This window comes from Mobula birostris, chromosome 11 (genome assembly GCF_030028105.1).
Source record: "Mobula birostris isolate sMobBir1 chromosome 11, sMobBir1.hap1, whole genome shotgun sequence".
Taxonomy (NCBI): Eukaryota; Metazoa; Chordata; class Chondrichthyes; order Myliobatiformes; family Myliobatidae; genus Mobula; species Mobula birostris.
In genome coordinates, this window is record NC_092380.1 from 38,571,029 (window position 1) to 38,692,924 (window position 121,896).

Below are 121,896 nucleotides of genomic sequence, written 5' to 3' on the forward strand. Positions count from 1 at the left end.
CAATCCACAGTACAGAGAGTGAAGTTGCAGAGGCCTGATTTCCCTGCAGAAGTCACAATCGCCTGACCTGGAGACAGAGTAAAGAAAATTGCACTGTGTTTATCTTGAATGTATGAAACATTAAAAACAAAATGTCCTGCAGTGATAAAACAGCTTCATTCAGTGAAAACGCTGAAAAATGTTTCCGAAGATGTCAATATCTTTTCACAAACGATTAGCCACACTAGCAGGTTCTGGACAAAGCTTCTGCAAATAGAATGCAATTTGATCACTCCAGAACCAGAGACCACAGTTTAAGCTTAAGGGGTAGATCATTTAGAAGATAGTTGAGGAAAAACTTTTTCACCCAGAGAGTGGTGGTTGCCTGGAATGCTCTGCCCCCGAAGGCAGTGGAGGCCAAGTCTCTGGGTGATTTCAAGAAAGAGATGGAAAAGCTCTTAACGGTAGCGGAATCAAAGGTTATACTGATAAGGCAGGAACTGGATGCTGATTGTGGATGATCAGCCATGATTACAGTGAATGGCCGTGCTAGCTCGAAGTACCGAATGGCCTCCTCCTGCACCTAATGTCTATTGTCTGCCATTGAATTATGTCAGTGTACAGTCTGTATTGAGATGGTGGAATTCACAAGGAGGCAAAGATATTCGTTTGATTGTGTGTTGTTGGGTGAAATACTGATTACACACACTTCTGAGGAGTATTTTGCTCAATGGCAAAGAGTTTACTATAATGTCGCAGGTGCTATATTCATTGACAGGCTGCAGAGCACTGACAATCAAAAATTCTATTATTGGCAACACTGTCCACATCGTGATGTCATGCCAACTTTGAAAAGAACATGAAATCTGCCATCTCATCCTCAGCAATTGGAATCCTGTGTTCATGATGAAGCAAGTGTATTGAAGTAATGTATCCAATTCTGTTACCCACTGATAGAAAGAAACTGAAGGCTGTGCAAGTGTGCAAATCAGGTTTATTGCAGAGTGTTGCTGATTACAGACACCTTTCAAGAGATGGATTTGGTTCAACCCTTTCTCACATTTATCCGGTGCCCTGGAAAATATTGAAGTGCTTTATATCTTGTCTGTGAAGCCGAGGTGGTTGCTGCTTCACGGCTATGATGTAAAGAGTGCAACAAACAGAGTATACAGTGCACATTAACTTTCCAAGTTCCAAATCTCTCAAAACAAAACCAAGCATTTCAGGTGTGTTATGATCTATTAAGAGGAGCTGTATGGATTGAGTGCATTTACAGAGAAATTTGGAGGCCTGTTTTAACTTCCATGATGTTTTAGTTGGAAAATGAAATAGAAGTGTTTCAAAGGATTCGAGACCAGCACTGAATATGCAGGGCATTGAACAATGTGGAGCTGAGCACACTGAGCTACCATATTGCTTCTATTGATCACAAATTTAACTTGTTTGGGACATCATCATGGCACGAAACAACTAACCACATTGCACATTCTTATACGTTACATTATTCAATGGATTCCTGAAGCTAATTAACACACAAGTCTGTAAAACAATGAAATAAATTTCCACTGTGATTCAATTATATTCAAGTTTTGGAATGGACCATAACCTTCACACGTTTATTCATTGTGGAACTGAAAACAAGAATCAAAGGGAAAAATAGCTGTTAAATCACTTCAAGAAATTGTGTGCATCACAGCACAGTGGTTACAAATAATCTTACCAGGTGCCATTTTTTGTCCATCTGCATTACAGCTACAGGTTGTTGTTCCTGGTGTCATTGGAGTTACAGTTACTACTGTAGAAGCTGTGGGTTCTGGAGTGGTGGTTGTACTTTCACATCTTCCGGTATACTTCAAAATTTCACAATCCACAGTACAGAGAGTGAAGTTGCAGAGGCCTGATTTCCCTGCAGAAGTCACAATCGCCTGACCTGGAGACAGAGTAAAGAAAATTGCAGTGTGTTTATCTTGAATGTATGAAACATTAAAAACAAAATGTCCTGCAGTGATAAAACAGCTTCATTCAGTGAAAACGCTGAAAAATGTTTCCGAAGATGTCAATATCTTTTCACAAACGATTAGCCACACTAGCAGGTTCTGGACAAAGCTTCTGCAAATAGAATGCAATTTGATCACTCCAGAACCAGAGACCACAGTTTAAGCTTAAGGGGTAGATCATTTAGGAGATAGTTGAGGAAAAACTTTTTCACCCAGAGAGTGGTGGTTGCCTGGAATGCTCTGCCCCCGAAGGCAGTGGAGGCCAAGTCTCTGGGTGATTTCAAGAAAGAGATGGAAAAGCTCTTAACGGTAGCGGAATCAAAGGTTATACTGATAAGGCAGGAACTGGATGCTGATTGTGGATGATCAGCCATGATTACAGTGAATGGCCGTGCTAGCTCGAAGTACCGAATGGCCTCCTCCTGCACCTAATGTCTATTGTCTGCCATTGAATTATGTCAGTGTACAGTCTGTATTGAGATGGTGGAATTCACAACGAGGCAAAGATATTCGTTTGATTGTGTGTTGTTGGGTGAGATACTGATTACACACACTTCTGAGGAGTATTTTGCTCAATGGCAAAGAGTTTACTATAATGTCGCAGGTGCTATATTCATTGACAGGCTGCAGAGCACTGATAATCAAAAATTCTATTATTGGCAACACTGTCCACATCGTGATGTCATGCCAACTTTGAAAAGAACATGAAATCTGCCATCTCATCTTCAGCAATTGGAATCCTGTGTTCATGATGAAGCAAGTGTATTGAAGTAATGCATCCAATTCTGTTACCCACTGATAGAAAGAAACTGAAGGCTGTGCAAGTGTGCAAATCAGGTTTATTGCAGAGTGTTGCTGATTACAGACATCTTTCATGAGATGGATTTGGTTCAACCTGTCTCACATTTATCCAGTGCCCTGGAAAATATTGAAGTGCTTTATATCTTGTCTGTGAAGCCGAGGTGGTTGCTGCTTCACGGCTATGATGTGAAGAGTGCAACAAACAGAGTATACAGTGCACATTAACTTTGCAAGTTCCAAATCTCTCAAAACAAAACCAAGCATTTCAGGTGTGTTATGATCTATTAAGAGGAGCTGTATGGATTGAGTGCATTTACAGAGAAATTTGGAGGCGTGTTTTAACTTCCATGATGTTTTAGTTCGAAAATGAAATAGAAGTGTTTCAAAGGATTCGAGACCAGCACTGAATATGCAGGGAATTGAACAATGTGGAGCTGAGCAAACTGAGGTACCATATTGCTTCTATTGATCACAAATTTAACTTGTTTGGGACATCATCATGGCACGAAACAACTAACCACATTGCACATTCTTATACGTTACATTATCCAATGGATTCCTGAATCGAATTAACACACAAGTCTGTAAAACAATGAAATAAATTTCCACTGTGATTCAAATATATTCAAGTTTTGGAATGGACCGTAACCTTCACACGTTTATACATTGTGGAACTGAAAACAAGAATCAAAGGGAAAAATAGCTGTTAAATCACTTCATGGAATTGTGTGCGTCGCAGCACAGTTGTTACAAATAATCTTACCAGGTGCCATTTTTTGTCCATCTGCATTACAGCTACAGGTTGTTGTTCCTGATGTTATTGGAGTTACAGTTACTACTGTAGAAGTTGTGGGTTCTGGAGTGGTGGTTGTACTTTCACATCTTCCGGTTTCCTTCAAAATTTCACAATCCACAGTACAGAGAGTGAAGTTGCAGAGGCCTGATTTCCCTGCAGAAGTCACAATTGCCTGACCTGGAGACACAGTAAAGAAAATTGCACTGTGTTTATCTTGAATGTATGAAACATTAAAAACAAAATGTCCTGCAGTGATAAAACAGCTTCATTCAGTGAAAACGCTGAAAAATGTTTCCGAAGCTGTCAATATCTTTTCACAAACGATTAGCCACACTAGCAGGTTCTGGACAAAGCTTCTGCAAATAGAATGCAATTTGATCACTCCAGAACCAGAGACCACAGTTTAAGCTTAAGGGGTAGATCATTTAGAAGGGAGTTGAGGAAAAAGTTTTTCACCGAGAGAGTGGTGGTTGCCTGGAATGCTCTGCCCCCGAAGGCAGTGGAGGCCAAGTCTCTGGGTGATTTCAAGAAAGAGATGGAAAAGCTCTTAACGGTAGCGGAATCAAAGGTTATACTGATAAGGCAGGAACTGGATGCTGATTGTGGATGATCAGCCATGATTACAGTGAATGGCCGTGCTAGCTCGAAGTACCGAATGGCCTCCTCCTGCACCTAATGTCTATTGTCTGCCATTGAATTATGTCAGTGTACAGTCTGTATTGAGATGGTGGAATTCACAACGAGGCAAAGATATTCGTTTGATTGTGTGTTGTTGGGTGAGATACTGATTACACACACTTCTGAGGAGTATTTTGCTCAATGGCAAAGAGTTTACTATAATGTCGCAGGTGCTATATTCATTGACAGGCTGCAGAGCACTGACAATCAAAAATTCTATTATTGGCAACACTGTCCACATCGTGATGTCATGCCAACTTTGAAAAGAACATGAAATCTGCCATCTCATCCTCAGCAATTGGAATCCTGTGTTCATGATGAAGCAAGTGTATTGAAGTAATGCATCCAATTCTGTGACCCACTGATAGAAAGAAACTGAAGGCTGTGCAAGTGTGCAAATCAGGTTTATTGCAGAGTGTTGCTGATTACAGACATCTTTCATGAGATGGATTTGGTTCAACCTGTCTCACATTTATCCAGTGCCCTGGAAAATATTGAAGTGCTTTATATCTTGTCTGTGAAGCCGAGGTGGTTGCTGCTTCACGGCTATGATGTGAAGAGTGCAACAAACAGAGTATACAGTGCACATTAACTTTGCAAGTTCCAAATCTCTCAAAACAAAACCAAGCATTTCAGGTGTGTTATGATCTATTAAGAGGAGCTGTATGGATTGAGTGCATTTACAGAGAAATTTGGAGGCGTGTTTTAACTTCCATGATGTTTTAGTTGGAAAATGAAATAGAAGTGTTTCAAAGGATTCGAGACCAGCACTGAATATGCAGGGAATTGAACAATGTGGAGCTGAGCAAACTGAGGTACCATATTGCTTCTATTGATCACAAATTTAACTTGTTTGGGACATCATCATGGCACGAAACAACTAACCACATTGCACATTCTTATACGTTACATTATTCAATGGATTCCTGAATCGAATTAACACACAAGTCTGTAAAACAATGAAAAAAATTTCCACTGTGATTCAAATATATTCAAGTTTTGGAATGGACCGTAACCTTCACACGTTTATACATTGTGGAACGGAAAACAAGAATCAAAGGGAAAAATAGCTGTTAAATCACTTCATGGAATTGTGTGCGTCGCAGCACAGTTGTTACAAATAATCTTACCAGGTGCCATTTTTTGTCCATCTGCATTACAGCTACAGGTTGTTGTTCCTGATGTTATTGGAGTTACAGTTACTACTGTAGAAGTTGTGGGTTCTGGAGTGGTGGTTGTACTTTCACATCTTCCGGTTTCCTTCAAAATTTCACAATCCACAGTACAGAGAGTGAAGTTGCAGAGGCCTGATTTCCCTGCAGAAGTCACAATTGCCTGACCTGGAGACACAGTAAAGAAAATTGCACTGTGTTTATCTTGAATGTATGAAACATTAAAAACAAAATGTCCTGCAGTGATAAAACAGCTTCATTCAGTGAAAACGCTGAAAAATGTTTCCGAAGCTGTCAATATCTTTTCACAAACGATTAGCCACACTAGCAGGTTCTGGACAAAGCTTCTGCAAATAGAATGCAATTTGATCACTCCAGAACCAGAGACCACAGTTTAAGCTTAAGGGGTAGATCATTTAGAAGGGAGTTGAGGAAAAAGTTTTTCACCCAGAGAGTGGTGGTTGCCTGGAATGCTCTGCCCGCGAAGGCAGTGGAGGCCAAGTCTCTGGGTGATTTCAAGAAAGAGATGGAAAAGCTCTTAACGATTGCGGAATCAAAGGTTATACTGAAAAGGCAAGAACTGGATGCTGATTGTGGATGATCAGCCATGATTACAGTGAATGGCCCTGCTAGCTCAAAATACCGAATGGCCTCCTCCTGCACCTAATGTCTATTGTCTGCCATTGAATTATGTCAGTGTACAGTCTGTATTGAGATGGTGGAATTCACAACGAGGCAAAGATATTCGTTTGATTGTGTATTGTTGGGTGAGATACTGATAACACTAACTTCTGAGGAGTATTTTGCTCAATGGCAAAGAGTTGACTATAATGTGGCAGGTGCTATATTCATTGACAGGCTGCAGAGCACTGACAATCAAAAATTCTATTATTGGCAACACTGTCCACATCGTGATGTCATGCCAACTTTGAAAAGAACATGAAATCTGCCATCTCATCCTCAGCAATTGGAATCCTGTGTTCATGATGAAGCAAGTGTATTGAAGTAATGCATCCAATTCTGTGACCCACTGATAGAAAGAAACTGAAGGCTGTGCAAGTGTGCAAATCAGGTTTATTGCAGAGTGTTGCTGATTACAGACATCTTTCATGAGATGGATTTGGTTCAACCTGTCTCACATTTATCCGGTGCCCTGGAAAATATTGAAGTGCTTTATATCTTGTCTGTGAAGCCGGGGTGGTTGCTGCTTCACGGCTATGATGTAAAGAGTGCAACAAACAGAGTATACAGTGCACATTATCTTTGCAAGTTCCAAATCTCTCAAAACAAAACCAAGCATTTCAGGTGTGTTAGAATCTATTAAGAGGAGCTGTATGGATTGAGTGCATTTACAGAGAAATTTGGAGGCCTGTTAAAACTTCCATGATGTTATAGTTGGAAAATGAAATAGAAGTGTTTCAAAGGATTCGAGACCAGCACTGAATATGCAGAGAATTAAACAATGTGGAGCTGAGCACACTGAGGTACCATATTGCTTCTATTGATCACAAATTTAACTTGTTTGGGACATCATCATGGCACGAAACAACTAACCACATTGCACATTCTTATACGTTACATTATTCAATGGATTCCTGAAGCTAATTAACACACAAGTCTGTAAAACAATGAAATAAATTTCCACTGTGATTCAATTATATTCAAGTTTTGGAATGGACCATAACCTTCACACGTTTATTCATTGTGGAACTGAAAACAAGAATCAAAGGGAAAAATAGCTGTTAAATCACTTCATGGAATTGTGTGCGTCGCAGCACAGTTGTTACAAATAATCTTACCAGGTGCCATTTTTTGTCCATCTGCATTACAGCTACAGGTTGTTGTTCCTGATGTTATTGGAGTTACAGTTACTACTGTAGAAGTTGTGGGTTCTGGAGTGGTGGTTGTACTTTCACATCGTCCGGTAAACTTCAAAATTTCACAATCCACAGTACAGAGAGTGAAGTTGCAGAGGCCTGATTTCCCTGCAGAAGTCACAATCGCCTGACCTGGAGACAGAGTAAAGAAAATTGCACTGTGTTTATCTTGAATGTATGAAACATTAAAAACAAAATGTCCTGCAGTGATAAAACAGCTTCATTCAGTGAAAACGCTGAAAAATGTTTCCGAAGATGTCAATATCTTTTCACAAACGATTAGCCACACTAGCAGGTTCTGGACAAAGCTTCTGCAAATAGAATGCAATTTGATCACTCCAGAACCAGAGACCACAGTTTAAGCTTAAGGGGTAGATCATTTAGAAGGGAGTTGAGGAAAAACTTTTTCACCCAGAGAGTGGTGGTTGCCTGGAATGCTCTGCCCCCGAAGGCAGTGGAGGCCAAGTCTCTGGGTGATTTCAAGAAAGAGATGGAAAAGCTCTTAACGATAGCGGAATCAAAGGTTATACTGAAAAGGCAAGAACTGGATGCTGATTGTGGATGATCAGCCATGATTACAGTGAATGGCCGTGCTAGCTCAAAATACCGAATGGCCTCCTCCTGCACCTAATGTCTGTTGTCTGCCATTGAATTATGTCAGTGTACAGTCTGTATTGAGATGGTGGAATTCACAACGAGGCAAAGATATTCGTTTGATTGTGCGTTGTTGGGTGAGATACTGATTACACACACTTCTGAGGAGTATTTTGCTCAATGGCAAAGAGTTTACTATAATGTCGCAGGTGCTATATTCATTGACAGGCTGCAGAGCACTGACGATCAAAAATTCTATTATTGGCAACACTGTCCACATCGTGATGTCATGCCAACTTTGAAAAGAACATGAAATCTGCCATCTCATCCTCAGCAATTGGAATCCTGTGTTCATGATGAAGCAAGTGTATTGAAGTAATGCATCCAATTCTGTTACCCACTGATAGAAAGAAACTGAAGGCTGTGCAAGTGTGCAAATCAGGTTTATTGCAGAGTGTTGCTGATTACAGACACCTTTCATGAGATGGATTTGGTTCAACCTGTCTCACATTTATCCGGTGCCCTGGAAAATATTGAAGTGCTTTATATCTTGTCTGTGAAGCCGAGGTGGTTGCTGCTTCACGGCTATGATGTAAAGAGTGCAACAAACAGAGTATACAGTGCACATTATCTTTGCAAGTTCCAAATCTCTCAAAACAAAACCAAGCATTTCAGGTGTGTTATGATCTATTAAGAGGAGCTGTATGGATTGAGTGCATTTAAGAGAAATTTGGAGGCCAGTTTTAACTTCCATGATGTTTTAGTTGGAAAATGAAATAGAAGTGTTTCAAAGGATTCGAGACCAGCACTGAATATGCAGAGAATTGAACAATGTAGAGCTGAGCACACTGAGGTACCATATTGCTTCTATTGATCACAAATTTAACTTGTTTGGGACATCATCATGGCACGAAACAACTAACCACATTGCACATTCTTATACGTTTAATTATTCAATGGATTCCTGAAGCTAATTAACACACAAGTCTGTAAAACAATGAAATAAATTTCCACTGTGATTCAATTATATTCAAGTTTTGGAATGGACCATAGCCTTCACACGTTTATGCATTGTGGAACTGAAAACAAGAATCAAAGGGAAAAATAGCTGTTAAATCACTTCATGGAATTGTGTGCGTCGCAGCACAGTTGTTACAAATAATCTTACCAGGTGCCATTTTTTGTCCATCTGCATTACAGCTACAGGTTGTTGTTCCTGATGTTATTGGAGTTACAGTTACTACTGTAGAAGTTGTGGGTTCTGGAGTGGTGGTTGTACTTTCACATCTTCCGGTAAACTTCAAAATTTCACAATCCACAGTACAGAGAGTGAAGTTGCAGAGGCCTGATTTCCCTGCAGAAGTCACAATTGCCTGACCTGGAGACAGAGTAAAGAAAATTGCACTGTGTTTATCTTGAATGTATGAAACATTAAAAACAAAATGTCCTGCAGTGATAAAACAGCTTCATTCAGTGAAAACGCTGAAAAATGTTTCCGAAGATGTCAATATCTTTTCACAAACGATTAGCCACACTAGCAGGTACTGGACAAAGCTTCTGCAAATAGAATGCAATTTGATCACTCCAGAACCAGAGACCACAGTTTAAGCTTAAGGGGTAGATCATTTAGAAGGGAGTTGAGGAAAAACTTTTTCACCCAGAGAGTGGTGGTTGCCTGGAATGCTCTGCCCGCGAAGGCAGTGGAGGCCAAGTCTCTGGGTGATTTCAAGAAAGAGATGGAAAAGCTCTTAACGATTGCGGAATCAAAGGTTATACTGAAAAGGCAAGAACTGGATGCTGATTGTGGATGATCAGCCATGATTACAGTGAATGGCCCTGCTAGCTCAAAATACCGAATGGCCTCCTCCTGCACCTAATGTCTATTGTCTGCCGTTGAATTATGTCAGTGTACAGTCTGTATTGAGATGGTGGAATTCACAACGAGGCAAAGGTATTCGTTTGATTGTGTATTGTTGGGTGAGATACTGATAACACTAACTTCTGAGGAGTATTTTGCTCAATGGCAAAGAGTTGACTATAATGTGGCAGGTGCTATATTCATTGACAGGCTGCAGAGCACTGACAATCAAAAATTCTATTATTGGCAACACTGTCCACATCGTGATGTCATGCCAACTTTGAAAAGAACATGAAATCTGCCATCTCTTCCTCAGCAATTGGAATCCTGTGTTCATGATGAAGCAAGTGTATTGAAGTAATGCATCCAATTCTGTGACCCACTGATAGAAAGAAACTGAAGGCTGTGCAAGTGTGCAAATCAGGTTTATTGCAGAGTGTTGCTGATTACAGACATCTTTCATGAGATGGATTTGGTTCAATCTGTCTCACATTTATCCGGTGCCCTGGAAAATATTGAAGTGCTTTATATCTTGTCTGTGAAGCCGGGGTGGTTGCTGCTTCACGGCTATGATGTAAAGAGTGCAACAAACAGAGTATACAGTGCACATTATCTTTGCAAGTTCCAAATCTCTCAAAACAAAACCAAGCATTTCAGGTGTGTTAGAATCTATTAAGAGGAGCTGTATGGATTGAGTGCATTTACAGAGAAATTTGGAGGCCTGTTAAAACTTCCATGATGTTTTAGTTGGAAAATGAAATAGAAGTGTTTCAAAGGATTCAAGACCAGCACTGAATATGCAGAGAATTGAACAATGTGGAGCTGAGCACACTGAGGTACCATATTGCTTCTATTGATCACAAATTTAACTTGTTTGGGACATCATCATGGCACGAAACAACTAACCACATTGCACATTCTTATACGTTACATTATTCAATGGATTCCTGAAGCTAATTAACACACAAGTCTGTAAAACAATGAAATAAATTTCCACTGTGATTCAATTATATTCAAGTTTTGGAATGGACCATAACCTTCACACGTTTATTCATTGTGGAACTGAAAACAAGAATCAAAGGGAAAAATAGCTGTTAAATCACTTCATGGAATTGTGTGCGTCGCAGCACAGTTGTTACAAATAATCTTACCAGGTGCCATTTTTTGTCCATCTGCATTACAGCTACAGGTTGTTGTTCCTGATGTTATTGGAGTTACAGTTACTACTGTAGAAGTTGTGGGTTCTGGAGTGGTGGTTGTACTTTCACATCGTCCGGTAAACTTCAAAATTTCACAATCCACAGTACAGAGAGTGAAGTTGCAGAGGCCTGATTTCCCTGCAGAAGTCACAATCGCCTGACCTGGAGACAGAGTAAAGAAAATTGCACTGTGTTTATCTTGAATGTATGAAACATTAAAAACAAAATGTCCTGCAGTGATAAAACAGCTTCATTAAGTGAAAACGCTGAAGAATGTTTCCGAAGATGTCAATATCTTTTCACAAACGATTAGCCACACTAGCAGGTTCTGGACAAAGCTTCTGCAAATAGAATGCAATTTGATCACTCCAGAACCAGAGACCACAGTTTAAGCTTAAGGGGTAGATCATTTAGAAGGGAGTTGAGGAAAAACTTTTTCACCCAGAGAGTGGTGGTTGCCTGGAATGCTCTGCCCCCGAAGGCAGTGGAGGCCAAGTCTCTGGGTGATTTCAAGAAAGAGATGGAAAAGCTCTTAACGATAGCGGAATCAAAGGTTATACTGATAAGGCAAGAACTGGATGCTGATTGTGGATGATCAGCCATGATTACAGCGAATGGCCGTTCTAGCTCAAAATACCGAATGGCCTCCTCCTGCACCTAATGTCTATTGTCTGCCATTCAATTATGTCAGTGTACAGTCTGTATTGAGATGGTGGAATTCACAAGGAGGCAAAGATATTCGTTTGATTGTGTATTGTTGGGTGAGATACTGATAACACACACTTCTGAGGAGTATTTTGCTCAATGGCAAAGAGTTTACTATAATGTGGCAGGTGCTATATTCATTGACAGGCTGCAGAGCACTGACGATCAAAAATTCTATTATTGGCAACACTGTCCACATCGTGATGTCATGCCAACTTTGAAAAGAACATGAAATCTGCCATCTCATCCTCAGCAATTGGAATCCTGTGTTCATGATGAAGCAAGTGTATTGAAGTAATGCATCCAATTCTGTTACCCACTGATAGAAAGAAACTGAAGGCTGTGCAAGTGTGCAAGTCAGGTTTATTGCAGAGTGTTGCTGATTACAGACATCTTTCATGAGATGGATTTGGTTCAACCTGTCTCACATTTATCCGGTGCCCTGGAAAATATTGAAGTGCTTTATATCTTGTCTGTGAAGCCGAGGTGGTTGCTGCTTCACGGCTATGATGTAAAGAGTGCAACAAACAGAGTATACAGTGCACATTATCTTTGCAAGTTCCAAACCTCTCAAAACAAAACCAAGCATTTCAGGTGTGTTATGATCTATTAAGAGGAGCTGTATGGATTGAGTGCATTTACAGAGAAATTTGGAGGCCCGTTTTAACTTCCATGATGTTCTAGTTGGAAAATGAAATAGAAGTGTTTCAAAGGATTCGAGACCAGCACTGAATATGCAGAGAATTGAACAATGTGGAGCTGAGCACACTGAGGTACCATATTGCTTCTATTGATCACAAATTTAACTTGTTTGGGACATCATCATGGCACGAAACAACTAACCACATTGCACATTCTTATACGTTACATTGTTCAATGGATTCCTGAAGCTAATTAACACACAAGTCTGTAAAACAATGAAATAAATTTCCACTGTGATTCAATTATATTCAAGTTTTGGAATGGACCATAACCTTCACACGTTTATTCATTGTGGAACTGAAAACAAGAAGCAAAGGGAAAAATAGCTGTTAAATCACTTCATGGAATTGTGTGCGTCGCAGCACAGTTGTTACAAATAATCTTACCAGGTGCCATTTTTTGTCCATCTGCATTACAGCTACAGGTTGTTGTTCCTGATGTTATTGGAGTTACAGTTACTACTGTAGAAGTTGTGGGTTCTGGAGTGGTGGTTGTACTTTCACATCGTCCGGTAAACTTCAAAATTTCACAATCCACAGTACAGAGAGTGAAGTTGCAGAGGCCTGATTTCCCTGCAGAAGTCACAATCGCCTGACCTGGAGACAGAGTAAAGAAAATTGCACTGTGTTTATCTTGAATGTATGAAACATTAAAAACAAAATGTCCTGCAGTGATAAAACAGCTTCATTCAGTGAAAACGCTGAAAAATGTTTCCGAAGATGTCAATATCTTTTCACAAACGATTAGCCACACGAGCAGGTTCTGGACAAAGCTTCTGCAAATAGAATGCAATTTGATCACTCCAGAACCAGAGACCACAGTTTAAGCTTAAGGGGTAGATAATTTAGAAGGGAGCTGAGGAAAAACTTTTTCACCCAGAGAGTGGTGGTTGCCTGGAATGCTCTGCCCCCAAGGCAGTGGAGGCCAAGTCTCTGGGTGATTTCAAGAAAGAGATTGAAAAGCTCTTAACGATAGCGGAATGAAAGGTTATACTGATAAGGCAGGAACTGGATGCTGATTGTGGATGATCAGCCATGATTACAGTGAATGGCGATGCTGGCTTGAAGGACCGAATGGCCTCCTCCTGCACCTAATGTCTATTGTCTGCCATTGAATTATGTCAGTGTACAAGCTGTAAGATGGTAGAATTCACAACGAGGCAAAGATATTCGTTTGATTGTGTGTTGTTGGGTGAGATACTGATGACACACACTTCTGAGGAGTATTTTGCTCAATGGCAAAGAGTTTACTATTATGTCGCAGTTGCTATATTCATTGACAGGCTGCAGAGCACTGACAATCAAAAATTCTATTATTGGCAACACTGTCTACATCGTGATGTCATGCCAACTTTGAAAAGAACGTGAAATCTGCCATCTCATCCTCAGCAATTGGAATCCTGTGTTCATGATGAAGGAAGCATATTGATGTAATCCATCCAATACTGTTACCCACTGATAGAAAGAAACTGAAGGCTGTGCAAGTGTGCAAATCAGGTTTATTGCAGAGTGTTGCTGATTACAGACACCTTTCATGAGATGTATTTGGTTCAACCTGTCTCACGTTTATCCGGTGCCCTGGAAAATATTGAAGTGCTTTATATCTTGTCTGTGAAGCCGAGGTGGTTGCTGCTTCATGGCTATGATGTAAAGAGTGCAACAAACAGAGTATACAGTGCACGTTATCTTTGCAAGTTCCAAATCTCTCAAAACAGAACCAAGCATTTCAGGTGTGTTATGATCTATCAAGAGGAGCTGTATAGATTGAGTGCATTTACAGAGAAATGTGGAGGCCTGTTTTAACTTCCATGATGTTTTAGTTGGAAAATGAAATAGAAGTGTTTGAAAGAATTCGAGACCAGCACTGAATATGCAGAGAATTGAACAATGTGGAGCTAAGCACCCTGAGGTACCATATTGCTTCTATTGATCACAAATTTAACTTATTTGGGACATCATCATTGCATGAAACAACTAACCACATTGCACATTCTTATATGTTACATTTTTCAATGGATTTCTGAATCTAATTAACACACAAGTCTGTAAAACAATGAAATAAATTTCCACTGTGATTGAATTATATTCAAGGTTTGGAATGCACCATAACCTTCACAAGTTTTTGCATTGTGCCACTGAAAGCAAGCATCAAAGGGAAAAATAGCTGTTAAATCACTTCAAGGAATTGTGTGCATCAGAGCACAGTTGTTACAAATAATCTTACCAGGTGCCATTTTTTGTCCATCTGCATTACAGCTACAAGTTGTTGTTCCTGGTGTTATTGGAGTTACAGTTACCACTGTAGATGTTGTGGGTTCTGGAGTGGTGGTTGTACTTTCACATCTTCCACTATACTTCAAAATTTCACAATCCACAGTACAGAGAGTGAAACTGCAGAGGCCTGATTTCCCTGCAGAAGTCACAATTGCCTGACCTGGAGACAGAGTAAAGAAAATTGCACTGTGTTTATCTTGAATGTATGAAACATTAAAAACAAAATGTCCTGCAGTGATAAAACAGCTTCATTCAGTGAAAACGCTGAAAAATGTTTCCGAAGCTCTCAATATCTTTTCACAAACGATTAGCCACACTAGCAGTTTCTGGACAAAGCTTCTGCAGATAGAGTGCAATTAGATCACTCCAGAACCAGAGTCCACAGTTTAAGCTTAAGGGGCAGACCATTTAGAGGGGAGTTGAGGAAAAACGTTTTCACCCAGAGAGTGGTGGTTGCGTGGAATGCTCTGCCCCCGAAGGCAGTGGAGGCCAAGTCTCTGGATGATTTCAAGAAAGAGATGGAAAAGCTCTTAACGATAGCAGAATCAAAGTTTATAGTGATAAGGCAGGAACTGGATGCTGATTGTGGATGATCAGCCATGATTACAGTGAATGGCGGTGCTGGCTCGAAGGACCGAATGGCCTCCTCCTGCACCTAATGTCTATTGTCTGCCATTGAAATATGTCAGTGTACAGTCTGTATTCTGATGGTGGAGTTCACAACGAGGCAAAGATATACGTTTGATTGTGTGTTGTTGGGTGAGATACTGATTACACACACTTCTGAGGAGTATTTTGCTCAATGGCAAAGAGTTTACTATAATGTCGCAGGTGCTATATTCATTGACAGGCTGCAGAGCACTGACAATCAAAAATTCTATTATTGGCAACACTGTCCACATCGTGATGTCATGGCAACTTTGAAAAGAACATGAAATCTGCCATCTCATCCTCAGCAATTGGAATCCTGTGTTCATGATGAAGCAAGTGTATTGAAGTAATGCATCCAATTCTGTGACCCACTGATAGAAAGAAACTGAAGGCTGTGCAAGTGTGCAAATCAGGTTTATTGCAGAGTGTTGCTGATTACAGACATCTTTCATGAGATGGATTTGGTTCAACCTGTCTCACATTTATCCGGTGCCCTGGAAAATATTGAAGTGCTTTATATCTTGTCTGTGAAGCCGAGGTTGTTGCTGCTTCACGGCTATGATGTAAAGAGTGCAACAAACAGAGTATGCAGTGCACATTATCTTTGCAAGTTCCAAATCTCTCAAAACAAAACCAAGCATTTCAGGTGTGTTATGATCTATTAAGAGGAGCTGTACGGATTGAGTGCATTTACAGAGAAATTTGGAGGCCCGTTTTAACTTCCATGATGTTTTAGTTGGAAAATGAAACAGAAGTGTTTCATAGGATTCGAGACCAGCACTGAATATGCAGAGAATTGAACAATGTGGAGCTGAGCACACTGAGGTACCATATTGCTTCTATTGATCACAAATTTAACTTATTTGGGACATCATCATGGCATGAAACAACTAACCACATTGCACATTCTCAAACGTTACATTTTTCAATGGATTCCTGAATCTAATTAACACACAAGTCTGTAAAACAATGAAATAAATTTCCACTGTGATTCAATTATATTTAAGGATTGGAATTGACCATAACCTTAACAAGTTTTTGCATTGTGCCACTGAAAACAAGCATCAAAGGGAAAAATAGCTGTTAAATCACTTCAAGGAATTGTGTGCGTCACAGCACAGTTGTTACAAATAATCTTACCAGGTCCCATTTTTTGTCCATCTGCATTACAGCTACAAGTTGTTGTTCCTGGTGTTATTGGAGTTACAGTTACCACTGTAGATGTTGTGGGTTCTGGAGTGGTGGTTGTACTTTCACATCTTCCGGTATACTTCAAAATTTCACAATCCACAGTACAGAGAGTGAAGCTGCAGAGGCCTGATTTCCCTGCAGAAGTCACAATCGCCTGACCTGGAGACAGAGTATAGAAAATTGCACTGTGTTTATCTTGAATGTATGAAACATTGAAAACAAAATGTCCTGCAGTGATAAAACAGCTTCATTCAGTGAAAACACTGAAAAATGTTTCTGAAGCTCTCAATATCTTTTCACAAACGATTAGCCACACTAGCAGTTTCTGGTCAAAGCTTCTGCAGATAGAGTGCAATTAGGTCACTCCAGAACGAGAGTCCACAGTTGAAGCTTAAGGGGCAGACCATTTAGAAGGGAGTTGAGGAAAAACTTTTTCACCCAGAGAATGGTGGTTGCGTGGAATGCTCTGCCCCTGAAGGCAGTGGAGGCCAAATCTCTGGATGATTTCAAGAAAGAGATGTAAAAGCTCTTAACGATAGCGGAATCAAAGTTTATATTGATAAGGCAGGAACTGGATGCTGATTGTGGATGATCAGCCATGATTACAGTGAATGGCGATGCTGGCTTGAAGGACCGAATGGCCTCCTCCTGCACCTAATGTCTATTGTCTGCCATTGAATTATGTCAGTGTACAATCTGTAAGATGGTGAAATTCACAACGAGGCAAAGATATTCGTTTGATTGTGTGTTGTTGGGTGAGATACTGATTACACACACTTCTGAGGAGTATTTTGCTCAATGGCAAAGAGTTTACTATTATGTCGCAGTTGCTATATTCATTGACAGGCTGCAGAGCACTGACAATCAAAAATTCTATTATTGGCAACACTGTCTACATCGTGATGTCATGCCAACTTTGAAAAGAACGTGAAATCTGCCATCTCATCCTCAGCAATTGGAATCCTGTGTTCATGATGAAGCAAGTGTATTGAAGTAATGTATCCAATTCTGTTACCCACTGATAGAAAGAAACTGAAGGCTGTGCAAGTGTGCAAATCAGGTTTATTGCAGAGTGTTGCTGATTACAGACATCTTTCATGAGATGTATTTGGTTCAACCTGTCTCACGTTTATCCGGTGCCCTGGAAAATATTGAAGTGCTTTATATCTTGTCTGTGAAGCCGAGGTGGTTGCTGCTTCATGGGTATGATGTGAAGAGTGCAACAAACAGAGTATACAGTGGACATTATCTTTGCAAGTTCCAAATCTCTCAAAACAGAACCAAGCATTTCAGGTGTGTTATGATCTATTAAGAGGAGCTGTATAGATTGAGTGCATTTACAGAGAAATGTGGAGGGCTGTTTTAACTTCCATGATGTTTTAGTTGGAAAACGAAATAGAAGTGTTTCAAAGGATTCGAGACCAGCACTGAATATGCAGAGAATTGAACAATGTGGAGCTGAGCACCCTGAGGTACCATATTGCTTCTATTGATCACAAATTTAACTTATTTGGGACATCATCATTGCATGAAACAGCTAACCACATTGCACATTCTTATATGTTACATTTTTCAATGGATTTCTGAATCTAATTAACACACAAGTCTGTAAAACAATGAAATAAATTTCCACTGTGATTCAATTATATTCAAGGTTTGGAATGCACCATAACCTTCACAAGTTTTTGCATTGTGCCACTGAAAGCAAGCATCAAAGGGAAAAATAGCTGTTAAATCACTTCAAGGAATTGTGTGCATCAGAGCACAGTTGTTACAAATAATCTTACCAGGTGACATTTTTTGTCCATCTGCATTACAGCTACAAGTTGTTGTTCCTGGTGTTATTGGAGTTACAGTTACCACTGTAGATGTTGTGGGTTCTGGAGTGGTGGTTGTACTTTCACATCTTCCACTATACTTCAAAATTTCACAATCCACAGTACAGAGAGTGAAACTGCAGAGGCCTGATTTCCCTGCAGAAGTCACAATTGCCTGACCTGGAGACAGAGTAAAGAAAATTGCACTGTGTTTATCTTGAATGTATGAAACATTAAAAACAAAATGTCCTGCAGTGATAAAACAGCTTCATTCAGTGAAAACGCTGAAAAATGTTTCCGAAGCTCTCAATATCTTTTCACAAACGATTAGCCACACTAGCAGTTTCTGGACAAAGCTTCTGCAGATAGAGTGCAATTAGATCACTCCAGAACCAGAGTCCACAGTTTAAGCTTAAGGGGCAGACCATTTAGAGGGGAGTTGAGGAAAAACGTTTTCACCCAGAGAGTGGTGGTTGCGTGGAATGCTCTGCCCCCGAAGGCAGTGGAGGCCAAGTCTCTGGATGATTTCAAGAAAGAGATGGAAAAGCTCTTAACGATAGCAGAATCAAAGTTTATAGTGATAAGGCAGGAACTGGATGCTGATTGTGGATGATCAGCCATGATTACAGTGAATGGCGGTGCTGGCTCGAAGGACCGAATGGCCTCCTCCTGCACCTAATGTCTATTGTCTGCCATTGAAATATGTCAGTGTACAGTCTGTATTCTGATGGTGGAATTCACAACGAGGCAAAGATATACGTTTGATTGTGTGTTGTTGGGTGAGATACTGATTACACACACTTCTGAGGAGTATTTTGCTCAATGGCAAAGAGTTTACTATAATGTCGCAGGTGCTATATTCATTGACAGGCTGCAGAGCACTGACAATCAAAAATTCTATTATTGGCAACACTGTCCACATCGTGATGTCATGCCAACTTTGAAAAGAACATGAAATCTGCCATCTCATCCTCAGCAATTGGAATCCTGTGTTCATGATGAAGCAAGTGTATTGAAGTAATGCATCCAATTCTGTGACCCACTGATAGAAAGAAACTGAAGGCTGTGCAAGTGTGCAAATCAGGTTTATTGCAGAGTGTTGCTGATTACAGACATCTTTCATGAGATGGATTTGGTTCAACCTGTCTCACATTTATCCGGTGCCCTGGAAAATATTGAAGTGCTTTATATCTTGTCTGTGAAGCCGAGGTTGTTGCTGCTTCACGGCTATGATGTAAAGAGTGCAACAAACAGAGTATACAGTGCACATTATCTTTGCAAGTTCCAAATCTCTCAAAACAAAACCACGCATTTCAGGTGTGTTATGATCTATTAAGAGGAGCTGTACGGATTGAGTGCATTTACAGAGAAATTTGGAGGCCCGTTTTAACTTCCATGATGTTTTAGTTGGAAAATGAAATAGAAGTGTTTCATAGGATTCGAGACCAGCACTGAATATGCAGAGAATTGAACAATGTGGAGCTGAGCACACTGAGGTACCATATTGCTTCTATTGATCACAAATTTAACTTATTTGGGACATCATCATGGCATGAAACAACTAACCACATTGCACATTCTTATACGTTACATTTTTCAATGGATTCCTGAATCTAATTAACACACGTCTGTAAAACAATGAAATAAATTTCCACTGTGATTCAATTATATTTAAGGATTGGAATTGACCATAACCTTCACAAGTTTTTGCATTGTGCCACTGAAAACAAGCATCAAAGGGAAAAATAGCTGTTAAATCACTTCAAGGAATTGTGTGCGTCACAGCACAGTTGTTACAAATAATCTTACCAGGTCCCATTTTTTGTCCATCTGCATTACAGCTACAAGTTGTTGTTCCTGGTGTTATTGGAGTTACAGTTACCACTGTAGATGTTGTGGGTTCTGGAGTGGTGGTTGTACTTTCACATCTTCCGGTATACTTCAAAATTTCACAATCCACAGTACAGAGAGTGAAGCTGCAGAGGCCTGATTTCCCTGCAGAAGTCACAATCGCCTGACCTGGAGACAGAGTATAGAAAATTGCACTGTGTTTATCTTGAATGTATGAAACATTGAAAACAAAATGTCCTGCAGTGATAAAACAGCTTCATTCAGTGAAAACACTGAAAAATGTTTCTGAAGCTCTCAATATCTTTTCACAAACGATTAGCCACACTAGCAGTTTCTGGTCAAAGCTTCTGCAGATAGAGTGCAATTAGGTCACTCCAGAACGAGAGTCCACAGTTGAAGCTTAAGGGGCAGACCATTTAGAAGGGAGTTGAGGAAAAACTTTTTCACCCAGAGAATGGTGGTTGCGTGGAATGCTCTGCCCCTGAAGGCAGTGGAGGCCAAATCTCTGGATGATTTCAAGAAAGAGATGTAAAAGCTCTTAACGATAGCGGAATCAAAGTTTATAGTGATAAGGCAGGAACTGGATGCTGATTGTGGATGATCAGCCATGATTACAGTGAATGGCGATGCTGGCTTGAAGGACCGAATGGCCTCCTCCTGCACCTAATGTCTATTGTCTGCCATTGAATTATGTCAGTGTACAGTCTGTATTGAGATGGTGAAATTCACAACGAGGCAAAGATATTCGTTTGATTGTGTGTTGTTGGGTGAGATACTGATTACACACACTTCTGAGGAGTATTTTGCTCAATGGCAAAGAGTTTACTATTATGTCGCAGTTGCTATATTCATTGACAGGCTGCAGAGCACTGACAATCAAAAATTCTATTATTGGCAACACTGTCTGCATCGTGATGTCATGCCAACTTTGAAAAGAACGTGAAATCTGCCATCTCATCCTCAGCAATTGGAATCCTGTGTTCATGATGAAGCAAGTGTATTGAAGTAATGTATCCAATTCTGTTACCCACTGATAGAAAGAAACTGAAGGCTGTGCAAGTGTGCAAATCAGGTTTATTGCAGAGTGTTGCTGATTACAGACATCTGTCATGAGATGTATTTGGTTCAACCTGTCTCACATTTATCCGGTGCCCTGGAAAATATTTAAGTGCTTTATATCTTGTCTGTGAAACCGAGGTGGTTTCTGCTTCACTGCTATGATGTAAAGAGTGCAACAAACAGAGTATACAGTGGACATTATCTTTGCAAGTTCCAAATCTCTCAAAACAGAACCAAGCATTTCAGGTGTGTTATGATCTATTAAGAGGAGCTGTACGGATTGAGTGCATTTACAGAGAAATTTGGAGGCCCGTTTTAACTTCCATGATGTTTTAGTTGGAAAATGAAATAGAAGTGTTTCATAGGATTCGAGACCAGCACTGAATATGCAGAGAATTGAACAATGTGGAGCTGAGCACACTGAGGTACCATATTGCTTCTATTGATCACAAATTTAACTTATTTGGGACATCATCATGGCATGAAACAACTAACCACATTGCACATTCTTATACGTTACATTTTTCAATGGATTCCTGAATCTAATTAACACACGTCTGTAAAACAATGAAATAAATTTCCACTGTGATTCAATTATATTTAAGGATTGGAATTGACCATAACCTTCACAAGTTTTTGCATTGTGCCACTGAAAACAAGCATCAAAGGGAAAAATAGCTGTTAAATCACTTCAAGGAATTGTGTGCGTCACAGCACAGTTGTTACAAATAATCTTACCAGGTCCCATTTTTTGTCCATCTGCATTACAGCTACAAGTTGTTGTTCCTGGTGTTATTGGAGTTACAGTTACCACTGTAGATGTTGTGGGTTCTGGAGTGGTGGTTGTACTTTCACATCTTCCGGTATACTTCAAAATTTCACAATCCACAGTACAGAGAGTGAAGCTGCAGAGGCCTGATTTCCCTGCAGAAGTCACAATCGCCTGACCTGGAGACAGAGTATAGAAAATTGCACTGTGTTTATCTTGAATGTATGAAACATTGAAAACAAAATGTCCTGCAGTGATAAAACAGCTTCATTCAGTGAAAACACTGAAAAATGTTTCTGAAGCTCTCAATATCTTTTCACAAACGATTAGCCACACTAGCAGTTTCTGGTCAAAGCTTCTGCAGATAGAGTGCAATTAGGTCACTCCAGAACGAGAGTCCACAGTTGAAGCTTAAGGGGCAGACCATTTAGAAGGGAGTTGAGGAAAAACTTTTTCACCCAGAGAATGGTGGTTGCGTGGAATGCTCTGCCCCTGAAGGCAGTGGAGGCCAAATCTCTGGATGATTTCAAGAAAGAGATGTAAAAGCTCTTAACGATAGCGGAATCAAAGTTTATAGTGATAAGGCAGGAACTGGATGCTGATTGTGGATGATCAGCCACGATTACAGTGAATGGCGATGCTGGCTTGAAGGACCGAATGGCCTCCTCCTGCACCTAATGTCTATTGTCTGCCATTGAATTATGTCAGTGTACAATCTGTAAGATGGTGAAATTCACAACGAGGCAAAGATATTCGTTTGATTGTGTGTTGTTGGGTGAGATACTGATTACACACACTTCTGAGGAGTATTTTGCTCAATGGCAAAGAGTTTACTATTATGTCGCAGTTGCTATATTCATTGACAGGCTGCAGAGCACTGACAATCAAAAATTCTATTATTGGCAACACTGTCTGCATCGTGATGTCATGCCAACTTTGAAAAGAACGTGAAATCTGCCATCTCATCCTCAGCAATTGGAATCCTGTGTTCATGATGAAGCAAGTGTATTGAAGTAATGTATCCAATTCTGTTACCCACTGATAGAAAGAAACTGAAGGCTGTGCAAGTGTGCAAATCAGGTTTATTGCAGAGTGTTGCTGATTACAGACATCTGTCATGAGATGTATTTGGTTCAACCTGTCTCACATTTATCCGGTGCCCTGGAAAATATTTAAGTGCTTTATATCTTGTCTGTGAAACCGAGGTGGTTTCTGCTTCACTGCTATGATGTAAAGAGTGCAACAAACAGAGTATACAGTGGACATTATCTTTGCAAGTTCCAAATCTCTCAAAACAGAACCAAGCATTTCAGGTGTGTTATGATCTATTAAGAGGAGCTGTATGGATTGAGTGCATTTACAGAGAAATTTGGAGGCCCGTTTTAACTTCCATGATGTTCTAGTTGGAAAATGAAATAGAAGTGTTTGAAAGGATTCGAGACCAGCACTGAATATGCAGAGAATTGAACAATGTGGAGCTGAGCACCCTGAGGTACCATATTGCTTCTATTGATCACAAATTTAACTTATTTGGGACATCATCATGGCTGGAAACAACTAATCACATTGCACATTCTTATACGTTACATTTTTCAATGGATTCCTGAATCTAATTAACACACAAGTCTGTAAAACAATGAAATAAATTTCCACTGTGATTCAATTATATTCATGGTTTGGAATGGACCATAACCTTCATAAGTTTTTGCATTGTGCCACTGAAAACAAGCATCAAAAGGAAAAATAGCTGTTAAATCACTTCAAGGAATTGTGTGCGTCACAGCACAGTTGTTACAAATAATCTTACCAGGTGCCATTTTTTGTCCATCTGTGAGACAGCTACAGGTTGTTGTTCCTGGTGTTATTGGAGTTACAGTTACTACTGTAGAAGTTGTGGGTTCTGGAGTGGTGGTTGTACTTTCACATCTTCCGGTATACTTCAAAATTTCACAATCCACAGTACAGAGAGTGAAGTTGCAGAGGCCTGATTTCCCTGCAGAAGTCACAATCGCCTGACCTGGGGACAGAGTAAAGAAAATCACACTGTGTTTATCTTGAATGTATAAAACATTAAAAACAAAATGACCTGCATTTATTAAACAGCTTCATTCAGTGAAAACGCTGAAAAATGTTTCCGAGCTGTGAATATAATTTCACAAAAGATCAGCCACACGAGGTGTTTCTGGACAAAGCTTCTGCAGATAGAGTGCAATTAGATGAGTCCAGAACCAGAGGCCACACTTTAAGACGAAGGGGTAGACCATTTAGAAGGGAGTTGAGGAAAAACTTTTTCTTCTTTTTAAATCTTTTTATTGAATAAGTATACAAAAAGGTAAGCCATATAGGCACTAATACACTGTTAGAATATAATAAAATTACAGGAGATATTAATACAAAAAAAATAATACAATGTAATTTAAACATAACATACCAAGGTAACATAACACTATACTAATTTTTATATATATCAATAGAGAAAAAGAAAAAAAAAACCCCACCGTGCAACTAACTAAAAACAAAGCAAAGCAATGGGCTAACTTGGAACCAAACAGAGTTAAAAAACTTAAAATCACGTCCTCAATCCCGACCTCCATTAAAAACAGTAAAAAAAAACAAGAAGGGTATATATTACATTAAATGAAAATATTGAATAAAAGATCTCCAGGTCTGTTCAAATTTAAATGAAGAGTCATAAAGATTGCTTCTAATTTTCTCCAAATTCAAGCATAATATCGTCTGAGAAAACCAAAAAAAGGTAGTTGGAGCATTAAGCTCTTTCCAATGTTGTAAAATACATCTTTTCGCCATTAAAGTAAGAAATGCAATCATTCTACGGGCTGAAGGAGAGAGATTACTGGAAATTTTAGGTAGTCCAAAGATAGCAGTAATAGGGTGAGGAGAGATATCTATATTCAATACCTTGGAAATAATATTAAAAATGTCTCTCCAAAAAGTTTCCAGAGTAGGACAAGACCAAAACATATGAGTTAAAGAAGCTATCTGCCCCGGACATCTATCACAAGAAGGAGTAATATGAGAATAAAAGCGAGCTAATTTATCTTTGGACATATGTGCTCTATGAACAACTTTAAATTGAATTAGGGAATGTTTAGCACAGATAGAGGAAGTATTGACTAATTGTGAAATCTGCGCCCAGTCGTCCACGGAAATAATAGATCCTAATTCTTGTTCCCAATCTGACCTAATCTTATCAAATGGAGCTTTCCTAAGTTTCGTAATAATATTATAAATAATAGCCGATGCACCTTTCTGGCATGGATTAAGGTTAATTATAGTATCTAAAATATATGTAGGAGGAAGCATTGGAAAGGAAGAAAGTATGGTACTTAGGAAATTTCTAACTTGTAGATATCTAAAAAAATGTATTCTTGATAAATTATATTTATTAGATAATTGTTCAAAAGACATAAGGGAACCATCTAAAAATAAATCCAAAAACCGTGAAATACCCTTAGTCTTCCAAATTTGAAAAGCACGATCCGTAAAAGAGGGAGGAAAAAATATGTTACCTAAAATAGGAATCGCTAGCCCAAATTGGTTAAGATCAAAAGATTTTCTGAATTGAAACCAAATACGTAAGGTATATTTAACTATCGGGTTAGACACCTGTTTAAGGTGTTTCAAATCAAAAGGAAGAGAGGAACCTAAAATAGAGCCAAGTGTATAGCCCTGAACAGATTGTAATTCCAATGCTACCCATTTAGGAATGGATAGTATATCCTGGTCAAGTAACCAAAATTTCATATGTCGAATATTAATTGCCCAATAATAAAATCTAAAATTAGGTAATGCTAAGCCTCCATCTCTCTTAGCTTTCTGTAAATGTATTTTACCCAGTCTCGGGTTTTTATTTTGCCAAATAAATGAAGAAATTTTGGAGTCAACTTTATCAAAAAAAGATTTTGGAACAAAAATTGGTAATGCCTGAAATATATATAAAAATTTTGGCAAAAAAAACATCTTAACTGCATTAATATGACCAATCAAAGTTAAATATAAAGGAAACCATTTAGATGAAAGTTGAATAATATGATCAATTAAGGGTAAAAAGTTAATCTTAAATAAATCTTTGTATTTACAAGTAATTTTAATCCCAAGAGATGAAAAATAATTATTAATCAATTTAAAAGGAAAGTTATGATATAAGGGAAGTTGTTTATTAATCGGGAAAAGTTCATTCTTACTAAGATTTAATTTATAACCTGAAAAAAGACCAAATTGTGCTAATAGCTCTAAAACAGCAGGGATGGATTTTTGGGGATTAGAAATATATAAAAGTAAGTCATCAGCATAGAGTGATATTTTATGGGACTTTAAGCCCCGAGTTATCCCAGTAATATTTGGAGATCACAAATTTAACTTGTTTGGGACATCATCATGGCACGAAACAACTAACCACATTGCACATTCTTATACGTTACATTATTCAATGGATTCCTGAATCTAATTAACACACAAGGCTGTAAAACAATGAAATAAATTTCCACTGTGATTCAATTATATTCAAGTTTTGGAATGGACCATAACCTTCACACGTTTATTCATTGTGGAACTGAAAACAAGAATCAAAGGGAAAAATAGCTGTTAAATCACTTCAAGAAATTGTGTGCGTCACAGCACAGTTGTTACAAATAATCTTACCAGGTGCCATTTTTTGTCCATCTGCATTACAGCTACAGGTTGTTGTTCCTGGTGTCATTGGAGTTACAGTTACTACTGTAGAAGTTGTGGGTTCTGGAGTGGTGGTTGTACTTTCACATCTTCCGGTATACTTCAAAATTTCACAATCCACAGTACAGAGAGTGAAGTTGCAGAGGCCTGATTTCCCTGCAGATGTCACAATCGCTTGACCTGGAGACAAGGGAAAGAAAATCACCCTGTGTTCATCTGGATGCAATATAAAATTTAAAACAAAATATCCTGCATCGGTAAAATATCATTCAGTGAAAAAAATGAAAAATGGTCCTGGATGTGTGAATATCATTTCACAAATTATTAGCCACACTAGGAGGTTCTGGTATTCCGCTAATGCCCCACCTCCCCCTCGTATCCCATCCGTTATTTATATACACACGTTCTTTCTCTCACTGTCCTTTTTCTCCCTCTGTCCCTCTGACTATACCCCTTGCCCATCCTCTGGGTTTCCCCCCCTCCCCCTTTTCCTTCTCCCTGGGCCTTCTGTCCCATGATCCTCTCATATTCCTTTTGCCAATCACCTGCCCATCCCTCCCCGTCCTGTCTTCTCCTATCATTTTGGATCTCCCTCTCTCCCTCCCCCTCCCAGTTTCAAATCTCTTACTAGCTCTTCCTTCAGTTAGTCCTGATGAAGGGTCTTGGCCTGAAACGTCGACTGTACCTCTTTCTAGAGATGCTGCCTGGCCTGCTGCGTTCACCAGCAACTTTGATGTGTGTTAGTGTACAGCCCAAAGTTTTATACACTTTTTGCACTTATACCCTGTGAATGTTGGCCTATGGCAAGGATAAACTTAAACAGTATTTGACCCAGATATAGCAGGTTGCTGATTACTGCTTGACGGATCATCCCTCATCTCATTGAGGGCTTCAGTGGTACTGATAAACCTTATCATGATTTGACAGTTACCAACAGATTCACTGAGCTCTCTTGTTTGTCTGACCACTTCAGGAGGAATTCGGTGACAAGCGTCAGGGAACAGCCTGGACCAGCAAATTCTCTTTCCAGACATCTTGTTATATTTTGTAATATACTGACATCTTCTGAGAAATTAATATAATAGAATAAAATAATTAATTAGCAAAATTACCAGGTTTCAGTTTTAATCCTTGTACACTGCATGAACATACTGTTGTTGGTGAGGTAGTAGTCGATGTTGTCTGGGTTTGTTCAGATGTAGTCTCAGTGGTGGTTGTAGTTGTACTGCTATGTGTGGGAACTGGAGCTGTTGTTGTGGTGGAAACTGTTGTCTGTGAGATGGGAGCCGATTTTGGCTGTTCAGACGTAGTCTCAGTGGTGGTTGTAGTTGTACGGCTATGTGTAGGAACTGGAGCTGTTGTGGTGGTGACTGTTGTTGGTGAAGTGGTAGTCGATGTTGTCTGGGTTTGTTCAGTTGTAGTCCCAGTGGTGGTTGTAGTTGTGCGGCTATGTGTAGGAACTGGAGCTGTTGTGGTGGTGACTGTTGTTGGTGTGGTGGTAGTCGATGTTGTCTGGGTTTGTTCAGATGTAGTTTCAGTAGTGGTTGTAGCTGTACGGCTATGTGTAGGAACTGGAGCTGTTGTGGTGGTGACTGTTGTTGGTGAGGTGGTAGTCGATGTTGTCTGGGTTTGTTCAGATGTAGTCTCAGTGGTGGTTGTAGTTGTACTGCTATGTGTAGGAACTGGAGCTGTTGTTGTGGTGGAAACTGTTGTCTGTGAGATGGGAGCCGATTTTGGCTGTTCAGACGTAGTCTCAGTGGTGGTTGTAGTTGTACGGCTATGTGTAGGAACTGGAGCTGTTGTGGTGGTGACTGTTGTTGGTGAGGTGGTAGTCGATGTTGTCTGGGTTTGTTCAGTTGTAGTCTCAGTGGTGGTTGTAGTTGTACGGCTATGTGTAGGAACTGGAGCTGTTGTGGTGGTGACTGTTGTTGGTGCGGTGGTAGTCGATGTTGTCTGGGTTTGTTCAGATGTAGTTTCAGTAGTGGTTGTAGCTGTACGGCTATGTGTAGGAACTGGAGCTGTTGTGGTGGTGACTGTTGTTGGTGAGGTGGTAGTCGATGTTGTCTGGGTTTGTTCAGATGTAGTCTCAGTGGTGGTTGTAGTTGTGCGGCTATGTGTAGGAACTGGAGCTGTTGTGGTGGTGACTGTTGTTGGTGCGGTGGTAGTCGATGTTGTCTGGGTTTGTTCAGATGTAGTCTCAGTGGTAGTTGTAGTTGTACTGCTATGTGTAGGAACTGGAGCTGTTGTTGTGGTGGAAACTGTTGTCTGTGAGATGGGAGCTGATTTTGGCTGTTCAGACGTAGTCTCAGTGGTGGTTGTAGTTGTACTGCTATGTGTAGGAACTGGAGCTGTTGTTGTGGTGGAAACAGTTGTCTGTGAGATGGGAGCCGATTTTGGCTGTTCAGATGTAGTCTCAGTGGTGGTTGTAGTTGTGCGGCTATGTGTAGGAACTGGAGCTGTTGTGGTGGTGACTGTTGTTGGTGAGGTGGTAGTCGATGTTGTCTGGGTTTGCTCAGATGTAGTCTCAGTGGTGGTTGTAGCTGTACGGCTATGTGTAGGAACTGGAGCTGTTGTGGTGGTGACTGTTGTTGGTGAGGTGGTAGTCGATTTCGGCTGTTCGGATGTAGTCTCAGTGGTGGTTGTAGTTGTGTGGCTATGTGTAGGAACTGGAGCTGTTGTGGTGGTGACTGTTGTTGGTGAGGTGGTAGTCGATTTTGGCTGTTCAGATGTAGCCTCAGTGGTGGTTGTAGTTGTGCGGCTATGTGTAGGAACTGGAGCTGTTGTGGTGACTCTTATTGGTGAAGTGGTAGTCGATGTTGTCTGGGTTTGTTCAGTTGTAGTCTCAGTGGTGGTTGTAGTTGTACGGCTATGTGTAGGAACTGGAGCTGTTGTGGTGACTGTTGTTGGTGAGGTGGTAGTCGATGTTGTCTGGGTTTGTTCAGATGTAGTCTCAGTGGTGGTTGTAGTTGTACGGCTATGTGTAGGAACTGGAGCTGTTGTGGTGGTGACTGTTGTTGGTGAGGTGGTAGTCGATGTTGTCTGGGTTTGTTCAGATGTAGCCTCAGTGGTGGTTTTAGTTGTGTGGCTATGTGTAGGAACTGGAGCTGTTGTGGTGGTGACTGTTGTTGGTGAGGTGGTAGTCGATTTTGGCTGTTCAGGTGTAGCCTCAGTGGTGGCTGTAGTTGTGCGGCTATGTGTAGGAACTGGAGCTGTTGTGGTGGTGACTGTTGTTGGTGAGGTGGTAGTCGATGTTGTCTGGGTTTGTTCAGATGTAGTCTCAGTGGTGGTTGTAGTTGTACGGCTATGTATAGGAACTGGAGCTGTTGTGGTGGTGACTGTTGTTGGTGAGGTGGTAGTCGATGTTGTCTGGGTTTGTTCAGATGTAGTCTCAGTGGTAGTTGTAGTTGTACGGCTATGTGTAGGAACTGGAGCTGTTGTGGTGACTGTTGTTGGTGAGGTGGTAGTCGATTTTGGCTGTTCAGATGTAGCCTCAGTGGTGGTTGTAGTTGTGCGGCTATGTGTAGGAACTGGAGCTGTTGTGGTGACTATTGTTGGTGAAGTGGTAGTCGATGTTGTCTGGGTTTGTTCATTTGTAGTCTCAGTGGTGGTTGTAGTTGTACTGCTATGTGTAGGAACTGGAGCTGTTGTTGTGGTGGAAACTGTTGTCTGTGAGATGGGAGCCGATTTTGGCTGTTCAGACGTAGTCTCAGTGGTGGTTGTAGTTGTACGGCTATGTGTAGGAACTGGAGCTGTTGTGGTGGTGACTGTTGTTGGTGAGGTGGTAGTCGATGTTGTCTGGGTTTGTTCAGATGTAGTCTCAGTGGTGGTTGTAGTTGTACGGCTATGTGTAGGAACTGGAGCTGTTGTGGTGGTGACTGTTGTTGGTGAGGTGGTAGTCGATTTTGGCTGTTCAGATGTAGCCTCAGTGGTGGTTGTAGTTGTGCGGCTATGTGTAGGAACTGGAGCTGTTGTGGTGACTATTGTTGGTGAAGTGGTAGTCGATGTTGTCTGGGTTTGTTCATTTGTAGTCTCAGTGGTGGTTGTAGTTGTGCGGCTATATGTAGGAACTGGAGCTGTTGTGGTGGTGACTGTTGTTGGTGAGGTGGTAGTCGATTTTGGCTGTTCAGATGTAGCCTCAGTGGTGGTTGTAGTTGTGTGGCTATGTGTAGGAACTGGAGCTGTTGTGGTGACTATTGTTGGTGAAGTGGTAGTCGATGTTGTCTGGGTTTGTTCATTTGTAGTCTCAGTGGTGGTTGTAGTTGTGCGGCTATATGTAGGAACTGGAGCTGTTGTGGTGGTGACTGTTGTTGGTGAGGTGGTAGTCGATGTTGACTGGGTTTTTTCAGATGTAGTCTCAGTGGTGGTTGTAGCTGTATGTGTAGGAACTGGAGCTGTTGTGGTCGGTGTAGTTGAGCGACTATGTGTAGGAACTGGAGCTGTTGTGGTGGTGACTGTTGTTGGTGAGGTCACAGTTGACATTAGCTGAGTTTGAGTTGGTGCAGTCTCAGTGGTGGTTGTAGTTGTGCTGATGTGTGTAGTGACTGGAGCTGTTGTGGTAGAAACTGTTGCTGCTGTGGAAACTGTTGCAGTTGCTTCACTGTGTGCTGATGTAACTTTGATTGTGGTTCCAGATGATGTGGTTGGTGTCGTCTCAAAGCTCAGTGTTGTACTGGGAACTGTACTGGTCTTTGGTGGGCACGGATACACTTGTCGGATTATAGTTCCATTCACACTGCATGTTGCTTTGATGCATCCACCAATTCCATCCGTAGTATGATAGATGATTTCTCCTTCGTGGAAGGTTTTGCCATCATAGGTACAGGTACATTCTGATAAGGAATATTAATAATTATGAGATGTGAACGGAAGAAACTGTAATACAACACATTGATTGTGACCTACCGAACACGCTGTGTCCCTGTTTGTCCATATCGCCATCACTTTTGGTAATGAAGTTTGGTAAATCTCAGATTTTAACTTCCCATTCAAATCAGTCTGACCTGCCATTTGCAGGAGTAAGATCCATACTCAATCTGTGCTTCAAATAAAATCCTCTCCGAATTTGAATTCTGAAAAATTTGGGTATGATTTTTTTGCTTTTTCTCCTATTTCACAACTAGAAACTAAGGGTTTCCCTCTATCTACCTGTAACACCCTGGGAAAGGTTTCACTGCTAATGTAATGTTTTTTTCTGTAGCAGCATTGTTTGGTTTATGTTTAGAGATAATGGGGACTTTGGAATGTGCGCTGTCCAATGAACAGGGTGTATTTTTTATGTTGAGTGCTTGAGACCGAGGTGTTCTAGGTCTTTTGTGCGACAGAAGATGGGGAGAGAAGATGCCAAAAATGAGAGGTCTTAGACACCAGAAAGGAATGGCCTTGGAGTGGGGCCAGGTGTGGACGAAGCCCAGGGAAATCAATGGAGAAGGGAAACTGTGAGGTCCAACTTGTGCACATTAGACTGCTTCATTAAAATGGGCCCTTTTCTTTTTGTTTTACTTTAGTCAAATTCAGAATTATAAAGCTATATCATTTAATTGCATATGGTGCACTGTCTGTTATTTTGTGGTACTGATTTGTAACAGAGTAACACATCACACAGCATCCACACAAACAGGAGGTTTTGCACCTTAATCTCACACGTTTGGTGGGGCCAGAGATTGTCTTCCCTAGATTTACTATATGCAGCCAACAGTGTGGAGGATCAGAGAGATCTAGGGGTCCAAGTCCATAGGACAATCAAAGCTGTGGTTGACTCTGTGGTTAAGAAGGCGTACGGTGCATTGGCCTTCATCAACCGTGGGACTGAGTTTAGGAGCCGAGAAGTAATGTTGCAGCTATATAGGACCCTGGTCAGACCCCACTTGGAGTACTGTGCTCAGTTCTGGTTGCCTCACTACAGGAAAGATGTGGAAACCATAGAAAGGATGCAGAGGAGACTTACAAGGATGTTGCCTGGATTGGGGAGCATGCCTTATGAGAATAGGTTGAGTGAACTGAGAGGTCCATAAGATGATGAGAGGCATTGATCGTGTGGATAGATAGAGGTTTTTTCCCAGGGCTGAAATGGCTAGCACGAGAGGGCACAGTTTTAAAGTGCTTGGAAGTAGATACAGAGGAGATGTCAGGGTTAAGTTTTTTTGCAATGAGTGGTGAGTGCGTGGAATGGGTTCCTGGCGACAGTGGTGGAGGCGGATACGATAGGGTCCCTTAAGAGACCCCTGGATAGGTACATGGAGCTTAGAAAAATAGTGGGCTGTGGATAATCCTAGGTAATTTCCAAGGTAAGGACATGTTTGGCACAGATTTGTGGGCCGAAGGGCCTGTATTGTGCTGTAGGTTTTCAATGTTCCTATACTCTTTCAGCATTCTTTAATATTTCAATCATCAATATTACAATACTGTGCAAAAGTCTTCAGTATATAGGTATATACAGTGCCTATAAGAAGTACTTACCCCCCCTTTGTAAGTTTACAACATTGAATCACAGTGGGTTTAATTTGGCTTTTTTGACACTGATCAACAGAAAAGATTATTTTGTGTCAAAGTAAAAATAAATTTCTACAAATTGGTTTAAATTTAAAATAATTGATTGCATCATTACTCACACCTTCAAGTCAGTATTTAGTAGATGCACCTTTGGCAGCAATTACTGCCTTGAGTCTGTGTGGATAGGTCTCTGTCATCTTTGCACATCTGGTTACTGCAAGTTTTCCCCATTCTTCTTTAGAAAACTGCTCAAACTCTGTCAGATTGCACGGGGATCGTGAGTGAATAGTTCTTTGCAAATCCAGCCACAAATTCTCTATTGGATTGAGGTCTGGACTCTGACTTGGCCACTCCAGGACATTAACTTTGTTGTTTCTAAGCCATTCCTGTGTAGCTTTGGTTTTATGCTTGGTGTTATTATCCTGCTGGAAAACAAATCTTCTCCCAAGTCACAGTTCTCTTGTTGACTGGCATTAGATCTTCCCCTGTATTTTGCTGCATTCATTTTACCCTCTACCTTCACAAGCCGTCCAGGGTCTGCTGCAGTGAAGCATTCCCACAGCATGATGCAGCCACCACCACGCTTCATGGTAGGGATGGTGTGTTTTTGATGTTGTGGCTTCACAATTATGTGACATGTAAAACAAATTGGCTACACCAGTGATGATTTGTGTGTCATATTAAAGGGAGTGAATACTTATGCAATTAATTATATAGTGTTTTATATTTGTAATCAACTTTGATCACTTTTAGAGATCTATTTTCACTTTGACACAAAGGATCAGTGTCAAAAAGCCAAATTAAATCCACTGTGATTCAATGTTGTAAAACAATAACACATGAAAATTTCCAAGGGATGGCAGGTAAATACTTTTTGTAGGAACTGCATATAGGTGCTTAAGACTCTTGCACTCTTGACTCTTAAATCAAACAGTCTTTGTATCCATAAAAGAATAAATCATCCAAGCATGATGTGGAATGAACCTACCTGATCTGGCATAGGTGCAGTCTACTTCACCATTCTTACATTTGCTAAAAATATTAACAACATAGGTTGGTTATTTAATTATACATGTCAATGTTGTTTAAGAATGTGCAATATAAAAGTACAACTTTAACTATCTTCACAAATTGATATCAAGAAAGTTCTGCAGTACTTAATGTTCTTAGTGTAACATATAAATAAGACTGGTGAAGTCAGTGATGGGATTGTATTACAGACTCCCAATTAGCCACCAGTACATCGAGGAACAGATGTACAGTCAGAACAGGAAAAGGTGCATAAACAACTAAGTTGTCTTGTGAAAGATTTCAAAGCTTGCAAGAGGTTTAGATGGAGTAGAATTTATTAGATGCATCGAGGAGAGCTTCTTAAAATAGTTTGCGGATTGTCCAAATCATTTGAAGCCCATATGAACCTATTGTTGGAAATGAGACTAGCCAGATGACTGCATGGGGACTGTTGTGCATGGGGACTTGGGAGTGCTTGTGCATAAATCACAAAAAGTTGTTTTGCAGGTGTAATAGATTATGATGAAGGCAAATGGAATATTGGCCTTCATTGTACACTGGCTGAATTCACGAGTGGGTGGTTTTGCAGCCCCTGTACAGGGTACTGGTGATGATGCACCTGGGCAGTTCTGGTCTCCTCACATGAGAAAAGAGATACTGATTTGTAGGTGATGAAGAGAAGAGTCAGCAGCTTGAATCTGGAGATGAGCTGGTTAGCCTCTGAGGAGAGATTGAGACTCCTGGAATGATACTTACTAGACTTCAGAAGAATGGGAGGGGATCTTATCAAAAATTATACAACTATGAAAAGATAGAGGCAGGAAAGTTGTTCCACTGATAAGTGAGATGAGAACTATGTGATATAACTTCAAGGTTCAAGGGAGTAGATTTAAAAGACCATGACCAGATCAGCCAATATCTTACTGAATGGCGGAACAGGCTTGATGGCCAGAAGGCCTACTCCTGTTCCTATTCTGTCTGTTGTTTCAGGTCGTCGTGGAGAAGACAAGACTGCAAACTGGATGGAAGACTGCTTATTCAGGTCTTTAACTTCCCACCTTTGGTTAACCAACAATCTTGTCCTGTTCATGCTTGATTCTTGGAACTTCAAATACAATGCATGCTGGGAAAACCAACACAGGAAAATATGCAAAGAGTGGGATTCTACCAATAGAGTCAGGACGACAATGGCAACCAGAGGACCCGGTTTCAAGTAGTCAGACTATCATGTGAGCAAACACTCAGGAAATCTTGTACCAGCATGAAGAGAATGTCAAAAAGAACTTGTAATTGAGTTATGAATATCCCAAGCTCTTTAGCACAGAGGGAACGAACAGTTATCGATAGCAGAAAAAATAACGTGGAATGGAGGAAACTTCCGAATGTTGAAACGTGCTGGTTTTTAAATCACTTCAGTTGGCACTGAAATTTAAAAAAAACAAAAATCCCTAACGTCCAGATCAGTTCCCCCTCTGAATTAAAATATTACTTGCCCAAAAGGAAATGTTGTTAATGCAAAGTTTCTTTGATTAAACCAAATAAGAGAATAAAACTTACCAGGAATCACAGTTCTGTGTTGATGGGACAGATTCACCTGGCTCATAATTTTTTCCATTAAAATGGCAGGGACACTGGTTCAATGGAACGCATTCCATTTTATCTTCATCTAAGAACGGCTTATCCTCAGGGCAATCTGGGTAGCAACCTACAAAAATTAACAACAGTACAGAATTAACTACTGATACTCAAAACCAGCAATGTCGCTCTTCTGTTGATCTCTAGCAGACTAATTTAGTCTGAATCACAAAGAGGTTCAGCAAAACTTAAACTTCACCAAGCACCCTAATACTGTTTATCCCCAGTGTATGGTGCCTACGATCAGGAAGTGGGCCCCTCAGAAATGGTGTCATTTGTCCAGATACCCTTGGGAATGCAGTGAAGAGTCACTTTCTTCTGGCTTTGGCACAGCTTTGTGTTATAGAGATCCATTCACGACTGTAACATATGAGTTTAACCCAGCACTAAGGCAACAACAAAATATTAAATAAGACGATAACAATTTAGAGGCAGCAATGTTCTCAAGTACTGCCCTTGTTCCTCATGATGAAAGTAATGTGAAATGCTGAACTAAAAACCTTGGCAACATAAATACATTATGCGTTTGGGAAGCCAGATATTCAGGGATTAAGTGAATGAAGGGTAAATCAAAGTGTTCACTTTTGTTATTTCAATGAATGGTTTAGCACAGAGTGAAATCCATTCATTGTCTAGGTAATTTCTTCTCACAACTGATGTATGAAGTGAAGGGAAAAATCTCAGATGTAATTATAAAACAGGTTTTTTTATAAATAAATTTTGTTCATTTCTCAGAACATAAGAAATATTAAAATGTTTCAGTTTATATCTGAAAATATAATAAAATAGTAAATTACATAATCACATTAACTAAAATAGAAATATTACCTTCAAGCTTGGGGATAATTTTGGAGCATGATCCACTGGGATTCTGGCAGGTTTTTAGGCATGGAATTCCACATGGTGCATAGTGCCATTCACACTCATCACTGGGATTATAATAATCGCAAAAGAGAGCTGTAAACAGAGGAGCCATCTGAGTAGTTATTGTAGCAAAGGGAAAAGTTGCACTGATAGTAACCCACAGAATATATTCAGATTTTTCTTCAATAACTTAAAATTGTCTGAGTGGAGATCCCAATAAATAACTTAAAACAAAACAAGTTTGTGAAAGGATTTTATCAAATTTTAACTGTAAAGAATAAAATTGTCCCAAAGATTTATCTTTTAATTTATTAATTTATCTGTGTTCTAATTCCAGCTTAATAGCTGAAAGAAACTAATGGCTGGCAAATGGTCTTTGGGGTGCCTAGTGAGATGCAGAGACAGTGAGTGCCCAGACTGGTTTGGAGACAGTAGGGGTAATGCAGGGTGATCGACACACAGACGCTGGGGTGCCCAGTGTGAAGTGGAGACAGTGAAGGTTAATACAAGATGGAAGGGAAATTCTCACACTGTTGAATTTTAATTTCAGGTTCCTCTGTGAAAACAACAGAGAGATTTGTTTTCAGTGAAGAAAATCTTGGGAATCAAGACCCTCTGTATGTTCTGCAGTGTGTAGTTCATAACTAGAAATGCTGGTGGATTGACAATTTAAAGGGTCTGGTGAATAAATACTACAATCCTGAAAGTGAATGAAAGCAGAATATGACTCACGACAAAGTTCAGGGGTCCTCCAGGAAATACAGACTCCAACCATCCTGCAGGCCAAAGAGTAAGCAGCGATAGCTGTACACAGACATTCACAATCTCCACCAGTGTCACAGGCACAGGCGTCACGGACACATGCCTCATAATATGGGGCTGGGTCGACCTGAAAAGTAAACATGTGAAAGATAGACAATTTGTTTGAAAAAAATATATGGATCAAAAGTTCTATCCATCTCTATAATTATAGAAACATAGAAAACCTACAGCACAATACAGGCCCTTTTTGCCGAACATGCCCCTACCTTAGAAATTACTAGGCTTACCCATAGCCCTCTATTTTTCTAAGCTCTATGTACCCATCCAAAAGTCTCTTAAAAGACCCTATCGTATCCGCCTCCACCACCATTACTGGCAGCCCATTCCACGCACTCACCACTCTCTGAGTAAAAAACTTACCTCTGACATCTCCTCTGTACCTACTCCCCAGCAAGTTAAACCTGTGCCCTCGTGTGGCAACCATTTCAGCCCCGGGAAAAAGCCTCTGACTATCCACACGATCAATGCCTCTCATCATCTTATACACCTCTATCAGGTCACCTTTCATCCTCTGTCTCTCCAAGGAGAAAAGGCCAAGTTCACTCAACCTATTCTCATAAGGCATGCTCCCCAATCCAGGCAAAATCCTTGTAAATCTCCTCTGCACCCTTTCTATGGCTTCCACATCCTTCCTGTAATGAGGCGACCAGAACTGAGCACAGTACTCCAAGTGGGGTCTGACTGGGGGTTCTATATAGCTGCAACATTCCTTCTCGGCTCCTAAATTCAATTTCACCGTACGCCTTCATAACCACAGAGTCAACCTGCGCAGCTGTCTTGAGCGTCCTATGGACTCGGACCCCTAGATTCCTCTGATCCTCTACACTGCCAAGAGTCTTACCATTAATACTATATTCTGTCATGGTATTTGACTTAACAAAATGAACCACTTCACACTTATCCGTATTGAACTCCATCTGCCACTTCTCAGTCCAGTTTTGCATTCTATCAATGTCCCGCTGTAACCTCTGACTGCCCTCCACATTATCCACAACACCTCCAACCTTGGTGTCATCAGTGAACTTACTAACCTATCCCTCCACTTCCTCATCCAAGTTGTTGAAATTAATGGAATTATGATCATAAATACAAAGTAACACACATAAAATCCTGGAGGAACTCAGCAGGCCAGGCAGTATTTATGGAGGAAAGGTTAGTAGAGACGTGCAGGAGAGGTTTTCTTTAAGATAGAATTGGTGCCTGCAATGCACTGCCAAAGATATTAGAGGGCAGGTTAAGAGGCTCATAGATAGGCACAGGGATGTACAGGGAATAAGGACTGTGTGCAAACATTTGTTTAGTTTCATGTTTAATTAGTTTGGCATAATATGGTGGGTGAAGGGCTGTTCCTGTGCTATGCAGTTCTATGTTCTATGGATTTGAGGATATTTTTTCACCCAGCAGATAAAAAGCTGGCACTCCCTGCCTGAAGACTGGTGAAGGCAGGTACTTTCACAATGTTCATGTGGTACATGGATGAGCACCGGAACTGCTTTGAATTAGAAAGCTATGCACCAGTGGAGTAAATTGGGTTAGTATAGATGGGGACATTATTTCGCATGGACTTGGTGAGCTAGGGGTCTTTTTCTGTGACTCTCTGACAAATTAAGGCATTACAAGGATTTCATTTCAGCAAGTTCTTCAATTCTAAAATGATAGGTCAAATACCTCAAGGGGAGATGCTTTAAATAGTGCCATAAATTGTAAAGGACTATAACTTTTGGAACTTTTAGTTGTCATTGGAAGGCTGAAGAGAATTTATCCTCTGGAATCAGAAATTTTGATACCCATATAGTTGTCCTTTGTCAATGGTAAACTCAAAATAATTGCTGTTTACAAATATAGTTATGTAAAGATTAATTGTGCAATGCAATGGCAAGGCATAGAAAACACTTTGGCATTCAGAATTGTACCTGAGAATTACAAGGCAGGAATGGCTCATTCTTGAGGATGCTACACTGTTTCTGAGCCCATGCATCTCGATGAATATTGACTGAGCAGGGATCTTCATTGTCTTTTACATTTGCACATGCAGGAGACACCTTCCAACTGTTTCCAAACTCATCCACATTTGCAACGACTAATTGGCTTCTTGTGGTGAAATCATTTTGAACATTCCCATCATAATTGCCACACAATCCACAGATGGTATGCTGCAATACCCAAAAAGGACGATAATTAACCCAAAACAGTCAATCACCAAAATAAGATTTGAGTGCACCTACCATATTTGATGTCTTAAATTGAACAAAGAAATCTCTTTGCAATTGAATTAACAGTGTAATAAATAGATAGTAATAGTTCTAGAAAATATATTTGATTTTATTTACAACTCATATAGCTAGACTTCAAAGGAGCTATCATATTGGTGTAGACCACTGACTATTACAAATTACTATTGTTTAATGACTTGTGCTCTGCTGTTCTGTTCTAGTTTTCATTGAAAAATTGCAAGTTGCTTTGATTGTGTCAAAGAGACATTGGCACACAGAAACCCTAGAAATATTAGAACAGTTAGATAAAGTGGTGAAGAAGGCACACAAAATTCTTGTCAATATGTTCCAAGGCACAAAAAAAGAATGATTAAAGAAAACATAAGTTAGGCCTCAGCTGGAATAGATGGAAGGATCCTAACACCAAATCACTTCAGAAAGGGTATGAGTAGTTTGTAAGTGCATGGTCAGAACCAGAACATTATGGTAATGATACAAGCAATTGTTTTATTTGAAGAAAGAAGGCTTAGAGAGATTTGATTAAAATATATAAAATGATGAGCGACTCGGATGGACAAGTAGACCAATAACTGGGCGGATTGAGTTCATTGATGCAAGGATCAGAGTGAAGGTGAGGAAGAGTATTTTCACTCAGAAACTCGCTGTCCAAACGCATGGCAGAGACAGAAGTCCCCCTTATTTCCCCATCTGGATGATTATAACCTACTGACTGACAGCTGGGAACTACTCATTCACCTGTAGTGAAACTGTTCATCTGCTGCATATTCCCTTTGCACCCGCATAATAAGGTATATTCTTGGAATTTAAAATATTTTTGAGAGGTGCGACAGAAACATTACAAATGAAAGATTTTTTTGTTCAAAACAATTAAATTGCTTTTCCTGCAAAGTATAACCTTGGGAATATGCACAAGCTTCAATATACAGCAAGTCCTTACCTTGAATGAGTGACTCATTTTAATAGTCAGGCTTGTTTTCTTGTCCCAGAGCAATATCAGTCCATTTTTGGCCTCCAATACAAGATAAATGCCAAGGTGACGTACTTCATAAGGCACATTTATACCATAAGTAAGCTTCGTAATCTCATAATTTCCATCCGATAGTTTTATTTCAGTGTTCTGAAATTTTTTAAATAATCACATTAGACAAGTGCATTACCCCATTCAGAAACTACTGTGTTAATCTTCCTGGGAAAATAATGGGGTCTGAACAACTCCTTCCAGTACTAATGCACATATAAGTTATCATACTTAGAGAATTAACAGATGTGCTACTGGTTGGACATATCGGGATTTCTGCTGTTACGTACGCCGTAACTGGGTTGCCAAACCAGCAGAAATGGACCACTTAGTTGGAGTCTGGATTACTGGAACTAAGGAAGTTTTATTAAAGAAATAAGTAACACAGTACTCTAATCGTAAGGATATAAATGCAACAGGTTAGCAATAATAAAACACACATGTACACAGAACTAGGGTAATAGGAATCAAACAAGCTCTATCGCAGTCTAGGGGTAAAATGATCAGTCTCAAGTGACGCAGAGTTCAGTTCAGCTTAGTACAGTTTGCAGCAATCGCTGTTGTGCTGTTGGAGAGAGAGAGAGAAGGATAATATGCAAATCGGATTCAGACAGACTTTGATGTTCTCCGCAGTTAGCTTTCGGGCAAACCCTTTTAATGTCTTCTGTGGTCACCGACTGTGACCCCTCCATTCCGGATACGACCATTCTTCCGTGGTGAACCCGGCACCCAGGCAAGGGCGGACACACACACCAGGTTCCCGCCGATCGTACCTTTTCACCCTGCACGTCTATGGTCGGTCCCGCGACCAGACCTCCAAACTCCCACCAACATGTGGGGGCACACCGCTTTTCCAGGGTCTCGTTATCTCATGATCTCGCGGTGTGTGTCATGCCTTAGTGAACCTGTTCCTTTTATCCCCCTGCTGGGGTATCGCCTGTCCATCAAACTTCACACAGTTCAGGTTCAAAGCAACCGGTCTGTCAATACTCGGAACTGTGTCTCTTTTCGTTCTCTCTCTCCTCTCTCATTAACATTTTGAACGTTTCTCCATTTGTCTCTCTTCTCTCTCTCATCAGCATCAATCTTCTGATAACTTGGTTTTTTGTCACACTGCTTAGCAGCCCCAACACACAGTGCAGAACGTTAATGCACTGGAGTTAGACCATGGTCTGTGAGTGATCATTGAAAGGCAACATGGTGATAGACAGTGCAGAAAGTAATGAAAGCGTTCAGTCGAAAGTATGATACCATCAACAGAAATGTCAAACCAGCAACACTGCTGCACTCTCATGCTATTCAAAGCACTAAATGAAATGGATAGATGAAATGCTGATCTAAAAGCAAACACACCAAAAAAACTGAGATATACTGGAACTACTACTGTTTTTGGAGAGAAAACCAGAATTAATATTTTCGGATAATTATCTTCCTCAGTAAGGACCTCTCCTTATAGCTCAAATCCTCTAATCCAGGTAACATCTTGGCAAGCATCTCCTGCATCATTTTCAGTGCTTCCACAAGTGTCCTGTAACTGCGTAACCAGAGTTGCATACATTGCTCCAAGTGCAGCCTAACCAAAGTTTGACATAAGCAACGTTTTGATCCATCTGTCAGATCCCCACCCTCTCTGCAATTTGTTTTTTTTTTAAATTTGTTGCATTCTCTGCAAAGGTCTTCAACCTGAGATATTCCTCACTCTACAGATAATACCTGAACTGGCCAGTGTATTCAGCATTTTCATTATTTATTTCTAGTTTCTAGCATTTGCAGTTTTTGACTTTCATTTTCCACGAAAGACATCCTAGCTGCTGAATATGGCAGGGGAGCACTCATCTGGCACAAAACACTGGATCTCATTCTGATCCATTCAGTTTCCTTTCAGCTTCGGGTTCTGGCTGTGGTGTGGCTATAACTAGAACTTTGCTCATCTGATGTGTTTGGTGCTATGAACACAATGAGCAGAATCTACCTCTCAAATTAGAAACATAGAAACATAGAAAATAGGTGCAGGAGTAGGCCATTCGGCCCTTTGAGCCTGCACCGCCATTCAGTACGATCATGGCTGATCATCCAACTCAGAACCCTGTACCTGTCTTCTCTCCATACCCCCTGATCCCTTTAGCCACAAGGGCCTTATCTAACTCCCTCTTAAATATAGCCAATGAACTGGTCTCAACTGTTTCCTGTGGCAGAGAATTCCACAGATTCACCACTCTCTGTGTGAAGAAGTTTTTCCTCATTTCGGTCCTAAAAGGCTTCCCCTTTATCCTCAAACTGTGACCCCTCGTTCTGGACTTCCCCAACATCGGGAACAATCTTCCTACATCTAGCCTGTCCAATCCCTTTAGAACTTTATACGTTTCAATAAGATCCACCCTCAATCTTCTAAATTCCAGAGAGTATAAGCCTAGCCAATCCAGTCTTTCATCATATGAAAGTCCTGCCATCCCAGGAATCAATCTGGTGAACCTTCTTTGTATTCCCTCTATGGCAAGAATATCTTTCCTCAGATTAAGGAACCAAAACTGCGCACAATACTCTAGGTGTGGTCTCACCAAGGCCTTGTACAATTGCAGTAGTACCTCCCTGCTCCTGTACTCGAATCTTCTTGCTATGAATGCCAGCATACCATTCGCCTTTTTCACTGCTTGCTGTACCTGCATGCCCACTTTCAATGACTGGTGTACAATGACACCTAGGTCTCGTTGCACCTCCCCTTTTCCTAATCGGCCACCATTCAGATAATAATCTGTTTTCCTGTTCTTGCTACTAAAGTGGATAATCTCACATTTATCCACATTAAATTGCATCTGCCATGAATTTGCCCACTCACCCAACCTATCCAAGTCACCCTGCATCCTCTTAGCATCCTCCTCACAGCTAACACTGCCGCCCAGCTTCGTGTCATCCGCAAACTTGGAGATGCTGCATTTAATTCCCTCGTCTATCCCTGAAGGATAAGGGATAAGTGTGACTCACTGACAAGGAGTGAATATGGTGGAAAGTCATAACTCTCTTGGAATTTACAACCAGAAATGTTCTCTGATGGTCTGCTGTTGAGTGAATGGATTCATTACTGCTCAACATTTTTTGTGTTTGAGAATGGAAGCTGTAATGAAGCAGAAACTGCAATAGCAGCAAATACCCATGCAATATCTATCTGCTCCTGAGGGCTATGGGAAGATTGATGGTATAAGAATTGAATTGAATTGACTTTATTTCTTACATCCTTCACATACATGAGGAGTAAAAATCTTTACGTTATGTCTCCGTCTAAATGTGCAATGTGCAATCATAGCAATTTATAATAAATAGAACGGTCAATTGAATATAGAGTACACTCAGATCAGCGTGAATTCATCAGTCTGATGGCCTGGTGGAAGAAGCTGTCCCGGAGCCTATTGGTCCTGGCTTTTCTGCTGCAGTACCGTTCCCCGGATGGTATAGATTGTGGTTGGGGTGACTTGGGTCCCCGATGATCCTATGGGCCCTTTTTACACATCTGTCTTTGTAAATGTCCTGAATCATGGGAAGTTCGCAATTACAGATGTGCTGAGCTGTCCGCACCACTCCCTGCGGAGTCCTGCGATTGAAAGAGGAACAGTTCCCATACCAGGCAGTGATGTAGCCAGTCAAGATGCTCTCAATTGTGCCCTTGTAGGAAGTTCTTAGGACTTGGGGGCCCATACCAAACTTCCTCAACTGTCTGAGGTGAAAGAGGTGCTGTTGTGCCTTTTTCACCACACAGCTGGTGTGTACAGACCACATGAGGTCCTCGGTGATGTGGAAGCCAAGGAACTTAAAGCTGTTTACCCTCTCAACCACAAATCCATTGATGTCAATCTCCATTCCTCCTGTAATCCACAACCAGCTCCTTTGTTCTTCTGACATTGAGGGAGAGGTTGCTTTCTTGACACCACTGTGTTAGAGAGATGGCTTCTTCCCTGTAGGCCACCTCGTTATTGTTTGAGATAAGGCCAATCAATGTAGTGTAGATTGAAGCTGTGGGTGGTGACACAGTCACGGGTGTACAGGGAGTAAAGGAGGGGACTCAGTACACAGACCTGAGGGGCTCCTGTATTGAGAGTCAGAGGGTTGGAGGTGAGGGAGCCCACTCTTACAACCTGCAGGTGATCTGACAGCAAGTCCAGGATCCAGCTGCACAATGCAGGGTCAAGGCTGAGGTCTCTGAGTTTCTTGTCAACCCTGGATGGAACTATGGTGTTGAATGCTGAACTGTAGTCCAAGGACAGCATTCTCACATAAGCATCCTTCTTCTCCAGATGTGTAAGGACAGTATGTAGAGCAGTGGCTCTACATGTAGATCTGTCCATCAGTTGTGTCGGTAGATGAATTGTAGCGGGTCCAGTTTGGGTGGTAGTTGCAGGTGTAATCCCTGACCAGCCTCTTAAAGCATTTGCTTACTATTGAGGTGAGTGCGACAGAACATCAGTTGCTCAGGCATGTTACCGTGGTCTTTTTTGGTACAGGGACAATGGTGGATAATTTGACGCAGAAGGGCCATAAGATATAGGAGCGGAATTAGGCCATGTAGCCCATTGCGTCTGCTCTGCCATTTTATCATGACTGATCCATTTTCCCTCTCCAATCACCTGCCCTCCCCCCCACCTCATCACTTCATACCCTGACAATCAAGAATCTACCAACCTCTGCCTTAAATATACATAAAGACTTGGCCTCCACAGCTGCCTGTGGCAAAGAATTCCACAGATTCACCACGCTCTGGCTAAAGGAATTCCTCGTCATCTCCATTCTAAAAGGATGCCCTCTATTTTGAGGTTGTGTCCTCTGGTTTTAGATTCTCCCACCATAGGAAACATTCTCTCCACATCCACTTTATCAAGGCCTTTCACTATTCGATAGGTTTCAATTAGGTCATCCCTCATTCTTCGAAATTCTAGTGAGTACAGACCCAGAGCCATCAAGCACTCTTCACATGACAAGCCATTCAATCCTGGAATCATTTTTGTGAACTTCCTTTGAACCCTCTCCAGTTTCAGCACAAACTTACTAAACTGCTCACAATACTCCAAATGAGACCTCACCAGTGCTTTATAAAGTCTCAACATTACATCCCTGCTTTTATATTCTAGTCCTCTTGAAATGAATGATAACATTGTATTTGCATTCCTCACCACAGACTCAACCTGCAAATTAACCTTCAAGGAATCCTGCACAAGGACTCCTAAATCCCTTGTCCCTCAGATTTTTGTATTTTCTCTCCTTTTAGAAAATAGACAATCTTTTCATTTCTTCTCCCAAATTACATGATGATACACTTCCTGACACTGTATCTCACCTTGTTGAGCAGAGAAGCTGCATCAGTGATGCCCTCATGTAGCACTGAGTATCAATTGTGACATGAATACCTGGAAGACTTCCGGCACAGCTTAGATAATAATTCAGAAATGATCATATGTATCCAGGTTTATATCTAAGCTTCAAGCTCATCTTTTCACTCCTAGCTGGACCTTACCACTGTAAAGAACAATGAAGGAGTAACACAGGTTACACACTTACACCCAAGAAGATTTTGATTGATTTAGAGCATGTTGTCCCAGTGGTACCGCAAGGGATGTTTTCTGTGATTATCCTGAAAGTTCCATTGTTAGGGTTGTTTCCACAATAATCCTGAAACAATCATTGAATAAAGTCAGAATTAAAGACTATCCACAGATATAGACACTAAACAAATATAGGCTCAAAAATTGTGTACATTGTACATTATTTTGACTTAAAGGTTAGATTTTGTCCAAAAAGTTTTAAAATTTGGAGCATTCAAGCAGACCATACACAGACTTTATCATCAGCACCTCACATTATATACTGTATTTCACATATATGTCTATTAAAATAATTACTTTGTTTTATTTATTTTATTTAGCAATACAGCATGGAATAGGCCATTCCCACCCTTCTAGCCACACCACCCCAGCAACCGCACAACCCTGACTAATTCTAACGTAACTGTGGGATAATTTACAATGAACAATTAATCTACCTGGTACAACCTTGGAGGAAACTGGAGCACCGGGGAAAACACACACATTTCAGCGAGGACGTTGAGAGGTTCCTTCTAGAATGGCACCGGAATTAAATCCCCATCTCTGGAACACCCTGAGCTGTAACAGTGTCAGGCTAACTGCTACACTACCACAGCATGGCTACTATGGCAGAGTATTTACAATATAACTACTTATAATAATGAAAGACATATTTGTCAAACAATACCTGTGCAACTACATATTCACAATCTCCATTAAAAGTGTAGCGTTGCCCATCAAAAGTGAAGTAATTCCCATCTCCATAGATCATGCACGTTCCATGGCAATATTGATCTGTGCAGCTCCATGATCTGTTGCTACATTGGCTGAAAAAAGCAAACAGGATTTTTACTGACCAGAAAGTATTAGCTCTGAGTTTCCTCATTTGCTTCATATGGATTACCTCAGCAGAAAGAACAAAAGTATGTTCTACACACCATGAGTTGCAGTCCACTTCTATGATTTCACCAGGCTCGTAACTGTGGCCATTGTGTGTACAGGGACACTCACTTATGGGAATACAGCCACCATTTCCATCAGAGATCAATCCTTGAGGACAGACACACCCAGAGACACAATCCATGGTATACTGCAGAGACAATTTTTTTGAATTGAATTTAGAATCTGATCTCCGTACTTGATTCTCCATTCTCAGTTCTTTGTTAACAACCTGGCAGTGGAGCTGATATTGTATTTAATTAAGCTAAAAGGGGTTAAGTTTTTTATGCAGAGATTGGTGAGTGCATGGAATGGGCTGCCGGCGACAGTGGTGGAGGCGGATACGAAAGGGTCTTTTAAGACACTTCTGGACAGTACATGGAGCTCAGAAAACTAGAGCGTTATGGGTAACCCGAGGTAATTTCTAAGGTAAGCACTTGTTCAGCACAGTTTTGTGGGCCGAAGGGACTGTATTGTGCTGTAGGTTTTCTATGATTCTAATTCCCGCCCCCCTTATGGTTTTCAGGTTTATTGGGCTTACTAGAACTCACAGATTAAGAATTTATTCGAGACTGAGAGAAAATGGTGATGGAGTTTAATTCAGTTAAGTGTGAGGAGTTGCATTTTGGGAAGACAAATGAGGCTCAGGCTTTGACATTATTCTGGGAAGTGATGAGGAACAAAGAGACCCAGGAGCACAAGTGCATAGTTCCCTGGAAATGGCATCATCGGTATACAGGATGGTAAAGAAGAGTTTTGGCATCCTGGCCTTCTTCAGTCAGGACACTGAGCACAGAAGTTGGGATGTTATGTTGCAGTTGTACAAGATGTTGGTGAGGCCACATGTGGAATATTGCATTCAATTTTGGTCACACTGCTCTTCCAAAGAAGTCATTAAATTGTAAAGAGAGCAGAAGAAATTTACAAGGATGTTGCCATGTCTTGAGAGACTGAGTTATGAAAAAAGGTTCAACTAGTTGGGACTTCTTTCATTGGAGTACAGGAGACTGAGGTGTGATTTTATAGTGGTGTATAAAATAAAGAGGGAAATATAGGGGCAATGTGCATAGTCTTTTTCCCAGGGTTGGGGAATTAGAAATTAGAAAGTATAGGTTCATGAGGCAGAAGAGATTTAACAGGGACATGGGGGGGGGGGGGGCAACATTTTCACCCAGAGTGAAGTAATTCAGCCAAGTACATTAGAATCTAAAAGATGTTTGGACAAGTACATGTATAGGAAAGGTCTGGAAGGATATGGGCCAAATGGGGGCAAACTGAAGTCTGAGTTTTGGGAACTAGGCAGAAGGCTGAAGAACAGGACCTCAAGGGTGGCGTTCTCAGAATTGCTGCCAGTGCTACGTGATAGTGATGGTAAGAATTGGAGGAGATTGCAATTGAATGTGGCTGAGGGTGCAGGGGTCAGAGTTTTAGATTTTTGTATCATTGGGATCTCTTCTGGGGAAGGTGTGACCTGTACAGATTGGATGGGTTGCACCTGAACTCAAGGGGGAGCAATATCCTTGCAGGTAGGTTTGCTAGCATGGTTCGGGATGGTTTAAACTAATTTGCAAGGGGGATGGGACCCGGAGCAATAGAGCAGTGGAAGAAGTGCATGGAATAAAGCCAGATCTAACATATAAAGAGGCTTTGAGGAAAGAGAAGCAGAATAAAGGGTGTAAAGGTAGTAAGGTAGAAGGGCTAAAGTGCGTGTACTTCAATGCAAGAAGCATCAGGAACAAAGGTGATGAACTGAAAGCTTGGATACATATATAGAATTATGATGTAGCGGCCATTACAGAGACTTGGCTGGCAGCAGGGCAGGAATGGATTCTCATATTCCTGGATTTCAGTGCTTTAAAAGGGATAGAGAGGGGGGAAAAGGGGAGGAGGGGTGGCATTACTGGTCAGGGATACTATTACAGCTACAGAAAGGGTGGGTAATGTAGCAGGATCTTCTTTTGAGTCAGCATGGGTGGAAGTCAGGAGAACGAAGGGAGCAGTTACTCTATTGGGAGTATTCTATAGGCCCCATGGAAGCAGCAGAGATATCGAGGAGCAGATTGGGAGGCAGATTTTGGAAAGGTGCAAAAATAACAGGGTTGTTATCATGGGTGACCTTAACTTCCCTAATATTGATTAGCACCTGACTAGTTCCAAGGGTTTAGACGGGGCAGAGTTTGATAAGTGTGTCCAGGATAGATTCCTGTCACAGTATGTTGACAGTCCAACCAGGGAGAATGCCATACTAGATCTAGTATTAGGTAACGAACTGCGTCAGGTCACAGATCTCTCAATGGGTGAGCATCTGGGGGACAGTGACCACCGCTCCTGGCCTTCAGCATTATCATGGAAAAGGATAGAATTGGAGAGGACAGGAAAATTTTTAATTGGGCAAGGGCAAATTATGAAGCTATAAGGCTAGAACTTGTGGGTCTGAATTGAGATGATACTTTTGCAGGGAAATGTACTATGGACATGTGATCGATGTTTAGGGATCTCTTGCAGGATGTTAGGGATAAATTTGTCCCGTTGAGGAAGATAAAGAAAGGTACAGTGAAGGAAGCATGGGTGACAAGTGAGGTGGAAAATCTAGTCAGGTGGAAGAAGGCAGCATACATGAGGTTTAGGAAGCAAGGATCAGATGGGTCAACTGAGGAATATAGGGTAGCAAGAAAGGAGCTTAAGAAGGGGCTGAGGAGAGCAAGAAGGGGCATGAGAAGGCCTTGGTGAGTAGGGTAAAGGAAAACCCCAAGACATTCTTCAATTATGTGAAGAACAAGTAGATAAATCTCCAGGACCTGACAGGGTATTCCCTCGGACCTTGAAGAAGACTAGTGTTGAAATTGCAGGGGCCCTGGCAGATATATTTAAAATGTCAGTATCTATTTTGGCACCTCACCCGTTTTTACTGGGTCCATTGTTATTTGTCATCCATATCAATGATCTGAATGATAATGTGGTAAATTGGATCAGCAAATTTGCTAATGATACAAAAATTGGAGGTGTAGTGGATAGTGTGGAAGGTTTTCAAAGCTTGCAGAGGGATTTAGACCAGTTGGAAATATGGGCTGAAAAATGGCAGATGGAGTTTAATACAGACAGGTATCACACTTTGGAACGACAAACCAAGGCAGAACATACAAGGTAATTGGTAGGGCACTGGGGAGTGCAGTAGAACAGAGGGATCTGGGAATACAGATACAAAATTCCCTAAAAGTGGCGTTATAGGTAGATAGGGTCGTAAAGAGAGCTTTTAGTACATTGGCCTTTATAAATCGAAGTATTGAGTATAACAGTTGGAATGTTATGGTGAGGTTGTATAAGGCATTGTTGAGGCTGAATTTGGAGTACTGTGTCACTCACAACACGCTGGAGGAACTCAGCAGGTCGGACAGCATCTGTGGAAACTATCAGTCATCGTTTCGGGCCGGAACCCTTCGTTAGGACTGAACAGGGAAGGGGCAGAGGCTCTATAAAGAAGGCGGGGGAGCTGGGGTGGGAAGGAGAAGGCTGGTAGATTCCAGGTGAAAAATCAGTAAGGGGAAAGATAAAGGGGTGGAGGAGGGGAAGCAGGGAGGGGATAGGCAGGAAAAGTGAAGAAGGAATGGGGGAAAGAGACACGTTCCCAGGAAGGAGTCGTGGCTGTGGTAGCGGGTCTGCTTCAGGATGTGGTCGAAGAGTCGGACAGAGGCGGAGATCACAGAGGGAGAGCAGTGAGAGAGGGTCTCACTGAACTCCTGAAGGGAAGATTTAAACTTCTTCAGGGTAGGCATACCTCGAAGAGACTTCACAGCGGAGCAGCGAATTGTAAACACAAAATACTCTGCAGATGCTAGGGTCAAAGCAACACTCACAACATGCTGGAGGAACTTAGCAGGTCGGTCAGCATCTGTGGAAACTACTCCGCTGCGAGATAAAGGTGGGAGGTTGTGCCCAGAGGCTGTGGAAGTGAGCAAGGTCTTCAATGAATTCTTTGGTATTCACCAATGAGAGGGAACTTGATGACGGTGAAGACAATATGAGTGAGGTTGATGTTCTGGAGCATGTTGATATTAAGGGAGAGGAGGTGTTGGAGTTAAAATACAATAGGACGGATAAGTCCCCGGGGCCTGACGGAATATTGCCCAGGCTGCTCCATGAGAAGAGGGAAGAGATTGCTGAGTCTCTGGCTAGGATCTTTATGTCCTTGTTGTCCACGGGAACAACAATCCGGAGGATTGGAGGGAGGCGAATGTTGTTCCCTTGTTCAAAAAAGGTAATAGGGATAGTCTGGGTAATTATAGACCAGTGAGCCTTACACCTGTGGTAGGAAAGCTGTTGGAAAAGAGGTAGGATCTATGGGCATTTAGAGAATCATGGTCTGATCAGGGACAGTCAGCGTGGCTTTGTGAAGGGCAGATCGTGTCTAACAAGCCTGATAGAGTTCTTTGAGGAGGTGACCAGACATATAGATGAGGGTAGTGCAGTAGATGTGATCTACGTGGATTTTAGTAAGGCATTTGACAACGTTCCACACAGTAGGCTTATTCAGAAATTCACAAGGCATGGGATCCAGGGAAGTTTGGCCAGGTGGATTCAGAATTGGTTTGCCTGCAGAAGGCAGAGGGTCATGGTGGAGGGAGTATATTCGGATTGTAGGGTTGTGACTAGTGGTGTCCCACAAGGATCAGTTCTGGGATCTCTACTTTTCATGATTTTTATTAACCACCTGGATGTCGGGGTAGAAGGGTGGGTTGGCAAGTTTGCAGACGACACAAAGTTTGGTGGTGTTGTAGCTAGTGTAGAGGATTGTCGAAGATTGCAGAGAGACATTGAGAGAATGCAGAAGTGGGCTGAGAAGTGGCAGATGGAGTTCAACCCAGAGAGTGTGAGGTGGTACACTTTGCAGAGTACAAAGTAAATGGCAGGATACTTTGTAGTGTGGAGGAGCAGAGGGATCTGGGGGTGCATGTCCATAGATTCCTGAAAGTTGCCTCACTAGGGGTAGTTAAGAAAGCTTATGGGGTGTTAGCTTTCATAAGTCGAGGGATAGAGGAAATGATGCAGCTCTATAAACCTCTGGTTAGACCACACTTGGAGTACTGTGTCCAGTTCTGGTCACCTCACTATAGGAAGGATGTGGAAACATTGGAAAGGTCTGAACACTGGTTCAGAGAGTATGCATTATGATCAGAGATTAAGGGAGCTGGGTCTTTACTCTTTGGAGAGAAGGAGGATGAGAGGAGACATGATAGGGGTATACAAAATATTAAGAGGAATAGATAGAGTGGACAGCCAACACCTCTTCCTCAGGGCACCACTGCTCAATATAAGAGAACATGGCTTTAAGGTAAGAGGTGGGAAGTTCAAGGGGGATATTAGAGGAAGGTTTTTTACTCAGAGAGTGGTTGGTGCATGGAATGCACTGCCTGAGTCAGTGGTGGAGGCAGATAAACTCGTGAAATTTAAGAGACTACTAGACAGGTATATGGAGGAATTTAAGGTGGGGGGTCATATGGGAGGCAAGGTTTGAGGGTCGGCACAACATTGTGAGCCGAAGGGCTTGTACTGTGCTGTACTGTTCTATGTTCAAATCAAATTAGCTTTGATGAGAATCTTGGTTGGTATGGACCAGTTCAGTCAAAGAGCGTATTCTGATATTGATAAACTAGCGAGTGTAATATTGAATCTCCTATTAGGGAATGAGACAGAACAGGTGTAGGGAAACTCTTTGAAACTAGTGATCATAATCTATTAGTTTCAAGATAATTATGGAGGATGACAGGTTGGTCCTCGGGTTGAGATTCTAAATTGGAGAAAGGCCAATTTTGATGTATCAGAAAGGATCTGGTAAATGTGGATTGGGCTGTTTTCTGGCAAATATGTGCTTGATAAGTTGAAGGTCCGCTCTTGGACTGTATTCCTTGGAGTTTAGAAGAATGAGGGGAGACCTCATAGAAACATTTCGAATGTCGAAAGGCATGGACAGAGTGGATGTGGCAAAGTTGTTTCCCATGATGGGCGAGTCTAGTATGAGAGGGCATGACTTAATGATTGAAGAACAGAAATGCGAAGAAATTTTTTTAGTCAGAGGGTGGTGAATCTATGGAATTTGTTGCCACGGGCAGCAGTGGAGGCCAAGTCATTGGGTGTATTTAAGGCAGAGATTGATAGGTATCTGAGTAGCCAGGGCATCAAAGGTTATGGTGAGAAGGTGGGGGAGTGGGACTAAATGGGAGAATGGATCAGCTCATGATAAAATGGTGCAGTAGACTCGATGGGCCGAATGGCTGACTTCTGCTCCTTTGTCTTATGGTCTTAGATGTAAAATGTTGAGGATACAGAGTTTATATTTTCCTTCAGAATTAACAGGCAAGGATGACAGATTTAGAGACTGTTTTTGAGAACACAAAATAATCTGCAGATGCGAGTGAGTGTTTGAGTGTGTGAGTGTTCCTTTGGTTTTTGAGACACATTTTTGGCCCTGGTTAAGAGGAGGAGGAGGTGCATAAAAGGTATAGGTAGGATGGAACAAATAAGGTATTGAGGCATGTAAGAAATGCAGATTACACTTGAGAAGGAGATCAGGAGGGCTTAATGAGGGTGTGAGGTTGCTCGAGAATCCCAAAGGTTTCGACAGATATATTCAGAGCAAAAGGATGGCAAAGGACAAAATAGATCAACTTGAAGATCTGAGTAGTTGTCTATGTCTGGGGCTGAAAGAGATGGGGAGATCTTAAATGGATTTTTTGTATCTGTATTTACTTGAGAAACAGACACAAGTCTATACAAATGATGCAAAGTAGCAGTGAGGTCTGGGCCCTGACAAAGTGTTCCCTTGGATCTGTGAGGCTAGTACAGAAATAGCAGGGGCCCTAGCAGAGATATTTAAAATGTATTTAGCCATGGGTGAGGTGCCGGAGGACTGGAGGATGGCTAATGTTGTTCCATTGTTTAAGAAAGGCTCTAAGAATAAGCAGGGAAATTATAGGCCAGTGGGCCTGACATCAGTAGTGGGCAAGTTATTAGAAGATATTCTAAGAAATCAGATATATATATATATATATATATATATATATATATGTATTTGGATAGACAGGACTGAATAGGGATAGTTGACTTGGGTTTGTGCATGATAGGTTATATCTAACTAATCTTATACAGACTTTTGAGACAGTTACTGGGAAAGCTGATGAAGGTAAGACAGTGGAGACAGGGACTTCAAGGGACTTTGACAAAGTCTCACATAGGAGGCTGACCAAGAAGGTTCAGTCGCTTGGCATTCAAGATGAGGTAGCAAATTGGATTAGACATTGGCTTTGCAGAAGAAGCCAGAGGGTTGTAGTAGATAGTTGCCTCTCTGACTGGAGGCCGGTGACTAGTGGTGTGCCACAGCGGTTGGTGCTGGGTAAGTTGTTTGTCATCTGTATCAACAATCTGGATGATAATGTGGCAAACTGGATCAGCAAATTCATAGATGATAGGAAGATTGAGGGTGGTAGTGGACAGCGAGGAAGACCATCAGAGCTTGTAATGGGATCTGGCCCAGCTGGAAAGTTGGCAGATAAAATTTAATGCAGACAAGTGTATAAGGTGTTGCATTTTGAGAGGGGTAGCACTTAGATAGTGAGTAGTAGGGCATTGAGGAGCGCAGTATAAGGAATACAGATCCAAAATTCCTTCAAAGTGGCATCATAGGCAGATAGGGACATTGGCCTTCATAATTAGGTCATATTGAGTACAGGAGATGGGCTGTAATGTTGAAATTGTGCAAGATGTTGGTGAGCCCTAACTTGGAGTATTGTGTGCAGCACTGGTCAGCTACCTGCAGGAAAGATGTCAATAAGATTGAAAGAATGCAGAGGTAATGTACAAGGATGTTGCCAAGACTAGAGGACACAACTTGTAGGAAAGGGTTGAATAGGGTAGGACTAGAGCATAGGAAAATGAGGAGAGCTTTGATCGAGGTTTACAAATTATGAAGTGTTTAGATAGATGACTTCAAACAGTTTTTTTTTCCCACAGAGGTTGGTGAAACTAGAACTAGAGGTCATGGGTTAAGGGTCAAAGGTGAAATGTTTAAGGGGAACATGAGGGAGAACTTCTTCACTCAGAATAGTGAGACTGTGGAACGAGCTGCCAGCGGAAGTGATGAATAGGGGTTTGATTTCAGCATTTAAGTGCAATTTGGATATGTAAATGGATGGCAGAGGTACAGTGAGCAATGGTCTGGGTGGAGGTCGATGGGACGAGGTGGATTAATAGTTTAGTACAGACTAGATGGGCTGAAGGGCCTGTCTCTGTGCTGTGGTGTTCTATATCTCTATGATTCTTTGAGACCCGAGAAGTGCGATATTGTAAATGAGTGCTTATATATTCCTCATGCAAAAGACTTCCCCAACATTTAGCATAGACATGGACAAGGCAGGTGGAACGGGAAATATTTAATTGGAAGAAATAATGAAAGTATTATGTAGGCAGGAACTTAAGAGTGCAGATATTTTCAGGAAAGTGCAGAGCGGAAATATGGAGGCTGTTTAGGGGGCCCTTGCGTGGGGTTCTGAATAGCCTTGTCCCATTGAGACAGAGAAAAGATGGTAAGGTGATGGATACATGGTTGACAAGAGAGCTGGAATATCTCATTAAGAGAAAGAAGAAAGCATATTGAAGGAATAGGAAGCAAAAATCAGGCAGGGCTCTTGAGAGTTGTTAAGTAGCCAGAAACGAGCTTAAGTAGGGAATTAGGAGAACTGGAAGGGGATATGTGAATGGCTTGGTGGGTAACCACAAAGCATTTTAAATGTACATGAAGAATAGGAGGATGACAAGAGTGGGAAAAGGACTATTCTGGGATGAAGAGGGTGTTTACCAGTGAGAGGGACCTTGAGAAATGTGTGGTTAGCATAGAACGGGTTAATGTACTGGAGCATGTTAAGGTTAAGAAAGATGCAGCATTGGAGCTTTTGAAAAACATTAGGATTTACCCCAAGAGATCACTGAGGTGTTGACAATGCCACAAGAGCAGTATCAGAGGATTGGAGGATGACAAATATTGTAACTTTGTTCCATAAGGGTATTAGTTATAATTCTGAGAATTATAGAAAATTGACTCTTACTTCAGGTGTAGGCAATAGACAGTATTCCTTAGGATAGGATTTACAAGTATTTTCAGAAGCATTAGGGACAGTCAACATGGCTTTGTGAGGGACGTGTGATGCCAATACTGTTTTATTTCTATCAAGCACATTATAGCACTCTGCTGTGTGACAGTATACTTGCACTTACACACTCCATGTCCAGGATTTGACAACTCTTCTGACATTCTGTGCCAGTGCTGCCAGCTGAAGCATTATTGCAGTCAAAGTAAATCATGGGAGCCACACATTCTGCAAAGCAAAGACAAACATCAATCTATGAATAATGAGAAAAAATGGAGAAAGATGGTACCAGCGATCAACAGCAACATGTTGCAGATGGTTCACAAAAGAACTTGATACCCTTTATTTTCTGGATAAACATCTTGTGAACTGCAATTACTGCAGGTTGCAGCCTATAATTTCCCTTTTAAGCATGTACTTTAAAGCTGACTAAATGATCTGGGACTTCTGCGATCACCTAGGGAATATGGTGAACTACACTCTTGAGAGTGCAGGTATGGCCAGATTGACCATCGCTTGGGGTGGAGCTACGACAAAGATGATGGTAGATCACAAATCAGTGGTCGGCTCCACTACTCCACACTGATTAAAACATCAGTCAAGATTAAAATCACCAGAACTATGATTCACTTTCGGGGACAGCAGTTCATGTTCCATGTAAACACGAGAAAATCTGCAGATGCTGGAAATTCAAGCAACACACACAAAATGCTGGTGTAATTATCTCTTCTTTCAGTTAGTCCTGAATAAGGGTCTTGGTCCGAAAGATCGACTGTACTTCTTCCTATTGATGTTGCCTGGCCTGCTGCATTCCACCAGCATTTTGTGTGAGTTCATGTTCCATGTCTTTGTTTACTTTTTTTATATATGATTTGATCAAGACATTTCAGCAAACTTGATCTGCAGCTGTAGAGTTTCTGTGCTATGACTTGCACACATGGCGCTCCTGGACCAGCTTCACTCACCTCAGTGCTGACTGGAGACTCTGCATTTCAGGTTCCATGTATTATTGTATACTTTTTTAAAACTACTTGCATGATTTGCTCAAGGTGCTCCAGCTCTGAACACACTATGTGACTGTAGCCTGCAACCATCCGCATCCATCACAACACTGAAATGACTCTGTGACTGTAGCCTGCAACCATCGGCAGACATCACAGCACTAAACTGACCTGGGCTGTGGCCTGCAACCATTGGCACTCATTACAGCACTGAACTGGCTCTGTGGCTGTAGTCTCAAACATTGGCACTCATCACAGTTCTGAACTGACCAGTGGCTGTGGTCTCAACCGTTGGCACCCATCACTGCACTGAAGGGGCTCTGTGACTGTAGCCTGCAACTATTGACACCCATCACAGCTCTGTGGCTGTAGCCTGCAACCATTGGCACCCACCACAGTTCTGAACTGACCCTGTGACAGTGGCCTCAACTATTGGCACCCATCACAGCACTGAACTGGCTCTGTGGCTGTGGGCTCACTTTCAGGGACTCTGCAGTTAATTTCCTGTGTGTTATTTGTTTCCTTTTTTATTGTTGGCACCATTTGTTCTTTATTTCACACATTGGTTGTTTGATGATCTTGTGGTGTGGGTTTTTTGAGGGGGTTCTCTAGTGTCTCTTTGTTTTGTAGCTGCCTGCAAGAAGACGAATCTCAAGGATATATACAGTATACTGTAAAAACTTTGATAATAAATGTACTTTGAACTTATATTTCTCTTTGAAAAGTTACTCTTTTTCAATACATTACCTTGGGAAGTTAAATCTTTTCCAAAACATTCAAGTTTCCCCATATTGCAGGTGCTACAATATAAGAACAAGATTTATTTATTTAGATACAGTACGGTAACAGGCTCTTCTGGCCCAACAAGCCCACACCACCCAATTACACCCAGGTGACCAATCAATCTATTCATCTGTACATCTTTGGAATATAGGAGGAAACCTGGAAGAAACCCATGGACAAACATAAAAGCTCCTTAACTGACAGTGTTGGAATTGGACCCTGATCGCTGACACTAGACACTACATTGTTGTAGTGCCCTAAATTCAGAATTCACAGAATTCATATATATCATTGATGGGAGATGTTCAAACTAGAGCACAGTGTTAGAAGGGAACTGAGAGAGTGGTGAACCTGTGAAAATCCTTACTCAGTTGCTGGATCAATTGATGTTCTTAAAATAGAGTGAATAAAATTTTGGTAGAATGTGGAAGAGAAGGATATGGAGAACACTAACACAATTTTCCAAATGTGGCCCCATGAACTGCAACGTCACATTCCAATTTCTGTACTCAGTACCCTGACTGATAAAGACCAGTGTTCCAAAAGTCCATCTGTGACAGCACTTTTAGGGAACCAGTTAACTGTACTCTGTTCTACAACATTCCCCAGGGCCCTGTCATTCATTGTGAAAGGCTTAATCTCACTTGTCTTCACAAACTGCAGTGCTTCTCACTTATCCCAATTTAACTCTATTTGCCATTCCTCAAACCACTTACTCAAAAAAAACCATAAGACCATAAGAGATAGGAGCAGAATTAGGCCATTCGGTCCATCAAATCTACTCCACCATTTCATCACAAACAAAAGAAAATCTGCAGCCGCTGGATATCCAAGCAAGACAAACAAGATGCTGGAAGAATTCAGCAGGCCAGGCAGCGTTATGGAAAAGAGTACGGTCAACATTTCAGCTGAGACCCTTCAGCAATGTTGACTGTACTCTTTTCCATAGATGCTGCCTGAGTTCCATAGAGCTCCTCCAGTATTTTGTGTTTGTTGCCACCTTTTCATCAAGCCTGATCTATTTTCCCTCTCATTCTCCTGCCTTCTCCCCATAACCTTTCAAGCGACAATCAAGAACCTACCAACATCTTAAATTTAACCAGTGACCTAGCTTTCATAGTTGCCTGTGACAACGAATTCCACAAACTCACCACCCTCTGTCTAAAGAAATTCCTTCTCATCTCCATTCTAAATAGACATATTTCTATTTTGATGCTGTTCCCTCGGGTCCTATGTTCCCCCGCTATGGGAAACATCTCTTCACATCCACTCCATCGAGGCCTTTCAACATTCAATACACTTCAATGAGATCCCTGCTCATTCTTCTAAAATTCCATTTCTTCTATGAGTGATTACAGGCCTTCAATCTCTCGTCATACAATAAACCTTTCATTTTCTTGAACCTCCTCTGAATGCTCTCCAATGTTAGCACATCCTTTCTTAGATAAGGGACCCAAAAATGCTCACAATACTCCAATTGAGGCCTCACCAGTGCCTTATAAAGCCTCCGCATTACATTCTTGCTGTTATATTCTACTCCTCTTGAAATGAATGCCAATGTTGCATTAACTTTCCTCACCACTGACTGAACTTACAAGTTAACCTTTCATGAATCCTTCACGAGGACTCCCAAATCCCTTTGCACCTCAGATTTTTGAAAATTTTGCCTGCTTAAAAAAATAGTCTGCGCATCTGACCCTTCTACTAAAGTGAACGACCATGCACTTCCCAACACTGTATTCCATTTGACTCTTCTTTGCCTATTTTCCTAAAGCATCCAACAGGAATTCTGCAGATGCTGGAAATTCAAGCAACACACATCAAAGTTGCTGGTGAACGCAGCAGGCCAAGCAGCATCTGTAGGAAGAGGTGCAGTCGATGTTTCAGGCCGAGACCCTTCGTCAGGACTAACTGAAGGAAGAGTGAGTAAGGGATTTGAAAGTTGGAGGGGGAGGGGGAGATCCAAAATGATAGGAGAAGACAGGAGGGGGAGGGATGGAGCCAAGAGCTGGACAGGTGATAGGCAAAAGGGGATACAAGAGGATCATGGGACAGGACATCCCATTCCCATTCTGACATGTCTATCCACGGCCTCCTCTACTGTAAAGATGAAGCCACACTCAGGTTGGAGGAACAACACCTTATATTCCGTCTGGGTAGCCTCCAACCTGATGGCACGAACATCGACTTCTCTAACTTCCGCTAGGCCCCAACTCCCCCTCGTACCCTATCTGTTACTTATTTTTATGCACACATTCTTTTTCTCACTCTCCTTTTTCTCCCTCTGTCCCTCTGAATATACCTCTTGCCCATCCTCTGGGTCCCCCCCCCCCTCGTCTTTCTTCCCGGACCTCCTGTCCCATGATCCTCTCGTATCCCTTTTGCTAATCACCTGTCCAGCTCTTGGCTCCATCCCTCCCCCTCCTGTCTTCTCCTATCATTTTGGATCTCCCCCTCCCCCTCCAACTTTCAAATCCCTTACTCACTCTTCCTTCAGTTAGTCCTGACGAAGGGTCTCGGCCTGAAACGTCGACTGCACTCTTCCTACAGATGCTGTTTGGCCTGCTGCGTTCACCAGCAACTTTGATGTGTGTTGTTTCCTAAAGCATCCTTCTGGTTCCTCAACACCACCTGCCCTTCCATCTATCTTTGTATCATCTTCGGATCTGGCCCCAAAGCCGTCAGTTCTGTCATCCAAATCATGTAAAAAGAAGTACTCCAACACCAATTGTAATTCCTGATTCCCAACACCGACCTAGCTCAAGATACCACTGTAATTACTGATAACCATCCTCACTCTCAACAACAACACCTATTTTAACATTATCTGCAAACATAGTAAATTGAGTCCTGACGAAGGGTCTTGGCCTGAAACATCGACTGTACCTCTTCCTAGAGATGCTGTCTGGCCTGCTGCGTTCACCAGCAACTTTGATGTGTGTTGCATTGTATGTTTTTATTCAAGTCAATGACAAATGACAATGACAATGACAATGGGTTTAGCACTAAGTCCTGGGTAAGACATGGCCCTTCAATCTAAAAAACAATTTTCCACAATCATCCTCTTCTTCCTTCCATCAGAACAACTATATATGCAATTCACTAGCTCACTAAGTTTCCTTAATAGCCCTGTATGCAGAACCTTATCAAAGACCTTACAGAGTCCCTATTGTTTCTATACTTCTGCCCTCTATGACTTTCTTCAAAAAGCTCAGATTTGAAAGACACGATCTCCTGCGTACAAAGCCTTGCTGCCTATCCTTAATCATCCTGTCTTTCCAGATACTTGTACATTTTATCCCTTTAGTGTCCCCTCTTGCAACTTACTTACTACTACAGATGTTCAGCTTATGTATTTTATTTACTTATCCAACTATATGCTTTGTTTCGGTGCTGTTCATAAATGGGAGCTAGACTTAAGTTTTTAATGTAAATGGCAAGCAATAATCAGTTTGAAGTTGAATAGATAGCTTTGCAAACAGAAACACTGTCTATGGAAAGCAGGATGTTGGGCCACAGCATGGGCTTTTCAACAGGTGCATTATAAGACAATGGCTATGGCAATTGGGCTTGTCTCAAAACAGACAGCACTGGATAAGTTCTTAAGGTTCAAGGAAGCTTGCAGACCAGAAGGATAATATCACTTAGTATTTCAAATGGGTGATACATTAGTAAGTTGGAAGATCTGTGTACTTGTGGAGTCAGCCTCACAACATTAATTATGAATACCTGGGATTTCTGTCTCTAAGAAGCCTTTAGACCATTTGTATAAAAAGGGTATCACACACATGTGAAGTCACTCAAATGGCAAAGAAACAGTATAAATGTAGAGAGCAGTCCAGGTGTTTTAAGAATAATTAAAGAATATCAAGAAGAATGACGGAAACGCAGAGGAAATTATAGACCAGTAAGTCTTACTTCAGTGGTTGCTAAGTTGATGGAGAAGATTCTGAGAGGCAGGATTTATGAACATTTGGAGAGGCATAATACGATTAGGAATAGTCAGCATGGTTTTGTCAAAGGCAGGTCGTGCCTTATTAGCCTGACTGAATATTTTGAGGTGGCTAAACACATTGATGAACGTAGAGCCGTAGATGTAGTGTATATGGATTTTAGCAACGCATTTGACAAGGTAACCCATGCAAGGCTTACTGAGAAAATAAGGAGGCATGGGATCCAAGGGAACATTGCTTTGTGGATCCAGAACTGGCTTGCCCACAGAAGGCAAAGAGTGGTTGTAGACGGGTCATATTCTGCATGGAAGCTGGTGACCAGTGATGTGCCTCAGGGACCCCAACTCTTTGTGATTTTTATAAATGACCTGGATGAAGAAGCAGAGGGATGGGTTAGTATGAGGGGTGATTGATAACTTCGTGGCCTAGGGTAGAAGGGGTCAACTTTAGAAAACCTAGCACATTTATTTTTCAACATAGTCCCCTCCACATTTACACACTTAGTCCAGCGGTCGTGGAGCATACTGATCTTGGACCTCCAGAAAGGGTCCACAGCAGGTGTGATTGATACGTTCGTGGCCTGAGGTAGAAGGAGATGAGTTATACAGTTCTCATTACATGCACATGCAGGTCAACTCTTTGAGTGATTATGCAAAAAGTTTGAAGTTAATAACTCATCTCCTTCTACCTGAGGCCACAAACTTATCAATCACCCCTGATGAGTTATTAACTTCAAACTTTCTGCATAATCACTCATGGAGCTTAGAAAAATAGAGGGTCATGGGTAAGCCTAGGTAGTTCTAAGGAAAGGACATGTTTGGCACAGCTTTGTGGGCCGAAGGGCCTGTATTGTGCTGTAGGTTTTCTATGTTTCTATGTAAAGAATGTTGTTTGAATTTAAACATGTGCCACTAAAAATAAATGGACTGCATTTAAACTATTTTGTACATTTAAACTATGTACAAACACCTTAAGACAGCAGTGGAATTGAACTTGGGTTGTTGGTGTTGTAACAGTGTTACGCTAACTGTGCTGCCTCACTACCATTGCACATATATTCTCCACATGTTCCCAATTTAAGCTCCTAAATTCTTGCCTAATAGCATCACATTTCACTCCCTCCACCCCACCAATTAAATACTTTCCTATACCATCTGCTCCTATCCTTGTCCAAAAATATACTAAAGGTCAGGGAGTTCTGGTCACTGTCTGAAATACTCACCCCTCAAGAGATCTATCACATGACCAGGTTTATTGCCTAGTACCATATATAGTACAGCTTTTCCTCTCCACAAGGGATTCTGCAGATGCTGGAAATCCAGAGCAACACACACACAGAATGCTGGAAGAACACAGCAGGTCAGGCAGCATCAATTGAGAAGAATAGAAAGCTGATGATTCAGGCTGAGACCCTTCATCAGGACTCACCTCTAGTCATCATATCTCCTCTAGCAGTAACTTCCACCCACAGTGACTCAGTAAGTACTCCCTCAACAACATCCTCCCTGTGATACTTTCCCTGATATCAATACCACTCCACCATCTCTTTTACCTTCCTTCCTTTTCATTTTGGAACTTCTAAACTCTGGAACATGCAGCAGCCATTCCTGCCGTGTTCCCTGTAATCGCCACAGTTTTGTAGATCCGTGTACTGACCAATGTTCCTGAAACACCCTTGTTCCTGAAACTTATGCATTAAATTTCAACTCACACAATTGACTATATTCATGCCCTAACAATGCCTATGTTTGTTCACAGTCTCTCTACATATTGCATTTACCTTTACAACAACAGCTCCATCTTTTGACCTATCACACTGATACCATGTCATTCCATGCCAACCTAGTTTAAACACTCCTCAACAGCTCTAGCAAACCTGCTCACCTTGAGTTTATGTGTACATGTTCTGTTCATGTTTTGTACAGAAGAGGTCTCAATGATCTACAGACCTAAATCCCTGAGGAACACCACTAGTTACTAGCAGCCAACCCAAAAAGGATCCCTTTATTCCCATTCTTTTCCTCCTGCCAATCAGCCAATGCTCTATCCATGCCAGCATCTTTCCTGTAATACCATGGGCTTTTAACTTGTTAAGCAACCTCAAAGCCTTCTGAAAATCCAAGAATACAATATCATCTAGTTCTTCTTTGTCTATCCTGCTTGTTATTTCTTCAAGGAATTCCATCAGATTTGTCAAGCAAGATTTTTCCTGAAGGAAACCATGCTGACTATGGCCTATTTTATCATCTGTCTCGAAGTATCCTGAAGCCACATCCTTAACAATCAACTCCAACATCCTAGCAATCCCTGAGGTCAGAGCAGGAAGAGGAACATTTAGACTTTGAACTGTACAACTCACATTTAAAATCCCAGCAACAACACCACACCCCCCCATTTAATTCTAGCCAAACCGCAAGACAATTTACAATGACTGATTAAAACACAATCTGGTACGTCTTTGGACAGAAGGAGGATACCAAAGCACCCAAAGGAAGCCAAGGGCTTACAGGGAGAGAATACAAATTTCTAACTGGCAGTACAGGAAATTAATCTCCAAATTCTGACCCCTTGTGTTGTCATAGTGTCTTAAAGGGCTGTAACATCCCAGTCCCATATCACATTCCATTCCTTGAGTTCATCTGCATTACTTGTCAAGTGCCTTGCATTGAAATGAAGACAATCTAATCAAACTGACTTTTCTCACTCCCTGTCGTGACACAGACCCTGCTCACTCCCTGTCACGTTGCTGACCCTACTCACTCCCTGTCGTGTGCCTGACCCTCCTCACTCCGTCGTGTCACAGACCCTCCTCACTCCCTGCCGTGTCACAGACCCTCCTCACTCCCTGTCGTGTCACAGACCCTTGTCACTCCGTCATGTTACTGACCCTTGTCACTCCATCATTTTACTGACCCTCCTAACTTCGTCATGTCACAGATCCTCCTCACTCCCCGTCGTGTCACTAACCCTCCTTGCTCTCCATTGTTTCACTGACCCTCCAGACTTCATCATGTCACTGACCCTCCTCACTCCGTCATGTCACTGACCCTCCTCGCTCTCCATCGTGTCACTGACCCTCCTCACTCCCTGTCATGTCACTGACCCCCTTCACTCCATCATGTCACTGACCCTCCTCGCTCTCCATCGTGTCACTGACCCTCCTCTCTACCTGTCGTGTCACTGACCCTCCTTAATCCGTCATGTCAGTGACCCCCCCCTCACTCCGTCGTGTCACTGACCCTCCTCACTCCCTGTCGTGCCACTCACCTTCCTCACTCCATCATGTCACTGAATCTCCTCACTCCATCGTGCCACTCACCCTCCTCCCTCCATCATGTCACTGAACCTCCTCACTCCATCGTGCCACTCACCCTCTTCACTCCGTCGTGTCACTCACCCTCCTCACTCCCTATCATGACACTAACCCTCCTCACTCCGTCATGTCACTGACCCTCCTCACTCCGTCATGCCATTCACCCTCCTCACTCCATGTCACTGACCATCCTCACTCCCTGTCATGTCACCGACCCTCCTTTCTCCCTGTCGTGTCACTGACCCTCCACACTTCATCATGTCACTGACCCTCCTCACTCCGTCATGTCACTGACCCTCCTCGCCCTCGCCATCGTGTCACTGACCCTCCTCTCTCCCTGTCATGTCACTGACCCTCCTCACTCCGTCATGTCACTGACCCTCCTCACTCTGACATGTCACAGACCTTCCTCACTCCCCGGTCACTGACCCTCCTCACTCCATCATGCCATTCACCCTCCTCACTCCGTCATGTCACTGACCCTCCTCTCTCCCTGTTATGTCACTGACCCTCCTCACTCCGTCATGTCACTGACCCTCCTCGCCCTCGCCATCGTGTCACTGACCCTCCTCTCTCCGTCATGTCAGTGACCCCCCTCACTCCCTGTCGTGTCACTGACCCTCCTCACTCCCTGTCGTGCCACTCACCCTCCTCACTCCATCATGTCACTGAACCTCCTCACTCCGTCGTGCCACTGACCCTCCCCTCTCTCTGTCGTGTCACAGACCCGTCATGTTTCAGATAGCAGCCTTTAACGAGGACCTTCACCTCTTCTCAATACTACCATCTGAGAAGATCAAGCCAGAAGTAATTCAGAAACAGCTTCTTCTCCTCTGGCATTAGATTCCATGCACCCATGAACACTACTGCTTTATACCTGTTTCGTTGCACTATTTAGTTTGGGATTTATTATAATTTTATATCCTTGTACTGTTGCTGCAAAACAACAAATTTCAAGTCATATAAATCAGATTCTGATTCTACTCTATTCGAGATGATACTAAGTACATCTTCCTCCAAACTCAGCTCCCATCGTGTGTTATCATCCATCTTGAGTTTCATGTTCATAAAATTATTAGTTTTAATACAAGCTCACCATATGGTGTCATCCTCATGAACAACCTCCCCTGCTGGGATGAATGACCCCCTGTAGTAGCATGGGCAGCTGGAGGGATCCACACATTTCCCATTATCGTCCATGTAAGTTCCCTCGGCGCAACCACACCCATCAACCAGCTCAAAGTCAATCTCACATGTTCTGTCTGGTGTGGCCAGCGACTGACAGGTACGGTGGCAGTTGGTCATGTTGTAGCTGTAGACGAGTGTTTTTGGACAACTGATGTATTTTGCTGCAATGTCAAAACACAATTTGAGGAATTCCCACAACCAAAATTTAAACTATAAAACAATAACTCTTTGAAAAATAATTTCGATGTCAATTATGAATGCAGAAAGAGCTAGTCATTTACAGGTTGAGATATGTGGGCAGAAATGAGAGAGAGAAAATGCAGAGCCCATGGAACCTAGAATCCAAGATGCTCTACACTTATTGCAGTTCAAAGCAGAAGCCTTTTTTCGGTTAGACTCCCACTTACAAATCAGCCTGATCTCCAGTTTGTTAAGAGGCATTCTAAAGCAGATCAGGGATCAAGGATCAGGCAAGCCAGATATCTGACCCCAGGACGGATTAGGTGTCATTAGCTTAATTAGTTCAGACAAAGAACCTGCTCCTGTTCTATACTGTCCTGTATTCCATGTCCTAGGAATACAAATATTATTGAGAGTTGAGATTGACCAACTATGTGGATGTATGAAAAAGTGGCTCAAGGTAAGTGTACAAAGTTTCGTCAAGTTAATGTAGCTGAGGGTGGTCAGCCTACTCAAGGGACATCCTATTGAGTTGAAGGGAGCAGGAGAAGAGATGGTGCAGATCCATTCCAGAGGCAACAAAGATGTGGATGGAAGTTACAACAGTCTATAAGGTGTAGAGGGTCAATAGTGGTGACTATGCTCAGACATGCCAAAAGATCAGCATTAGGTCAAACCATCTGATTTAGCCTCAGACAGCTGCTATCGCTGAAGCTAGAGGCTGATAAATGGAGTCTGTAAACGGAACAGGGTCTGTCTTCCAGTTACTTTCATTGTCCATCACTTTCTCTGTGCACATAGGAGAGCATGTGTATTATAGGGAAAAAAACAAATGCTTAACTCTGCAAATTGGATGTAGAGGTGATAAATCTGGTTACAATACAAATACTTACAGCACACATTAGCTCTCCAGTTGGAGGTGACTACACCCTTGGCTGCACAAGCCTGAACGTACGAGGAGAGGGCAGCACACATACAGTCCTCACTCTTCTCACAATTACAGCTGTCATATTTACATTGCTGTAAAACAGAAAACCTTCCTCGTCAAACACACATTTATGTCATCGAAAAGTAAATATTGAACCAAGAGAAAATCCTTTGATCATATCACTCAGCTCCAGAATCCTAAGCTCTGGTACTATCCATGTGGAGTTTGCATGTTCTCTTGGTGGGTGGGTTTCCTTCAATTGTTCCAGCTCCTCCCCACACACAACCCAGGAATTTGCTTATTGTGAGGCTACTGTAAATTGTCCCTCTTGTAGATTGGTGGTAGTAGAAAAGGTGAGCAGGATGGTCCAATCAGAGAAAACAGAGTCCAACATTGTATCCCGTTCAAATTGCTACACAAAAGAATCTGTTGGAGAGAGTGCAGGGGAGATACTCCAAGGTGTTGCCCAAGATGGAATGTTTCAGTTATGAAGAGAGGCTGGAGAGGCTGAGTTTGCATTCCTTGAGATGGAGGAGGCCAAAACAACACCAGACAGAGGTATACAAAGTTATGAGGAGTATTGATAAGAGCATCCTCATAACACTGGTATCTAAAACTAGAGGTCAGAGAATGAAGGGTACGAGGTCCAGAGAGGACATTGGAAAGAATTCTCTATTCAGGTGGTTGGAATCTGGAATGCACTGCTTGAGAAAGTGTAACATAGAAACATAGAAACATAGAAAAGTCAGGTGCTCTCACAGAACTTAAGAAGTTGTCTAGTAGTTCAGTACCCCGTCATTAATTCACCTGGTCACCCCTGAAAAAACTCTACCAAAACCCTATAGTGAAATTAGTGGGACGTGGTATTGATGAACCAGCTCTGAAAGCAAGAGGTGACTTATTGGGCTTCCATATTATGTGAAAATGTGAGAAATAATATGAATAATGGGCAGAATATAACAATTAAGATCCTGTCACTTTAATGAACTGAGTTAGGAGCCCACTACCAATTAATGAGCATATCAGCTATCCTGATAAAATAATTAAGTCAGTTGTTACAAAGTGAAAATGCTTCACTTACTTCATCCTACATCAAAAGAAGATGCTGAGATTTTTGAAATTAAATTTTTCCTGCCCCAGGACACTGCATAAGTCCCAGCAAGCAGTACCCTCAGCCCACCCAACTCCCATTACTTCATCAATAATCTTTCTTGCCCAGGTCAAAAACGTGGTGTTCTCTAATGCCTCAAGAGAGCAGCATCCTTCATCAAGGACTCCGATCATCCAGGTGCTGATCTCTTCTCACTGCAACCATGGGGCAAGAGATACATGAGTCTTTGGGCCTAAACCATGAGGTTCATGAACAGTTATTACCCTTCAGCCATCTGTTTCCTGAACCAGTGTAGATAACTTCTCACATTAACATGCACTGACTCCACAACCTGTAGACTCACTTTCAAGGATTTCACACTCGCGTTCACAGTATTATTTATTGACATTTTAGTATTATTTACATAATTCATTTTCTTTTGCACATCGGTTGTTTGTCCGTCTATCGTATTTCTTTCTTTATTTTCCTGTAAATGCCTGCAGGAAAGTGAAACTTGCGGTAGTGTATGGAAACATGCACTGTACTGCACATACTTTGATAATAAATTCACTTTGACTTTGATTGCACAATGTTCAGTTCAATTCGCAACTCCTGCAAGCCTGGACAATATTCTAACATTAGCTGATAAGTAACAAGACATAATTGGGCTGGTGACTAGACACTTAAAAAGTGTCCAGTTTTACAAGAACTCTGCCATCAAGGCCAAATCAGAGCTATCTATAAAGGCCATCAATATCCCCTGACATCTCCCCTCTCCAAAATAATTTCACCATCCTGGCACAGGCAAGAGTATCTTAGAATCCTTGCCTCAATACATCCAGTTCCACTACAGACAAAAATGTTGCCATCATCCAGGACAAGACAGTCCATTTGATTGGTTCCTTCAAGGTGGTATACCGCTTGACTGGGAAATATTTCTCCGTTACTTTTTTGTCACTGGGTCTGAATCCTGCATTGCCCTACCCAACTAAACTTTATAAAATGAAATGAAGGAAATCTATTTATTTATTTATTGAGACAAAACACAGAATATGCCCTTCTGGCCCTTCGAGTCACACTGCCCAGCAATCCACGGATTTAATCCTCTCTAGTCATGGGACAACTTACAATGACCAATTAACCTTTCAACCAGTATGTCATGGACTGTGGGAGAAACTCAGAGCATACAGAGGAAACCTACATGGGCACATGGAGAACATACAAACTTACAGACAGCGGCGGGAATTGAACCGAGGTCAGTTGTATTGTAAAGCATTATGCAAACCATATAGCATATATAACCTTATAATAATTACAGCACAGAAACAGGCCATCTCGGCCCTTCTAGTCCGTGCTGAACGCTTACTCTCACCGAGTCCCATCTACCTGCACTCAGCCCATAACCCTCCATTCCTTTCCTGTCCATATACCTATCTAATTTCTTTTAAATGACAAAATCGAACCTGTCTCTACCACTTCTACTGGAAGCTTGTTCCACATAGCTACCACTCTCTGAGTAAAGAAGTTCCCCCTCGTGTTACCCCTAAACTTTTGCCCCTTAACTCTCAATTCATGTCCTCTTGTTTGAATCTCCCCTACTCTCAATGGAAAAAGCCTATCCACATCAACTCTATCTATCCCCCTCATAATTTTAAATACCTCTATCAAGTCCCCCCTCAACCTTCTATGCTCCAAAGAATAAAGACCTAACTTGTTCAACCTTTCTCTGTAACTTGGGTGCTGAAACCCAGGTAACATTCTAGTAAATCTTCTCTGTACTCTCTCTATTTTGTTGACATCTTTCCTATAATTCGGTGACCAGAACTGTACACAATACTCCAAATTTGGCCTCTCCCAATGCCTTGTACAATTTTAACATTACATCCCAACTCCTATACTCAATGCTCTGACTTATAAAGGCCAGCATACCACAAGCTTTCTTCACCACCCAATCCACATGAGATTTCACCTTCAAGGAATTATGCACCATTATTCCTAGGTCCCTCTGTTCTACTGTATTCCTCAATGCCCTACCATTTACCATGTATGTCCTATTTTGATTAGTCCTACCAAGATGTAGCACCTCACGCTTATCAGCATTAAACTCCATCTGTCATCTTTCAGCCCACTCTTCTAACTGGCCCAAATCTCTCTGCAAGCTTTGAAAACCTACTTCATTATCCACAATGCCACCTATCTTAGTATCATCTGCATACTTACTAATCCAATTTACCACCCCATCATCCAGATCATTAATGCTACTATGCTACCATGCCACTGCCCACCTCAAGATGAGTTGGGGCTTCATCTTGATGTAGCTGATGTGGTTTTATCCATTACACCAAAAGAATTAAAACAATTGCAGCTTGATACCTGATAGTAGATGTTGGGGTCAATCTCTGAATGGCACAGGGCAAATGGGGAGTCATCAGCCAACAGCAGCCCACACCAATGTTTGGCATATTTTTCTATTTAAAAACAAGATTTTTTTAATGAAAGCAATTTAATAACTGATTAATTTGCAATAGAAATATCACCTTCACAAGCTGTCCTTTCAAATTTGTAGTGCAGAAATCAAGTGTGTGAATGATAACGTGTTTATCTTTCCGATCTTAAGAATGGACAAATTGCAACAGATTTATGAAGCCTTCTGTTAGGCTACCCACTGACGCCTTCTTTTGAAGACAGATATCAGAACATTATTAATCACTCGTGAGGAGCAGAAGTATCCAGTCATCCCCACTTCCCTACTTACACCCCATACCCTTTGATGCCCTGGATAATCAAGAACCTATCTATCTCTGCCTTAAATACATCCAATGACTTGGCCTTCACAGCCGCTCGTGGCAACAAATTCCACAGATTTACCACCCAATGACTAAAGTCCGCATCTCAGTTCTAAAAGGATGTTCTTCAATCCTTAAGTTGTGCCCTCTTGTCCTAGAATCCACTACCATGGGAAATAACTTTGCCACAGCTAATCTGTTCAGGCCTTTTAACATTCGCAATGTTTCTATGAGAACCCCCTCATTCTCCTGAACTCCAGGGAATACAGCCCAAGAGCTGCCAGACGTTCCTCATACAGTAACCCTTTAATTCCTAGAATCATTCCTATGAATCTTCTCTGAACCCTCTCCAATGTCAGTATATCCTTTCTAAACTAAGGAGCCCAAAACTGCACACAATACTCGAAATGTGGTCTCACGAATGCCTTATAGAGCCTCAACATCATATTCCTGCTCTTATATTCTATACCTCAAGAAATGAATGCCAACATTGCATTCGCCTTCTTCACCACCAACTCAACCTGGAGGTTAACTTTTAGGGTATCTTGCACAAGGACTCCCAAGTCCCTTTGCATCTCTGCATTTCAAATCCTCTCCTTATCTAAATAATAGTCTGCCAATTTAATTCTTCCACCAAAGTGCATGACCATACACTTTCCAACATTGTATTTTATTTGCCACTTCTTTGCCCAGTCCCCTAAACTATCTAAGTCTCTCTGCAGGCTCTCTGCTTCCTCAACACTACCCGTTCCTCCAGTTATCTTTGGATCATCGGCAAATTTAGCCATAAATCCATTAATACCATAGTCCAAATCACTGACATACATTGTAAAAAGCAGCGGTCCCAACACCGACTCCTGTGGAACTCCAGTGGTAACCAGCAGCAGCCAGAATAGGATCCCTTTATTCTCCGCCATGAGGAGGTACCTGGTGTCCTTATCCCAGACCCTTCCACACCTTCGGGACACTTTCTTCGCCGTCTGTAATGGTTCTACCCGTTATTTCATCCTCCGTCGGATTCACGCCTGCAATCGCCGTTTTTTTTTTGACTTTGTCATGTTAGGCAAAGATCGCAAGATCCTACATCTACGGACTCCAGAGCCTGCCGGCCCCGACGCTAGCAGGCATGAACTTCAGATTGCGGCGTCTGCCACTGATCTCGGCGGCTCCAACACCTCAGGGCATATTCAAAACCCGGACTCCAGCAACGACCATGGACACCTTTACAGCTATTGCGCAACCACCAAATGCGACGCCAGCCTTGAACTCCAGGCCGGGTCTTTATGTGCTGCTGTTGTGACTCCCGTCTCCCCTTCCCCCACCAATACTCTGCAATCCCCTCTCCTTCAGATCCCATCGTCAGCTCCTGGGTCCTCAGAGGCTCCATCTTCCTCTCACCCCAACCCTCCCCTCTCCACTGACACCCTCAGCCTCCCCCCTCCCCCCTCTGATCCCAGCTCTCATCCTTGCTGGGTCTTTACCATCCCCTCCGACCTTCAACTGTCGGAGGCAGAACGCTCGGTCCTCAGTAAGGGCCTCACCTTTGTCCTCCTTCGCCCACACCTCAGCGAGTTCCGTGTTCGCCACGATGCGGAACTTTTCTTCCGCCGTCTCCGTCTCCGAGCCTACTTCTTCGGCAAGGACTCTTCCACCCCCACCGATGACCCCTTCTCCCGTCTTCAACCCTCCTCTTCTTCATGGACACCCCGCTCTGGTCTTCTGCCTGCTCTGGATCTCTTTATCGCTAATTGCCGACGGAACATTTACCGTCTCGACTTCACCGCACCTTGTCCCCATTCTTCTGAACGCTCTGCTCTCCACTCCCTCCGCACTAATCCTAACCTTATTATTAAACCCGCCGATAAGGGGGGTGCTGTTGTAGTCTGGCGTACTGACCTCTACCTTGCCGAGGCACAGCGACAACTCGCGGATACCTCCTCTTATTTACCCCTCGATCGTGACCCCACTAAGGAGCACCAGGCCATTATCTCCCACACCATCACCGACTGTATCCGCTCAGGGGATCTCCCATCCACTGCTACCAACCTTATAGTTCCCACACCCCGCACTTCCCGTTTCTACCTCCTACCCAAGATCCACAAACCTGCCTGTCCTGGCCGACCTATTGTCTCAGCTTGCTCCTGCCCCACCGAACTCATTTCTGCATACCTCGACACTGTTTTATCACCCCTTGTTCAATCCCTTCCGACCTATGTTCGTGACACTTCTCACGCTCTTAAACTTTTCGATGATTTTAAGTTCCCTGGTCCTCACCGCTTTATTTTCACCATGGATGTCCAGTCCTTATATACTTCCATCCCCCATCAGGAAGGTCTCAAAGCTCTCCGCTTCTTTTTGGATTCCAGACCTAATCAGTTCCCCGCTACCACCACTCTGCTCCGTCCAACGGAATTAGTCCTTACTCTTAATAATTTCTCCTTTGGCTCCTCCCACTTCCTCCAAACTAAAGGTGTAGCTATGGGCACCCGTATGGGTCCTAGCTATGCCTGCCTTTTTGTTGGGTTTGTGGAACAATCTATGTTCCGTGCCTATTCTGGTATCTGTCCCCCACTTTTCCTTCGCTACATCGACGACTGCATTGGCGCTGCTTCCTGCACGCATGCAGAACTCATTGACTTTATTAACTTTGCCTCCAACTTTCACCCTGCCCTCAAGTTTACCTGGTCCATTTCCGACACCTCCCTCCCCTTTCTAGATCTTTCTGTCTCTGTCTCTGGAGACAGCTTATCCACTGATGTCTACTATAAGCCTACTGACTCTCACAGCTATCCGGACTATTCCTCTTCTCACCCTGTCTCTTGCAAAAACGCCATCCCCTTCTCGCAATTCCTCCGTCTCCGCCGCATCTGCTCTCAGGATGAGGCTTTTCATTCTAGAATGAGGGAGATGTCTTCATTTTTTAAAGAAAGGGGCTTCCCTTCCTCCACTATCAACTCTGCTCTTAAACGCATCTCCCCCATTTCACATACATCTGCTCTCACTCCATCCTCCCGCCACCCCACTAGGAATAGGGTTCCCCTGGTCCTCACCTACCACCCCACCAGCCTCCGGGTCCAACATATTATTCTCCGTAACTTCCGCCGCCTCCAACGGGATCCCACCACTAAGCACATCTTTCCCTCCCCCCTTCTCTCTGCATTCCGCAGGGATCGCTCCCTACACAACTCCCTTGTCCATTCGTCCCCCCCATCCCTCCCCACTGATCTCCCTCCTGGCACTTATCCGTGTAAGCGGAACAAGTGCTACACATGCCCTTACACTTCCTCCCTTACCACCATTCAGGGCCCCAAACAGTCCTTCCAGGTGAGGCAACACTTCACCTGTGAGTTGACTGGGGTGATATACTGCGTCCGGTGCTCCCGATGTGGCCTTTTATATATTGGCGAGACCCGACGCAGACTGGGAGACCGCTTTGCTGAACATTTACGCTCTGTCCGCCAGAGAAAGCAGGATCTCCCAGTGGCCACACATTTTAATTCCACATCCCATTCCCATTCTGACATGGCCTCCTCTACTATAAAGATGAAGCCACACTCAGGTTGGAGGAACAACACCTTATATTCCATCTGGGTAGCCTCCAACCTGATGGCATGAACATCGACTTCTCTAACTTCCGCTAGGCCCCAACTCCCCCTCGTACCCTATCTGTTACTTATTTTTATGCACACATTCTTTCTCTCACTCTCCTTTTTCTCCCTCTGTCCCTCTGAATATACCTCTTGCCCATCCTCTGGGTCCCCCCCCTCCTCGTCTTTCTTCCCGGACCTCTTGTCCCATGATCCTCTCGTATCCCCTTTTGCCAATCACCTGTCCAGCTCTTGGCTCCATCCCTCCCCCTCCTGTCTTCTCCTATCATTTTGGATCTCCCCCTCCCCCTCCAACTTTCAAATCCCTTACTCACTCTTCCTTCAGTTAGTCCTGACGAAGGGTCTCGGCCTGAAACGTCGACTGCACTTCTTCCTACAGATGCTGCCTGGCCTGCTGCGTTCACCAGCAACTTTGATGTGTGTCCCTTTATTCCCACTCTGTTTTCTGCCGACCAGCCAATACTCCACCCGTGCTAATAACTTCCCTGTAACTCCATGGGCTCTTATCTTGCTAAGCAGCCTCATGTGTGGCACCTTGTCAAAGGCCTTCTGAAAATCCAAGCACACCACGTCTACTGCATCTCCTTTGTCTACCCTGCTTGTAGTTTCCTGAAAGAATTGCAGTAGGGTTGTCAGGCAGGATTTTACTTTCAGGAAACCATGCTGGCTTTGGCCTATCTTGTCATGTGCCTCCAGGTATTCCGTAATCTCATCCCTAACAATCGATTCCAACAACTTCCCAACACTGATGTCAGGCTAACAAGCCTCTTGTTTCCTTTCTGCTGCCTCCCACCCTTCTTAAATAGCAGAGTAACATCTGCAATTTTCTAGTCATCCAGTACAATGCTAGAATTTATCGATTCTTGAAAGATCATTGCTAGTGCTTCCACAATCTCTCCAGCTACTTCCTTCAGAACCCGAGGGTGCATTCCATCAGGTCCAGGAGATTTATCCACCCTCAGACCATTAAGCTTCCTGACCACCTTCTCAGTCGTAATTTTCACTGCACAAACTTCACTTCCCTGATACTCTTGAATGTCCCGTATACTGCAGACGTCTTCCACTGTGAAGACTGATGCAAAATATGCATTCAGTTCCTCTGCCATCTCTGCATCTCTCATTACAGTATCTCCAGCATCATTTTGTATTGGTCCTATATCTACCCTCGATTCTCTTTTACCCTTTATATATTTAAAAAAGCTTTTAGTAACTTCTTTGATATTAGTCGCCAGTTTCCTCTCATAATTCATCTTTTCCCTCCAAATAATCTTCTTAGTTTCCTTCTGCAAGTTCTTAAAAGCTCCCCAATCCTCTATCTTCCCACTAGCTCTGGCTTCCTTATATGCTCTCTCTTTTGCTTTCACTTTGGCTCTGACTTCACTTGTCAGCCACGGTAGTGTCCTTCTTGCCTTTGAAAATTTCTTATTTGGAATATATCTGCCTTGCACCTCCCTAATTTTTTTGAAAAACTCCAGCCATTGCTGCTCTGCTATCCTTCCTGCAAATGTCCCTTTCCAGTCAACTTTGGCTAATTCCCCTCTCATGCCATTGTAATTTCCTTTATTCCACTGAAATACTGACACATTGGATTTTATTTATATGATTTTTTAAAATCACTTGCCAAGGTAGACATTGCTGCCATATTGACGTCATGTACCAGGATTAAGAGAGAAACAAAAAAATCAAAGAGATAGTCTTGCAGTTTTCCATCAAAGTTATATCATGGGGCATCATTGGGTTGCTTTAAAGTGAAAGCATTTTATCACTGGATGTAGGTATGACTCATTAGACACAGTGAAAGTAAAGATGATCAGAACCCATTAAATATGATTAATACACTATTATAATGAACAGAACATCCAATTCTTCTTATGCCAAGAATCTCTGATTTGGGAAATTCTGGTGTCTTAGGTGATTCACAAGGTTAGTACTCTGAAAAACTCATTTTACTCAGCAGATGTATAGATTAATTTTTGTTTTCAATGGCGCATGTGGGGATTTGAGGGAATTATTTCAGAATGGAAGAAAAGATCTCAGTGAGAAGGCAGTCTGCTTCAGGATTTACTCGGTACACCATAGCTTCTGCATATACTTCTTGCTCTGTGGATGATGACACCGGCAAACAATGCAAACAATGGCGATGTCCTTCAGGCAGTTTACAGAACTACTACTTTTACTTCTTCTTTCAAATACGATTCTATTGTTAGGCTGCATACCAATTGGAACCTGTGATTTAAATTTTGGTGGTCTGATTGGGCAATCTGGCACTTTGATGTCTCCAGGGAGGTTTGGTGAGGTCTGGAGTGGAGTGTGTGACCTAGAGGCCAGGAAGCCTAGAGACAAGGTGAAAATCCATGTTTCATTCCATTTCTTGCCAATATCACTGATTAAAGTGTTAAGCAAGATTGAAATCAACGAGGATGAGAGAAGAAGATGAGCGGGTGACCATCTGCCTGGTCTCTCTCTTTCTCTCACTCACCTTTGCCAGAGGAACGTGCTTGCATTGAACTGGTCTCTTTCCCTCTCGCTTGCTGCTGCCAGTCTTGGGTCTTGGGCAAAGTTTGCGGATTGGACTCTGTAGCTCATGTTATATGTGTTTCCGGTTACTCCTTTTTTATTGCTATTTTGTGCAAAGTTGATCTGGGTGGACTGGATCTGCAGCCTGTAGTCAATGAATGACACAGAGCTAAACTGAGCTGAGCTGAGCTGAACAGAACAGAACATTCCTGGACTGTTCCAATGACTCTGTGGTTTGATGTTTCATATTCTGTGTGTTTCTCGCTTTTTTTTGCCATTCACGCAATTTGTTTTATTTTTTGTGTTGTCTGTTTGCTGTTTTCTTTGAATGGGTTCCATGGTGTTTCCTTATTTCATGACTGTGTATTGGAAGACAAATCTCAGCGTTGTATACTGCATACATACTTTGATAATAAATGCACTATGAATATTTGAATTTTAGAATCTTTCTTAATCAATATCAATCTCATACATGTAAGAACTTAATGTGATCGTTTTCTTTCCTGCCATGCTGACTACACATTCAACACTTGCCACTTTGTTAGTCTTGATATCCATGTCATATTCATTTAATCATGATGATTGTACTATTGTAGTAAGATTTTCAATTAACTTGTATGTTGTATCAGCTTACCATTTTCAACACTGAGGGAACATGGATTTTCATGAATATCTTTTTTGTTAGGGCAGCTGGCTTTGGTCTTCCATGTGTTTGCAAAGGCTGCAGCTGTTCCTTCCACAAGACCACTAGCTACTTTAAATTCATCATTAAGTATGTTGTTGAAGTTTCCACAAAGACCTAAGAACATAAAAAGTAAATTTTACAGTGTTTGATGATTACTATACTGAAAACGAAGCACCAGTAACCAGTACTGTATAGTAAAGGTACAAGGAGATTGTAACTGACCACACATCTGGCCTTTGAAGAAAGGATCCAGACTTATATAGACTTGCATCAGGGGCACCAGCTGAATCCGAAGCTGCAGACCGAAGGGAGTGTGAAGAATAATGTAGAAATTTGAAGGTTTGAATATTGTGATATTGGCTGTGAAAACAAGAGGAAAATCATAGACTGAGGATCAGAAATAAATATCAAGATAATTGGAACTAAATACTTCTAAACAAAAGTAAACTAATTTAAGCTTAAATTAAAAGCTATTACTAAATAATAATAAGGTCCTTTTTACAGCACATCTGCCTGGACAGGTTTAGCATCCTCTTGTGCAGTGTGCACATTGGATATATGAATTTCACATGATTTAACTATTTCAAGTCAAGCTCAAACTGTCAGCACAATGGCACAGGTCCTGAAGTCACAGAGATATAGAGCAGGGAAGAGGCTTTTCAAACCAGCAATCCATGGCAACCAGTGGGTATTCATTTACACCATCTGTGATGAAGGTGTATATATGTATATATATATAGTTTTTTTCCCAGGTTTTGTCTTGTTTTGAGGTAAATAAAAGTACCTCAATTTACTTTTGCAACTCAAGCCATCTGGTTATTTTTCTTAAACAATTGACCCACAGTTTTTTGTGACACCATCTCAGAACAATGTAATACATGAGAATAAAAACTACAGATTACTATGTAATAAATGAAATAAGTACTGTAAAAAGAGAGGTAAAAATACTGAGGCAGTGTTCATAGGTTCATAGTCCATTCAGAAACCTGATGGCGGAGGGGAACATTCTGTTCCAAAAATGTTGTGTCAGTGTCTCCAGGCTCCTGTACCTCTTTTTTGATGGTAGCAAAGAGAAGAGGGTCTGTCCTGGATGATGAGGGTCCTTAAGGATAGGTGACCCATTTTTAAGGCATCACCGTTTGAAGACGTCCTGGAGGCCTGGGAGGCTAGTGCCCATGATGGAGTTGGCTGAGTTTCCAACTTTTTGCAGCTTTTTCTGATCCTGTGCCATGGCTACTCCATACCAAATGGTGATGCAACCAATTAGAATGCTCTTCACAGTACATCTTTAAATATTTGCAAGTGACTTTGGTGACATACCAAATCTTCTCAAACTCCAAATGATATACAGCCACTTTGTAATTTCAACAAGGCAAGACCATAAGACATAGGAGCAGAATTAGGTCATTCAGTCCATCGAGTCTGGTCCGTCATGGCTGATCCCGAATTTCACTCAACCCCATACCCCTGCCTTCTTGCCATATCCTTTGATGCCCTGACCGATCAGGAAACTATCAACTTCTGCCTTAAGTATACTGTGATGCTCTGGTAGTGGTGGTGGTGGTGGGGGGTGGGGGGGGGTCGACAGCCTTCCCCTGCATTTCTAATGACCAGTACTGTTTATTGATCTTGTGTTAACATGATTTTGTGGGATTATGGTGGGAAGTTCCAGTTCATTTATTGTTCCATTTTAGCTCGGGTTATACAGTTATTTGCTTGTGTATTTGTGGGTCACTGTATGAGACTGGTTGGGTTCTCTCTCCAGGTCATGGTGCCCGGTCTGTTTATCACAATAAAACGGTTGTTGAGCTAACAAGCTTCCTTGTCTGTCATTATGGACCCAATGCGTGCCACGTTGGTGTCAGGAGTAGGATGCGAGATTGATGAGCTACAACGTCCGATAGAGTGCCTTAAGACCCGGGGAATAAGACGAGGGACCCAGCTGTCTGCCTCCCCCGCACCGGGCTCATGAAGAGGAAACCCGGTGGGAGGTCCTGGGAACCGAGCATTGTGTCTTCACAAGGAGCCCCGATGGAGCGAGCTGACCCAGTCTCCCCAACCTGGAACTGGGGGACACGACAGAGCGGACTACTCGGCCCTGTCGCGACCCACACCGGGGAACTCAAGACGCTGTAGTTATGGACAGATGGGCACCATGGCAGACGCCGCCGGAGAAAGAGGAAGGCCAAAGGGCCTCGGCGATTTGCGCCACAAGATCCACCCTGAAGCTCCCCAAGTACAACGGTACCAGCCGCCTGGAGCCTTACCCAATGTTAAGTCAAACTTACCGCATGGCACAATGGGTAGAGCCCTACTGAGACAGCGGTGCCACTTGCCCTGGCACTGGAGGGAGATGCCCTGCGGGCCCTCCTCGACCTAACGCCGGTGGAGCTGTGTGACTACAGGGCGCTGGAGCGGCGTTTCGAGTAGAGGCCATTGGCGGAAACAGTGAGGGAAGAACTGTGCAGCAGACGACACCGTATGGGAGAAAGCCTGGAGACATTGGCAGCTCTGTGCTCGGCATGGCTACCCACAGTTCCCTCCCGCGGCCCAGGAAGAATGTGCCCACCGAGCCTTTGTAAAGGCACTGACGCCGGAGCGCGTTCGGCAGCGTGTTCGTCTGACGTCGCCATCATCGCTGGTCGAAGCGCTGGCAGAGGCGGGGAGGGCAGAAGCAATCTTAGTCCTCCAAGGAGTTCCAGCATCGCCCCGCACCAGTGAGCCCAGGCCTGTGTCATCCAGGCGGAGGAGGAAACTGACAAGGAGGAGTCTGTGAGACAGGCCTGACCCTGCCGGGGCCATGAAACGATCTCTGCTACCGGTGCAGGGAGGGAGGCCATTTGGCCCCAGACTGCCCCGTACCGGCACCACGCCACAGCCAGGCTCAACCGTCGGGAATCACCAAATGGGCAGTGCCGCCCGGATTCGGAGGGGTTCTGCCTTTGTCGCCCCTCTGGGTGGACTGTTTGGGGAAGAGCAAGGCTTATACGTGGACTGCGTGGTAGACAGCATCAGATATCGTGCGTTGGTGGACACGGCGTCAACCATCACTATCATCCGTCCCGATGTCCTCCCCAACACGGACCAGCCATCCTCGCCTGGGTGGACAACGACGGTGGTTCAGCTGGCTACGGACACCGGCGACTGGGGAGCGATGTGAGGAAAGTGGAGGCTCATCACAGTCGATAAAACACGATGGAGCACGAGGCCCGCGGTAGTGCAACACACCCGGCAGCAGCCCAACGCAACACCGCTGAACCAGGAGCAAGCGATGGTGACTGCCGGCAACCACCTCCCCACCATGGACCAGTGAGATGAACAGGTGAGCGATTCTGTGCTGGCCCGGGTGAGGGGATGGCTGAGTGTGGGATACCAGCCAACCGAGTGGACAGCGGTCTCCGCCCTGGACCCAGCGACTGAAGCCCTCACCTCCAGCAGCTGGTGGTCCCCTGAGGGCTCTGCGTCACGGTGCTGTGGTCGGGGCACGGGCTGGTGGGGACCGGCCATCTCGGAGTTGTAAAGACGTTGGGCAGGCTGCACGAACGCTTCTACTGGCCTGGGTACAGACAGGATGTGGAGCTCTTCGTGCACTGCTGAGATGTTTGCACGTCCCAGAAGGGGCTGGGCTGCCAGCCTAGGGTACCAATGCAGCAGTACATGGTGGGAGCCCCAGTATAGGTCTACTGCCCCTCCCTGAATAATGGACCTTTCCCCCAGGCTTGCAAGTCACTGGAATGGGCCGGGACAGGTGCTTGACCACATGTGGTATGGCAGGTGCGGTTGCCTGAGCGGGGATGGCTGGTTCGGAAGGCAGTTGTGTTGCACCGAGATGGGCTGGCACCGTGTCAGCACTTGCCACCACTAACTCCAGTGAGGCTGAAGGAAGGAAGTGACACCCGTGTGCCTTGCCTGTTCTCTTGCCTCACACAAACAGTGCCTCCCCTGGAGGGGTCGCCAGCAACCGGGCCCCCTCCCCCCCCCCCCAGCGCCCCAGGCCGCTGCGGCAACACCTACTGAGACTTTTGGATTTTGTTATGGACTCTGGGGTTGCCGAGAACGGCACACCACTCAGGGGCAGTGTGACGCTCTGGGGGGTGGAGGTTGGGGAGAGGCATCTTCTACAGCCTGCCCCTGCATTTCTAATGACCAGCACTGTTTATTGTTCTTGAGTTAACATACATTTGTGGGATTATGGTGGGAAGTTCCAGGTCATTTATTGTTACATTTTAGCTTGGGTTATACAGTTATTCACTTGTGTATTTGTGGGGCACCCTAACTGTAACCAGGTCACCTCCCTGGTCTGTATGAGACTGGATGGGTTCACTCTCTGGGTCATGGTGCCCGGTCTGTTTTGTGTTAATCACAATAAAATGGTTGTTGAGTTAACAAGCTTCCTCATCTGTCATTATGGACTAGTTCTGAATACCCCCACCATAGGAAACATCCTCTCCACATCTACCCTAACTACTCCTTTCAAAATTCAGTAGTTTCAGTGAGATTCCCCTGCATTCTTCTGCATTCCGGTGAGTACAGGACCAAAGCCGCCAAGCGCTCCTCTTATGTTAACCCCTTCACTTCTGGAATCATCCTCATGAACCTCCTCTGGACTCTGACCAATGACAGCACATCCTTTCTGAGATATGGGACTGAAAACTGTTGACAATACTCCAAGTGTGGCCTGACTATAGTCTTATAAAAGCTCAGCATTATCTCCTTGCTTTTATATTCTATTCCCCTTGAAATAAATGCCAACATTGTATTTGTCTTCTTTACCACAGACTCAACTTTCTGGGAGTCTTGCACGAAGACTCCTAAGTCCTTCTGCACCTCTGCTTGAATTTTTTTTACTATTTTGATAATAGTCTGCACTATTGTTCCATTTAACAAAATGCATTATCATACATTTCCCAACACTGTATTCTATCTGTCACTTCTTTGCCCATTCTTCCAATTTGTCTAAGTCCTGCTGCAATCGCGTTGCTTCCTCAGCACTACCTATCCCCTTCACCTATCTTTGTATCATTTGCAAACTTTGCCACAAAGCCATCAATTCCGTTATCCAAATCACTGACAAACAATGTGAAGAGTAGTGATCCCAATACTGACTCCTGAGGAATACCACTTAGTCACTGGCAGCCATCCAGAAAAGGCCCTTTTTATTCCCACTCCTGCCATTCCACTATCCATGCCCGTACCTTTCCTGTAATGCCATAGGGTTTTATTTTGTAAAGCAGCCTCATGTGTGGCACCTTATCAGCCGCCTTCTGAAAATCCAAGTAAATGATATCCACTGCCTCACCTTTGTCCACCCTGCTTGTTACTTCCTCAAAGAACTCCTAACAGATTTATCAGCCAAGATTTTCCTTTACAGAAACCATGCTGACTTTGACTTATTGTATCATTAGGCTCCACCAATTTTTGTCATCTGTGAACTACTGATCATGCATATCTACATCTAATAATTCCTGTATAAACGAGGGTCCCAGCACTGATCCACATGGAACCCATCACAAAACTGTATACCATCACCATCTCTCTCTCATTGCTGAGCCAAGTTTGGATCTTATTTGCTAAATCGCCCTGTATCTTATTGGAGCAATTGTCTATGTGGGACCTTACTGAAATCCATGTAAACCACATCTACTGAAGAGCCCTCATTAATACAAACATGTTGTTACTTGCTCAAACAATTCAGTTGGATTACCCTTGACATAGTTATTTTGCCTGTCTCTGGTTAGATCCTGTCATTTCAAGTGATAATTAATCCTCTCCCTCAGCATTTTATCCTGGGATGTTAGGCTCACAGGTCAGTAATTACCAGGGTGTCCCTACTGCCCTTCTTGCAAAGGGGGCTACATTTGAGCCTGTTCCTGTTGAGTCTGTTTTCAGGAAATTCACAGTGAGGATTTAAAAATCCCAATTAAAACGCCAACAATCTGTTTCCCTGTCTCCTACAGCAGCCTGGGATAAATTTCATTCAACCCTGGGAAGTATTCACCTTTAAGCCCACTAATACATCAAGTACTGACTCTGTCCGATTTTATTATTATTTTCTCAGTGTTCTGTTAGCATTTCCAAGTCACATTCCTGTGTTTTCTCTCTCTTCCCCCAACCCCCGCCAATTTCTTAAAGAATGAGGTCCTATTCATTACCATGAAACTTGTAGGAGATGTTTGAGAATGGTTAGAATTTTGACAATCCTCACAGACAATTCCTCCTCAAAACTACGATCAGATCCAAGGATTTATTGAATTTTTAGTTCTATTAATTTCTCTAGTTATAATTTTTACACAAATGTTTATTTCTTTCAGCTCTACACTAATGCTTACCAGTGGTTGCAGGCAACAGAGTTAAGATTCCATTGACAAAAACACTGCCACTGGGGTTAGTGGAGATAATCTGTGGGACAAAAAACAAAACTTACTAAATATGTCATTTTACATATTATGGTTCATCTTTCTCAAAATCACTAATCTGTGAGAATGCAAGGTGATATTCACTTACTGTTTGAGATCCATGAGCAGTCAGTACCACTGACTTTAGACAAGTCTCAGATTCTGTTATACCACATGTCTGCAGTTCTCCCAAAACAGTGAACATTGTATTTTTGCAGTCCTGAGGTAAAATATTAGAAGAATAAGATCTTGACACCAGTAAATAACCTGCAAGGCATTCGGAATAATGTGGATGAACTCGTGGCACAATTAGAGATTGGTCAATATGATGTTGTGGGCATCACTGAGTCGTGACTGAAAGGCCAGAGTTGGGAGTTTAACATCAAAGGATATACTTTGTATCAAAAGGTCAGGCAGAAAGGTATAGGCGGTGGTGTGGCTCTGTTGGCAAGAGAAGGAATTACATCTTTAGAAAGAAATGACACAGGATCAGAGAATATTGAACCTTTGTGGGCAGAGCTAAGAAACTGCAAGGGTGAAAAAACCATTATGGGAATCATATATAGACTTCCAAATAGTAGCCAAGATGTGGGGTTGAGATTGCAAAGGGAGCTGGAAAACACACGTGTAGCCCTCGGGCCAGCCTCAGGGCCGCTTGGCTCACTGTTGTCTAGGGAAACAGCCCTCGGCCCCGCCAAACTGGGTAATCAGTTTGTGTAGATGCTGTGTGATGTAACCCATCCCACCCAAATAACAGCCAATACACCAGATACGATTAAATGATTTACAGTTTATAGATATTACTGGAACTATATAATTAATACATAATAAAATATAAAAAGAAACTCAAAGGTGCCACACTTATCAAAGTTCAATCTCTTTGTGCACAAACAGTTGGAGCTCAGGACCCTTCTTTTCACCCTGCGACTCCTCGGACCACCTCGACCGGCCACCTGGGACCAACAACGGTGGTCGACCAGATGCTCCACACGAGTCCGTCTCCGTCTCCTCTCCTCACTGAACGCCCCACTCGGGGTCTGACCCCGTTAGTGGACTCACAGCACCTGGTCCATCCTCTGTCTCTCTCTCCCGCCTTCTCCCCCAAAACCCCGCACATACAATATCTTCAGACACACCAAAAGCATAACAACTATCCCAATTGGTTCGTAACATCTGTCTTATCAGTAACGTGATCCAAACAAACTGCTAGTGGGAGGACTTTCTCAGCAGTTAACATAACAAAGAAGCCCTTTCAATTATAACATAACAAAGAAGCCATTTTAATTATACTACGCAGTGACATATAAAAAAAGAAACCCCCTTACATATGTAATAAGGGGAAAGTCACAATTATAGTGGGGGACTTCAATATGCAAGGGAATTGGGACAATCCGGTTGGTGTTGAATCACGACAGAAGGAATTCGTTGAATGCCTACAAGATGGCTTTTTACAGCAGCTTGTGCTTGAGCCTACTCGGGGAAATGCTACCTTAGATTATGTGCAGTGTAGTAAGCCAGATTTTAAGAGGGAGCTTAATGTAAAGGAATGCTAAAGAGGCAGTGATCGTAATATGATTGAATTCATACTACAATATGAGAGGGAGAAGCATAACTCACATGTATCAGAATCGCAAAGGAATAAAGGGAATTACAGAGGCATGAGAGAGTAGCTTGCCCAGGTGGATTGGAGGAGGATACTGGCGGGGATGACTGCAGAGCAGAGATGGCTGAAGTTTCTGGGAAGAATTCACAAGGCGCAGGATAGATATGTCCCACAGAAGAAGTTGTTCTCAATGGCAGGGATAGGCAACCATGGCTGACAAGGGAAGTTAAGGACTGCATAAAAGCCAAGGAAAGGGCATATAAGGTAGCGAAAGTGAGTGGGAAGTTGAATGATTGAGAAGCTTTTAAAATCCAACAAAAGGCAACTAAAAAAGCTACAACAAGAATAAAGATTAAATATGAGGGCAAAGTAGCCAATAATATATAGCAGGATACCAGAAGTTTTTTTCAGCTATATAAACAGTAAAAGAGAGATGAGAGTTGATATTGGACCACTGGAAAATGATGCTGGTGAGGTAGTAATAGTGGGCAAAGAAATAGCAGATGAACTTAATGAGTACTTTGCATCAGTCTTCACTATGGAAGACACTAGTATTGTGCCAGAGGTCCATGAGTGTCAGGGAGCAGGAGTGAGTGCCATTGCTATTACAAAGCAAAAAGTGCCAGGCAGACTGAAAGGTCTTAAGGTGGCTAAGTCACCTGGGGCAGATGGACTACATCCCAAAGTTCTGAGAGATGCTGGTGAAGAGATAATGGACGCATTGGTTATGATCTTTCAGGAATCACTTGATTCTGGCATCGTCCCCGGAGGACAGGAAGTTTGCAAATGACATTCCATTCTTTAGGAAGGGAGGAAGGCAAACAAAGGAAATTATAGGCCAGTTAGCCTAACCTCAGTGTTTGGGAAAGTGTCTGAATCCATTATTAAGGATGAGGTTTCGTAGTACTTGGAGACTAATGATAAAATAAGTCAAAGTCAGCATGGTTTCTGTAAAGGGAAATCTTGCTTGACAAACCTGTTAGAGTTCTTTGAGGAAATAACAAGCAGGATGGACAAAGAAGAGGCAGTGGATGTCATTTACTTGAATTTACAGAAGGCATTTGATAAGGTGCCACACATGAACTGCAACAAGATAAAACCCTATGGTGTTACAGGAAATATTAGATTAGATTAGATTCAACCTTATTGTCATTGTGCCAAGTACAGATACAAAGCCAATGAAATGCAGTTAGCATCTGATCAGAAATGCAAAGAATAGTGTTATTTTCAAAATAACTGTGAAAAAAAAGTAAGTGCTACAGCACACAAATATAAAAGTACTGAGACAGTGCAATATGGGTGCAATACTGCTTATCGCTGTGATGTGAGGTTCAGCAGGGTCACAGCCTCAGGAAAGAAGCTCTTCCTGTGCCTGCTGGTGCGGGAGCAGAGGTTCCTGTAGAGCCTACCAGATGGGAGGAGAATAAAAAGTCCATGGTTAGAGTGAGATGCATTCTTGATAATGCTTTTCGCCCTGCTCAGGCAGCGTTTATGGTAGATGTTCTCAATGGTGGGCAATTGGGTGCTGATAATCCACTGGCATGGATAGAGGAATAGTTGACAGGAGGCAGCAAGTGGGAACTAAGGTAGTCTTTTCTGATGGTCTTTTCTGGCTGCCAGTGATGAGTGGTGTTCCTCAGGGCTCAGTATTGGGACTGCTGCTTTTCACATTATTTTTAAATGATTTAGATAATGGAAATTATGGCTTTGTGGCAAAGTTTACAGATGATACGGAGATAGGTGGAGGTTTAGGTAGTGCTGAGGAAGCAATGCAATTTGCAACAGGACTTAGACAAATTGGAAAACTGGGCAAAAAGTGGCAGATGGAATACAGTGGGAAATGTATGATGACGCATTTTGGTAGAAGGAATAATAGTGCGAACTATTATCTAAATGGGGAGAAAGTTCAAACATCAGAGGTGCAGAGGGTCTTAGGAGTCCTCATGCAAGGCTCCTAAAAGGTTAATTTACAGGTTAACTCTGCGGTAAAGAAAGGAAGTGCAACATTGGCATTTATTTGACGGGGAATAGAATATTGGAAGGAGATAATGTTGAGCCCTTATAAGACACTAGTCAGGTCACACTTGGAGTATTGTCAACAGTTTTCAGCCCCATATCTCAGAAAGGATGTATTGTCACTGGACAGAGGATGTTCGCAAGGATGATTCCAGGAGTAAAGGGGTTAACATATGAGGAGTGTTTGGCAGCTTTGGGCCTGTACTCACTGGAATTTAGTACAATGTGGGGGGGATCTCATTGAAACCTATCGAACGTTGAAAGGTCTAAATAGGATGGATGTGGAGAGGATGTTTTCCTATGGTGGTGGCGTCCATAACTGGAGGACACAGCCTCAAAATTGAGGGGCAACCCTTTAGAACAGAAATAAGGAAGAGCATTTTTTAGCCAGAGTAGTGAATCTCTGGAATGCTTTCCCACCGACTGCAGTGCATTAGATTAGATTATGAGGACACTCAGTCCTCGTTTATTTTCATTTAGAAATGCATGCATTAAAAAAATGATACAATGTTCCTCCAGTGATATCACAAAAAAATATATTTAAGGCTGGCATTGATCGTTTACCAATTGGTCAGGGCATCAAAAGGTAAGGTGAGAAAGCAGGTGTTTGGAGTTAAGAGGGATCAGGTTTCAGCTATGATGGAATGGCACAGAAGACTCGATGGGCTGAATGGCTTGATTCTGCTCCAATGTCTTATGGTCTTTATGTTCAGTTGATTCTTATAATTATCCAACATGCAGAACTGGTTGATTCCTTTTGTCTACTGTCGCACAGAGCCATGACCCTGATAGTGTTTCAAGGAAAATAGTCGACACATTGGCACAAATGAGCTGGTTAGTAACACAGTCTCAGGTACCACCTTTTCTCTGGAGAGAATCTATACCCGCTAAACGAATCTTAACAGTCATCAACCAACAACTTTTCACTCTGCATTTCAATGCGCCCTCTGGTATTATAATTGCTAGCTAGATTTTCATTTCATTGCACTTGTGTATACAATGAATATGGCAAGGAAGCGATTTATGTCATCAGCGTTTTATGAATATGATTTGCCGATACATTAACACTGAAAAATGCTGTTAGAATTTGAATACTGCACTAAGGACAAAGCTAAGCTACAAAGAACAACTCTCTCTAACATCTCGTACAGCCAGTAATAAAACAACAACTCTGTTGGTGTAAAGTTATTGAACCTCCATTTCAATAGTTACCAAGTCACTAAAGTTCTTACCTTAGCAAGAACATAATAGCACCTTCCATGGAATATGTAATGGTTTTCATCAAATGTGTTAATGTGAGAACCTCCTTCAACGGAACAGATGCCAGGGCAGGATAGATCAGTACAGGACCATTGCCCTCCATTGCAAATACTAACAGGTTGAAAAGACAATGTTAGAAACGTTCTTTTCATAAATGAAGATAAAGATATAACAACTGGAAAAGACAGAACTGAAAATATACTGTTTAGCAAAGGTCAAGTTAAAGATTTATTACCATTTACTGCACTTAGTGGAATAAGACTTTCCAGTTGCATAGGACAATCCATTGTAGGTACAAGGACACTGCTCCCTTGCAATGCATCCACCGTTGGAGATATCATCCAAAACAGTACCTAAATTTAAAAAAATTGAAGTTAGACTTGCATAGATTTAAATATTGTCCAGTATTGTTCAATTAGCATTAATGCCACATTATGCCGGTTAATGTTGTATTCAACTTTATAACATAATTTCAAGTATAATGCCCCTTTATAATTAATTTTAATTCCACTTCCTATTCCCATTCTGAAATGTCTATCCGTGGCCTCCTTGACTGTTGTGACAAGGCCACACTCGGGTTTGAGGAAGAACACCTATCTGGGTAGCCTCCAACCTGATGGCATGAATGTCCATTTCTCAAACTTTCGGTAATGCCCCCCCCTTACCATTCCTCATCCCCTTTTCCCTCTCTCATCTTATCTCTTTGCCTGCCCATCACCAACCTTTCCTCCTCCCCTTTTTTTCTTCCATACCACCTGTCCTCTCCTATTAGATTCCCCCTTCTACAATCGTGTATCTCTCACCAATCAACTTCCCAGCTCTCTACTTCACCCCTCCCTCTCCCGGTTTCACTTATCACCTTGTTTCTCCTTCCTCTCTCACCACCTTCTAACTCTACTCCTCATCTTCTTTTCTCCAGACCTGCTGAAGGGTTTTGGCCCAAAATGTCGACTGTACCCTTTTCCATAGATGCTGCTAGGCCTGCTGAGTTCCTGCAGCATTTTGTGTCTGTTGCTTAGATTTCCAGCATCTTTATACTTATCTTTCCATCTTGCTACCTCAACATCTCCTTTTCTCCATCTTTAAAAGTGAAATGCCAGGGAATCTAATGTCAGTTGCTTCCACTGAGACAGAGTAAGAGGCCAGCTGAGATCTCTGTGGCTCAATGAACTCTCAGGAATCTCAGCAAGGGGTCTGTTTGTTGACACCTGCAGTAGACGTTGCCAGGAACAGAGAGATTCCAACAGGACCACACTTTGTTCTCACCAGGAGGGAGCACAGTACTGCTGCTCTCAAGCTGGTCACAAATCTCAAGGTGGCAATGGCAGAAATATAGTTGCACTGTCTTTAAAGCCAGGCTTGTGTGGTTAGCAGTGGCACTGTGGTGTTAGCAGGAGGTGTCTGACAACTCATTTTCAGCTCACAGCGAGCATCGAATGTTCGATCTAGAGCTGACAAGGCAAATGTTGTTCAAAGTTGTCCACACTCACTGCCACTTCCTCTAGCCAGTGGTTGGAGCTCTCAAACTGTGAGTTTGTCAGTTAGTGTAGACCACAGGAGAGATACACTATGCCTTTATTTTGAAGGGAAGGAAATAATAAATAAATAATCAGGAAGAAAATGGATTGACGAGGGAGTTGCTAATGTTCTTGAAGCTCCTGTCCTTTGACTCTTCACAAACACCTTCTCCTCCATCAGTTGTATCCAATTGTGAAGCAGGACATTGAAGCCTTCCTGAAAGTTCTGTATAGAGCAGTGTAGGCATGTCCATCGTGTGTGATTTCTTACAGCCTTGGATAAAAGATAAAGGTAATACAGACAAATTCAATGGTATTCATTCGGAAGATTCCATCATCACTCCACCTTCATGTGGGTATACTTCTAAATGCCTCCTCGTAACAAAACTGCGATTCTGCATGCACAATCGTTATTTTATAATTCTTTGTGACCTGCCTTCCATCTTGTCACAGATACGGTGATTTCCTTTTGTTCTCTTCTCCCCTTTTCCCTTCCTCTGCAACTTACAACATATTTTGTAGGCTAACGTAATTGGGAGAAATGTACATAATTCGTAGCTACGCTTTAAGAGGCTGGTCTGACATAATGTTATGTAAATATTTTAGCACACTTTCGTGTTTGGGTTTTGGAGTTCAATAAAATATTTTATGAGTTTATTAAACTTAAAACACCTCACTTCTGTTTATTTGCGAAAACTTACATTGGTGACCCCAATGCTCTGGGACAATTTGAGTTATTAAACATGTTTGCCAACAGTTGCTTTCAAACTGCCGGAGTTTTGGTACAAAATGCCATCGCATGGTTCGTACAAGCTGATCTGCAAGAAATGTCTGCCAACAGCACCAAATTCTACTATGTGGTAGCATTGCTCAACAATTTCATGTCTGTGAGAGTGGAAAGTCTGCTTGAACAGCTGCCTGAACACGATAAATACCATCACGGAAAACTCAATTTTTTCAAACTTTTGAACTATTGGAGTCTGAGTGCGGTAAACAGTTGCTGCCCTTACCTGATCTCAGCGATGCTAGGCCTTCAGAGCTAATGGTCTTTCCTGCTGTCTCTCCTGGGAAATCACCATTCTTGTTTTATTTTTAAAGAACTCTTCATGCAGCGAATGGCTGATGAAGTTTGCATAGCTCTCACTAATGCACCTGTGAAGGACTATATGGAGCTTGCTAAAATGGCTGATAGTCTACTCTCAGCCAGGCAGTGGTGCATCATTCCAACTGTTTTCTCTGCCTCAATAAACCCGGTCAGCAAAGCCTCCAATGTAAGGATGCCTGGGGCTACAGAACAGACGATGCCGGGCCTGTGTTTTTGCTACGCTTGCTTTGGTACGAACACTAGGAAGTACCGACCGCCTTCCAGCTTCAACAGTGCAAGCACATTGGGACATCAGACGTCTGTTGTACATTATGGACACCCTTTCAGGGCGACGCTTCTTGTGTAATGTGGGTGCTCAAGTGATTGTGCTGCCGGCATCATCTATTGATGAGAAGGTAAAGAGCAACAAAACCTCACTGGAGGCTGATACAGACTTGTGGAACAGGATGGGTGATGCTCTGCTTCAGTGGGTGACATTACACATGGGACTTCGTCCTGGCTAAAGTGGCTAAACCTCTGCTCGGTGCAGATTTCCTGTGTGCCTGTTGGTCGATCTTAAGAACTGCTGGCTTGTGGATGTCAAGGACTTTGGGTTATTACCCTGCATCTCCTCAACAACTCCCTCCGTCAAGTGCATACACGACTGCATCTGAGTTTAGTCGACTGCTTAGCAAATTCCCAAACCTCACCAAGCCCTCATTCTCCACAACGGTCACAAAACATGGAGTCAAGCACCACATTACCACAACTGGCCCACCGGTCTATACTGGCGCATGTAGCCTGGACCCGGAGAACCTGGCAACCGCAAAGTCCAAGTTTTGCCAAGGTGGAAAGACTTGGCATTGTATGCTGGTCAAATAGCCCCTGGGCTTCACCCCGTCCATATGGTCCCTTAGTCCAGTGGTCGTTGCCGCCCATGTGGTGATTACTGACGGCTTAATGAGGCCACCATCCCCAATCATTACCCAATCCCACACATCCAAGACATTTTGGCTCATTCAGCCAGTTAGTTAAGTTTTTCCAAAGTCAATCTAGTTAGGGGGCTGCCATCAAGTACCCGTATGCCTGAAGGACATTCCTAAAATGGCTGTGATAACCCCATTTGGCCTCTGTGTTTCCGTGCACGCTGTTTGGATGGAAAAGTGCAGCATAGGCTTTCTGATGGCTGATGGGCTCTATATTAAAAGACTTAGATTTTCATTTTGTTTACTTGGATGACATACTTGTCACCAGTGTGTCCAAATCTGAGCACATATTTCATCTCTGTACACTTTTCGAGCCCTTAAGCCAAGGTTAATAAAATTGATTATTAACCCTGCTAAATGACAGCTTGGGTTGTCAACCATTGACTTCCTTAGCCATTGCATCTCTGCAGAAGGTGCAAAACCCCTCCCATCGAAAGTAGCCACTGTTATGGATTTCCCACCACCCTGCACTACTGAAAAATCACAGGAGTTTTTAGTCATGGTGAATTTCTGTTACCGCTTCATTCTGTGAGCTGCTGAACTTATGCTCCCCCTATATAATGCGTTTAAAGGCAATACCCCTAATCACTTGCTTGAAGGTCAGCAGGCATGACCAGGGTATCTGATGAAATGTGCTTTTTGTAACACAATCCTACTGTTGCACCCACTCCCCAATGCACCGATAGCCATTACTACTGACGCCTCAGAGGCGTGTGGCAGCCATTTGCCGCCTTCAGCTGCCAGCTCCATCCTCATGAAAGGAAGTACAGTGCGTTTGACTATGAACTACTTGGTCTCTATCCACCTGTCCGCCACTTTTGTTTCCTTCCAGTTGCTTGTCATTTCACTGTGTTTGCTGACCACAAATCCCTCGTGCACATGAAAACCAAAATATCAGACTCTTGATCTGCACAGCAGCAACACCAACTAGCCTACATATCTGAGTTCACAACAGATATACAACATAATATGCCATGGCTTATTGTCTTTCACGGGCATCTGTTGAGGCCGTAAACATTAGGGTTGACTCTGCTGGCATGGTAGCTGACCAAGCAATTGACCCAGAGGTTCTGACTTACCAACAGCAGTCATGTGCCTGCAGTTGGCTGACCTTAAGGTCGAGGACCTTAAGGTTGGCTTGCCGCTGTGTGATCTCTCAACTGGTCACCCTTGCCCCATCATGTCCGCAAACTGGAGACAGACTGCTTTCAATTCCATATATGGTCCCTAACATATGGGTGGGAAGGCTTCACCAAGGCTTGGTTGTACTGAAGTTTGTTTGGCAAGGTTTCAGAAAGAACATGTGGGATTGCACTGCAGCCTGTGTAGAGTGCCAGTGGGCAAAAATTAACCATCATGTTCAAGTGCTAAAGGCACCTTTTGAGGTCCCTGATCCACAGTTTGACCATGTCAAAGTGGAGCTTGTTGAGCCTCCTTCTGCGCCCACCCCCCCCCCCACGGGGATTCACGCACCTTCTTACCTTGGTGGCCCATACCAGCAGGTGGCCAGAGGTCATCCCTCTAGCAACAATGACGGCCGCAATTGTGGCTCAAGCGTTCATCAGCACCTGGGTTGCTCGGTTTGGCATTTCCTCTGACCCAATTCCTATCAGACCTCTGAGCTGTGATGGCCCAGAACCTTGGTGTTAGGCTACATCACACCATAGCTTATCACCGACAGTCCAATGGCCTATGTGAGTGGTTACACTGCACCTTAAAGGATGCTCTGAGAGCTTCCCTGACCAATGAGTTTTGGTGTGATCGTCTCCCTTGGGTCCTGCTGGGGCTCAGAACAGCTCCAAAAGAGGATCTGCAGTCATCCTTGGCTGAGTTGGTATACGGGCAGGTGTTAAAAGCGCCAGGTGATTTCAGTCCTGACACCATGATCGCCTGGTCAGCCTCTCAACAGCATTCCACCCTCCTCAGTAAATTTAATTCCTTTTCACCTATTCCTACCTCCCAGCATGGCATACCAGCACTCTTGGGTTCCTGTTGGAACCAACATCCCCTTAGGCCCCCTTATAATGGCCTGTTATGCATTTTGGAATGAGGAGAAAAGATTTCTATTATAGATAAGAGGGGTAAATCTGAACATATTTTGGTAGGTTACCTTAAACTGGCCTAAGATTTGGAATATTCCACTGCCTTGCCCCCAGCATCACAAGATGACCATGAGCATGCCAACACACCTCTGGATGAGGCAGAGGTACCCATGAAACACAGGACCCAAGCTGGGCAGCTCATCAGACCTCCAGATGGGTTCACAATGCCAGTTTTAGTGAATTCTGGGGTGGGGGGGGTACTGTGTAGCGTAAGACAACTGGGAGAAATGTACATAATTCACACTGGCTTGACATAATTCTCTCTACTCATTGACAACACAGATTGCCATCCAGTGTTGTGGGTGTGAAGCATAAACCCCTTTCTGCGAGTAATGAAACCTGCTCATCCTAAGAGACAGGTCTGATGTGATGACGTTGTTGCAGTAGGATTTTTGGTGCGCTTTTGTGTTTAGGTTTTGGAATTCAATAAAGTGTGTTACTGGTTTCATTAAACATAAAATGTCTCACTTTGGTTTATTTGTGAAAACTTGCAATTTTATCTTTACGTATCCCCAGTTCCATTGAAAGGTGATTGAGCTGAAACACTGTTTACGTTTACTGATATTGCCTGACTCGTTGAGCATCCAAAACCTTCTGTCTTTTTATTTTGGATTTCTAACACCCAGTTTGTTTTGTAATGATGTATACAGTGTGAAAATATTGATGAGTCAAGTTGAACAGGTTTCATTACTTGCTGCCCTCTCCAGAAAGGGGCTTATGCTACATACTTTATACTTTATTGTCGCTGAACAATTGATACTAGAACGTACAATCATCACAACGATATTTGATTCTGCGCTTCCCACTCCCTGGAGTACAAATCGATAGTAAATATTAAAAATTTAAATTATATATCATAAATAGAAAATAGAAAATGGAAATAGACAATAGACAATAGGTGCAGGAGTAGGCCATTTGGCCCCTCAAGCCAGCGCCGCCATTCACTGTGATCATGGCTGATCATCCACAATCAGTATCCAGTTCCTGCCTTATCCCCATAACCTTTGATTCCGCTATCTTTAAGAGCTCTATCCATTTCTTTTTTGAAAGCATCCAAAGACTTGGCCTCCACAGCCTTCTGGGGCAGAGCATTCCATATATCCACCACTCCCTGGGTGAAAAAGTTTTTCCTCAACTCCGTTCTAAATGTCCTTCCCCTAATTCTTAAACTGTGGCCTTTGGTTCTGGACTCACCCGTCAGCAGGAACATGCTTCCTGCCTGCAGCATGGCAAATCCCTTAATAATCTTATATGTTTCAATAAGATCCCCTCTCAGCCTTCTAAATTCTAGAGTATACAAGCCCAGTCGCTACAACCTTTTGATATATGACAATCCCGCCATCCCAGGAATTAACCTTGTGAACCTACGCTGCACTCCCTCAATAGCAAGAATGTCCTTCCTCAAATTTGGAGACCAAAACTGCACACAGTACTCCAGGTGTGGTCTCACCAGGGCCCTGTAGAGCTGCAGAAGGACCTCTTTGCTCTTATACTCAATTCCCCTTGTTATGAAGGCCAGCATGCCATTAGCTTTCTTCACTGCCTGCTGTACTTGCATGCTTGCTTTCAGTGACTGATGTACAAGAACACCTAGATCTCGTTGTGCTTCCCCTTTTCCTAACTTGACTCCATTTAGATAATAATCTGCCTTCCCGTTCTTATCACCAAAGTGGATAACCTCACACTTATCCACATTAAACTGTATCTGCCATGCATCTGCCCACTCACCCAGCCTGTCAAAGTCACCCTGCATTCTCATAACATCCTCCTCACATTTCACACTGCCACCCTGTTTTGTGTCATCAGCAAATTTGCTAAAGTTACTTTTAATTCCCTCATCTAAATCAATAATATATATTGTAAACAGCTGCGGTCCCAGCACTGAACCCTGCGGTACCCCACTGGTCACCGCCTGCCATTCTGAAAGGGACCCGTTAATCACTACTCTTTGTTTCCTGTCAGCCAGCCAATTTTCAATCCATGTCAGTACTCTGCCCCCAATACCATGTGCCCTAATTTTGCCCACTAATCTCCTATGTGGGACTTTATCAAAGGCTTTCTGAAAGTCCAGGTACACTACATCCACTGGCTCTCCCTTGTCCATTTTCATAGTTACATCCTCAAAAAATTCCAAAAGATTAGTCAAACACGATTTCCCCTTTGTAAATCCATGCTGACTCAGACCAATCCTGTTACTACTATCCAGATGTGTCGTAATTTCATCTTTTATAATTGACTCCAGCATCTTTCCCACCACCGACGTCAGGCTAACCGGTCTATAATTCCCTGTTTTCTCTCTTCCTCCCTTCTTGAAGAGAGGGACAACATTAGCCACCCTCCAATCCACAGGAACTGATCCTGAATCTATAGAACATTGGAAAATGATTACCAATGCGTCCACGATTTCTAAAGCCACCTCCTTAAGTACCCTGGAATGTAGACCATCAGGTCCTGGGGACTTATCAGCCTTCAGACCCAACAGCCTATCCAATACCATTTTCTGTACCAAATACTGGTCTTCAGGTGTCATACTTAAATGCACGCAACATAAGGAATAAGGTGGATGATCTTGTTGTACAGCTACAGATCGGCAGGTATGATATTGTGGCCATCACTGAGACCTGGCTAAAGGATGCATGTCTCTGGGAGCTGAAAATCCAAGGATACATGGTGTATCAGAAGGATAGGAATGTAGGCAGAGGGGGAGGCGTGGCTTTATTGGTAAGAAATGATATTAAATCATTAGAAAGAGGTGATATAGGATCAGAAGGTGCAGAATCTTTATGGGTTGAGTTAAGAAATTGCAAGGGTAAAAGGACCCTGATGGCAGTTATTTATAGGCCTCCAAACAGCTGCAAGGATGTGGGCTACAAATTACAACAGGAAATAGAAAAGGCTTGTCAGAAGGGCAGTGTTATGATAATTGTGGGGGATTTTAACATGCGAGTGGATTGGGAAAATCAGGTCGGCACTGGATCTCAAGAGAGAGAATTTGTAGAATGTCTGCGAGATGGCTTTTTAGAACAGCTTGTTGTTGAGCCCACTAGGGGATCGCTGTACTGGATTGGGTATTGTGTAATGAACCGGAGGTGATTAGAAAGATTGAGGTGAAGGAACCCTTAGGAGACAGTGATCATAACATGATTGAGTTCATTGTGACATTTGAAAAAGAGAAGCCGAAATCTGATGTGTCAGTATTTCAGTGGAGTAAAGGAAATTACAGTGGCATGAGAGAGGAACTGGCCAAACTTGACTGGAAAGGGACACTGGCAGGAAAGACCGCAGAGCAGCAGTGGCTGGAGTTTATGCAAGAAGTGAGGAAGGTGCAAGACAGGTATATTCCAGAAAAGAAGAAATTTTTGAATGGAAAAAGGATGCAACCATGGTTGACAAGAGAAGTCAAAGCCAGAGTTAAAGCAAAGGAGAGGGCATACAAGGAAGCAAAAATTAGTGGGAAGACAGAGGATTGGGAAGTTTTAAAAACCTTACAAAAGGAAACTAAGAAGGTCATTAAGAGAGAAAAGATTAACTATGAAAGGAAGCTAGCAAATAATATCAAAGGGGATACTAAAAGCTTTTTAAAGTATATAAAGAGTAAAAGACAGGTGAGAGTAGATATTGGACCAATAGAAAATGATGCTGGAGAAATTGTAATGGGAGATAAGGAGATGGCAGAGGAACTGAACAAGTATTTTGTATCAGTCTTCACTGAGGAAGACATCAGCAGTATACCGGACACTCAAGAGTGGCAGGGAAGAGAAGTGTGCGCAGTCACAATTACGACAGAGAAAGTACTCAGGAAGCTGAATAGTCTAAAGGTAGATAAATCACCCGGACCAGATGGAATGGACCCACGTGTTCTGAAGGAAGTAGCTGTGGAGATTGCTGAGGCATTAGTGATGATCTTTCAAAAGTCGATAGATTCTGGCATGGTTCCGGATTGTAACCTATTACAATTTTTTTGAGGAAATTACCAGTAGGCTAGACAAGGGAGATGCAGTGGATGTTGTATATTTGGATTTTCAGAAGGCCTTTGACAAGGTGCCACATATGAGGCTACTTAAGAAGATAAGAGCGCATGGAATTATGGGAAAGTTACATACGTGGATAGAGCGTTGGTTGATTGGCAGGAAACAGAGAGTGGGAATAAAGGGATCCTATTCTGATTGGCTGCCGGTTACCAGTGGTTTTCCACAGGGGTCCGTGTTGGGGGCCGCTTCTTTTTACATTGTACATCAACAATTTGGATTATGGAATAGATGGCTTTGTGGCTATGTTTGCTGACGATATGAAGATAGGTGGAGGGGCCGGTACTGCTGAGGAAACGGAGAGTCTGCAGAGAGACTTGGATAGATTGGAAGAATGGGCAAAGAAGTGGCAAATGAAGTACAATGTTGGAAAGTATATGGTTATGCACTTTGGCAGAAGTAATAAATGGGCAGACTATTATTTAAATGGGGAAAGAATTCAAAGTTCTGGGATGCAACGGGACTTGGGAGTCCTTGTACAGGATACCCTTAAGGTTAACCTCCAGGTTGAGTCGGTAGTGAAAAAAGGGAATGCAATGTTGGCATTCATTTCTAGAGGAATAGAGTACAGGAGCAGGGATGTGATGTTGAGGCTCTGTAAGGCACTGGCGAGACCTCACTTGGAGTACTGTGGGCAGTTTTGGTCTCCATATTTAAGAAAGGATGTGCTGACGTTGGAGAGGGTACAGAGAAGAGTCACTAGAATAATTCTGGGAATGAGAGGGTTAACACATGAGGGGCATTTGTCCGTTCTTGGACTGTATTCCTTGGAGTTTCGAAGAAAGAGGGGAGACCTTATAGAAACATTTTCAATGTTGAAAGGCATGGACAGAGTGAATGTGGCAAAGTTGTTTCCCATGATGGGGGAGTCTAGTACGAGAGGGCATGACTTAAGGATTGAAGGGCGTCCATTCAGAACAGAAGTGCGAAGAAATTTTTTTTAGCCAGAGGGTGGTGAATCTATGGAATTTGTTGCCACGGGCAGCAGTGCAGGCCAAGTCACTGGGTGTATTTAAGGCAGAGATTGATAGGTATCTGAGTAGCCAGGGCATCAAAGGTTATGGTGAAAAGGCAGGGGAGTGGGACTAAATGGGAGAATGGATCAGCTCAGGATAAAATGGCGGAGCAGACTCGATGGGCCGAATGGCCGACTTCTGCTCCTTTGTCTTGCCTTTCTAATATATTTCCTTTCTAATATAAATTTCCTTCAATTCATCCATTACCTTAGGTCCTTTGGCCACTATTACATCTGGGAGATTGTTTGTGTCTTCCCTAGTGAAGACAGATCCAAAGTTGCTGTTCAACTCATCTGCCATTTCCTTGCTCCCCATAATAAATTCACCCGCTTCTGTCTTCAAGGGCCCAATTTTGGTCTTAACTATTTTTTTCCTTTTCACATACCTAAAGAAGCTTTTACTATCCTTCTTTATATTCTTGGCTAGTTTACCTTTGTACCTCATTTTTTTCTCCGCATATTACCTTTTTAGTTACCTTTTGTTGCTCTTTAGAAGTTTCCCAATCCTTCGGCTTTCCACTCGTCTTTGCTAAGTAAGGTAGTGCAAAAAAACCGAGAGGCAGGTCCGGATATTTGGAGGATACGGCACAGATCTGGGTCAGGATCCGTTCAGCAGTCTTATCACAGTTGGAAAGAAGCTGTTCCCAAATCTGGCCGTACGAGTCTTCAAGCTCCTGAGCCTTCTCCCGGAGGGAAGAGGGACGAAAAGTGTGTTGGCTGTGTGTGTTACCCACCACACAAGATGGCAATCTGTGTTGTCACCAATGAGTAGAGAATTATGCAGCGTATGGAGGGATATGCACCTTGTGCAGGCAGAAGGGATTTGTTGAATTCAGTGTCAATAGCTTAATTAGCTGAGTGTACTATCATGGGCCAAAGGGCCTGTTCCTATACCATGCTGTTTTGTGTTCCATGTTCAAGTTACTGGCTTAAAGCTTTACCAAAACAATTAATGGTAGTCTACTCATCAGTGCTAGGCCTTTACTGATATTTACCTCTTATGGGCTAATTTCATTGCAGTGAGATTCTTCTGGATTTGCTAATAAAAGTTCAAGCATGCTTCTGCTGAGTTTTTCAGAACCAAAGGCAAGTTTGCTTATGTAAATCAGTAAAACCTCTTACAATTAAGAAAGTGATGCCTTCTCTGCAGTTCTATCACTGCTCCATGGCCAGTCTATCCTCTGCTGTGACCTACTCACCTGTACAGGCAGCAATTTCTAATTTTATTTCAGATTTTCAGTATCTACCATTGATTCGTGGTCAAATTATTGTAATCTGTGTTCCAAATGAATCTTTGGAAGTCAAGAATGTTGGTTACAGCTGTAAATCCAGTCTATAAAGGTAGTCATAGTCATCTCATACAAAACCACAGATAATAGCAAACTGCAATGACAATAATTAACCTACACAATAGCTAGATTCAGGGGGCATGACACCTGCTACTAAAAAGTAAGAAGTTTACAAAAAATACGGAAGCACAGCAATTTCATCATAATAACTGAAAAATTCTCTAAATAACTACATGTACATAGGTGATTATATAAATCTATGTAGGGGTGTGTGTGTGTATATATATATATATATATATATACACACACATATACATACTCAGGCATGCTCGGACACAGACATGCACACACCCTTCCTTCCAACCCCCCACCCACTCCCAAAACACTTAACAAATTCATGTCCCTTCTCCACTACACTATCTACTTGTCGCTCGCACACTCCTCCAATTGGGTCCCGTTAACCCATCCCTGACTTTTCCTGTCTGCCTCTTCCCCTCCCCTAGGTAGTTCCATTCACCATCTTCCTTTCACATTACCTGCCTTCACCCTCACTTCACAGACTCTGTCACTACTTCCACTCTTTCATCCCTTACCTGACTCCATCTACCAATCACTCTCCACCACTGGATCCACCTATCACCTACTAGTGCTTGCTTTCCCTCCCACTCACGTCTTTATACTGGTTATCTGCACTACTCTCTCAGTCCTGATACAGGGCCCTATGCTGTCATGTTGACAGTCACCCTGCTTCCACAGATTATGCCTGGTCTGCTGAGTTCACTTTTTGCTTTAATTCCTAACTTTTACTTGCAGTGCAGTGCTTCGAGCTGTAATTAATTTGTAACAATCCTACTGCTAATCAATAGCAACAGCTTCCAGTTGTGCAGACCCGCAAGTTATTAAAAGATGTCCTAAAGCTCTTCACAGGAGGGATATAGAGCTTAGATTTTGTCTCTTTGGTTCAGTGATCAGCACATCCCACATCAGTGCCGCAGTAATAGAGGTAAATTATAAGATACTGCAAGTGATGCTAAACTAACAAAACCATAAAATACTGGCAATGGACATCTAAAAGTCATGAAGCAGAACAATAAAACATTTTCTGTTGAATGTGTGATGGTCTAGATACCTTTAACCAAAATGTTATATGGTCATATGAAGCTTACTCTCTGCCTGCATCAGAGCAGGAAAATATAGTCACAAGCCATGATATTTTCTGATGTTTGGTATCTTACCAGGAGGGCAGAAGCAGCCATCAATGCAGTGGTCATCACAGATCTGACTCCTGTAAGGATTTGAGCAGGTATCTGCACATGAAGTCCCGCATTCTTCATAGGTCATATTTAGCTGGCATGTTTCCTCTAAAGAGAGGGAAAATGACCTGCTTTAGATTCATCACCATTTACATATGTAAAGAAGAACATCAGGAATAAAACAAATAGATTGGGGGAGATTGCTTTAGAAGGTACTTGCCACATAAATCTTTCCCTCTCCAGTTGGCTGGTTTCCCTCCAACATGGGCACACTGTCTAGAAAACTCTGACAAGGTTTCACAGAGGCAGGATGATGATTTATTCAAATTTGTGCATAGGCATAAGTCCAGTGTGCAGCTCTTGATGAAGGATGATACATCCAGTATGTTGTAGCAGCTAGAAAACTCTGGCCTTGAGAGTATACTTTCACATACAGATTTCTGTAAAGGCAAATTATTTAATGGGGATAAGAATGAAAATCAGAATTCAGCATAGAAACAAGCCCTTCAACCCACCATGTTATGCTGAATTAATCAAGCTAATGATGCCTAATTAAATTAATCTGTCCATATCTGTAATGAGGTGACCAGAGTAGAATGCAATACTCCAGATACACCCAAATCAGTTTTATAAAGCTGTAGTATAATTTCCTGACTCTTGAACTCTGTTCTTGACTAATGAAGGCAAACATGAAGCACCACCTTTGCCATGCTGTAAACTTGTACAGCCACTTTCAGGGAGCCGTGGACTTGGACCCCAATATCTTCTGTACATCATCCTGTAAAATGGTTTCTTATTCATGAGCTTGGTAACTACTTCTCTCAAGAAATTTGTAAAATGTCAAGGCATTCGCTATGTCTACTGCCCTCATTAAACTTTTTGGTCACTTCGTCAAAAAGTTCAATCAAATTCTTGAGGCATGATCAGTCATACACAAAGCCCAGCTTAATCAGTCCTTTTCTCTTGCAACCTTCTCCAGTAGGTTACCTATCACAAGTGCTAGGCTTACTGGTCTATGGTTCCGTTGTTTTGCTCTGCAGCCCTCTTTCTAAGTAAAGTCACAGCATTAGCAAACTCCAGTCTTCTGGAATCTCATCCATCACTAATGAAGAGGCATATAACTCGGTCAGGGTCCCGCATTTTCTCCTCTAGCTTCCCAGGGTGATTTTGGATATTCATTATCTAGCCCTGGAAATTTACCTCCCTACATACATCTTAATGCCTGAGACATCCACATTAACAGAACAGGCTTTCCCGGCCTTTCGAACCACACTGCCCCAGCAAATCCTGATTCAGAATAGGAAATTGGTTCTGTACTGCAGCACACAGAGAGGGAGCGATGAGCATGCAGTAGTGAGGTAAAAGGGCCCTACGAGGTAAGGATACGGCAATGAACATCTGTCACAGACTTGAGTGGGTGGAGCCACAATCTGCAGGCCAATGTGAACTATAGTAAACTCATACAACAGGAATTATGCAGATGCTGGATATTCAAGCAACTTTGATGTGTGTTGCTATAGTAAACTCATGCCTGTTTCATGAAACTCTAGGATGGAGGATTACCATTGTATATACAAGTTAGAAGTGGAACCGTACACAGCTCACATGGAACATAGTTGCTGAAGCTTGACACTACAAAGAGCTTCCTCACTATGCATACGTGATACAAGCAGGACAGAGGTAGAGAGAGGTGGGGAAGTAAATTGGAAATAGTGTAAGAATAATGAAAACTTTGGAGGAACACTCAGTTTAGGATGAGTGACTCCCTTGTTGACGTCAGCTTGAAATAAAGAGAGAATATGTTCTGAAGGTAAATTCTAGACTCTGTATGAATTATTTCCATCCACAGAAATCAGGTCAGAAGTGTACTTATTGAGAAAAAATGCCGGGATGGAATTTTACTTTCTTGGTACAAAAAGCCGACACGATATCATAGTGGCTAGCACAGCACCAGCGTCCCAGGCTCCAATTCCTGCCACTGTCTGTAAGAACTTTTACATGTTCCTTGTCACCGTGTGGGTTTCCTCTGGGTGCTCCGGCTTCTTCCCACAATCCAAAGGCATATCGGTTGCAGGTTAATTGGTCACTGTAAATTGTCCTGTGATTAGGCGGGGATTGCTGGTCAGTTCAGCTCGAAGGGCATTTTCTGTCCTGTGTCTCAATCAATCAATCAATCAATGGTTAGTTAAATAAATAGCTAGATACATAAGTACCAAGAAATGATCTGAGGCTTTAGCCTGCTCTAGGATGCTACAGGTGACACTCACATAATGGCCATTCAGGTAATGGGAATTCACCTTTACAGAATTCACAAATCACTATCAAAAATTTCAGTTATGGAATAAAATTTGTGCTCATGGAATTTATGTAAAGAAAATGAGTAAAATCTATTTCTCAACTTGCATTTTTAGATGTATACACACATGATAAAGTTTAACATCATAGAAAATCATCATAAGGACTATTTTCTAGTAGGGCATTTATCCTCCCAGATGGGGATTGTCTGCAGTGGAAAGAAACCATTTTTTACACCTGTAAGCATCAGTTGTAACATTGACAGAAAGGTTTCCATGAATTAAATTGACTATAAGAGGTGGAGTTGAATGAAAGAGAATGACCCACTCACAAATTCTGAACAATTCTTTGCACTGTCAGATGGCACATCCTTGCAATGTTCTGTGGGGCCATTCAGTTTTTGCAAATTTCCATACTGGATAGGAGTCAGGTGATAGCCTGTAATCAATGATGGACAATGAATAAATGCTATACATCCAATATTAACTAAATTACAACTAAATGCTATCCATTATACATACCATTTGAAAAAAATTCATTATCACGTATGCCATTAAAGTCACCACATAATCCGCAAGTTGTATTGACAAACTGCTGACTCAGTTCAAGCTAATGCAAAAGAAAGAATGCTTTTAGAAAAGTACTCTCAGTCTCATTTCAAGTAAGTTATTAAAAATATTGTTTTCAGTAAGAAAGCTTTGAAAAGAGCTGAATAGTTAGACATGATTACTTTATTTGTTCATTTTCTGGATCTGGACATGACCGGCAAGGCAAGGTAAGCATTTATTACCCATTCCTAATTGCCATTAATAAGATGGTGGTGAGCCTTAAATTGCTGTAATCTTACTGGTGAAGATGTACTCACAGCGCTGTTCAGGAGGGAGTTCCAAGATCAGGGCACAGTAATGATGAAAGACTAGCAAGAAATTTCCAAGTGATGTTGGTATTTCCAAGTGAAGTAACTTGTAATGCTACTGTGCCAATGTAATTTCCGTTGGGATCAATACAGTGTCTATCTATCTATACGTACTTTTCAGGTGGTGGGGTTCTGATACAGTTGATGGTACAGGTTGTGGGTTTGGGAGGTTCTCTTAGTCAGAATGAATAACGTGTTCTATTTATAGATGTTGAATCCTACTGCCAAGGTGTACCAACTAATGAATGTTTGGGGCATTGAATATGAGGCTGATTAAGAGAGATGTTTTTTCCTTGATGGTGCTAAACCTCTTAAATTATTGGAATTGCACTCAACCAGGTGAGTGAGAAGTATTACATCATTCTCCTGATTTGTGCCCTGCAATCGGTGGAAAAGACATTCGGTGTCAGGAAGTAAGTTAGTTGTTTCTGCCTTCTCAGTGTTTAACTTGCATTTGTAGCCATAGCTTTTACTAAACTGGTTCTGATGAGTCTGATAGCCTTTCACTGCCTACAAGTCATGAGGTAAGATTCTCCCCTTACGGTTGACATCATCTTAGACAAATAGCCCTATAGATAGGCATGCAGATCCAGCCTTGAGTACGCAATCCTGCATCACAAACGTATGGTTGGTGCAGTGCTACCGTCCGATTTGATTTAATTCTTCAAAACTTTTCCTTTGATATGAGGCTGCTTATCAAGATCCCATAGTATTTCAGGAAAGATATTAGCATGGATAAAACAGTTGCTGATTGGCAGGAGGAAAAGAATAGGAATAAAGGGAGCCTTTTCTGGTTGATTGCTGGTGAGTAGCAGTGTTCTACAGGGATCTGTGTTGGGACTGCTTTTTACATTATATGTCAATAACTTGGATGATGGAATTGAAGGCTTTGTTGCAAAGTTTGCGGATGATACAAATATAGTCGGAGGGGCAGATAGTTTTGAAGAAGAAAGGCTACAGACAAAAGGGGCAAAGAAGTGGAAGCTGGATACAGTGTCAGGGTGTGTCTGGTCATGTATTTTGGTGGAAGAAATAAGTGGAGAGAAAATTACTCCTCCAACCAGAGTTTAACCTCATCATGGCAATAGAGGAGGCCATGTATGGACATATCTGAATGGGAATGGGAAGCAGAGTTGAAGTGGGTGGCTACCGGGAGATCCTGTCAGTTATGGTGGATGGAGCGGAGGTGCTCGACGGAGTGGTCCCTCAACCTAAGTCAGGTTTCACCGATGTAGAAGAGGCCGCACTGGGAGAACCGAATGCAGTAGATGACCCCAACAGACTCACAAGTGAAGTGTTGCCTCACTAGGTTGGAGGAGCAACACCTCATATACCGTCTAGGTAGTCTCCAGCCCCTTGGTATGAACATAGAATTCTCCAACTTCCGGTAATTCCCTCCCCCTCCCTTCCTCTATCCCTATTTCACTCTGCCTCCTCCGCCAGCTGCTTATCACCTCCCTCATGGTTCTGCCTCCTTCTACTACCCATTGTGTTTTTCCCTATTCCTTCTTCACCTTTCCTGCCTATCACCTCCCTGCTTCCCCTCCCCCACCCCTTTATCTTTCCCCTTACTGGTTTTTCACCTGGAACCTACCAGCCTTCTCCTTCCCACCCTCCCCCACCTTCTTTATAGAGCCTCTGCCCCTTCCCTCTACAGTCCTGACGAAGGGTTCCGGCCTGAAACGTCGACTCAACGTTTCCACGGATGCTGCCCGACCTGCTGAGTTCCTCCAGTGTGTTGTGAGTGTTGCTTTGATCCCAGCATCTGCAGAGTATTTTGTGTTAAGGATGTAATGTTGATGCTTTATAAAGCACTGGTGAAGCCTCACTTGGAGAATTGTGAGCAGTTTAGAGCCTTTTATCTGGGAAAGGACGTGTTGACATTGGAGAGGATTCAGAGGAGGTTCACAAAAATGATTCTGGGATGGAAAGGCTTGTCATATGAAAAGCGTTTGATGGCTCTAGGCCTGTATTCACTGGAATTCAAAAGAATGAGGGCTGACCTCATTGAAACCTAACGAATGTTGAATGGCCTTGATAGAGTGGATGTGGAGAGGATGTTTACCATGGTGGGGATGTCTCAGACTAGAGGATACAGCCTCAAAGGTTTTCCTTTTAGAACTGAGATGAGGAGGAGTTTCTTTCACAGATAGTGGTAAATCTGTGGAATTCATTGCCACAGGCTGCTGTGGGGGCCAAGTCACTGAGTATATTTTAGACAGATGTTGATAGATTCTTGATTAGTCAGAGCAAGGAGGAATATGGGGAAAAGGCTGGAGTTTGGGGCTGGGAGGGAAAATGAATCAGCCATGATGAGATGGCAGAGCAGACTTGATGGGCCAAATGGCCTAAATCTGCTGCTATATCGTATAGTCTTACGGCTCCTCCCAGATTTGAAATACTCTACCACCTGAAGAAAAAGATGGCAAGTACGTATGTCCTTTCCTAGCAAATACTTTCTCACAGCACCTATCAATCACCCACTCATTGTTCCACAGTTTAGGTCTCCACAGACCTACACTATTCTGGCAAAAGGAAGTCACTCACTGCAAGTCTCTGACCTGATCCCATTGCCACAGTATTTGCATGGACAAAAATGTTTCTCAAGGTACTGAATGTGGATGACACAACATGTCCAGTAATCACAGTAGATACATAGTTATGAAAAAAACAAATTCACTCTGTGTAAAAAAAAAACAGTGAAGAAAAAGTAACAAAACAAAAATCAGGAAGCCCAACATCCATCATTTAATGATGGTAAGGATCTTGAAACACAGAAAATTTCTTGTAAAACACGCTTTATATGCTGCTTTATTGAACTTGGGATTCACGTACCTCTAGGGCATCATCTCCATTCCAAGTGACAATCAAGCCAATCTTTGCTGTAATTCGGGTGTAATTACTGACATTCTCAATCATAATCCCAGAATAGGCAAAAGGTGGTGTCACCCTGCAATAAAAAGAATGAATTCAATTTTCAACATGGTTTTTAAGTTTCTTTGTTAACTAGCATAATGATTTTATGCTTCTGGCCCCAAATTTCCCCGATAGGAACCACTGTGTTTGTGCATGTACAGGTCATGGTATATAACTGCACTGATGATAGATAGGTGTTTTGCGAAGACATGGCTGAATCTGGACATGCCAGATACATTGATAAGACCCAAGGGGTTCTTGATATATAGGGTGGACCAGACTGTTGATTTAGAGAAGGATAAAAGAAGGACTCTGTTTCATAATAAACTCTTGTGGTGCTTGGATGCAGCCATTTTGTCACAACCTTGTTCTCCCAACCAGCAACATCTAAGTGTCAACTGTTTTTCTTACCAAGAGACTTCTCCTCCATTATCCTTACTGCAGTTTATATACGACCAAAGGCCGACATTATGTGAGCACTCACGATATTAAAGCAACAAACAAGAAACAACTTTCAAATCATAGTTGTGGAAATCATCAGGTTTGTTTGAAAAAAATCTCTGTCCAATTATCATCAACATATAGCCTGCAGCACCAGGGGTCCCAATACACTTGATCACTACTGAAGTTCAAAGTAAAATTTATTATCAGAATACGTATATGTCACCACATACAACCCTGAGGTTCTTTTTCCTGCAGGCATACTCAACAAATCTATAAACAGGATCAATGAAAGAGCAAGAGCATAGAAGACAACAAACTTGAAATGCAACTATAAATAAATATCAGTAAATAATGAAAGCATGAAATAAAGAGTCCTTATAGTGAGATAATTGGTAGTGGGAACATATAAATAGATGAGTGTAATTATCCTCTTTTGTTCAAAAGCTTGATGGTTGAGGTGTAGTAACGGTTCTTGAACCTGGTGGTGCAAGTCCTGAAGCACCTGTACCTTCTGCCTGATAAGAGCATGGCCTGGATGGTGATGGATGCTGCTTTTCTATGACAGTCTATCATGTACATGTGCTCAGTGCTTGGGAGGGCTTTACTCATTATGTACTTAGTCGAATCCACTACCTGTTGTAGGATTTTCCATTCAAAGGCAGTGGTGTTCCCATACCAGGCCATAATGCAGCAAGTCAATACACTTTCCACTACACATCTATAGAACTTCGTCAGTTTTTTTGGTGTCATACCAAATCTCCACAGATTCCTGAGGAAGTAGAGGTGCTGCCGTGCTTTATTTGCAATTATATTTATAGGATGGGCCCAGGTCCTCTGAGATGGTGACTTCCTAGAATTTAAAGTTACTGACCCTCTCCACCTCTAATTCTCCGATGAGAACTGGATTATGCACCTCTGGTTTCCCTCGCCTGAAGTCTACAATCAGTTCCTTGGTCTTGTTGACATTTAGTGAGAGGTTGTTATGACACCACTCAGATTCAGTCTCCCTCCTGTATGCTGATTCATCACCCCCTTTGATACAGCCCACGACAGTGGTGTCATGAACAAATTTGAATATGGTGTTGGAACTGTACTTAGCCACACAGTCATAGGTGTAAAGCAAGTAGAGCAGGAAGTGAAGCATTTGTGCTGATGGAGATTGTGGAGGTGATGATTTTACCAACCAATCCAAACAAGCAGGGGCCTGTAAGTAAGGAAATCCAGGATCCAATTGCACAAGGGGGTATACAGGACCAGATCTTGGAGTTTACTTATTGGTTTTGAGGGATGATGGTATTAAATGTTGAGTTGTAATCAATAAAGAGCATCCTGATGTATGCACCTTTGCTGTCTGGATGATTCAGGTTGTGTGAAGAGCCAATGTGATGGCATCTATTGTGGACCTGTTGCTCCAATAGGCAAACTAGAGTGTATCCAAGTCACCCAAGTCACAGCAAAGAGATGGTTGAGGGAGACAGAGGAGCAGCTACAGGATTGCTTTGAGTCAGTGGACTGTGCTGTACTACACAGAGGATCTGACTGAACGTACCACAGTTGTCACCGACTTTATAAGAACAGGCGTAAATGAGTTTGTCCCCAGAAAAACATTCAGAGTCTTCCCCAACCAGAAACCATGATCTGCAATCTGCTGAGCACCAGATCAGCAGCATTCAGGTCTGATGATCAAGTAAGATACAAGAGGTCCAGGTATGACCTCCAGAAGGCCATCTTAAATCACTTAAGGATGCTGAACAGGTATGGCTGGGTTTGAAGGCAATTACCCTAAAACGCTGAAACCAAGAAACATGGGTGATTACAGGGCTTCACTGCTAGATGCATTCTATAGTTGCTTTGACCATCAAAACAAGGGACCCAGAGATTTTGTGATTTCAGTCCCTGAGGCTAATGTGAGAGCATCCTTCAGGAAGATGAACCCATGGAAAGCATCTGGCCCAGATGGGGTAGTTGGCTGAATATTAAATACCTCATCAACTGGCTGGAGTGTTTACTGCTATCTTTAACCTCTCTCTTTGGCAGTCTGAGTTACCCATCTGCCTCAAGCAGGTTTCAATTATACTGGTGCCTAAGGAGAATGTGGTAACCTGCCTCAGTGACTACTGGCTATAGCATTTACTGTACATCCACTGTGACAAAGTACTTTGAGAGGATGGTGATGAAACATACCAACTCCTGCCAGAGAAGCAGCTTAGATCTGCTCCAATTTGCCAACCATCACAACAGATCCACAGCAGATGCCATTTCATTGGCTCTTCACTCAACCCTGAGACATCTGGACAATAAAGATGCATACAGTGCCTATAAAAAGTATTGAACCACTTGGAAGTTTTCATGTTTTATTGTTTTACGACATCGAATCACAGTGGATTTAATTTGGCTTTTTTAGCCACTGATCACCAAGAAGACTCTTTTGTGTCAAGGTGAAAACAGATCTTTACAAAGTGATCGAAATTAGTTACAAATATAAAACACAAAATAATTGATTGCATAAGTATTCACCCCCTTAATATGATGCACCAAATCATCGCTGGTGCAACCAATTGGTTTTAGAAGTCCCACATTTAATTAAATGGTGATCAACTGGTGTGGAGTCAAGGTGTATCGATTGATTCTAGTGAAAATACACCTATATCTGAAGGTCCATCTATGGGAGAGTCAGTATCCTGGCAAAAACTACACCATGAAAACAAAAGAACATTCCAAGCAACTCCACAAAAAGCACAAGTCAGGAGATGGAAACAAGAACATTTCCAAGTCACTGAATATCCCTTGGAGTACAATTAAGTCAATCATCAAATGGAAAGAATATGGCACAGCCGTAAATATGCCTAGAGCAGGCTGTCCTCAAAAACTGAGTGACCATGCAAGAAGGGGGCCAGTGAGGGAGGCCACCAAGGCGCCTATGACAACTCTGGAGGAGTTACAAGCTTCAGTGGCTGAGATGGGAGAGACTGCGCATATAACAACTGTTGTCTGGGACCTTCACTAGTCACAGCTTTATGGGAGAGTGGCAAAGAGAAAGCCACTGTTGAGGGAATAAAAAACACATGAAATCTCGGCTAGAGTTTGCTGGAACACATGTGGGAGACTCTGAACTCAGCTGAAAGAAGGTTGTATGGTCTGATGAAACCAAAATTGAGGTTTTTGGTCATCAGACTAAACACACCACACATCATCAAAAACACAAGCATGGTGGTTGCTGCATCATGCTGTGGGGATGCTTCACTGGAACAGGCCCTCGAAGTCTTGTGAAGGTAGAGGGTAAAATGACTGCATCAGAGAAATCCTGGAGGAAAATCTGATACAGCTTGTAAGATTACTGCGACTTGGGGAGAAGATTTTGTTTTCCAGAAAGACAATGACCTGAAGCATAAAGCCAAAGCTACACAGGAATGACTTACAAACAACAAATTTAATGTCCAGGAGTAGCCAAGTCAGAGTCCAGATCTCAATCCAACTGAGAATTTGAGGCTGGACTTGAAAAGGACTGTTCACTCACGATCTCCACGCAATCTGACAGAGCTTGAGCAGTTTTGGAAAGAAGAATGGGGAAAAATTGCAGTGTCCCGATGTGCAAAGCTGACAGAGACTTATCCACACAGACTCAAGGCTGTAACTGCTGCCGAAGGTGCATCTACTAAATACTGACTTGAAGGAGTTAAGTAATTCTGCAATCAATTATTTTATGTTTAGTAATTGGAATAAATTTAGACAAATTTGTAGCAATTTGTTTTCACTTTGACATGAAAGAACCTTTTCTGTTGTTCAGTTTCAAAAAAGCCAAATTAAATCCACTGTGATTTAATGTTGTAAAATAATAAAACATGAAAACTTCCAAAGAGGATGAATACTTTTTATAGGCACTGTACATCAGGATGCTCCTTATTAACTACAGCTCAACATTTAATGCCATTGCTCCCTCAAAACTAATCAATAAGCTTCAAGACCTCCTTGGACAATTGGATGCTTGATTTCCTCACCTGCACACCCCAGTCAGATCGGATTGGCAAAAACACAATCTTCCACAATCTTCATCATCACAGGTTCATGAAAAGGCTTAACCCCTTGCTCAATTCACTTTACACTTATAGATGTGTGACTGAGCACAGTTCCAATGCCATAATTAAGTTTGCTGATGACACCACTATTGTTGGCTGAATAAAAGGTGGTGTTGAATCAGCATATAGGAGGGAGACTGAAAATCTGTTTGAATGGTGCCAGAACAACCTCTCACTCAATGTCAGGAAGACCAAGGAGCTGATTATTGACTTCATGAGGAGGAAACTAGAGGTCAATGAGCTAGTCCTAATCGGGGGATCAGAGGTGGTGAGGGTTAGCAACTTTAAATTCATCAGTGTTATCATATCAGAGAATCTATCCTGTAATAATGAAGAAAGCACGACAGTGCCTGTACTATCTTAGAAGTTTGAAAAGACTTGGCATAGTATTTAAAACTTTAACAAACTTCTATAAATGTGTGGTGGAGAGTATATTGACTGACTGCATCTCAGCCTAGCATGGAAACACCACTGCCCCTGAAGAGAGAATCCTACAAAATATAGTGGATATAGCCCAGTCTATCACCAGTTTTGCCCTACCCACCACTGAGCATATTTACACAGAAAGCTGTCGCAAGAAAGCAACATCCACCATCAAGGACCCCAGTCACTGACACCATGGTCTTTTCTCACTATTGCCAGCCTCAAGTCCCACACCACCAAGTTCAGAAATAGTTAGTAACCCTCAACCATCAGGCTCTTGAACCAGAGGGGATAATTTCACTCGCTTCATTACTGAACAGTTCCCATAACCTATGGATACACTTTCAAGGACTCTTCATCTCATGTTCTCAATATTTATTGCTTATTTATTTATTATAATTATATTTTTCCTTTTGTATTTGCACAACTTGTTGTCCTTTGCGCACTGGTTGTTTGTTCATCCTGGGTGTCATCTTTCATTGAGTCTGTTATTTTTCTTGGATTTATTGTATACGTCACAAGAAAATGAATCTTTAGAATGATTTTAAAATGAGTTTTATATGGTGACATATGATAATACAATTATTTACTTTGATAATATTATTTTGAATTTTTACCTTCTGATCAGCTAGGTAACTGTTGGAAGATTGGCAAATTGGACATGTTGCATTTTAGAAAGGCAAAGCAGGGTAAAGTTTATACATGGTCAGGCCCTGGAAGTGTTATGGAACAGAAAGATAGGAGTGCAAGCATCATAATTCACTGAAAGTGCATCATGGTAGACAGGATGCTGCAGAAGATGTTTGGCATCCTGGCCTTCATTGTAGAGAAATTATGTTGCAGTTATTCACGATATTAGACTACATTTGAGTATTATGTACACAGATAATTTACGAGGATAGTACCAGGGCTCAAGGACCTAATTAATAAGGAGAAGTTGGGTGGGTGAGGACTTTATTTCTTGGAATACAGGAGATTGACAGGAGGCTTTATAGAGTCGATAAAGTCAACGAACACACACAGTCTTTTACCCAAGAAAAGGAAACTAAAAGCCAAAGACAAAGGTTTGACATTGAGGACAATGATTTAAAATGGACCTGAGAGGCAACTCTTCAAGCAGAGAATGGTGCATTTATGGGGGAAGTCAAGTATAATAACAACATTCAAAAGACATTTTGGATAATTATGTAGGTAAGGTTGTCAAAGAACATAGATCAGGTAGAAATTTGGGTGAGGAATGTCAGATGTAGTTTAATCTGGATATCTTCAGTGAGACAAATGCAAATAAATAGCTGGGTAAAGTGGGGAAAGTGTGGTAAAGAAGGCACATGACATTCTTGCTTTCCCAGCTGAGGCACTGAGTACAAATGTCAGGTTTGAGCTGTATAGGACTTTGGTTATGCGACATTTGGAGTATTATGCGTAGTTCTGGTTGCTGCATTACAGGTAGGATGTCATGGCATTGAAAATGGTGCTGGGGAGATTTAAGGAGAGGAGGGAATGTTTTAAGGAAATGCTTAAGGGATTTTTTTTACATAGAATGGTAGATAATTGGAACACGCTGCCAGGGTAGATGGTAGAAGCAGCTAGAATAGCAAAGTTTAAGGCACATTTAGACAGCCACATGAGCCGGCATGAATTAGAGAGACATGGGCCTAGTAGTGGTTCTATAGAATTTGTTGCCACAGAGGGCCGTGGATGCCAAGACAGGTGTTGCTTTTAAGGCAAAGATTGATAAATTTGTGATTGGTAAGAGGGTTAGAGATTACAAGGAGATGGCAGGAGAAAGAGATTATGAAAAAAAGTGATTAAAAATGCAAATGGCTTAATTCTTCTATATTATGGCTTTCTGGTCAACATGTAGGATTTTTTTGGCATTGTCTTCGGCACGGACATTAACATTTGAAGGGCACGTTTCTATGTTCCATATTATATTCACAGTTCCATCTCCCTGCAGTAACACATCCATTACACTTCCTTCAACAACTTACTTCAAGCTGGGATATAAGCTGGTTTACAAGTATATAATATAAATAAGAACTTTCTTGATTTTGATTGTAATTCAAAACATCTTTTAAAAGTTTGTAAGTGAGGGCAAGGGAAGTGAGCAAAGGAATAGAACCAGATAGAGAAGTACAACACTGTAACAGGCCCTTTGGCCTGTCTAGTCCATGCCAAAACCATTTTAACTGCTCCTATCAACCTGCACTGGGTCCATAGCCCTTCAATGTATCCATGTACCATTCATGTGCCTATCCAAAGTTCCCCCTCATGTTCTCCTTAAATTTTTGACCTTTCGTTGACTGTTAATGTGGAGGAATAGACTGATGTACGCTGCAGTGTTCTATGATCACATACTTCTCACCACACAGTGCAATGTACCAGCTTGAGAGCAAAATATTTAAAAAAGCAAATTAAGATATTGCATCACAAACTACTTACACTTTATCATTGACGGAAATAATTGAATTAATTATTTCTACAACCAATCCATCAATTTTCATGACAATTTGAGTGATCCTTGGATGTCCTTCAACACTGTTACGCCTCAGTTGGATGTTGAAATCCTCATAAGAATTCAAACACTGTGAGGCGAAGACATAATTGCAGGTTCCAGGGAAATAATAAACATCTCCATCAAAAGTTTTGAAGTGGTAATTGCCCCAGGTACTGCAAACTCTGTGATTGTGGTTTGGATTGTGACCTATGAAGTGAGAAAAGTGTACAATCACTTTGAGGAGAGGTGATTTGCACGATGTTTTTCAAAAGATAACCCATAGAACACCAGGTTCTAAAAAAAGTATTTGCACATGTAAGATTATCCTCTTGCAGGTTTTATGTCTGATACAGTAATAATATTTAGAACACACATACCTGATTCATCGTTGTTTTCAGAAAGAAAGATCTACCATGTATATTTAAATAAATTAGGTTGTGCTTTATTGGTCACATTTTCCTAATCATGGCTAGTGGGTACACAACATGCAATTAGTCATATAAAGGTGCTACTGTTGGTGCATACTTCAAAAGCTGTTTTTTTCTGAGAAATTCTGACTTTTGTCTATCTGCTTTTCACTGCAAAGAACTTCTGTTTGCAGAAAATGTCATCACTTTTTCTGGTGTAATGGTACAAGGAAATCAAATTTCTGTCTCCTTATCTGAAGCTGAATTAAATCAGGAATTGGAAACCACTCATATTTCTGGAAAGGCACTGTAAGCATTTGTCAAATTTTATTCGTATTATACAAAAATGAAATTCATAGTGGATTGGTTTTCTCTCCCTTGTCTATCCTTCAGTATTTTCCACTATATCATATTTTTGTTCTCTTTCTGAGTTCTGTGCTTCTTTCAGTCATTAACCTTCTGAGTGTTCCTTTTATTCCTTTTTATTCTATATGTACCATGTGTTGTACAAATCATCTTTTTTCCCATTAGAGTCCTCACTAGAATTTATCATACTAGTTCTTTGCTTAGATTTGAAAACTTTGTAAGTTGTTATTTCCCTTAGTCTCTTCTAAACTGTTAACTTTTCACGAGTTAAATTTTGAACTGTCACTACTTGTTCATTAATCCCAATTTACCATTTTGAACCATTGAAATATCCAAGCTAGGTAACTTAACTAATAATATTTTTCTCAATTTTCATAAAAGAGATAAAGTTTTAATGCAGGGAAATAATTGTGTTAATTTGTTGTTTAGTTACTTGTGAAAACTGGAGCCGATGATATTCCAGGAAGCAGTATCACATTCTTGTTAGCGAAAGTGGCTTCAGGCGCTTTGTCTAAAAACACATGACAAATTGCATTTTAATAGTGGACTGATCACAGAAATGTGAATAGCCACATGTTTAAAACAGTTTTAACAGCACACTATTAGAAGAAGGGTCTATTCAAATTCAAAAGAACATAGAATTGTATAGAATGGCAAAGAAGCCCGTTATTTGATTGACCCATCATGTCCAACCCAGCTGCAAAAGAACAATTTCAGACTAATCCCAATTTTCTTGCTTTCAATCCATAACTCCTTGGATTATAAGGAGATATTGAATTGGTTGAAACTGTTTTCCCTGAAGTGAAGGAAATTGAGGGGTGACCTGAGAGAGGTTTATAAAATCATAATGACACAGATAAGGTGAATGGTCACAGTTTTATTTCGAGAATACGGGAGCCTCAAACAAGAAGGCACAGATTTAAGATGAGAGAGGAGAGATTTAAAGGGGACCTAAGGGGTAACTTTTCCACACAAAGGATGGTTTGTATGTGAAAGACTGATTAGAAGAAGTGGAAGAGCCAGGTACAATTTAAAAAAATCACATTTGAATAGGTTCTTCTTGGATAGGAAAGGTTTGAAAGGATATGGGCCAAATGCAAGCAACTGGGATTATCTTAGATCCCAATAGTATACCTTAGTGTAGCACTCCCTTGTCCAGTCATCACTCCTCACTGATCTCTTTCCTCATACTTATCCTTGCAAACAGGACAAGTGCTGCACCTGCCATTATACTTCCAATCTCATTACCATTTAGTGTCCCAAATAGTCCTTCCAGGTGATGCAAAACTTTATCACCGAGGTTGTCGGGGTCATTTACTGAATCCAGTGCTACTAGTGCAACCTCCTCTACGTTGATGAGATCTGACATAGATTAGGGGACTGTTTCATCAAGCACCTTCCCTCTGGCAGCCACAGATAGCAAGATTTTACAGTGGTCATCAATTTCAACTCCACTTCCCATTCCCATTCTGACGTGTCAGTCCATGGCCTCCTCAGTTTAGACAATAAGGCCACATTGAGATTTGAGAAGCAACACCTCGTTTTCTATCTGGGTAGCATCCAACCTAATCACATGAACATCAATTTCTCTGGCTTCCAATAATTCTTCCCCACTCCACCTCCTCACTTTTTTCATTCCCCATTCTGGATTCCCTCTCCCTCCCTCTCTTCATCTGCCCATCATCTCCTTCTGGTGTCCTTCTTCCCTTTCTCCCATGGTCCACTGTCCTCTTCTATCTGCCTTCTTCTTCAGCCTTTATTCTCTACCAATCACCTCCCAGCTTTTTACTTCATCCCTCCTTCCCCACACATCTAACTACTCCCTCACCTCATTTCACTTATTGCCTACTACCTTGTAATTCTTCCCCTCCCTTAACCTTCTTATTCTGGCTTCTTTCCCCTTTCTTTCCAGTTCTGATGAAGGGTCTTGGCCTGAAATATCAACTGTTTTTTCCCCCTACATGGATGCTGCCAGAATTGGCATTGCTGCAGCATTTTGTGTGTGTACCTTTCTCAGCACGGACAAGTTGTACTGAAGGGTCTTCCTCCATGTACTATACCTCTATGACCACATGTATCTCAATCCGTCCTCAGCAGGTACACTGCTTCCTATTTCTCTGGACTTAATTCTATTTGTCATCCTCTGCCTACCTCATGCATTAATATTGTACGAAAGATTACTTTATCAAAACACTGCATAGACAGTTTTGCACTCAGGTCACGTTGTATTTACAAACCTCATGGACCCAGATTTATATTTGACTTTGTTTCTGAGATGGGAGCCTAATCCATTTGAAAAGGTGGTGCTGGACCACTTTCCGGAAGCTTTTGGTGAAAGTAATGCCAGAATACCATTCAACAGGATATTCAGCATCAGGAGGTAACATGTTCAGGTGTAACTTGAAGGGGTTCTACTTCCTCTTCTTGCCCTCTTGGTGATAGAAGGCACAGGGTGAGAGGCTGTAGCAACAGCTGTTTTGGCACGGACTAGAAGGGCCAAAATGGCCTGTTTCCGTGCTGTAATTGATATATGGTTATCTAAATGACGACAGTGCAGAAGTAGTGAATGTTTAATGTGGCGGATAGACACCAGAGAAGTGGGCTACTTCATTATAGATACTATTGGTACTGCAATTCAACTGATCGTAAGAACTCAATTGGTTGTAAAGAGATTAAACACTCTTGGTGGAGATAACCCTGTGGTAATACAAATAATTTGGTATGACCCAACCACACCCAAATATTGCTGCAAACAGGAATGAACTGTATGCATGTTACTGACAACAGAGCCCAAAAACTGGAGTTTTGCAGAATTCCACTATAAAAAGCCTTCAACTATCTCAAATATCTATCAATCATGACCCTTCAATTATTGCTAATTTTGGATTCAGATCGAAGTAACACAGAATATTCTGCAAATGTTCAGTGTGCACCTATTCTCCAGCCACAAGAAGAAGCAGGATCTCTCAGTGGCAACCCATTTTAATTCCACTTCCCATTTCCATTCCGATATGTCCACCCATTGCCTCCCCCACTGTTGTGATGAGACCACACTTAGGTTGGAGGAACAACACCTTACATTCCGTTTGGGTAGCCTCCAACCTGATGACATGAGCATCGATTTCTCAAACTTCTGGTAATGCCTCCCCCTCCTAACATCCCTTCACCATTCCCATCCCCTTTTCCCTTGGTCATTTTATCTCCCTCTGCTGCTGTCCTCCCCATTTTTTCTTTCTTCCATGGTCTTCTGTCTCTTTCACCAATCAACTTTTCAGCTCTTCACTTCATCCCTCCCCCTTCAGATTTCACCTATCACCTGATGTTTCACCCTCCTCTCCCCTCACCTTTTAAACCTACTCCTCAGCATTTTTTCTCCAGTCCTAACAAAGCGTTTCAGCCTGAAACGTCGACTGTACTTTTTACCTGGCCTGCTGAGTTCCTCCTGCATTTTGTGTGTGTTACTTGAATTTCCAGGATCTGCAGATTTTCTCTCGTTAAAGGCATGGTTAGTTCTTCAGTTCAGTTAGTGTGGTTTCACACACATTCTGCTCACTGTCCCAGTTGCACATGGAGGGATTTGATTTGGGGAAAGACTGGAAGTTTAGCTTTCCACAATAATGAAACCAAGATGGGCTGTCCTCTTGTCACTCAGTGGAAGATGGTTGCAAAAGCTTGAAGCTTTTCTTTGCTCACATGGGCTGAGATCAGTCATTGTTGGAATTGGAATGCTCCTGTGGCTTGATCTAAGGTCATTTATCTACGCCTACTGCACACTGTTTTCAACTGTGTAGCACGTATGTGTTGTGTCTTAAAAAATATTATGCCTCTTCTGAATTCTGCAGTTACTGCTGCTGTGCTGCTCTACACTCCTGGTTGATTCATGGTGGATCTCCTCATTTTATGGAAAGTGAAGAGATGAAGGTGTGATAGAATTGAATTCTGTTTCTTCAATGTTCTATAAGACGGCCAAAAACGTACCATGAGCAGCCACAAAATGCACTGACTTCAAGGCAGAGTCAGAGGCTGGGTATTCTGATTCCCTAAACCTTTCTTGTTTCTTATGTACAAGTAGTGTTTGATGGCTCTGGGCCTGTAATCACTGGAGTTTAAAAGAATGAGGTGAGGATCTCATTGAAACCTATCAAATACTGAAAGGCTTAAGCAGAGTCGATGTGGAGAGGATGTTTGCTCTAGTGGGTGACACCAGAGAGCACAGCTTCAGAATAGAGGAACATCCCTTCAAAAACAGACGTGTGTGAAGGTATTTCTTTAGCCAGAAGATGGTGAATTCATTAAATTCAAAACCATAGACGGCTGTGCAGGCCAAGCCCTTGGGAATATTTAAGGTGAATGTTGCTAAATTCTTGATTAGTTAGAGCATCAAAGGTTACGGGAAGAAGGCAGGAGATTGGGGTTGAGAGGGTTAATAAATCAGCCATGGTGGAATGGCAGAGAAGACTGGATAAGCTGAATGGCCCAATTCTGTTCCTATATCTTATGGTCATACAGATCATATGTCAAGAGTGTGATAGAACTCTACCTATTTTCTCTATAAGTGCAGAGTCAGGATAAGGCATGCTCACTTGGTTCACTACTTTA

At 42.2% G+C, this 121,896-nt stretch overlaps 1 protein-coding gene across 1 annotated transcript; it reads right to left on the minus strand.

Annotated features, from left to right (window-relative positions):
- Positions 1-35,573: 35,573 nt before the first annotated feature.
- LOC140204663 (mucin-5AC-like) lies at positions 35,574-118,666 on the minus strand. The gene is made up of 27 exons (XM_072271357.1): positions 118,546-118,666; positions 116,470-116,731; positions 109,004-109,118; positions 105,774-105,861; positions 105,584-105,690; positions 103,178-103,397; positions 102,940-103,065; positions 89,919-90,036; positions 89,656-89,794; positions 84,914-85,024; positions 84,739-84,808; positions 78,632-78,769; positions 78,359-78,523; positions 71,187-71,281; positions 67,689-67,815; positions 66,524-66,776; positions 58,126-58,178; positions 56,505-56,605; positions 47,240-47,391; positions 46,990-47,128; positions 46,279-46,389; positions 40,654-40,833; positions 39,396-39,635; positions 37,393-37,549; positions 36,625-36,753; positions 35,719-35,866; positions 35,574-35,583 (listed from the first exon to the last, which is right to left on the minus strand). The coding sequence occupies exons 1-27, from the start codon at positions 118,664-118,666 to the stop codon at positions 35,574-35,576; spliced, it is 3,675 nt and encodes a 1,224-aa protein (XP_072127458.1).
- Between the last annotated feature and the right edge of the window lie 3,230 nt (positions 118,667-121,896).

Coding starts and splice junctions, on each gene's coding strand:
- LOC140204663 (XM_072271357.1), bottom strand. CDS start 118,666: ATGTCAGATCTCATCAACGTAGAGGAGGTTGCACTAGTAGCACTGGAT. Junction 105,862..109,003: donor ATGGAGATGATGCCCTAGAG/GTACGTGAATCC, acceptor CTTTTGCATTAG/CTTGAACTGAGTCAGCAGTT. Junction 37,550..39,395: donor TCCTGCCTTGTAATTCTCAG/GTACAATTCTGA, acceptor TTTACTTTTCAG/GTCGACCCAGCCCCATATTA.